Raw genomic sequence first — 144,179 nt, 5'->3', positions numbered from 1 at the left:
AACGGCGTGATCTGTTACGTGAAGTACCGGGTAATTGAATTCCTCTGCTCAATGGTATTAAGCGATTTGTTTCTATTAATCTAAAGCTTTTTTCCTTTTTGAAAGCAATGGGGATATTCTAAATGTCTTTTACATTTGTGTGGCCTCAGATTGGATAACTTTAATGTTACTGAGATATTGCTCTGTTTAGCCGTATTAAGCTGAGCGAGTTTGGGCCAATACATTTCTGGTTAATTTCGCTGGAGAAAGCTTTAGCGTCACATCACATTTTAAATTGCATCTTATTTTTCTTAAGTTGATTTTTAGCTAAGACCGACCTTCATTTTGTGATAGGACATAATTTAGATAGTACCAGGTTTAAATAAGTATTCCATAGCCGCGTCGATGACCCTCATTCGACCACCAGCACCCTCCAACGACAGTCTTGTTGGAAAGCATCACGGCATAACATCGATAACACTGGTCAACAGTGAAATCATTACTGACTTGAAAAGGCCCTAATCTGTAGTATTTTGGTGTGCCGAACACGAATATAACCGTGAAAAATTTGTATTGGCTCTCGTTTTGAAGATATTCATATACCTCATTTTCTATGTTTCACTGTGTAAATTTCTCCAGTAGGACTGCAGCAACATCCGGAATAATGATGTAACATTGCATAATACCATCATGCTCACATCATCCACAGTTGATTGCATCATTTTCTGATGCAATGCAATACTAATGCCATGCGGCTGCTGAAGTAAGTTGACGTCAGCAGTGTACTATACATGTGTAGGCCTATTATACTAATGCCAGGCGGCTGCTGAAGCTGACGTAAGCAGTGTACTATATAAAGCCCAATCAGATAGGTTCAGCATTTAAAATATTTTAGACGTTGTGCGAGACAGTTCAAGCTACTGTTACATAAAACTTATTATTTTATCCATTTACGTACAATAAAGAACAGTAATGACTCGAAAGTGTGTTAATACCGCGGACAATTTTTGCTATATTTTTGTGGGGAAGTGACATTTGCCAACCAGAAGAAAAGTATCAATTCTCAAGTGAAGAAGGCATATCATCTTTACTTCGGATGCAAGGTTGGTGACCAAGACAAGCCTTGGGCTCCGCATATATGCTGTGCTACATGTACAACACAGCTTTCACAGTGGTTGAATTGCAAAAGGTCATCAATGCCGTTTGCAGTCCCAATGGTGTGGAGAGAGCCAAGCAACCACCTAAATGACTGTTACTTCTGCTTGGTTCCTCCTCTTTCCGGCGGAATAACGAAGCGAAAGAAGTCGAGAATAGTCTACCCAAACATTCCGTCTGCATTGAGACCAGTTCCACATGGTGAGGGACTTCCTATTCCAGAACCTCCAGCAGAATATTCTCTTGATTCATCTGACGAAGACAAAGGTGAGTCGACCTGTTCTTCTCCTGGTCCATCAGCATGCAGTGATCCAGATTTTCACTGTGGTGCATCATCAACCCCACACAGAATAACACAGGAAGAACTAAATGACCTGATTCGTGATTTGGACTTATCAAAGAACAAGGCAGAATTGCTAGGATCAAGACTCCAACAATGGAATCTTCTAGAAGAAGATGTCACAATTACTGCATATCGAAAGCACCACCAGCAATTGGAGCCTTTCTTCAGAAAGGAAAGTAATCTGATATTCTGTTCCGATATTGAGGGCCTCATGAATGCTTTAAAAATCACTCATGACCCACAAGAATGGAGACTATTTGTGGACTCTTCGAAACTGAGTCTCAAGGCTGTGCTTTTGCACAATGGAAACATTCTTCCATCTATTCCAGTAGCGTATGCTGTCCACATGAAAGAGACATACGATAACTTAAGGCAGCTACTGAATTCCATTGAGTATAACAAGTACAGCTGGCACCTCTGTGGTGATTTGAAGGTAGTTGCCCTTTTAATGGGACTGCAGCAAGGATATACAAAATACATGTGTTTCTTATGCGAGTGGGATAGCCGAGCAAGGGAAATGCACTACATGAGGAAGGAATGGACTCACAGGCAGAATGTAGCCATTGGAGAGAAGAATATCCAACACCCAGCTCTGGTTGAGGCTCAGAAAATCTTGCTACCACCCCTTCACATCAAACTAGGTTTGATGAAGAACTTCGTGAAAGCCATTGACCGGACTTTGCCAGCATTCCGATACCTGCATGAAAAATTCCCTCGACTCAGCGAAGCAAAGATTAAAGAGGGAGTTTTTGTGGGTCCTCAGATTCGAGAGCTTTTCAAAGATGACCGGTTCAACAACTTGCTGGAAGGTGACGCGAAACAAGCATGGAATGCTTTTCGCCTAGTTTCTACAAACTTCCTCGGAAATGTTAGGGCAGAAAACTATAAGGAACTAGTAGAAGACATGTTGATGAAGTATAAGAAACTTGGTTGCAATATGTCTCTAAAGATTCACTTCCTTCATTCCCATTTGGATTTCTTTCCTAGCAACTGTGGTATTGTTAGTGATGAACACGGCGAACGTTTTCATCAAGATATCGCAACAATGGAACAAAGATACCAGGGAAAATGGTCCACTACAATGCTGGCTGACTACTGCTGGACACTCTTCAGAGATGCTCCCGAACAGCTGTACAAGAGACAGGCGAAGAAATCTAAGATGTAGTCAATGACTTGATTTTTTATAGGTAGGCTATTACAGTTGACCTTTTACTATTGGAATGCATTTCGTTATGTAAACATTAATTTCTTGCAGATTACAAAAAAACTAGAGCCAATTTTGCAATTTGACTGTCATATTCGTGTTCAGCACATAAAAATTGATAAGAATTGACTAATTTTATTTCAGTAACATGACTTTTGTAAAAATTTGTTGTCCAGTGTAACCAGCAGCACCTGCCCAGTACATGTCGACAACAAATTGGCTTAACATCCCCGAGTGTTCTAATGCAAAATGATAAATGGGGTGCAATGTACGAACATCTTTTTGGGACATTTGCATACCCGTATTAACATTTTGATACTGTTCAACTTACGACCACAAATTGTTATATGCACTTGCAATATGATGACTGGCTTTAGCATAGCTAATCCGAATTTCTAAGGAGGGTTCCTGATGACCGTGCGTCAAATAAACTTCAGTCACTTCTAAGTCATATCTTGACATGAATCTGTCTAATATCTGTAAATTGAAACTCCACCAACACATGATTGGTGTCCCTATTGTAGGACAGTTTAACTGGCAAATAAGTACCTGACTTAATAGTGAAAATCTATGTTTACCTTCGATACACTAACACAGACGAGCTCATGTCGAACGGACGATATGAAATAGCTTTGTATGGAGCCGATTGTTTTACATTATTGGTTTTGTTTAATACCTTTTCGTGACGCTTTTGGTGGCTTTACCAATTAAGTCATTAACCTTAATCCGCTTCGCACTGACAGATTTGAAACCAGTAAATAAAACAATCGTTGTTGAGTGGTTTCATTAACGATTTTACCAACCGCTGACGACATAGATTTTGTTGATGGTTGTGTAACCGCTTTTGGTGGTGCTAGGGTCATTTATCGTTGTAATCGATCTCGAACTGATTGAATCGCTTGAGATCCCAGATTATCGGATCAGCTACAATTTTTTTTAAATATAAGCGAATCGCATTGCAACTGGTGTAGCGATTGGAGCAGTGTGCGTCATCAGAGCCCCGAGCTTATTTGTAAACAATCCACGAACAACATCACCGAGGTCAGTTTCATAATATGTCACGTAAACAGGTTTTCTCGCGTTAACAAAGCGCACGGGTCTCACATGTCCACGTACGACTGTCATTATATTTAAATGTCAGGTCGATCAATAATGTACAGTCGTATCGTTAATGTTTCACCGCGAAGATCAGCAACGTGCCACAAGGATAGAACAAGTATGTGCCAACCGATTATTACGACACGGAAGATACACAGGTGCTGTGGCGTCATTACATATTGAATCACCCAGTTCCACGGCCGGTTAAAACCCAAACAGTATATAACCCTGAACTTCCATAACTGTCGTTTTAGACCTGCTTTCATAAATACCACAGACGGAGTCATAAGTTAAATTGATCTGCGTCGTTGAGTTAATCCTCACATTATCAGGCGCAAAATAATAGATCGTAAGTAAAAACCATTTTTCATCCGAAATGTCATCAGATCAACCTAAAACTGATCTTATTGTTGACCGTATAATGTCAGCCTCATACCTGTGAGATTATATTGCATTGATAGAACTGAGTGTGATCTCATTGGCACGTATAGGAAGTTTAGAGTCGATGCCGGTCACGAATGTGATTTCTTGTCGAATGTCTTCTTTGAATAATTCCATTTAGTACTCGCCGGCAGAATGTTCAATAATATTCCAGGTAGCCTCAAGTGATTGCTGAAAACATGCATGATTTGATCACGGGTAGACCAACAACTAGATGTGACTAGATACATGATCAGCTGTAATCAAGTCACAGCGACGATAGTGCGGTCTCACGTGTGCATGATTCGCCAGCCAGTGACAGGTGTAGAAAAAGTCCCACTGAATTCTGATTTTGTTGATGCGATTGTGATCATCAAAATAACGCTCTTGGCTGTACTTAAAACAATATGTTGAATCGCAGAATACATTTCACGTAAAACCGTATCTGAACTCATCATCGGTGTACGAACTTCGTTCGTTGTTTACATTATTTATATCTTCAAAATGTTCATTCATCAGCGCGCGAAATATATTTTTGTTCATGATATCATTAGTGATCAGTGCTTGACACTTCGATGTAGATTTTTTAATTACATATGTGCGTTGTTGCCTGCACGAACCGATTCCACAAGTGTATCCAATCGACCCTCGAGATCTCTAGGGTCACATAGTCTACCAAGGCCTTCTCCTTGGTTTGGTTGTTGCTCCGGTGTGGAAATAACATGTCTTTGGTTTTGCCTCGCTAAGACTTTTAATTCTTTCTCCTACCTTTTATATTATTTGTGGCTCTCCCCATCTGCTTGCTTGCTCCAGTCATCTGGATTGTTTTTCCTGTGTGGGACGTTTGGATGCAGGTTGTTGCTCTTTCCACTGTTTTGCATTTTCATGGTTTTTTTTTTAGTACTGCATATTCAGTTTTATCTGACTGTATTTCAGTTACTGGTCGATGTATTCGCGACCTAGGACATTGTTATTTTTATATTTGTATCACTGGTAGAGGTGTGTACAGTTTCAGCTATTGTCTCAATAAAGGTTTAGCTTCTTCAGCTCTTCCGCCCATATATGCATTAAACGTTTGCACAAAATGCTTCCACCGATCACGGTACATTATATCTTTCCAGTAAACTAAATACCATTTTAGGCCATTCAGAGTTCATTTATTTATCACATGTCTTTGATGCAACTTTAACAGGTACACTTCCCAGTCGCTGGGTCTGTTAAGAGCGACAACAATAGCACTTGTGAAGATCGCCTCGCGAGCTGTGTCATTAGAATATTGGGGTTATGTTTGAAACTACAACTTGAACTACTCGAATTTAAAATCAAATCGTAAGCATATCATTCGTCATGTCTTTAATCCGCTGACAGACGAGACGAAAGTACGTCGTTGCTGAAATTTGATGTGAATCAGGTTATTTGCATCCCAAGTCACATGACTATACATTTCTCGCAACCAGCATGTCAATGACATCAATAGTCACATAGTCGCGTGATATCGAAATCAATTTCCAAAGTTGCTGTACATAGAATTTGGACATATTTTATAGAAGTCACTTAATGTTTGTAAATAAATATAATGCACACTTAATTCTCAACATATTTATTTTGGAACAACGACCAGAAACCTGTAGGTATCGCAGCAGGGTGGAGAAAACCATTTAAAAAAATAGTACCGAGCACGTGTCAGCGATGTGTTTGTTGATGTCACGTGACTACCACATTGACATGTACTCTCTGCGTAGTGAATCTGATTTTCTTCAAATTGCTGCAACATTTACAGATTGTCGGTCATTGTTTTCATAATAAATATTTTGAGAAGTTTGTGATTTTCTCATTTTTCTACAAAAATTACGTGACTTTCATCTGTATGTTTGATCTGTTTTCCTACAGCAAAACTAGAAATGGCATATTGTTGATATCACGTGATTGTGTGATCTCTGAAGTCATTGACATATAGGTCGCGACAGTTGTTTAGAAACGTTGCAAGAAATGCAAATGGTCAGATTCAGGTCAAATTTCAGCAACGATATGCTTTCGTCTCGTCTGTCAGCGGATTAAAGACATAACGCATGCTATGATCGCTTTTTCTGAGAAAATAAATCATATTCCTATCGATTTCATGCAGCTATATTTTGATAAAATGTCGTTCAAGTTTGCTTAGCCGGCTATCAAACGGCTACCCCATGATGACACCAAATAGTGTCGGCGAATTCCAACTTTTGGATAGGGAATGGACTCTGACCCTACACCCCAACAACAATGTCCAAATATCAAAAATGGGGTGGCAAGGGTCAAAGGAAACTCGGACTATGATACTCCAAGACAACCAACATGCACCATTAAGGACCGTCCCCTGATGGACCAAAGGCAAAGGAACTATCACTTGTTTTAATGCGTTGACGTGTCAGCGCTAAGTTGATTCACAACAGCATAATAACCAAACGCGTAAGTGGTTATTGCGTCGGGGAGTATCTATTGCTTGGTATCATGCGTTAACAAACTAACTTTAGTATATCGGTAAACATCCATCCGATGTTTCTAGCACCGTATCATAACTTCCGCGTGTGCGAATTAGCGCAGGTCTATCACGTCGTTGTGAGTCAACTTAATGCTGACACGTACATTTCTTGTATGAGATCGTTCTGCACAACCAAGCACGGGTCACCTTTGGCCTTTTTAATGTTCTTAGAGCCACCAGCTGCAATCGAGCACTTTTTAGATCTCAGTCCTACATGCTCTATGACTTGTTTAATGGATCATTCGTCTCTGAACTTACCAGCAACCTTTTCTTTTAGTGTTACTAAACAACGGATGTTCTTTAGGATAAACACTGGTATCAAATGCATTGTCCAAACATGGTTTTGCCATGTCCACGTATACATCATTGGTTGTGCACCAGCATCGAGTCAGTGTCGGTATAAAGCATTGTATTTAGTCCTAAGTTTGGTGCATTCAATGTATTTGCGTCCAGATTCATCAACGATTGAGCACTGAAACGAGGTACCAGGCACCGGTAACACTTCTGGTACAAGTGGGTAATCGATTTATATATCATGCAAATTTTTGGGGTATTCTAGATCAATTTCAAAGAAGTATCCACTGTGATCACTGCTGGTATTGTAATCATGTGTGTGTTTTTGTATGCCAATGTATCTAGTATTAATCCACTGAAACCAACCATTCGGCAAGGGTTGCATCATTGGCTAACCATGCAGGTTATGGATGCATAGATGCATGATGTGACTGTTACGGTAACGGGGTCATACTCGTCCAAGTTTGGATCGTTTGCGCGAGAGTATCGATGAATCGCCACAGAAATTGCGCCACGAAGTAATTGCTTGATCAACAGATGATGGACAATGTCGTTGAGCATTTCCAACTCATTCTTGATTTTGGACAAAAACCCATCCATACCATTCCCGGTGATAGAAGTAATGTGCAGGATCGAGTTTGTACACGTGCATGGCAGTGTCACACTAATTATAACACATTAGATGGCAACAACAAATCAGTGCGTAGATACAGATCGTGATATGCACTCATGTTTTTGCAGTCGAATGCGGACCAAACGTTGACTGCATGTTCGTAATATTTTTCAGATATGCCTTCGCTTGACTGTAATCATTGGAACGCTATGATTAGTGGCAACTTAAGTTCGGCAAACTTGTCCCAGTGGCTCGTGTACATATATTGATGTACACATTTTCTCATCAGCACGATACTCCAATTCGACAGTTTTCCACCGCTAGAGTGCTCACTACCTTGTCTAAGGTTGAAAGCAGAACTGTAACGGGTCGATCAGCTGTAGTTGGCCCAGCCTAAACGTCATGTATATTTTATGTTGTTATGGATCACGTTTATTTCTGCGTTTGATGCCGTGACTATTGCTTGCATTATTAACTGGTCATCATGCCCACTCAAGTTATGCAACACTACAGGGATTTTTGGTTTGTTTGAGTAAATTATCATATGTAGATTATGTGCCCGTATGTGCCAGTGTTGTAGGAGTGATTCTGAACTTTGTCATCATTGAAGTTAAACGCTGCTTTATAGATCAAGCAGCGAGTAGCAGCGGAAATGCACTGATGCTATCACGAGTAATAGTTATTACTCCTGTTCAAGAGAGCTGTTATCGAATAAATTTTGCTGTAGCCTCGATCATTTAAAAAGCATCCTTCTCATGATACAACAGTGTGCCCGTCACACCTAACGACTTTATACTAAATCCACATGGTGGTTCAGTCTGCCCGTCACACCTAACGACTTCATAGCAATCCACATGGTGGTTTAGTGTGCCCGTCATACCTAACGACTTTGTAACCAATCCAGTCAGAGGCTTAGAGTAATTGGTCATTGTTAGGCGCGTAGCTTTCTACTGGAACGTTGAAACATTCAAAGTTTGCTCAGTTGATATACGTAACTTTATATTTCGTTTCACCGCCGTAAAATTTGAAAATGTTTATGCCCGGTTCTAGTATTATTCTACTATTGTGTGATTTTACTAATCCCACCTGAGTAAACGTCATGCTTGGTGAGCAGTTGTTGGGTGCATGCATGCAAGGTATGTATGTATATATTTTACTGTAATGCTTGCTGTGTCGGTAAAGCAACTGAACAAGAATCTTTATCCATACTTAGTGAGATAACGACTTTGATTTTGCTTTTAAATTTCTCTAAGCAGGATCATAAATCTGAGTTCGTCCATGTTGTCCATCCGGGAATAGTGCAAACGGATAAAACTCGCATGCCTAGTGAACACATCGACAGAGATATATGGGTTAAGTGTTTAAATTTGTTCAGTGTGACCTTAGTAACCTGCACGGGAAATTCGATATCACCAGCATTCAGTTCACCAGGCAACTGTTGGTGATCATTAGCCGGATTTAACGCGGATATAACGCAGACAAAATTATCCATTCAAATCATCGATTGCCAAAATTCTTTACATTTCTTAATGACCTTGGCGGAACCCACGCTGGTGATCGTATGTAACGGGGTCCGCGAAATGGTTGATACGATGAGATATGCACATCAGTTACGTACATCTTTGGAGTGTCCATCCATGTGAAGCATTGATGTATTTCTCCAGCGTCTTCTAAAACCTTTTCAATACATTTGTCAATTTTATCATTGATAGCGTTGGTGTCGTTGCGGTTGAGGATTGTACGATCTCCGCTGTGAATCCACGTTGAATAAGTTTTAAAGCCATTCCTTGTCGCGACTTAGCGGCATAATCTGATACGCATGAAGGATATTTTCTTTAACCCCAGAGTGACCAAAGTTTTATTAACGATGTGATTCTAGGAATCATACATGCAAACAGTTGTCGAGTGTCTTTGCCAGGTTTGAATATGGGTGGGATAATTGCCATGGGATGACATTTGAATACAGGTACTTTTAATTGCTGTGCTTTTGCACCAACATACTAATCAGCTTCGGTAGCAATAGCAGATGTAATACGTTTTTGTTTATTCTTAATACGACGGCGGTTTTGTTCATCCTCAAGACGACGACTGTTTAGCGTCTTCTAATGGAACTATGTCAACTTTCCTTGCACCTCCTTGTATTGGTTTAATATGCTCACGTGCAATTGTTTCAGTTGTAGCAATGCTGCTGATGCTGCAGGATCCGGTCGTGAAGCAGGTTGATTATATATAGGTCTCAATAATTCAAGCATGCCAGCTTTACGCACACGACTTGGTATTTATATTCCATGCTGTTGTTAGATCTGCATTAGCCGAAGCATCGTAGACATTCTTATATAAGGAGAAAAGCTTATATAATTAAGAAGCCCGTCAATAACTTGTTTTAATTTGTGTATTCTACTAACATTACAAACGGCCACTGCTCTAATTATAGCCAATATTTCGTTTATTTCTGTCTGTGCAGTCATGGTGCCTGTGCAATCACGTGACTTGACTCCGATGCCACATTTAATACATGGTCCATCATCTGGACCAGTACGTAATACTAGTATATGTCTTTTACAATATTCATTGTAGCTGATCCTGTCGCAGTGTTTATGCTTTCCAAGGCATAAACCTATGCAGTAGATACGTTACCATGTCAATGATCTTTACATATATGCAAAAGTTTTATTCCATTGGCAAATCCATATCACAATCTTCTATTTCTTTTCACTAGATTGAGAATGGATACCACCCGCCGCCGTGTAACTCATGAGACCCATCAAAGAGTATTACACCAATTCAAGTACGCCAAATCGTTGAATGCTATTCCTAGAGACCTCAATAAACTCATTCAAAATATCTTGAGAGTCAATTTGATTTTTGGCAGTAATTCTTTAATAAAAAGGAGACTTCTTCGTCCAAGCTGTGTTTATTTGAATTTGTTCTTTGAAATATTCTCAAGCGATCAATTGTAAGCCGTTGATGTGAGGTTTTACAGTCAACATACGCGTGGAGTTCATATCAGTTTCAGATACGATTCAAAGATTATGCGTGCCACGTATCCATTACTGAAATCGACTTTACAGCACCAGATTACCAGCTAGACTCGGTAATATCCCTACTTATTAACGACAAAATTTGTACGAAACTTGGAATTGAATGAGCAATGTTGTATCGGAATGTAGAGCACTTTAGCTCACATGCCCATTGTTATGAGTTGAGAGATAATGAAAACCACGTATTGGTGCTAAGAGCAACCTTCACATAATAAGTAATATATAAAAAATACACCATTTTATATTACTATTTCACAGCGTTAGTATACATGTCCACACATGGTCCCGTGGTAAGCTTACAGAGTCAAGAAAGATGCATGTTAGGTCAATCCGACATTTGCAGCTCGCTCAGTAAATATTTTTGCGGAGAAGACTTTGTTCTAACACGGTGCAAAATTGATAGCTTGTATTCATTTAGCTTTGACTTTTCTGGCACACCGATAAGAACACATTGCTAAATTAAATCCATATCTCTCTCTCTCTTTCTCTCTCTCTGCATTTTCTGGTACATAAGATAAACTGTTTTAATTATATGCACCTGTTCAATCTAGTTATTGTTATCACTGCGTGGATAATATAAGACCTAATTATCGGTCGAAACAAAATATGCTTAGTAATCGTTTCCGTTGCGAGTTCTGAAGCACGGGAGTATCGATTCATTGAACTGTAGCTTGGTAACAAGCCACTGTATGTAGCCTCGTGAGAAGTGGATTTATTAATGATTAAATATCCAGTGCTTGTACATAGTATAGAGCTTACTTGCCAAATCATGGAGAATGTGGCAACTAGTCAGAACATAAACAGGGAAAAGGTACACAAAACCAAAATGATACTACTTTTTTAACGTTTGGGTGCGCAATTAGGCAGTAAGAAAGACAGCTTATGCTTGACAAGGTTAACATTAGTTTAAGAGTTAAGCTTAAAATTGCGGAGCTGTAGGATGGAATAAATGTCTTGGTTTTTTGTTGGCTTTTACGGCATCTTTGACACATTGTTAGGTTTATCGTGACGAGAAAATGGGGCCCGTATGCCTCACTCAACGATGCACCGAGGCAGTCGAACCGGGCCGTCCCGGGAGGGTATCAATTAGATTAGGCGATAGCTAATCCGACGCTTTGCCTTCTGAGCTACCTAGGCCCGGAGGATGAGAAGGACGACGATGATAATAAGAAAGTGATAAATCAAGCTATTTGAAGATAAATTTTTGTAAGAATCATAACTTTACTTAAATTTAGTTTTGATCTTAATTTTTCGTATTCTACCAATAAAGTAAGATCTAAATATAATGTTTTTGTTGCTTTTGTATGGCATAACATCTTGAAGCTCATATAGTTGCAGGAGACGTCGAGGTAAATACCTTGCCCAAGGACATAATGTGATCCAATACAGGCTGGACTGATGGTGGGAATCGAACCCACGCCTTTGTAATCATGAATTAAACGCCTTAACCATTGAGTCATGGCAGTTTTAAAAATAACGTTGACTATAACATGTCTTTTCCGCTTTATTATGCACATATTCAAATAATGGACGAGGTCAAGGCGGAATTAAGTATATCTGCCAGACGAATAATGAATGGAAAGTCTGTGTATCAGGATCAGGTATTGCAGGATTCTTATTTTTATTACATTTACTTTTGGCACCGAATATAACAGTTGTAAATACTTCTGTGGTCACGTTTTCCACCTCACCAAACAAAATGAAAGAGTTAAGAAAGAAAGAAAATATCTGTGAATTTAAAAAGTAGTAGAGGCTGAAACACAAAGTAAGATACGTAGGTAAAATAAGTGCTACGCATCGTTAGCATTCTAGGACAGACTACACCAGGATTTTAGGAAGAGAGAACGAGTATTGTTAAGACTCCGTGTTCTTAACCAGAAAAGAGCCAAAACAAGTCGTGTAAAATTTAACAAATAAATTATTTCCCTAGAATACAAACAATTAGAAATTGAAAATAGCTTACCGTAAGATGCTGAAATTCTAAATAGCATTGAAAGTTATATATCATAAGTCCAAAAGTACTGAGTACTCCAAATGAGTTCCAATCAAAATGAAGTGCTGATGTGTCAATATGCTGGAATACGTTCATGTGCTAACAATCTTGATATATAATAATGATACGGTCAAAAATGACTTTAAATGAATTCACGGGAATAACAAAACAGTTACATAGTCGAAAGTTTACGAGCACCTTGTAATAATAATAAAAAACAAATAAATTAAATTCTCTTAATGAACTTAACTAAAAGACTCCACTAAGAATGACGTTTGAGATAGGAATAAATAATTCTCAGGTAAACACCTCTTAAGTGAAAAACTAAGACGCAGTTTCAGAAACAGTACCAGGGTGGAATAATCATTTCTACAACATACTAACTGTCAGCCATGTTAGGTCCTTTAGCAGCTAACCAATGATAAATTATATCACCTGGTTTTCTTATGGGAAAAACCAATGACCTGAACTTTAATCCCATCAAACGAAATAATATGATAGCAAGGTACAAACCCACAGTGCACGACATGGATAATACGTATCTATTGACTATGTTAATTACACAAACAATCTACAGTCATGGCTAAAAAATGAAACAGGTAGTATAGAGGTACATAACAGGATAAGAAATAGTATAGAATATATATCCAAATCTCTCTTTCTCTCTCTTTATATATATATATATATATATATATATATATATATATATATATATATATATATATATATATATATATATATATATATATATATATATATATATAACTATATATATATAAATATATATAACTCTGGTGAGATTGCCATTTGACATGTAAGCTGAGCATGAAAATTAAATCCGTTATTTGGACAATTTAGACAAGTATAGCCAACTAAATGCTCTATACGAACAAGTATAGCTGACTAAATACTGTATTTAAACAACTATAACAAACTGAGTTATGTATTGGAACAAGTATAACCAACTAAATATTGTATTTAAACAACGATAACAAACTAAATAAAATAGTGGAACAAGTATAAACAACTAAATACTGTATTTAAACAACTATAACAAACGCAGTAATGTATTGGAACAAGTATAACTAAATACTGTATTTAAACAACTATAACAAACGCAGTAATGTATTGGAACAAGAATAACCAACTAAATACTGCATTTAAGCAACTATAACAAACTAAATAATGTACTGGAACAAATAAAAACAACCAAATACTGTATTTAAAACTCTATATATAAAAAACTAACCGAACAAGTATAACAAACTAAATACTGTATTTAAACAATATAACCAACTAAATAATGTACTCGAACATATATTACGAACTAAATAATGCTTTATGAGAACTATAACAATCTAGATACTCAATTCAAACAATTATACCAAACTAAATAATGCATTTGAACATATAACGAACTAAATAGTGCTTTCTGGGAACTTTAACAGATTAAACGATGTATTCAAACAAGTATAAAATAATTAAGATTAGATGGATACACCATGCTTGTGAAAACAGTGTATACACGTTCCAATTTTAGGCGTAACCTCCGATGGCTGAGTGAATTCGAGTTAATATTGTATGCGTCTTAATGGAAAACAACAACAATCCTTGGTTCACATAAAAACCAACGAACTGGATAACCTAGTAATTCAATCGATCATTGTGTAAATAGTAAAACTGGAGATATGACTCTCATTTTTAGATATTATAAAATAGCTTTGAAACATTGATTTTTTTAAATCTATCGACTTATTGATGTACAGGAGCAGTGTTTAACGACCTATTCATTGCATCGACGTACGAAAATTATCAAAGCATGTGAAATTTCAGCATCGTCCTGATCAATATGTTTTTTATTTGCATACAATAAAAGTTACGCTAATTCCATTCTTGCGACCATGAACTGTCAGTAAATCGACGTAGATTAGTTTCGAAACCAACTTTTGTCAAAGTGAAATACCAGTCCCTTAATGTTAATGGAAAAGGTTTATCTGCAAAGTATCATCCTTCAATAAGTTGTTACACTTGATGCAGCTGACATTTACAGACATGTGAACATGTGCACATGTCTGAATGTCTGTAGTAGTGAAGGGGGGCGATTCAGGGTCTATGGGACTTACCATTAAAAACATGGTCCCGGCACTATAGGGTCTATGTAAATTTAACATGGGGAAAACTAGCCCGGCACTATAGGGTCTATGTAATTTAACATGGGGAATGCAGGACCGGCACTATAGGGTCTATGTAAATTTAACATTAACACCCCCCTTGGCCTGTACAGGGTATATGTAAATTTAACATGGACAAAATACCCTGGGACTGTATAGGGTCTATGTAAAATTGAAACAGGGAGGGTCTCTATTTTTTGTTTTAAAAAAAAATAAATAAAATAAATAAAATAAAATAAAAATAAAATTATAGGTAGAGGTAGGATTGAAACGGATTGAGTTTGTTGACCAATCCAAAAACGCGTTACAAAATTCAGTCAGCCCGCATCCAATCCGAAGAGAGCAGTCTGTGACGTCACGTGGACTACATAGATTCGCTAGCGCCTGTGTGCAGTCAATCTATGCGACAGTTATTCAACATGACAGAAACTCAGAAAACGATCCATTGGGGTGCACCAGCAGTGGAGACCGCCCAAGGGAACCTGGACTTACTTTCAGAAGAGGTAAATTGGGATTTTGTGGATTTTCTTACCTCGCAAGAATGTGTTCCGGAACCTTCGTCACCTTCATTACCGCACGTGGAGAATTTTAGACAGAGACAGAAAGAAGAATTGGAGAAATTTATACAGCGGCAAAAGGAAGCAGAACAAGCTTTTCTCCTACAGCAACAGCAACAAGAAGAAGAGGTAAGAAAACAACAAGAAGAAGAAGCAGCAAAGAAACAAGAGGGTGAAAGTCAAATTGTCACGGTACTGTTGGACATTTTAGCGGAGTTAAGAAGTCTGAAACAAATGTATCAGACTTCTTTATCACGACCGAAGAGAATACAACCTTCCCGAGCTAAACACGTCAACCCTGTGACTAAGCCTACCATACCACCCTTAGTGATTTCAACCAAATCATCATCATCAGAAGTAGGCCTCGGCCGTGGCAAAGGCTTAAGACAGTTAAAGTTGTTTGCTTAAACTCACCCATGCACCAAAAAAGGTCCTTTTCAGGGCCACCCACGTCTCTCGAAAAGAGATACACTTTCAATTGCCAATAACTCAAAAACACCAAACCATTTTATCCCTATATTACGTGTTTATGAGTGTTTGAGTGTACGTTCTTATTTTAAAATCAAAACCCCAAGACACTTACCTTTTATAATTAATGTATTCTTTTATCAATATTTACAATCCAATTCACAATTCACAACATAGCACTTTAAAAGTTCATAGACTTCTACTGTCTCATTGTTTACTCTCTCTGTTTTTTTAATTTCTTCACAGTCACAGTCTTTTCCTCTTCTTCCTCCTCACTTTCTTCCCTTCTTCTTTTCTTCTCCTGTTTCTTTTTCTTCACCTGTCTACTTTCTTCCTCCTCTTCTTCCTCTTCGTCTTCTTTCTCTAAAGAATCCCTCTCTTCTTCTGACTCCTCTTGTTTCTTTTTTGGGCAATCTGGAGACCAATGTCCTTTTTCTTGACAATAATAACAGGTATCTTGCCTTTTGTCTCTTTTAACCCCTGGTTTTCTTTTTTGACGGTTTGGACACTCTGAAGACCAATGCCCTTTCTTCTGACAGATATAGCAAGTATCTTGACTTTTATCTCGAAAGGAAGGAGAGTAGTCCGTAGGCTGGTCTGAAGAGAATTTTCTAATGACCCCTCGCAAAGCTCTGACGAAACGTTCCATCTGGTTAGTCTCTTCCATCGTTGTGCTCGGCTTGAGAGTGAAATGAATAGTGAAAGGACAAGACACACACCCTTTTATATATGCTGGTCTGCTATGACTATAAAGTAGCTCATGGTGTTTGAACTTGAGTCATTTGACTTTTTGCTTTCAAGATGAAACGATCTAATTCATTTGAGAAGAAAGAAGAAGAAAGTAAGAGGCAGAAACGTGATCTATCGCCTCTTAGCAGAGCTGAAGTCTTGGCACAAATTCATGCCAGTGATTTTGAAGAGGACATGAGTGAACCAGAATCCAAACCCTCTAAACAAAGTTCGCCACCCTTAGTCAACCCTGAAAAAAATATTACATTCGAGAGACAGAAAAGCGCTCCTCTAAAAAATTTAGAACCACGGCTTACAAATACACGGTGAAGTTTAAAGATGTCAAGTCCGAAGTACCGTTAGAGAAAGCAGAAGGGTTCATCACCGGAGTGTGGGATTCTCTGCTCACTGCACTCAAGCGACAATGTCAACCCAAAGAAGACGATCGCTTGAGACTTCCCATACAACACGACGGTTTGAAATCCCCTGTTTGAATCGAGTTTTGCACCCCTGCAGAATTGACCGCTTCCAAAGTCATGGACAAGATTCAACACGTGCAACAATCTAATGACCAGTTTGACATCACCGATGGAAAAGCCACACTGGACATGACCCACGTCTCTCCTCCTCAAGGGACCGGACAACGCAATAAGGTGTTATTGGTGAACGACCTTCGCAGCACCAAAAAGAGTCTCGTCCAAATTCACAGTTCTCAAGACCAGATGTGTTTAGCCCGAGCCATCGTGGTGGGACGAACCTATGCCAGCAAGAATGACACGACAGAATGGAAAAGAGCCTGGGAGAACATTCGACAATCGGACCGAGCCAAACAACGAAGTGAAGCAGAACTCCTGCTACAACAAGCTGGCCTGTCCAAAGACACACCCTGCGGCATTCCTGAAATGCAAAAATTGCAAGATGTCCTAGCTCCATTCTACACCTTGAAAGTGCACCCTCAAGAAGTGCGCGGACCTCTGTTGTTTCGAGGGAAAGACTTTAAGGACGGAAAATACATTCACCTTTATCATCACGATGACCATTTCGATACCATTACCAGTATCACTGCATTCCTGGGATACAGTTATTACTGTGAGAAATGTGACTGTGCCTATAAAAATCGAGAGCAACACAAACATTGCGGATCGAAATGCTCAGGATGTTTCGCCTCTCCATCCTGTCTGAGCGAAGCGCAAAAACCATTGCATTGTCCTGCTTGTCTGCGCACGTTTGTCAGCCCTGCCTGTTACCAACAACATCTGAAGACGCAAGGTTCACAGCAGAAATGTGCTTGTCAACTCCTGAGATTGTGCCCTACGTGTGGACAAGGCATACGTACCAATAATGCCAAGGCACACGTATGTTCAGGAAAGAAAAAATGTCACATTTGTCACCACATCGTGGACTTGGAACACGAATGCTACGTGCAAAAATACCAACCCCAACCAGAGAAAGAGGATGGACACAAGAAGAAAGGCAATTTCATCTTTTTCGATTTCGAATGCATGCAAGAGACCGGCATTCACATTCCTAATTTCTGCGTGGCTCATCGAGCGTGCTAGAAGTGCATTCAAGAACCTATCTTCAGTCATTGCCCTCACTGCAGCAAGATTCCTGGAGGACGTGAAAAAATCTTTCGGGGACCTAACACACTAGCCGATTTCGCCCGATGGGTCTTAGACCCCATCGACAAGACGTGGAGCCAAGAGGACATCGAAGGTTACGGAGATTGTCATCGTCATGCCACAGTGATGGCTCACAATTTCTCCGGATACGATGGACAGTTTCTTTTGAGATACTATACGGAACATGGCACCGAACTTCCTAAAGTCACTTTGAACGGAGCCAAAATCATTTTCATGCAAGTGGGACAAGTGCAGTTTAAAGATTCGATAAGTTACTTAGCCATTCCTTTGAGTCGAATGCCTAAAACATTTGGAATGACAGAAATGGCTAAAAGGTAATTTCCACACTTTTTCAGTACGGAAGGCAATCAACACGCCGTTCTACCCCATTTGCCCGAGGCTCACTATTACGACCCTGACAACATGCGTACCGAACAACGAGAAGCTTTCTACGCTTGGTACCAGGCTCACGCCTCGGACCCTTTCGACTTTCAGGAAGAAATGTTAAAGTATTGTCGTTCCGACGTGAACATTTTACGGCGTTGCTGTGGAAAATTTCGAGAACTGTTCATGGAACACGGAGGGGTCGATCCTTTGAAAGAAGCTTGCACCCATTGCCAAAGCGTGTTCCTTAGTGTATCGACAACGATTCATGCCTGAAAACACCGCAGTTGTCATCAGTCCTCAAACGACCAACTATGTCAAACGTCAATATTCGGTCAAAACCCTACGCTGGTTACATTACTTGTGCGACAAGGAAGACAAGTGGATTCAGCATGCTCGCAACGGAGGAGGCGAAAAGACCATCGGAACGCATTCGTTCGATGGTTGGGACTTAGAAAACCCCAAGATCGTGTACGAGTTTAACGGTTGCTTATTTCACGGATGTCCCGTCTGTTACCCTGATCGCGGCACTAAAAATCAGTTTTTACACCGAACCATGGAAGACTTGTACCAGGCCACTTGTCAGCGACGCCTAAAGTTAGAACAGGAAGGATACCAAGTGGTGGAAATGTGGGAACACGAATACGATCACCGTTTCAAAACCGATCCAGAATTTAAATGCCTCTTGGAAAGTTACCAGTTTATGGACCCGCTGAACCCAAGGAATAGTTTGTACGGAGGAAGGACCAATGCCACCTGTTTGCTGTACCAAGCCGACGAAGAGAAAGGAGAAGAAATCAAATACTTGGACGTGTGTTCACTGTATCCCTACGTGTGCAAATATTGTCGCTTTCCTGTAGGGCACCCACAATTGTTGACGGAACACATCGACCTGAAAAACATTCGACAATACGAAGGTCTGATCAAGTGTAAAGTTTTGCCTCCCACGGACTTGTACCATCCCGTGTTACCTCACCATTGTCAAGGCAAACTGATGTTTCCTTTGTGCCGTACTTGTTCCGAAATGTGCAACCAAGACCAACCTTGTCAGCACACCCAGGAAGAACGGGCCTTGACGGGGACGTGGGTTAGCGTAGAATTGTTCAAAGCTCTAGACATGGGATACCAACTGTTAGAAGTGTACGAAATTTGCCACTTTCCCAAGACACAACAATACCACAAGGGTGACCCCACGCAGAAAGGCATTTTCGCCGACTACGTGGATGCCTTTTTGAAACTGAAACAAGAAGCCAGCGGCTATCCTTCCTGGTGTCACACTCCCGAAGACCAAAAGACATTCAAAGAGAAATACTGGGCACAAGAAGGCATCACTTTGGATCGCATCGAGAAAAACGAAGGCAGGCGATCGTTTGCCAAAGTGATGTTAAATTGCTTGTGGGGTAAAATGGCACAACGTCCGTGTTTACCCAAGACGGAGTATTTGACAGAACCTTTCCGCTACTTTCAGATGATTCACGACAAAACCAAATTCATGAAACACGTGGACGTCGTTCGCGAGGATTTGATCTTGGTCAATTACGAAGAAGATCTGGACTTTGTACAAGACGACCCTTTTGGAAATGTTATCATTGCGACTTACGTGACAGCTCATGCTCGCATAAAATTGTACGAAGCTTTAGAACTGTTAGGGGAACGCGTCCTGTACTTTGACACGGACAGTTGCATTTACATCGATCACCCGAGTCAACAGCACCCTGACATCGAAGGAGACCGTTTAGGAGCTTGGACAGACGAGCATCCCGACGACAAGATTCTAAGTTTCGTCAGTGGTGGTCCAAACAATTACGGCTACGAATACCGGGACAAACAAGGAGAAGTGCACACGACGTGTAAAGTGAAAGGATTGACTCTGAATTATCGTATCAGTCGTGTGGTCAACTTTGGGGTATTGAAAGAAGCCTTGCAATCTGGAGAGGATGAACACTTTAAAGTGACCACCTATCAACCGAACAAGATTGTACGTTTACCCACTCACCACATCGTCAGTCGACCCTTGAAAAAAGTCTGTCAAATTGTGTACCAGAAGCGAGTGCGACTTCCCAATCATTTCACCTTACCGTATGGACACGTCGGCATTGGTCAGTATATAAAAAGGAACCCTAGGCAAGATCGATAGTTCATTGTGACTACCAAGACCAAGCGAACAAGATGAATACTTTCAGAGAAACACAAAACAAGTTTAGAAAGGCACAATTCAAGTGTGGGGCTTCTGAAGTGGAATGCAATTGTGAGCCTTGCGATGGGAACGATGCTGTACGCTGTGACCTTAGCGATGCCGTAAAGCATCATGGGAACTTTGTTCTCACTACCCCTATCATTTAAAGTGATGCTGTGCGTGTCAAACCTGAGGGATGCGAAGGCGATGCCGCTCGTCCTCTTGGACACTTTACTGGGTTTCGTTTTAAAGGTGGATGTTCACTTTCACGTCTACCCCCCTACGGATGTCATCCAGCCCTGAGCAAACTCCTGTCCATGTCACCCAACCCTCATCGAAACGAACCTGTGAAAGACGAATATTCGTTTCCTGTGCGTTTGTCGGAATACTGCGACTTTGAAATCGTCTTCAATCGTTCAAAGGAAAATGGCCTAAGTATCTGGGAGGACCGACCCCCGAAGAATTAGCAGAGCCGGATTTTACTACTTGGGCGAAGGGGATAAAGTCAAGTGCTTCAGTTGCGGTGTGTCACTTCACCACTGGGAACTACAAGATTCGGCCTACCTAGAACATGCTCGATGGTCACCGAATTGTCATTACTTACCCTTTGTGGGACCGAGACATGGAAGTAACTTACCATGTCGTTGAAGAAGAAGAAACCAGATTGGCTAGGAGTGAAATGTTGGACATCACCGAGACCGGTATTTAAACTTCATTTCAAAAACGATATTGAATCATTACCTAAAGAACTGCAAGAGAAGATTTACAAGGAAGTTTGGCAGGGACTTGCCAGAGTGAAATCTCAATGGGTGACTGTAGAACTTTTGTGCCGAGAAATTCACAAGAGGAAAGTGAAAAAAGTCAACCAGTGTGTTAGATTTCTTTGGGTCAAGTGTGCATTCGTCCTATTATATCACTCTAGACCGTTTACATCAAAAGAGTTCAGTGAGATTCTTGGACGTTACCCTGAATGGCAGTGGTCAGAAATTACTCACTATGTGGATTACTTTTGCTCTAGGAGAAGATTGTGAATTGTACGGACTGACCTATTCATGGATACTTTACAAGAGAACATTCGTGCTTTGCCTGTGGAGTTGAGAGAACGCATTTACCGAAAGCTGGTCAAAATACAAGTGAAACGTAAAGAACAGTTGCATCATTTACGTCACCAGATATTTAACCACTGGTACCTGAATGGTATAAGAGGACTGATTCGTCAGAAATTGTTTCGGTGGTCAGACCTTGTTGAACACTTTCAGTTAGTGAATGAACTAAACGTTCGTAATTTTGGTTACTTTGAGATTCACCTAGTGCAACGTATTGAGGAAGACGAGTTAAAGGATTACCAACATATTTTACGTGGAATATGCTTAGCGGAAGACGAAACCTCTAGACAAACTCTGACGTTTCGGTTACAGTATGCAAGATTTAGATTCCCTACTGGAGAACGAAGATGTCTAGTTAGAAAGTACCTTTATTGCTTCCGAAACAAAGAGACTATAAAATCAGGAATCTATGCCACGGCTTATGTCACATGTAATTGAACAGATTCCGTGGAGGAAACTCAATGACCATATTCAAACCGTGGATCATTACCATCCATTATTACAAGAACTGTATCCATTCAATTTGGGTCGACAAGTGGTGTGTGTCTTAGTGACTTGTTTTCTGGGATTTCGTTTACCAGCCGATTCCTTGTGGACTCGTTACGAACAGTACTTACCACCCCAATGGCCTTAAATGGTCACGAAAGACTCCTTTTGCTCAAAGCCTTGCGTTTTCATCTGAATACTTCTCGACCTCTACGGGAAAAAAAGATTCGTCAACTTTTAGCTACCGAAGACGTGTATGACAATGTGTGTGTAGCTTGTGACTTACACCCCCATTGGACAGATGTCCGTGACTGGAAAAAAGGGGGTTTTGAGGCTTGGACCCAAGAAGTGGCCCAGTATGCACGAGCGTTGTTCAAGGAAAAAAGTTACTTTTCAACCTGTGTTAGTGACAGTGCCAGAAGAACCCGTCACCCAGGACGCACTGTCGTGGACAGGCCTGAAAGACCCTTTCGGGAGGACACTTGTGTGACCTTACCCCCTATAGAACTGGTCTGAACATTACCCAAAACATGTTGTACAGACACTTGTGTTTATTCCAGGTTGATGGTTATCATGTGCCTTTTATCGTTGTACTTAAGCCTTTGGCTTTTATGTATTTTTGTCTTTCGTGTTCATGTTTAAAACATTCAAAAAACGTGTCCTGAAAAAAGTATATAAACTCTTGTCTTGTCTGTTTTCGTGTCACAAGTGACATTCCTAACACTATGGCTACCTCTGCTCCCTCTGCTTCCTCTTCCTCTACTGTCGAAGTCATCGACGAACACTTAGATCGTGCCAGTTGGGAGGCTTTGTATCTTCGCCATCCCTTTAACATGCTCATTGCTGGACCTAGCGGTTCAGGCAAAACCGAATTCGTCAAACGCTTGATCGAACATAAACATCATTTGATCGATCGACTACCTCAGCGCATAGTGTGATGTTACAAAGAGTGGCAATCGGCGTACAGCCTCTTGCGAGAAAGTCAAGGCGATTCCATCGTGTTTGTGGAAGGCATTCCTAAAGAAGACGACGGCATCGTCTCTGACTCCCGTCAAACCCATTTGGTCATTTTCGACGACATGTTAGGAGAAGACGAAGAAGAAATTAAACTGTGGTTCACGCGCAAAGGGCATCACCGTAATGTCAGTGTCGTTTACATCACCCAAAATTTGTTTCAACAAAGTAAAGCCCATCGCACCATCAGTCTCAATGCGCATTACGTGGTCTTGTTTAAAAGCCCTCGAGATAAATCGCAAGTGCAAGTCTTAGCCAAACAGTTAGGAACGCCTTGGCTGACTCAGGCGTACGACGATGCCACTCAAACTCCACACGTCTATTTACTCGTCGATTTGAAACCTACGATTCCCGAGGATTTGCGATTTCGTACCCACTTGTTTCACAAGTGATGCCAAGTCGGAGGGCCTGTCCTGTACACGTCTCCGTCCTCGACTTAATTTCACTCCACAAAAAAAAATCTATAAAAACCTCAGACCCTTTTCGTCTGTCTCACACAACGTCAACATGACGTCCCTTCAGTCGCATCTTCCCGTCAAATTGATTCGTGCCTTGTATGGCATCAGTCGAGAAAAAAATCCACAAATATGGGCTCGTGTCTTACAAGCTAGTCTCAAAGAAGTCTTACGATGGTTCACGGTGACGGCACGTCAATTACTCCAAGGAATCATTCAGATTCCTCATCAAACCAAACGCTTTTTTGATCGAAACAAAGTCGCTTTGACCCAACTGGCCGATCCCCGCATCGACACTCAAACCAAAAAACAAATCATTTTGAAACCTGGAGGGAGCGGTACTCTAGGAGGGGTCATCATTCGCTCTCTCTTAAGTTGGGATCCTAATGCTCCCAAACTTCTCCCCAAGAAAAAAGTCAAACGAAGCTCCAAGAAGAAGAAAAAGAGCCACGGTGTCAAGACCAAGTCCCCAAGGAGACCCGTGTCTGCAAGAACTTCTCCAGTGGCGGGACCCTCCTCTTACCAGACACCACCCCAGAAAAAGAAAAGAAGCCCCCAGAAAAAGAAACAGAGAAAAAGTCCCCAGAAAAAGAAAAGCCCACAGAAGAAAACTAGTCGCAAGAGAGGCACTTCGGCCAGGACTCAACCTTACACTCGCAAACCACGACCTGCAAAGGCGGTGACCGCGTCTTCGGTAGCCTCAGGTTCATTCACTTCCCCGTTGATGTCATCAAGAATTGAAGAGTACTTGGAGACGTTGATCACACCAAGAACATCTCCGTTGATGACCCCAAGAACTTCCCCAGTGGCAGGTCCCTCCAATTTAGCGGCAGTGGCCCTGCTCACAAAGTACCTTCTCCCAAAATCGAAGTTCAAGAGAGATCGGGCATGTTACAAAGTTTACTGGATTTGTCCAAGCATGAACTGGCTCGATTTAGTCCGTTGCGTACCCCTGCACGGCGTGTCATGCCTGTCCTGAAGTTGATACGCCGTAAAGACAACCAGTGGCGACGCGTTCAAGTATAAAAAAGGCCTGTGACTAAGTAGGGGTATCAGTGTTTTTGGTGCTGAAGACTCAAAGATGTCACCCTCCAGAAAACATCCCTCTTCTAAACAACCCCAAGGAAAGAAAAGGAAAGGACTGCCTCCTCGTTTAGTCAAACATGGGGACATGTTATCTGTTCTGTCCAAAGCTTCTCCACCCCTACGAAAAAAACTCATTCAATCAGCCTCCAAAGAGGTCATCGATACCGTGTGCGAATGTTGTTTGAACGTCTTGAAAGGCACGATCCCTTTGTCCAAACACCAGAAACAATGCTTAGGCAAACATCGTCACGTTCTTCGCCAAATGGTTCAAAAGAAAATTCCCATTCGTCAAAAGAAGAAGATGTTGGTCCAACGTGGAGGCATTTTACCCCTCTTGTTAGGTCCATTGCTGAAAGGAATCTTGGGAACCATGTTGGGAGGACTGGTGGGAGCAAGATAAAAAGGCCCTCTGAAGTCCCAAGATCTCAGAATCGACCCCTGACAACCCCATGGAAGGACGAAAACTAGCTTTAGTGCCTTACAAACGATGGATGGAATACCATCGTTGGCAAGAACAACGCACCCCGCATTTACCTCCCAATCCCAGTTTGAGCGAGATGTCCCAGTTACAACACGAATTGCAGTCCTTGATGGATCGCCAAGATTTGTCCGAAACAGAAAAATCGCAAAAGTACGGTCAACTCTTGCAACAACTGCAACTCTTTCACCAGAAAGCCTAAGACCAAACAGCTCTTCCCACTCTGAAAGATTTTAAGTCCTTGATGAAAAGTTCAGCACCATCACCTCTACCACCACCACCACTACCAGTGACCAAGACAGAAAAAGGAGACGAAGAAGAAGAAGGGTTTCAAACTCCTCCAGAAAAAGTACGCAAGTTAACAACACCACCTACGTCCAGAATTGGATTTACTAAAAAGATGATGACCACCCCTTCTTCATCACAAGATAAAAAGAAGGTGAAGACAGAAGTGAAACAAGAACCGATATCCCCTGTTCAGACATCCTCCTCCTCGACACCTATTACCGGTCGCACACGCAAAGCATTGCAATCCAAGAAAGTATCCCAAGAGAAAAAGAGTAGCATCCTCCAAGAGTGGGTGCCTTATTAACAAACAAACAAACAAAAAATGGAAAAAGTGTTAGCCAGCATTTACTACGATCCCTCCCATCCTGCAGGTTACGTAGGAGTTCAAAAATTGTATCGTGCTGCCAAAATGCGACTGAAAAGTCTCCGTTTACCTCAAGTGCAACGATGGTTACAAGAACAAGCTACCTACACTTTACACAAACCCATTCGACGCAAGTTTTCCAGAAGTCGCACCCGAGTGGAAGGCATCGATCATCAATGGCAAGCCGATTTAGCCGATGTCTCTCATTTGGCCAGCTACAATCGTGGCTACAAATATTTGTTTTGTGCCATCGACGTCTTTTCCAAATTTGCCTGGGTCGTGCCCTTGACTTCCAAATCGAGCAGCGAGTTAGTGCGAGCCCTGCAACGAGTGTTGAAACAAAGCGGTCGTCACCCTCTTCGATGGCAAACGGACAAAGGTACCGAATTTCTGAACCAAGCTTTCCAAAAAGAATTAAAGAAACGTGACATTCATTTTTTTACCACCGAGAATCCCGAAACCGAACCCAGCATCGTGGAACGTTTTCAACGCACTTTGAAAGAACGCATGTGGAAATATTTTACGCATCACCACACTCTGAAGTACATCGACATCTTACCGCACCTGGTGCAAGCGTACAACCAATCTTACCATCGAAGCATCGGACGTGCCCCGCAAGAAGTGACTCTCGAGAACGAAGTGTTGGTGTTTGAGCGCCTGTTTGGTACTTCCCCGACGAGGGCTGTCCCCAAGAAAAGTGGAGAGTTGCCGTAGGAGATTGGGTGCGCATTGGTAAGACCAAACGCACTTTCGACAAAGGTTACTTACCTAACTGGACGACCGAATTGTTTCGTGTCACTGGACGAGTGCATGTCATCCTGCCGTCTATAAATTAGAAGACATGAACGGAGAAGTGCTCAAAGGAACGTTTTATTTGCCCGAGTTACAACGTGTCACCAAAAAAGAAGACGACGTGTACGACATCGAAAGCATTCTCGAACGCAGAACCCGTAAAGTGGGCAAACGACGTGTCAAAGAAGTCAAAGTACGTTGGAAAGGATATCCACCCAGTTTTGATTCTTGGATCAACACTTCGCAAGTCATCGACTATAAAAAGAAGTGAACATCATGCCCTTTCACACAGACGCATCTACGTCGATCACTCCTTCACCCAGTTCTTCTCTGCAAGATTTACAAAAACAACCCTTGTGTGTGTGGTGTGAAGAACGTGTGCCTAAAACACAAATCGTCTTTTTCTGCCAAATCTTCGTGGTGTATTGTGTCATCGGGGCAGCCATTGCCAATTTGAGTTTGCAACAAGGAGACAAACAATTGTGGACCATTTTATTGAGCAGTTGCATTGGTTACCTGCTTCCCAATCCCTCCCTGAAATTCTCCTCGAACGGGAACAACGGGAACCTTGTGTCCAGTGCCAGTGTCAGTCACCACTCCAATAACAACAACAACAACAACCCCATTTTAGACGGAGACACGCCTCTGACGTCCAGTAACCCCTCGGACAGCCACAGAACTCTGGAATTATGAGTCACCAAAACCAATTTTCCTTAACCTTACCCAGTGACAGTTCCATGGAGGTCTTTCCCCACAACACGTTGTGCTGTTACACGGCCAAATTACCTCAGGCCATCCCATTTTTTACTTTAAAAATATCACGACACGTACGTATTTTTTTTTACGGTATATTTTCCTTATGAAAGTTTCAAAGAAACACTCATTCCACTTACATAAGATAAGATAAGAATTCTTTATTTCAGACTACATAGTCTATACATCTAAATTAAAATACAGATATAAAGTAAAATCACTGAAAACATAAAAGAACATATAGAACATAACAATCACATCCATAGAAAAAATACACCCTTTAAAAAATATCACAAGAGTGAACTGAAGACGCATGTGATTAAAGAGTGACCACAGAAAAGTACATCCAAACAAGTCGTGATATATTTCGTAACATGACTAACATAATGTCCATGAGTCGCCCATGGCGTGATCATTTGTGTGTTAGTTTTATTGTTTGTGAAGTGACTAATGGTCAGGTACAGAAAAACGCGTCTGATCATCTCGCGGTGCGAATAACAAGTGAAACCAATTTGAAGCTAAGGCGGTGGAAAATATCGACTGACCAATGAAGTCACTTACAATGTGCAACACATTGTTTGGTTGTAAATTCAGGGCAAGTAGAGTAGCGACCAGCCGCAGAATAAAAAAAAAAAGAACACGTCCGATCTTGTCACTGTGCGAAACGGTACTGAAGTCAATTCGAAGCGAAAGCGGTAAGAAAATAAGTATAGCCAATGAAATCGTTTATGATGAGTGATGCATTGTTTTTTTCTTAGGTAGTGTGGCAAAATAATGCCAACGCAAGAGCGTTGTTACCATTGCAGTGCAGACAGATTGGAGAGTGTAAACGTACAAACCCTTTGTTGCGTATTGTACCATTTCTTCTTGCCAGATCAAATACTAAACGGCCACAGTACTGGTTCGCGTTTTGAAACTGACAAACATTTTTAATCTTACTCAAACATTTTGACAAGCACACTCACATGAATAGAGACAGAAGTGTAAAATATCGGTTGGCCAATGAAGTCACTTACAATGCGTAACACAATGTTTGGTTGTAAATTCAGAGTAAGTAGTGTAGCGACCAGCCGCAGAACAAAAAAAAAAAAAAAGAAAAAAAAAAACACGTCCGATCTTGTCACTGTGCGAAAAGGTACTGAAGTCAATTCGAAGCGAAAGCGGTAAGAAAATATGTATAGCCAATGAAATCGTTTATGATGAGTGATGAATTGTTTTTTCTTAGGTAGTGCGGCAAAAAAATGTCAACGCAAGAGCGTTGTTACCATTGCAATGCAGACAGATTGGAGTGTAAATGTACAATCCCTTTGTTGCGTATTGTACCATTTCTTCTTGCCACATGAAAATATTAAACGGCCACAGTACTGGTTCGAGTTTTGAAACTGACAAACATTTTTAATCTTACTCAAACATTTTGTCAAGCACACTCACATCAACAGAGACAGATGTGTTACAGTACCAGGTGTCAGTTTTTTGTTATTTTTTTCCCTTCAAGATAGTGATTTTAGGGTTTGTACGAAGTAAAGAAACTAAAAGTACAGTGAACCTCAAGGATGATAACCCAAGCTGTCTATCCATTGATGTATGTATTTACGTCAGAAGAAATATGATCCTAAAACAAAAAGATATAAGGCAAGCATGATTAGAACGAACACAAAGACAGCAAATTGTAGTAACAAAGGTATGTTTTCCTTCACGTCCGCGTAACTTAAAGTTTAATCCCCTTGCAAGACAAACTTGGTACCTTTTGTAGAGCTTGAAATAAAAAACTGAACAAACTTAAAAACTTTGCTATAGATACATGCATTTTCTTTTTTGCAGCAACAGACTAAACAACATAAATAAATTAAATCTTCTAGCAAAAAAGAAATACATCATAAAAAAAGAATTAAAGATTAACGATGACTAACCAACAAAACCGAATTTAACAAAGGCAATGGACATGTGTAGAAATACCTCTCAGTTTGAGAAAGTATTTGGATGTCATATGCCATGTACCAACAACTTGAAAAAAAAAATGTATAAACAGAGAGAAACCTTAATTCAAAATTTAATTTTGTTCCAAATTGTTTGTGTTTTTAGGGAATATACCTAAGCACTAATAAAGGGTGGAACAGGGAAGATACACATAAAAGCTTTGATATTTCTGGAAAAAATGAGGTGATATTCCTACAGTTCTTAACCAGCTATATATGCTGGGACGGGTCTGTTGGATATCCACAAATAAAGAAGTACAGATTCTGGTCACGTTGCAAGTGTGTGGGTGTTTTGGAAAATGGTAAAACTTGGATACACTATTTTCTCGTGACACTTATAAAGTAAAGAGTCTGTACAACTGTCAGAAGCCAAAGTCATATAACTTTTGTACGGTTTGTAAAGATTTCCACTTTAGAAAATGTGAAGTATCACAAGTTATTATCACAAACAGAAATGGAACATAGGGGTTTGACAGTTGTTGTTTAGACACCTCCGCTCAAATTCACAACTTACTTGCTCTGTCTCATATTTTGATCTTAAGGAAAGATCATCTTTGTGCAGCAACAGTGGTAACAGCAGGAGGAGACGCCGTCACTGCTGTCGAAAAAGGGTAGTTCTTTTATAAATGCGTTTAGTATATTTTTTAAAAATATCAGATGAAGAAACGTGTGTTAAAACAGGGTTGGTAGAATGTATTCAGCGACAAAGTAGAAGTGACTGAGAGAAGGAGACAACGTTGTCGAGTGGCGTAGTTTTCTGGAGTACGTACGTGTCCCAGCGACACAGTGCCGGCGTCTCTAGCTCTCTTGAAGACACCAACTGTCTGGGTTTTTTTCTTGCAACTTTTTTCTTTCGTGGTAGGGTTTGAATCGAAGGGTCATCAAGATGCATGAGGTGTTTAAGACGCACCGCTGTCGTTGGGTTCCTATATGCTTGGCTTTCACTTGCCCTTGTGAAATATACCAAGTCATTGTGACAACAAGAGGTAGAGAGTTTATATGGAGAGAATGAACTTGGTTAAATCATTTCTGAATCAGCAATCGAGATGAAACGATCGCACGATTTCAGTGAGAGAGAAGAAGAACGTAAGAGGCAGCGAAGTGACGTATCGCCTCACACACGAAAAGAAGTGTTCGCTCAAAACGAAGACATTAGCAAACCTGAACCAACACCTTCCACTTCTGCGACCAGACATAGAGAGCCCACTCCAAACCAAAGTCCACCAGTTAACCCTGAAAAGTACTATCACATTCGAGAGACGGAAAAGCGACCCTCTAGAAAATTTAGAACCACGACTTACACCTACACGGTGAAGTTTAAAGATTTCAAGTCCGACGTACCATTGGAGAAAGCAGAAGGGTTTATCACCGAGATGTGGGATTCTTTGCTCACCACACTAACGCGACAATGTCAACCCAAAGAAGACGATTTGTTGACACTATCCATAGATCACGACAGCTTGAAATCCCCTGTTTGGATCGAGTTTAGCAGACCCGCAGAACTAACCCCTTCCAAAGTCATGGACAAGATTCAACACGTACAACAATCTAATGATCAGTTTGACATCACCGATGGTAAAGCCACACTGAAAATGGCCCACGTCTCTCCTCCTCAAGGGACTGGACGCATAAAGGTCTTATTGGTGGACGACCTTCGCAACACCAAAACAAGTCGCGTCCGAATTAACAACCCTCAAGACCAGATGTGTTTAGCCCGTGCCATCGTGGTGGGACGAACCTATGCGAACAAGAACGACACGGTAGAATGGAAAAGAACCTGGAAAACTATTCAACGATCCGATCGAGCCAAACAACGAAATGAAGCAGAACTCCTGTTACAACAAGCCGGACTGTCCAAAGACACGCCCTGTGGCATTCCTGAGATGCAAAAATTGCAAGATGCCCTAGCTCCACGATACACCTTGAAAGTGCACCCTCAAGAAGTGCGCGGACCTCTGTTGTTTCGAGGGAAAGACTTTAAGGACGGAAAATACATTCATGTCTATTATTACGATGAACATTTCGATACCATTACCGCCATCCCCGGATTCCTGGGATACAGATATTACTGTGAGAAATGTGACCGTGGTTATAATAATCGAGAGCAACACAAACATTGTGGATCGAAATGCCCAGGATGTTTGGCCTCTCCACCCTGTCTGAGCGAAGGGCAAAAACTATTGCATTGTCCTGCTTGTCTGCGCACGTTTGTCAGCCCTGCCTGTTACCAACAACATCTGAAGACGCAAGGTTCACAGCAGAAATGTGCTTGCCAACTCCTGAGATTGTGCCCTACGTGTAGACAAGGCATACGTACCAATAGTACCAAGGCACACGTATGTTCAGGGAAAAAAAATGTCACATTTGTCATCACATCGTGGACTTGAAACACCAATGCTACGTGGAAAAATACCAACCCCAACCAGAGAAAGAGGATGGTCACAAGAAGAAAGGCAATTTCATCTTTTTCGATTTCGAATGCATGCAAGAGACTGGCATTCACATTCCTAATTTCTGCGTGGCTCATCGAGCGTGCGAGAAGTGCATTCAAGAACCTATCTTCAGTCATTGCCCTCACTGCAGCAAGATTCCTGGAGGACGTGAAAAAATCTTTCGGGGACCGAACACGCTAGCCGATTTCGCTAGATGGGTCTTAGACCCCATCGACAAGACGTGGAGCCAAGAGGACATCGAACGTTACGGAGATTGTCATCGTCATGCCACGGTGATGGCTCACAATTTCTCCGGATACGATGGACAGTTTCTTCTCAGATACTATACGGAACATGGCACCGAACGTCCTAAAGTGACTTTGAACGGAGCCAAAATCATTTTCATGCAAGTGGGACAAGTACAGTTTAAAGATTCGATGAGCCATTTGGCCATGCCTTTGAGTCGAATGCCTAAAACGTTTGGAATGACAGAAATGGCTAAAGGGTACTTTCCACACTTTTTCAATACGGAAGCCAATCAACACGCCGTTTACCCCATTTACCTGAGGCTCACTATTACGACCCCGACAACATGCGTACCGAACAACAAGAAGCTTTCTACGCTTGGTACCAGGCTCACGCCTCGGACCCTTTCGACTTTCAGGAAGAAATGCTAAAGTATTGTCGTTCCGACGTGGACATTTTACGGCGTTGCTGTGGAAAATTTCGAGAACTGTTCATGGAACACGGAGGGCTCGATCCTTTGAAAGAAGCTTGCACCATTGCCAAAGCGTGTTCCTTAGTGTATCGACAACGATTCATGCCTGAAAACACCGTGGCTGTCATCAGCCCTCAAACGACCAACTTTGTCAAACGTCAATACTCGGTCAAAGCCCTACGTTGGTTACATTACTTGTGCGACAAGGAAAACAAATGGATTCAGCATGCCCGCAACGGAGGGGGTGAAAAGACCATCGGAACGTATTCGGTAGATGGCTGGGACTTAGAAAACCCCAAAATCGTGTACGAGTTTAACGGTTGCTTATTTCACGGATGTCCCGTCTGTTACCCTGATCGTAGCACTAAAAATCAGTTTTTACAACGAACCATGGAAGACTTGTACCAGGACACTTGTCAGCGGCGCCTAAAGTTGGAACAGGAAGGATACCAAGTGGTGGAAATGTGGGAACACGAGTACGATCACCGTATGAAAACCGATCCCGAGTTTAAACGTCTCGTGGAAAGTTACCATTTCATGGACCCGCTGAACCCGAGGGATAGTTTGTACGGAGGAAGAACCAATGCCACCTGTTTGCTGTACCAAGCCGACGAAGAGAAAGGAGAAGAAATCAAATACTTGGACGTGTGTTCGCTGTATCCCTACGTGTGCAAATATTGTCGCTTTCCTGTAGGGCACCCACAATTGTTAACGGAACACTGAAAAACATTCGACAATACGAAGGCTTGATCAAGTGTAAAGTTTTGCCTCCCACGAACCTATACCATCCCGTCTTACCTCACCATTGTCAAGGCAAACTGATGTTTCCATTGTGCCGTACTTGTGCCGAAACGTGCAACCAAGACCAACCTTGTCAGCACACCCAGGAAGAACGTGCCTTGACGGGAACCTGGGTCAGCGTAGAATTGTTCAAAGCTCTGGACATAGGATACCAACTGTTAGAAGTGTACGAAATTTGCCACTTTCCCAAGACACAACAATGCCACAAGGGTGACCCCACGCAGAAAGGCATTTTCGCTGACTACGTGGATGCCTTTTAGAAACTGAAACAAGAAGCCAGCGGCTATCCTTCCTGGTGTCACACTCCCGAAGACCAAATACAATTCAAAGAGAAATACTATGAACAAGAAGGCATCTCTTTAGACCACATCGAGAAAAACGAAGGCAGGCGATCGTTTGCCAAAGTGATGTTAAATTGCTTGTGGGGTAAAATGGCACAACGACCGTGTTTACCCAAGACGGAATATTTGACAGAACCTTCCCGCTACTTCCAGATGATTCACGACAAAACCAAATACATGAAACACGTGGACGTCGTTCGAGAGAATTTGATCTTGGTCAATTACGAAGAAGATCTGGACTTTGTACAAGACGACCCTTTTGGAAATGTCATCATTGCGGCTTACGTGACAGCTCATGCTCGCTTAAAATTGTACGAAGCTTTAGAACTGTTAGGGGAACGCGTCCTGTACTTTGACACGGACAGTTGCATCTACATCGATCGACCGGGTCAGCAACACCCTAACATCGAAGAAAACCGTTTAGGAGCCTGGACAGACGAACACCCCGACGACAAGATTCTAAGTTTCGCGAGTGGCGGTCCTAAAAATTACGGCTACGAATACCGGGACAAACAAGGAGAAGTGCACACGGAGTGCAAAGTGAAAGGACTGACTCTGAATTATCGTACCAGTCGAGTGGTCAACTTTGGGGTATTGAAAGAAGCCTTGCAATCGGGAGAGGATGGAAACTTTAAAGTGACCACTCACTAACCGAACAAGATTGTACGTTTACCCACTCACCACATCGTCAGTCGACCCCTGGAAAAAATCTATCAAATCGTGTACCAGAAGCGAGTGAGACTTCCCAATCACTTTACGTTGCCGTACGGTCACATCGATATTGGTCAGCATATAAAAAGGGACAACGTCCAAGACCAATAGTTTATTGTCACTACCAAGACCAATCGACAAAAATGAACCTTTTCAAACAGCAAGTATAGAGCGTAAGACTCAAGTCCAACGAGAAACTCGGGTGTGATTCTATGCCTCACGATCACATCACCAATGCAATACCACATCTTAGTTGTTATGTACTAATGCCATGACAAACTACGTGCAACCAGTGAAACTTCCAGACCACAAAACTTTACCTTATGGACATGCTGATATCACCCAGTATAAAAAGGGACGACTTCCAAGAACGACACTTCATTGCAAGGACAAGCGACGAGAAAGATGAATAACTCTACGCAGAAGAAAAAAGAGAAGGAACAAACATCATTGACCTCTTTCACCACCATACCGTCACAGCAAAGTGCGTTCAAGAAGGGAAAGGATTCAATAGACCTAAAGGAGTATTTTAGCGTCCAAATGACCCAGACAGCGACCTCGAGAAAATTTAGAACGACAACTTACACCTACACGGTGAAATTTAAAGACTTCGCGTCTGACGTTCCAGCCGAGGAAGTATCATGTTTCATTACGGATCTACTTGACTCACTGTTAGAGGAACTCAAATGTCATTGCCAAGTCAAAGATGAAGGTCGTTTGAGCCTATCTATGTATCACGACAGTTTGAACTCGCCTGTATGTCTCGGATTTAGCATACCTGCAGAAATAACTTCTTCCAAACTTTTGAGGGCTATTGAAGACGTGGGGTCGGTGAGAGAAAAATTTGACATCACCAATGGAAAAGTGACTATTCATATGGCATATGTTGTACCTCCATGGGAAGAAGACGATCACTGCTCTTGATCTGCTTACCGATAAGTGTACCTAGCACGATGGACGTAACAGCAGATTTACGACTGACAGGGAATACGAGATCGGAAACATCTATGCTGGGACACAAGTGGTAGCTGACCAGATTAGTAGTAAATGGGGGCACCTTAGCGTCAAGGGGAATTAGCATTACAAGACCCCTTGGGCAACTCTAGCGTCAAGGGAAAATTAACATGGAGAAAAATCGTGGGTCAGATTAGCGTCAAGGGAAATTAACATGGAGAAAAATTGTGGGTCACTCTAGCGACAAGGGGAATTTAACATGGAACTATAGTGTGGGTCTGTCTAGCGACAAGGGGAAATTAACATGGGAATAGAGTTTGGGTTTGTCTAGGGACAAGGGGAATTGAATATGGGATTTTTTTTTTAAATTTAAATTTAAATTTAAATTTTAAAAAAGGGGTAGGCAATGGAAAGGCTATCTCTTTTCGAGAAAAATGGCTGGCCCTGAAAAGGGCCTTTGGGTTTTCTTCTTCTTCTGCTTCTAATTTCTTCTTTTTCTCCACCAAGTTCTTATTTTATCTCCAACACTCTTTCTCTTCTTCTCTTTCTTTTTCTCCTGCTCTTCTTTCTTCTTCTCTTCCTCCTCTTCTTTCTTCCTCTTCTCATTTTCTTCTTCTTTTTCAATCTTTTCGTTCCATTTGCTTATTCTTATTCTTTCCTCTTCATCCTTCTTCTCCTCCTTTATCTCTTTCATGACACCACTAATCTTGTCCTTTACCTTTTTTAAGTTATTAATTTCCATCTTTACACGATGGGGACTATAGGAATAATGGTCTTCAACCAGTCTTATTAACATCTGCTCCATCATTCCTAAGTTGTCTAAAACGTCTTGTAATGTTTGTATTTTGTCCATTTGGTTAGAAGCCATCTTCTTTTTTTTATTCTTTGCAGAATGGTTTGAACGACGAATACTATGGGTTCTTATACTTAAAGCGCGTACGTGAAGGAAAACATCCCCCTAAAACGTAAAATTGATCTTACCTAGATCATGACCAAACAACGCGCGAACGTGAAGGAAAACATCCCCCTACTTTTTCATTTCATATAATAAAACCCAAACTATACTTTCTCATTTCATATAATAAAAACCCAAACTATACTCTCCACATACGCTAAGAAACAATAAACAAAATCCATAATCTACTATCCACACAATCTTACGTGAGCGCTTACAAAACCCAAACTATACTCTTCACATACGCTAAGAACAATAAACAAATCCATAATCTACTATTCACACAATCGTACGTGAGCGGGTACAAACACAAACACAAACACACAAACACATACGCTAAGAACAATAAACTAATCCATAATCTACTATCCACACAATCGTACGTGAGCGCTTACAGAACCCTAACTATACTCTTCACCTACGCTAAGAAACAATAAAGAAACCCATAATCTACTATTCCCACAAACATACCTGAGCTCTTACAAGCACCAACACACAAACACATACCCTCACACTATCTTAAGAAAGAGTTAGTGTTTATAATCACACTACTCTACCTACACACATTGGCAAATCGATCGTTATTTCTTTTCTAGAGTATTGGGTAGCCCTGAAAAGGGCTGTTTTTGTTTTTTTTTGGAACTTCATGGACACCTGGTTAATGGTGGCACCTTCCAGACCTAGCGCCACATACACATCTTGTCCCCCAGTTACTTTTTATCTTTTTGGGGGAGAGAGCAGAGGCAGGATATGTCGCTTCAGAATCCCAATTTTCGCTCTCTGGGATTCTGAAATTTCTTCTTCTCTCCTTTTCCTCCTCCTCCTCTTCTTTGTATCGTCTCTCCTCCTCTTTGTATCTTCTTTCCTCTTCTTCTTTATATCTTCTCTCCTCCTCTTCTTTGTTTCTTCTTTCCTCCTCCTCTCTTATCCTTCCCTCCTCCACAATGGCTTCCGCGGCCAGTTCATTTAATATGCGCCTGGCATATTCCAGATGCACATGAAGTTCCAACAGTTTAGACAGTCTCGTGTTCATTTTTGGTGTTGATCAATCAACAAGGGTAGCTGGACTGCCGAACGAGTTTCAATTTATAGTGAAAGCGTGGACGTGAAGGAAAACATCCCCTAAAAACATAAAATTGATCTTACCTACATCATGACCAAAAAACAACAACGCGCGGACCTAAAAGAAACACTCACTCACTTTTTATGCTACCCATCACTATTTTAAAATTTTTTATAAATCACTTCAATAGACTATCCACATACGCAAAGCAATCCAATCTAACCCCAAATTTACACCTCAAACACCAAAAAAAAAGACATCATTTTAATCTACTATCCATACCAACTTACTTAACCACTTACAAACACAAACACACAAACACATACCCTCACATTTTTTTTAAAAAAGAGTTAGTGTTTATTTTCACACTACTCTACCTACACACATTGGCAAATCGATTGTTATTTCTTTTCTAGAGTATTGGGTAGCCCTGAACAGGGCTGTTTTTTTGTTTGCTATGGCATTCTTTTTAGTTTCTAAGAATGCGATATCCTCTGAGGATAGACTTTCTGGCGATAGATCTGCTTCTTCGGAAAGAGACGAAGAACTCTTTGGTGTCGATACGACAATCGACAAAGCCTCTGTCAGCTTCAGGTTGCTGCTGCTGCTCTTGTTGTTGTTGTTGCTGCTGTCTCTGAAGTCTGTACTTCTCTGTCCATTCTTCTTTTTCCCTGTTCATTTCTTCTCTGAAGAGCTCTTCTATCAGGTCTTCAGTGATTTTTAACATTCTCACATTCTCTATTTCCTCTGGCTTCGGTATCAGACTGTGTCTGACCCTATGCAAATTCACGTAGGCTTCGTTGAGTTTAGCTAGTTTGGAGCACATCTTCTTAGGAGGATGAGTCGACAATGGATGGTTAGACTGGAAACAACCCGGTTCTTAAAGTCAAAGCGCGGACGTGAAGGAAAACATCCCCCACACGGTTTTTGAGTCGCAACGTTCAGTGAGTGTCATGAGAGGGATAGTAAGAAATGAAAGAGCATCAATCCAACATTCTTATAGCTAAACAAAAGACAAAGGCATTTTTTTCAAAACACATTTTTTATTCAAAAATCACTTAACACTAAACAACAACTCTAACATTTTTAACAATAATCCAACATCATAACATCAAACAATTTTTTTCAAAATACAACATTTTTTCCACAGTCTCATCACATTCCATCTTTAAAGTTTCTCCACTAGGTAAAGAGGGATAACAGTCTTCCATGGTTTCTAGTAATCTAGGATGACTTCTCTCAAACTGTTGATTTCTATGGTATTATCGAATTCTGCATACAGGATGACGTTCACCGTTTCATCAGGGTCTCGGTCTTAACTGAATTTCCACACGAATCTGACCTGATTTTATAGGGTGGAAATGTCCCTCGTCGCTGCCTTGGTCTGGAGTGAAATCGAAAGCCCACAAAGCGTAGCCTCCTGCATAATCCTCGTACGTAATACCGTGACTGGGATTGGTTCCTAACTGTCCGGTGGCTTTGTACAGGGACAAGTACGATCTCAAGTAATTCTTCTTGGTAAAGTCAGGTTCGAAAGGTCGGGTACACAAGGTCTTGCCATCGCGACTGACTTCGATTTTGGACACGCCAAAGTGTTGAAAGTAGAAAGGATTTTTTTCGGCAGCTCCGTTGAAGGCTGTATTCTCGACGATACCAACGATCAAACGTTTGGGTAACTGTCCTTGGAACAGATGATCTTCGATCATGGATCGCTGTCCCTTGGGAATGGTGAAGGTTTTCACTTCCACGCGTCGTATGGGATACTTGGCGGTCGTTCTGCTCAACGTCTGACTGATGTCGTTTCCCACTTTAGGTAACACTTCCACACGGCGTACGTAGAGTCTGGCTTCTAGGATTTTGGTTTTGTAACCGTCACTATCAGCCATCAAATGGAAAGCGGCACTGCTACGATTCAGTCTCAGGCGGACATCCACCCCGTTCAGCAAATACTTTTCTTGCAACCACATGTCCAAATGCAAACGATCCATCAGTTCTAAACTTGTGTCGGCTCCCGTGATTCTCTTTCTTCGTTCTACAAATCCATCATTGTTGTCTTTCTTTTCATCAGTTTCCAATATTTCAAACCTGGTAGGTTCGTCAGCTTCCCATACCACACAGGCATTGAGATGAGTGTTCTTGGCATCTATTCCGTACGTCAAGAGATTTTCCAGGTAGGCACGATAAGGATAAGTATCCATGCTGCTACTGACCAGTTTGTTATTCAAGTACAAGTCCACTCCACTGAACAAGGAATGCATGAAATTGTTGACGGGAGCTACTGCTTCATCATCTATAGCACCTCCAGTCTTATCTAGAATTTTGACTTTCAGGTACAAGTAACTGCTATTCAGATCGATGTAATCTTCGGGCTGTCCTTTGATTTCAAACTCGATGGGAGCGGAATCGGTCAGTGAGGAGACGGGGTGAAATTTCACCCACTGGGATTCTTGCATGGTCATTATGGTGGGGGGCATGGCAAACAGATCCAGTTCCGTCTTGGAACAAGCGCAAGATTCTCGGTGCATCATTTTTTTGTCTCTTTTCTCAATAATCGAAAACGTCTAAGTCTCGAACGGTTCTTCTTTTCTTGGCCTTTCTCGCTTAAAGTCTGGTGAAAGGGTGTTTTCTTCGTCGTCTCTTTCTGCCTTGTCCTTGCTGAATGCCTGACTAGGTAGCGTGCAGGGCATTTATAGGTGTTTCTCGTTGGCTTAAAATGTCTTTGCCCGTTTGCAGCAAGACATTTTTGCCTGCCCTCATGAAGGCTTCTTTAGGGTTTTGTTTGTCGATGATGACATTTTGGAGAAATTCTTTGCCTTGCGTCAGTGCCGCATCTTTCAAGGCGTGCAATCCGCGTGTCACCATCGGTTTCAACACCGGGGCCACCGAACGAAAGGCCGATTTTAACATGTCTCCTAAGCCGTGTCCTCGCTGTCGAGCAACCCCTCGGTACACTGGATACATGACTTAAGAGTCGTGAGAGAACCGTTTTCGAAAATGGAGTTTCACCGTGACTTTTCCTTTGGTGAATGGAATATTTTGTCCCAGATCTCCTTTCATAGCAATGTTGACCGTGTCCAAATACGACTTACTGACCGGCAAATAGTGAGGATGTACAAATTCGCGGTGGACGTGGTAAATGTTTCCACCTTCCTCGTCAGTGTTCGTGGCAGAATCCACTTTGAAAGGAATGACACGCAGTAACGGTACGGAGGTGTGTCCCACCACGTTGTACTCCACCACATCGGAATACACAAACATCAAATTCAGTCCTTGGTTCAGTTCTACCGGGGCACGAAATAACTTGCTAAAAGACTCGTTGTCGTAAACGATGGGTAATTCGTTTTTCTTGAGCATGGTCTTTCTCATGTCCATGTCTCCGCCCAACATGTCAAACAATTCAGGACAAAATAAAATGGACAGGATTTTACTCCGTTCAAATTTCATCAAGAAGCGACGAGCTGCTTTGTGGTACTCCATGGTGACACTTTTGTTGACATGCTCCAAAGCTTTCAGAAACACGACATTAAACCTGGAGGTTATGGTGCTGACCAAATGTTGACCACTAAAATAATAGCCTGGGGGAATGAACAAGTGATAGGTGGTGTACTTTTGTGTACGGGTTTTCTTGTCATATTTGACATTGCTATCCATCCACTGTTGCATTTGCTCGTCATGAACTTCCACATCAAAAAAATTTTGATTGGGAAGGACATTGAGGACTTGGGTCGGGTGAATCATTTCTACTAAAGCCACTTCCCAATGGGCTTCGTGATCTAACTGGATGGCCTGAGGTAATTTGGCCGTGTAACAGCACAACGTGTTCTTGGGAAACACCTCCATGGAACTGTCACTGGGTAAAGTTAAGTAAAATTGGTTTTGGTGACTCATAATTCCAGAGTTCTGTGGCTGTCCGAGGGGTTACTGGACGTCAGAGGCGTGTCTCCGTCTACAATGGGGTTCTGGTTGTGATTGAAGTGATGACTGGCACTGGCACTGGACACAAGGTTCCCGGGGTTCCCGTTCGAGGTGAATTTCAGGGAGGGATTAGGAAGCAGGTAACCGATGCAACTGCTCAATAAAATGGTCCACAATTGTTTGTCACCTTGTTGCAAACTCAAATTGGCGATGGCTGCCCCGAAGACACAATACACCACGAAGATTTGGCAGAAAAAGACGATTTGCGTTTTAGGCACACGTTCTCCACACCACACCCACAAGGGTTGTTTTTGTAAATCTTGCACAGAAGAACTAGGTGAAGGAGGAGTGGTCGACGTAGCTGCGTCTGCTGTGTGAAAAGGCATGATGGTCACTTCTTTTTATAGTCGATGTCTTGCGAAGCGTCGATCCAAGAATCAAAACTCGGCGGATATCCTTTCCAACGTACTTTGACTTCTTTGACACGTCGTTTGCCCACTTTACGGGTTCTGCGTTCGAGAATGCTTTCGATGTCGTACACGTCGTCTTCTTTTTTGGTGACACGTTGTAACTCGGGCAAATAAAACGTTCCTTTGAGCACTTCTCCGTTCATGTCTTCCAATTTATAGACGGCAGGATGACGGCCATGCACTCGTCCAGTGACGCGAAACAATTCGGTCGTCCAGTTAGGTAAGTAACCTTTGTCGAAAGTGCGTTTGGTTTTGCCAATGCGCACCCAATCTCCTACGGCCAACTCTCCACTTTTCTTGGGGACAGCCCTCGTCGGGGACGTACCAAACAGGCGCTCAAACACCAACACTTCGTTGTCGGGAGTCACGTCTTGCGGGGCACGTCCGATGCTTCGATGGTAAGATTGGTTGTACGCTTGCACCAGGTGCGGTAAGATGTCGATGTACTTCAGAGTGTGGTGATGCGTAAAATATTTCCACATGCGTTCTTTCAAAGTGCGTTGAAAACGTTCCACGATGCTGGCTTTGGTTTCGGGATTCTCGGTGGTAAAAAAAATGAATGTCACGTTTCTTTAATTCTTTTTGGAAGGCTTGGTTCAGAAATTCGGTACCTTTGTCCGTTTGCCATCGAAGAGGGTGACGACCGCTTTGTTTCAACACTCGTTGCAGGGCTCGCACTAACTCGCTGCTCGATTTGGAAGTCAAGGGCACGACCCAGGCAAATTTGGAAAAGACGTCGATGACACAAAACAAATATTTGTAACCACGATTGTAGCTGGCCAAATGAGAGACATCGGCTAAATCGGCTTGCCATTGATGATCGATGCCTTCCACTCGGGTGCGACTTCTGGCAAACTTGCGTCGAATGGGTTTGTGTAAAGTGTAGGTAGCTTGTTCTTGTAACCATCGTTGCACTTGAGGTAAACGGAGACTTTTTAGTCGAGTTTTGGCAGCACGATACAATTTTTGAACTCCTGCGTAACCTGCAGGATGCGAGGGATCGTAGTAAATGCTGGCTAAGACTTTTTCCATTTTTTTGTGTTGGTTGGTGTGTTAATAAGACACCCACTCTTGGAGGATGTTACTCTTTTTCTCTTGGGGTATTTTCTTGGATTGCAATGCTTTGCGTGTGCGGCCAGCAATAGGCGTCGAAGAGGAGAAGGATGTCTGAGCGGGGGATATCGGTTCTTGTTTCACTTCTGTCTTCATTTCTGTCTTCACTTTCTTTTTCTCTTGTGAGGAAGAAGGGGTGGCCATCATCTTTTTAATCCATCCAATTCTGGAGGTAGGTGGTGTTGTTAACTTGCGTACTTTTTCTGGTGGAGTTTGAAACCCTTCCTCTTCTTCTCCTTTTTCTGTCTTGGTCACGGGTACTGGTGGTACTGGTACTGGTACTGGTACTGGTGATGGTGCTGGACTTTTCATCAAGGTCTTAAAATCTTTCAGAGTGGGTAGAGCTGTTTCGTCTAAAGCTTTCTGGTGAAAGAGTTGCAGTCGTTGCAAGAGTTGACCGTACTTTTGCGATTTTTCCGTTTCGGACAAATGTTGGCGATCCATCAAGGACTGCAATTCGTGTTGTAACTGGGACATCTCGCTCAAATGGGGATTGGGAGGTAAATGCGGGGTGCGTTGTTCTTGCCACCGATGGTATTCCATCCATCGTTTGTAAGGCACTAAAGCTAGTTTTTGTCCTTCCATGGGGTTGTCAGGGGTCGATTCTGAGATCTTGGGACTTCCGAAGACCTTTTTATCTTGCTCCCACCAGTCCTCCCAACATGGTTCCGAAGACTCCTTTCAGTATGGGGCCTAACAAGAGAGGTAAAATACCTCCACGTTGCACTAACATCTTCTTTTTTTGACGAATGGGAATTTTCTTTCGAAACATTTGGCGAAGAACGTGACGATGTTTGCTTAAGCATTGTTTCTGGTGTTTGGACAAAGGGATCGTGCCTTTAAAAACGTTCAAACAACATTCGCACACGGTATCGATGACCTCTTTGGAGGCCGTTTGAATGAGTTTTTTTCGTAGGGGTGGAGAAACTTTGGACAGGACAGATAACATGTCCCCATGTTTGGCTAAACGTGGTGGCAGTCCTTTCCTTTTCTTTCCTTGGGGTTTTCTGGAGGGTGACATCTTTGAGTCTTCAGGAGCACCGAAAAAACACTGATACCCGACTTGGTCACAGGCCTTTTTATACTGGAACGCGTCGCCACTGATTGTCTTTACGTCGTATCAGTTTGAGGACAGGCATGACACGTCGTGCAGGGGTACGCAACGGACTAAATCGAGCCAGTTCTTGCTTGGACAAATCCAGCAAACTTTGTAACATGCCCGATCTTTCTTGAACTTTGATTTTGGGAGAAGGTACTTTGTGAGCAGCAGCCACTGCCACTAAATTGGAAGGTCCTGCCACTGGGGAAGTTCTTTTGGGGGTCATCAACGGAGAAGTTCTTGGTGTGATCAACGTCTCCAAGTACTCTTCAGTTCTGGGTGTCGTTAACGGAGAAGTGGACAAACGTGAAGCTGCCGGAGACGCAGTCACCGCTGTGGCAGGTCGTGGTTTGCGAGTATAAGGTTGCGTCCTGGCCGAAGTGCCTCTCTTGCGACTCATTTTGTGTGGACTTTTCTTTTTCTGGGGGCTTCTTTTCTTTTTCCGGGGTGGTATCTGGTCAGAGGAGGGTCCTGCCTCTGGAGAAGTTCTCCTTGGGGACCTGGTCTTTTTCTTCTTGGGGCTTCGTTGGACTTTTGTCTTGGGTATAACTTTGGGGGCATTAGGATCCCATCTTAAGAGTGAGCGAATGATGACCCCTCCTAGAGTACCGCTCCCTCCAGGTTTCAAAATGATTTGTTTTTTGGTTTGAGTGTCGATGCGGGGATCGGCCAGTTGGACCAAAGCGACTTTGTTTCGATCGAAAAAGCGTTTGGTTTGATGAGGAATCTGAATGATTCCTTGGAGTAATTGACGTGCCGTCACCGTGAACCATCGTAAGACTTCTTTGAGACTAGCTTCTAAGACACGAGCTCGTGTTTGTGGATCTTTTTCTCGACTGATGCCATACAAGGCACGAATCAATTTGACGGGAAGATGCGACTGAAGGGACGTCATGTTCGCACTGAGAGTGAGACAGACGAAAAAGGGTCTTAGGTTTTTATAGATTTTTTTATGGGGAGTGAAATGAAGTCGAGGACGGAGACGTGTACAGGACAGGCCCTCCGTCTTGGCACCAGTGGTGAAACAAGTGGGTACGAAATCGCAAATCCTCGGGAGTCGTAGGTTTCAAATCGACGAGTAAATAGGCGTGTGGAGTTTGAGTGGCATCGTCGTACGCCTGAGTCAGCCAAGGCGTTCCTAACTGTTTGGCTAAGACTTGCACTTGCGATTTATCTCGAGGGCTTTTAAACAAGACCACGTAATGCGCATTGAGACTGATGGTGAGATGGGCTTTACTTTGTTGAAACAAATTTTGGGTGATGTAAACGACACTGACATTACGGTGATGCCCTTTGCGCGTGAACCACAGTTTAATTTCTTCTTCGTCTTCTCCTAACATGTCGTCGAAAATGACCAAATGGGTTAGACGGGAGTCAGAGACGATGCCGTCGTTTTCTTTAGGAATGCCTTCCACAAACACGATGGAATCGCCTTGACTTTCTCGCAAGAGGCTGTACGCCGATTGCCACTCTTTGTAACACCACACGATTCGTTGAGGGGGTCGATCGATCAAATGATGTTTATGTTCGATCAAACGTTTGACGAATTCGGTTTTGCCTGAACCGCTAGGTCCAGCAATGAGCATGTTAAAGGGATGGCGAAGATACAAAGCCTCCCAACTGGCACGATCTAAGTGTTCGTCGATGACTTTGACAGTAGTGGAAGAGGGAGCAGAGACAGCAGAGGTAGCCATGGTGTGAGAAATGTCACTTGTGACACGAAAAAACAAACAAGACAAGAGTTTATATACTTTTTCAGAGCACGTTTATAAAATGTTTCAAACATGAATACGAAAGACAAAAATGCATAAAAACCAAAGGCTTAAGTACAAGAATAAAAGGCACATGATAACCATGAACGTGGAATAAACACAAGTGTCTGTACAACATGTTTTGGGTAAAGTTCTAACCAGTTCTATAGTAGGGGTAAGGTCACACAAGTGTCCTCCCGAAAGGGTCTTTCAGGCCTGTCCACGACAGTCCTGTCCTGGGTGACGGGTTCTTCTGGTACCGTCACTAACAGAGGTTGAAAAGTAACTTTTTTCCTTGAATAACTCTCGTGCATACTGGGCCACCTCTTGTGTACAAGCTTCAAAACCCTGGTCTCGGTGATGTCCAACATTTGACTCCTAACCAATCTGGTTTCTTCTTCGTCAACGACATGGTAAGTTACTTCAATGAACAATGAACTATCGATCTTGCCTAGGGTTCCTTTTCATATACAGACCAATACCGACGTGACCGTACGGTAAGGTGAAGTGACTGGGAAGTCGCACTCGCTTCTGGTATACAATTTGATAGACTTTTTCCAAGGGTCGACTGACGATGTGGTGAGTGGGTAAACGTACAATCTTGTTCGGTTGATAGGTGGTCACTTTAAAGTTTCCATCCTCTCCCGATTGCAAGGCTTCTTTCAATACCCCAAAGTTGACCACTCGACTGGTACGATGATTCAGAGTCAGTCCTTTCACTTTGCACGTCGTGTGCACTTCTCCTTGTTTGTCCCGGTATTCGTAGCCGTAATTTTTAGGACCACCACTGACGAAACTTAGAATCTTGTCGTCGGGATGCTCGTCTGTCCAGGCTCCTAAACGGTCTCCTTCGATGTCAGGGTGCTGTTGAATCGGGTGATGGATGTAAATGCAACTGTCCGTGTCAAAGTACAGGACGCGTTCTTCTAACAGTTCTAAAGCTTCGTACAATTTTAAGCGAGCATGAGCTGTCACGTAAGCCGCAATGATGACATTTCCAAAAGGGTCGTCTTGTACAAAGTCCAGATCTTCTTCGTAATTGACCAAGATCAAATCCTCTCGAACGACGTCCACGTGTTTCATGTATTTGGTTTTGTCGTGAATCATCTGGAAGTAGCGGGAAGGTTCTGTCAAATACTCCGTCTTGGGTAAACACGGTCGTTGTGCCATTTTACCCCACATCACTTTGGCAAACGATCGCCTGCCTTCGCTTTTTTCGATGTGGTCTAAAGAGATGCCTTCTTGTGCGTAGTATTTCTCTTTGAATTGTATTTGGTCTTCGGGAGTGTGACACCAGGAAGGATAGCCGCTGGCTTCTTGTTTCAGTTTCAAAAAGGCATCCACGTAGTCGGCGAAAATGCCTTTCTGAGTAGGGTCACCCTTGTGGTACTGTTGTGTCTTGGGAAAGTGGCAAATTTCGTACACTTCTAACAGTTGGTATCCTATGTCCAGAGCTTTGAACAATTCCACGCTGACCCAGGTTCCCGTCAAGGCACGTTCTTCCTGGCTGTGATGGCAAGGTTGGTCCTGGTTGCACGTTTCGGCACAAGTACGGCACAATGGAAACATCAGTTTGCCTTGACAATGGTGAGGTAAGACGGGATGGTATAGGTTCGTGGGAGGCAAAACTTTACACTTGATCAAGCCTTCGTATTGTCGAATGTTTTTCAGGTCGATGTGTTCCGTGAACAATTGTGGGTGCCCTACAGGAAAGCGACAATATTTGCACACGTAGGGATACAGCGAACACACGTCCAAGTATTTGATTTCTTCTCCTTTCTCTTCGTCGGCTTGGTACAGCAAACAGGTGGCATTGGTCCTTCCTCCGTACAAACTGTTACTCGGGTTCAGCGGGTCATGAATTGGTAACTTTCCACGAGGCGTTTAAACTCGGGATCGGTTTTCAAACGGTGATCGTACTCGTGTTCCCACATTTCCACCACTTGGTATCCTTCCTGTTCTAACTTTAGGCGTCGCTGACAAGTGTCCTGGTACAAGTCTTCCATGGTTCGTTGTAAAAACTGATTTTTAGTGTCACGGTCAGGGTAACAGACGGGACATCCGTGAAATAAGCAACCGTTAAACTCGTACACGATCTTGGGGTTTTCTAAGTCCCAGCCATCTACCGAATGCGTTCCGATGGTCTTTTCGCCTCCTCCGTTGCGGGCATGATGAATCCATTTGTCTTCCTTGTCGCACAAGTAATGTAACCAACGTAGGGCTTTGACCGAGTATTGACGTTTGACATAGTGGGTCGTTTGAGGACTGATGACAGCCACGGTGTTTTCAGGCATGAATCGTTGGCGGTACACTAAGGAAAACGCTTTGGCAATGGTGCAAGCTTCTTTCATAGGATCGACCCCTCCGTGTTCCATGAACAGTTCTCGAAATTTTCCACAGCAACGCCGTAAAATGTCCACGTCGGAACGACAATACTTTAACATTTCTTCCTGAAAGTCGAAAGGGTCCGAGGCGTGAGCATGGTGCCAAGCGTAGAAAGCTTCTCGTTGTTCGGTACGCATGTTGTCAGGGTCGTAATAGTGAGCCTCAGGCAAATGGGGTAGAACAGCATGTTGATTGGCTTCCGTATTGAAAAAGTGTGGAAAGTACCCTTTAGCCATTTCTGTCATTCCAAACGTTTTAGGCATTCGGCTCAAAGGCATGGCCAAGTAACTCATCGAATCTTTAAACTGTACTTGTCCCACTTGCATGAAAATGATTTTGGCTCCGTTCAAAATCACTTTAGAACGTTCGGTGCCATGTTCCGTATAGTACCTCAAAAGAAACTGTCCATCCTTATCCGGAGAAATTGTGAGCCATCACCGTGGCATGACGATGACAATCTCCGTAACGTTCGATGTCCTCTTGGCTCCACGTCTTGTCGATGGGGTCTAAGACCCATTGGGCAAAATCGGCTAACGTGTTTGGTCCCCGAAAGATTTTTTCACGTCCTCCAGGAATCTTGCTGAAGATAGGTTCTTGAATGCACTTCTCGCACGCTCGATGAGCCACGCAGAAATTAGGAATGTGAATGCCAGTCTCTTGCATGCATTCGAAATCGAAAAAGATGAAATTGCCTTTCTTCTTGTGACCGTCCTCTTTCTCTGCTGGGGGTTGGTATTTTTGCACGTAGCATTGGTGTTTCAAGTCCACGATGTGATGACAAATGTGACATTTTTTCTTTCCTCGACATACGTGTGCCTTGGCATTGTTGGTACGTATGCCTTGTCTACACGTAGGGCACAATCTCAGGAGTTGACAAGCACATTTCTTCTGTGAACCTTGTGTTTTCAAATGTTGTTGGTAACAGGTAGGGCTGACAAACGTGCGCAGACAAGTCGAACAAGGCACATTTTCTTCGCTCAGACAGGGTGGAGAGGCCAAACATCCTGGGCATTTCCATCCACAATGCTTGTGTTGCTCTCGATTATTATAACCATAGTCACATTTCTCACAGTAATATCTGTATCCCAGGAATCCGGAGATACTGGTAATGGTATGGCGTGTCCTCTTCAAAATCACTGGCATGAATTTGTGCCAAGATTTCAGCCCTGGTACGAGGCGATAGATCACGTTTCTGCCTCTTACTTTCTTCTTCTTCTTTCTTCTCGAATGAATGGGATCGTTTCATCTTGAGTGCAAAACGTCAAATGACTCAAGTTTAAACACCATAGACTAATTTATAGTCTTGGCAAACCAGCGTATATAAAAAGGGTGTGTGTCTTGTCCTTTCACTAGTCATTTCACTCTCAAGCCGAGCACAACGATGGAAGAGACTACCCAGATGGAACGTTTCGTCAGAGCTTTGCGAGGGGTCATTAGAAAATTCTCTTCAGACCAGCCGACAGACTACTCTTCTTCCTTTCGAGATAAAAGTCTAGATACTTGCTATATCTGTCAGAAGAAAGGGCATTGGTCTTCAGAGTGTCCAGACCGTCAAAAAAGAACAAAAATAGGGGCTAAAAAAGACAAAAGTCAAGATACCTGTTATTATTGTAAAGAAAAAGGACATTGGTCTCCAGATTGCCCAAAAAAGAAACAAGAGGAGTCAGAAGAACAGAAGGATTCTTCAAAAGAAGAGAGGGATTCTTCGGAAGAAGAGAGGGATTCTTCAGAGGAAGAAGAGGAAGAAAGAAGACAATTCTATTTAAAAGAATCAAAGAAACAGGAGAAGAAAAGAGGAAGGGAAGAAAATGAGAAAAAAACGGTGAAGAAATTCAAAAAACAGAGAGACTAAACAAGGAGAAAGATGAAGTGTACGAACTTTTTAAAGTGTTCTGTGGTGAATTGTGAATTGGATTGTAAAAAAATGGATAAAAGAATACATGAATGATATAAGGTAAGCGTCTTTGAGTTTTGATTTTAAAATAAGAAGCTACACTCACGCACTCATACACAGACACGTACTATAAGGGTATAATGGGTGGGTTTATTTTTGAGTTATTGGCAAATTGAAATTGTATTTCTTTTCGAGAAATATGGCTGGCCCTGAAAAGGGCCTTTTTCTTTATGGTGTAGGAGTGAGTTTAACCAATCAACTTTAACTGCCTTAAGCCTTTGTCACGGCCAAGGCCTACTTCTGATGATTGGGTTGAAATCACTAAGGGTGGTACGACAGGCTTAGTCACAGGGTTGGCGTGTTTAGCTCGGGAAGGTCGTATTCTCTTCGGTCGTGATAAAGAAGTCTGATACATTTGTTTCAGACTTCTTAACTCCGCTAAAATGTCCAACAGTACCGTGACCGTTTGATTTTCACCCTCTTGTTTCTTTGCTGCTACTTCTTCTTGCTGTTGTTGCTGTTGTTTTTTTCTTACCTCTTCTTGTTGCTGTTGCTGTTGCTGTAGGAGAAAAGCTTGTTCCGCTTCCTTTTGTCGTTGCATAAATTTCTCCAATTCTTCTTTCTGTCTCTGTCTAAAATTCTCCACTTGCGGTAATGAAGAAGGTAACGAAGGCTCCGGAACAAATTCTTGCGAGGTAAGAAAATCCACAAAATCCCAATGTACCTCTTCTGAAAGTAAGTCCGGGTTCCTTTGGGCAGTCTCCCCTGCTGGTGCACCCCAATGGATCGTTTTCTGAGTTTCCGTCATGTTGAATCACTGTCGCATAGATTGACTGCACACAAGCGCTAGCGAATCTATATAGACCAACTGACGTCACAGACTACTCTCTTCCGATTGGATGTGGGCTGACTGAATTTTGTAACGCGTGTTTGGATTGGTGAATGAACTCAATCCGTTTCAATCCTGCCTCTACCTATAAATAAGCGCAGTTCAGTGCATTGATTCGCCTGTTCTCGTCGCTTCAAGATGTGGACCGATGTGCAATCTTCTACGCTTGTGTCTTCCATGATGTTCCGGACGGACATGCCCATGTATGTCCGATCCAAGTGGGCCGTTGTCCACAGGACAAGCACCAGCCTGTGGATACGTAGGATCTACGTAGAAAGACAAGGATGCCTGAAAAGAGTGCTGATTTACGGACCAACAGTGAGACGTAGCCTAAGGACAAGAAGAAGACCAATGCGGTACCATTTATGTTAATGAATACATTAACACAAACCCAAAGGCCCTTTTCAGGGCCAGCCATATTTCTCGAAAAGAGATAGCCTTTCCATTGCCTACCCCTTTTTTAAATTTAAATTTAAATTTAAATTTAAAAAAACTTTTTTAAAAAAAAAAAAATCCCAAAAGCCCAAACTCTATTCCCCATGTTAATTTCCCTTGTCCCTAGACAGACCCAAACTCTATGTTAAATTCCCATTGTCCATAGAGTTGCCCACGATTTTTCTCCATGTTAAATTTCCCTTGACGCTAGAGTTGCCCAAGGGGTCTTGTAATGCTAATTCCCATTGACGGTAAAGTGGCCCACTTAACTACTCAGATTTTAAACAACGTGTGTAACGGATAGAGAGACAAACACGAACTTTCTCTTATTTGATTGTTTGTTACTTGTTTTGTTTTAACATTTTCTTATAAACGAACATTTAATGTAAATTCGTTGCATATGAAGTGATTTTAGAAAGGAGTGAACGTTAATTTTAAACATTAGTTTACTAGAGTCAATAACTAAACAACTCGTAAATATGTTTCTTTTATGTTCAAATGTTTATGTATTTAATGGATAGTGCTTAGACCAAAGCACAGGCCAGAGAGCCCATGTATATATATACTTGAATAAATGTTTTGAACCCATACAACAGACTTTTCTTTATCGAATCTTTATTCTATCTGTGAGTCTTTCTTTAGAATATTTCTGTCCTCTTTTCTGTGTGTTTGAATGTGTATTTGTTTGTTTCTGCATGTCTATGTTTGTCCCTATCAACCCTTTGTCCCTACAAATACATTTCACCCTATAAAAGGTTTTGACCCTATAAACCTATGACGTTACCAATGTTTAATTCCCACTGATCCCCAGGTGACATTCCCATGTTCAATTTCCATGTTCAATTCCCCTTGTCGCTAGAGTGACCCAGGGTTTTTCTCCATGTTAAATTTCCCCTGTCGCTAGAGTGGCCCAAGGGGTTCTGTAATGCTAATTCCCATTGTCGCTAGGGTGGTCCCATATACTACTAGCTTTATTTATTTTTAAAATGACGTTTCAGCAAAATGTTCACACTCTCTGCTGCAACACGGTACTATGGTTTGGTTGGCCAGGGTCGGTTAAAAATGTAAGTTATGTTTCAGGAAAAAAATCTTTTCAGAACTTTTCCTAGTGAAAGTGACAAAAATAGAGACATTGTTTTATTGATGTAATTTCAGTCATTTAACAGTCTTGAGTTTGGAACACTCATGACTAAAATTAGCACCTGACTCTTTGGTGCGGAATGAAAAGCACATGTTCCAAACACATGCCGGTCCTGCAAATGGAGCGGCTCATGTCCTTTTTTCTACACAGAATCTGACATACAGGCTTGATCTATGCTGATAAATATAGGTTTGATCACGAGCGCTCATAAATTTAAAGTTATTGAATGTTAATATCATGGTATTTGCACAGGTTTACAACGGGAACTGAATTAGTACCGTGAGTCATGTTACCTTTATCCTTGCTTACCTCCAAAGCTGAAGAGGTTGACCAGCAGTACTACGCATCTTCAAATGTTCAAAACAGCTTCAGGTGAAATAAAAGATCCTATTTTTAAACAAAACATTTAAGCCTAAAACTATATATAGTTATGAGACAGGAAACATTGTTCATTAAGACAAGACCAGATGAAAATGCAAGAGGAGGTTATTTACAGCAATAGTGTACTGAGTACAGTTACTTTCGTTGCTTCATGACATATTACTGTAGCCTTGTAGGACTGACACTAGACACTAGTTAGTCATACGTTTTATCAATAAAGTATGATGAAAATTTGACATCTTATATGTACTGTACATTAGTTTATAGCACAGACAGAAATGACGTCTGACTGCACAAAATTACTTAATCCGTACAATAAATTTAACTTAGTTCAGATAAATTGACTATGTAGCAGTTAGCTACGATGTCGTAGCCTGAACTTGATTTGTTGTGGTTGAGTCCACGAGGAACGAGTAAGGGTACTAATATTAGTACTATGTAGCAGTGCGTGGCCTGTAATTTTGTAAACACCACTGACAACTACCAAAATGCACCAAGAGGCTCTACGTTCTAGAAATTGGGCAGTAAGAACATAATAAAGCATTACGTTATCCCAAAACATGAATGGTACTAAACTAAATGGAAAAATATTGTTAACACGGATACAACAATATTGAGTATCAGAAAAGACACCTCTGTCTATGAGTAAATGTGAACATAAGATAATTTATCCATCATCATCATCATCAACATCATCATCATCATCACTCTATTATTTGACAACACATAAGTAGTTTTGCAATTTCTTTTGATTATATAAATATAAATTATTCAGTTGCTGTGGCAAGGGACACTAAGAAGTAATAAATAGTATAATTTGGTACTATGAACTTTTTTAAACACTTTATTTAATTTAAAAGCAATAATAGTGTTTGTAATTATTGATTAACTATTGTTGTCAGATTACACAATGTAAAAATTTCATGATATACCGTGATATTAATTTCAGCAATTGCAAAACCGCAAATATGCCTTGAAAACAGAGTTCTCATTTTATCATATACATGTATTTGTATATAGATAGTTTATTTCAATATAAATATTTTTACATTTGAAGACTAATTTATCATTTCATATCCACTTTACAATAATTGTTTTGAGCCTGAGGTGACAGTCATTTCTACCAAAAGGATGGTTGTTTAGATGTGTATATTACAAATATTGCATTACCTCTCAAGTAAAGAAAAATGGCCTATTTAGATAATGATTATTCATTGAAGGACTTTTACTAATCAATATTATCCATGTCTTGAAAAAAATTAAAAAGATGCAAGCTACTGCTACCAGTGAAAGAAAATAGCAAGGTTATTTTTAACATTGAAATAACTAAATAACTGCCTGCTGTTGTAATCACAGTAATTGACAAAAATTGTCATCTTCTTATGCCTTAAGTGGCTGCAACAATCAACAAGTTTACTCAAAACCGGTAACCTTGACATAGTATTAAATCATTTTTGATAGTTAAATTGAAATTGTCAAGCACTGGCTTTGTGCATATTCCCATCTTCTGCAGGGATGATGCTGGCATTAATAAAGTTGTCACCCAAAAAATCGCTAACCTTAATATTTTGTTGTCAAGTTTTAAAAAGAGTTGCCATTTTCTTAATACAGTACAACCCGTTTATCTTGATATCCCTGTTACCTATTGTTGACTTAAGTGAATATAGAGATAAATGGGGGAGGGCTACAAAAGAAAATTTTGCATGCAGGTGAATTTTGTAAGTGACCTGACATCAGTGAGTAGGACTGATGCTGAGAGAAAATAAACAATTGAAATTTTGATTCATTGAAGACCAAGCTAATCTGAAATACATGTGTGTATTGACAGCTTGCAACAGTGTAGAAGAATCAATAATTCATAAAGTACTGCATGTGTATATGAAAAATCCATAAATTTGAGTATGGATAAAATGTTATAAAATTTATTTGTCATTCAAATCACATTATAAAGCACAAATAACTAGTATGCACTGATATTTGTTTTCTTCCTCGTTTGATCTCTCCCACTCCAGAGGTCTCGCTAGGATTTTAAAACTGCGAGTTCAGGACTCCCATTTTGGTAAAAATAGGAGTCCCACCATCAAAAGTTGCAGTCCCTTCTTTCCTACAGAATCAACACAGATGTGATTGCATCTATTTTTAGATGGAGAGGTTTTCGTAATGTAATTACTCACTTTAATATAGCTTCATTACAACAGTCCATTGACAGGATTGCAAATTTATGGTGTATTTATTTGTCTAGTAATTTTAGACAATGGTTAACTGGTATCTGATTTGCTGTTTTTTCCCGTATTTTCGCAAATACGTGTCAAGTCGGAAAACAGCTTAGACCTTAACACGCATCTCGTGAATTCCACAACATTGCATTGTCCCATACATTTCTGATGTACATAATTTGCATTTTAAAGTTAAATCTTTAATAAAATAATACCTTGTCTTTGCTTTCAATGATTTGTATATTTTTCTGAGAATACTTGTCCGACGATTTACGAAAACAGACAATCTAATAAACTAGTACATCCCAAACTTAGTGAAGTCCACCATTATTTCACGTTAGGCCTACTGGTTCACTTAGAGTTTCAAACTAATTTTATGACGAAATAGTGTACAAGAGGCAATTAATATATATCCAGATCACCAATTCTGATCTGAAAACACATGTTTGTATGTCTTATCATCAAAGGATATCATGCAGGAAATTGATAGTTGCTACCTTGCTCGGAAAAGGGTTAATGGTCAATCAACTATGAAAACATATGCTTGTGAATGGACAAGAGTTTGTTTATTTGTTAACGTAATTCATATAAAAACTAGGCCTAGCTACTGATGTCTTAATGAGTACATTTTGCTACAACCGTTAACACTAGAACTAACCGGGCTAAGGCGACAGCCATTTAAAAAAAGTATGGTCAGTCATTGTACCTCTTAAATAGCTCGTTTGTCCATCAGAGTGATGCTGAATTTCGCCAATCCAAGTAAGAACTTATTCCATCACACACTTTCTTACACTTGGCTACTGTCCTATCCGAACTATCAATTCTGGCAGTTTTAGCACTCTTCTGGTACTAACAGCTGCCTCACTTGGCGCTCAGCATTAAGAGGTTAGTGTTAGGACTGGTCGGCCTGGTGTCAGGATAATGTGACTGTGTGGGACATCATGCTACATGTCTGCGGCATGATGCCCCAATGCTAGACATCACAATAAACTTCCACATTGCAGACATCATAGCGATATGACTGAATTTTTTTAAAAGCTACATTAAAAGTCAAAATAACATCACATCACATAATACTACTACTACTACTACTACTGCTGCTACTACTACTACTACTACTACTACTACTACTAATAATAATGATAATAACAATAATAATGAAAGCCTACACGTGTATAAAGAATTGTCCTTCTGCTGTTCGAGAGAAGTTGATATCAGTACACCATTTATGTTTTTAACTTAGTTAAAATACTTTGCAAAAGATTTTAATATTAATTTCTAAAATGTCTTGCTTTTTAGTGTGTTAACATTTCTTAGTAGTTCTTAATGCTGTCTAATAGTATATACCTGCTCTTTATTTGTAAAGACAGTAATGTAATGCAGAGATTGGAAGCAAGGAAATTGATTGTGTTAGAAAAGAAAGGAAACAGTCTTGCCAAATTAGAACTCTTTGCACACAGCTTAAAAAAGAAAATACTTTCAAGATAACTATTTTATTCCCCATTGTATGTTAAATATATTTTAAAGAAACGTCTTCTTTCTTTTATACAATGTGAGTATGTGAGAAAGCTTGCCAGTAGCTTCTCATGGGTCTGTGGTTCTTTCCAGTGTTTTCCCAGGTTCTTCCTCCACCATTAATACTGGTGGCCATGTATAGCCTATCGTGTGCTGAAAAATGGCGTTAAACCCAACAACAACAACAATCTGATTTTATACTTTTGTTTACCATTAAATTAGGGCATAGACAGAGTTGTCTTTCCTGATGCTCAAAATATGTTTATCTATTACGGGCTATGTTAACAATATTTTTCAATTTATTTTAGTACCATTTTTATGTTTTCTTGAGTAATTTAATGCTTTACAATGTTCGAAGTGCCCAGTTCTAGTACTTCGAGCCTCTTAGTGCTTCTTATGCCTTCCAGTGCATCTCAGTAGTTCTTAGTAGTTCTAAGTGGTTTTTTACCAAGACTAGTGACAGTCAGTGGCAACAATTAGTATGTGGTGAGAATAGGTCCTCTACCTCTCTTTTTTTGCAACCTGTTTTCTGATTCTCACCCAGATGTTAAGCACATGTTCCCACACGTTCTTGAGCGTGCTTATCTTAGTTTGACACTGAACATGAATAATGAAGTACCAGTTTTGGAAGCAAGCTGTTTTCCAAAGGTCATGCATCCAATCATTATATAAAAATTTTGTCTGAATTGTCATTACTTACTAATGAGTAGGGATATGCAGTTCAAGATATTGCTTTTTATAACTGTTGAGAAAACAGGATCCCATTTAATTTGATGAAAATGATATGATTATGGATTTATTTTTAATTCGAAAAAATTGAAGGCTGTAGTAAGTCACATTTATCATTTTAGTGAAATGAAATTAAATTTTGGGCTTTTAGATTGTTTCATTTGATGGGTTTATGTTTCTTGACATTAGCAATTGCAAAGTTGGTTTCTGGCCAAGAATTAATGATATGTGAAAGAAACCATCATTTCTGTTAATGTAATTTTCTGTCATGTAAATGTACTATTTCAAAAATGTACTTAATTCATTAGAGTATAATTTTACCATGACATCTTTTCAATACATAAAGTGAATGAATTAATTTCCATAGAAGACACATTAACATTAATTATCTGAATGAAAGACATTGTTATGGAAATTCATGATAACGTTCTAAGTAAGTAAAGTTTCATACAGTGATGTGTGACTGACAATATGGAAAACTTTTGAGGTAGAACTTAGGCCGTACAATGGTCATTTCAATAGCCCAGAAATAATCAAGTATAACTACTGAATTTAGGTTTGTACACAAAATAGACTTTACTTGGAAATAATCAAGTAGAACTACTGAATTTAGGTTTGTACACAAAATAGACTTTACTTGGAAATAATCAAGTAGAACTACTGAATTTAGGTTTGTACACAAAATAGACTTTACTTGGAAATAATCAAGTAGAACTACTGAATTTAGGTTTGTACACAAAATAGACTTTACTTGGAAATAATCAAGTAGAACTGCTGAATTTAGGTTTGTACACAAAATAGACTTTACTTGGTAATAACCAAGTAGAACTACTAAATTGAGGTTTGTACACAAAATAGACTTTACTTGGAAATAGCCAAGTAGAACTACTGAATTGAGGTTTGTACACAAAATAGACTTTACTTGAAAATAACCAAGGAGAACTGGGGGGAAATTATGGTATAGTTATCTTACAAATAAACAGCTTATCTTGTTTTCTTTTTGTCTGTTTTTGGCACATAAAAAACCTATGCCAATAATTAAAGTTCAAAAATAAGATATACAACACTCATTATAATGCTTTCCATGTGAACCATACAGTATAAATTATGACCTTATAGTGAGACTGTCTTATAATGAAGTGCACTATACAGAATATGTCTTTATAGTAAGACTATCTTATAATGAAGTACATTATACAGTACATGTCCTTATAGTGAGACTGTCTTATAATGAAGTACATTATACAGAATATGTCCTTATAGTGAGACTGTCTTATAATGAAGTGCACTATACAGTATATGTCTTTACAGTAAGACTGTCTTATAATGAAGTACATTATACAGTACATGTCTACTATCTTATAATGAAGTACATTATACAGTACATGTCCTTATAGTAAGACTATCTTATAATGAAGTACATTATACAGTATATGTCCTTATAGTAAGACTATCTTATAATGAAGTACATTATACAGTACATGTCCTTATAGTGAGATTGTCTTATAATGAAGTACATTATACAGTATATGTCCTTATAGTAAGACTGTCTTATAATGAAGTACATTATACATATTACTTCACTGCCAAATGAAATGTGATCTATGACAATTCCTGCTGTATTAAAGGAACCATGTTATAATGAAGGTCCTTACAGTGAGGAAGTGCTATGTGTAAAGTACATGTAGATATGTAAATGAGGGAATGCAGTGTGTAAAGTACATGTAAATATGTAAATAAGGGAGTGCAGTGTGTAAAGTACATGTAAATATGTAAATAAGGGAGTGCAGTGTGTAAAGTACATGTAAATATGTAAATAAGGGAGTGCAGTGTGTAAAGTACATGTAAATATGTAAATAAGGTAGTGCAGTGTGTAAAGTACATGTAAATATGTAAATAAGGGAGTGCAGTGTGTAAAGTACATGTAAATATGTAAATAAGGTAGTGCAGTGTGTAAAGTACATGTAAATATGTAAATAAGGTAGTGCAGTGTGTAAAGTACATGTAAATATGTAAATAAGGTAGTGCAGTGTGTTAGATACATGTATATATGTAAATAAGGTAGTGCAGTGTGTAAATTATATGTAAATGTGTAAATAAGGGAGTGCAGTGTGTAAAGTACATGTAAATATGTAAATAAGGGAGTGCAGTGTGTAAAGTACATGTAAATATGTAAATATGGTAGTGCAGTGTGTAAAGGACATGTAAATATGTAAATAAGGGAGTGCAGTGTGTAAAGTACATGTAAATATGTAAATAAGGTAGTGCAGTGTGTAAAGTACATGTATATATGTAAATAAGGTAGTGCAGTGTGTAAAGTACATGTAAATATGTAAATAAGGGAGTGCAGTGTGTAAAGTACATGTAAATATGTAAATAAGGGAGTGCGATGTGTAAAGTACATGTAAATATGTAAATAAGGGAGTGCAGTGTGTAAAGTACATGTAAATATGTAAATAAGGTAGTGCAGTGTGTAAAGTACATGTAAATATGTAAATAAGGTAGTGCAGTGTGTAAAGTACATGTAAATATGTAAATAAGGGAGTGCAGTGTGTAAAGTACATGTATATATGTAAATAAGGTAGTGCAGTGTGTAAAGTACATGTAAATATGTAAATAAGGTAGTGCAGTGTGTAAAGTACATGTAAATATGTAAATAAGGGAGTGTGATGTGTAAAGTACATGTAAATATGTAAATAAGGTAGTGCAGTGTGTAAAGTACATGTAAATATGTAAATAAGGGAGTGCAGTGTGTAAAGTACATGTAAATATGTAAATAAGGTAGTGCAGTGTGTAAAGTACATGTAAATATGTAAATAAGGGAGTGTGATGTGTAAAGTACATGTAAATATGTAAATAAGGGAGTGCAGTGTGTAAAGTACATGTAAATATGTAAATAAGGTAGTGCAGTGTGTAAAGTACATGTAAATATGTAAATAAGGGAGTGCAGTGTGTAAAGTACATGTAAATATGTAAATAAGGGAGTGTGATGTGTAAAGTACATGTAAATATGTAAATAAGGGAGTGTGATGTGTAAAGTACATGTATATATGTAAAGAAGGGAGTGTGATGTGTAAAGTACATGTATATATGTAAAGAAGGAGTTAGGTATGTAAAGTACATGTAGATATGTAAATAAGGTAGTGCAGTGTGTAAAGTACATGTAAATATGTAAATAAGGTAGTGCAGTGTGTAAAGTACATGTAAATATGTAAATAAGGGAGTGCAGTGTGTAAAGTACATGTATATATGTAAATAAGGTAGTGCAGTGTGTAAAGTACATGTAAATATGTAAATAAGGTAGTGCAGTGTGTAAAGTACATGTAAATATGTAAATAAGGGAGTGTGATGTGTAAAGTACATGTAAATATGTAAATAAGGTAGTGCAGTGTGTAAAGTACATGTAAATATGTAAATAAGGGAGTGCAGTGTGTAAAGTACATGTAAATATGTAAATAAGGTAGTGCAGTGTGTAAAGTACATGTAAATATGTAAATAAGGGAGTGTGATGTGTAAAGTACATGTAAATATGTAAATAAGGGAGTGCAGTGTGTAAAGTACATGTAAATATGTAAATAAGGTAGTGCAGTGTGTAAAGTACATGTAAATATGTAAATAAGGGAGTGCAGTGTGTAAAGTACATGTAAATATGTAAATAAGGGAGTGTGATGTGTAAAGTACATGTAAATATGTAAATAAGGGAGTGTGATGTGTAAAGTACATGTATATATGTAAAGAAGGGAGTGTGATGTGTAAAGTACATGTATATATGTAAAGAAGGAGTTAGGTATGTAAAGTACATGTAGATATGTAAATAAGGTAGTGCAGTGTGTAAAGTACATGTAAATATGTAAATAAGGTAGTGCAGTGTGTAAAGTACATGTAAATGTGTAAATAAGGGAGTGCAGTGTGTAAAGTACATGTATATATGTAAAGAAGGAGTTAGGTATGTAAAGTACATGTAGATATGTAAATAATAAAAGGGTTTGAATTGATAGCTGGAGAATGGAATGCATTGGTAGGTTACAAGAGCAGTGAGTGGGAGAGACTAATTCAGGGTTTTAGAGATACGTGTAGTTTAAAGATCTTTGATGATTGTTAATTTTGCAAGTGATGTAAATTATGTATGTAGAGTGTAATTTGTAGATACGTTATAATTTTATATGAAAGACCAAACGGGGGTGGGTGGGTGAGAATGGAGATTACTGCATAATAGACCTTGAACTGAGAAGTTAATCATTTAACCATTAAATAAATCCTTGTTGCTAATTATTCGAAACAGGTACCATTTATTTCCAAACACACAGAAATCTCATGAACTTTGTCATTAACAATTACCGTTTAGTTATCTTGAAGTCAGTGATATGCATGAGAACAATCATTGATAAGATGGCAAGCTCATCTCACTTAAGTGAACTAGAAAGTCAGTCCGACAGTTTCATTATGCTTACAGAGTAGCCTGCTCAATGATTGCTACAGTAGTACTTGAAAGTTTAATTGCTACAGTATTACTACAGTAGTACTTGAAAGTTGGCTTCTTCTGTATACTTACATATATTACAATCAAAATTTAACCGGTAACAAGTTGAAGAAAAAAAAATCCGCCCTTTTTGGCAGAAATCGCTTCAAATAGTAAACAATCCTAATGCTGCATATAGTGACGGCAAATTAGTAAAGAATCATGAATCATTAGCATGGAATCTAACTTAGCTGTATCATTGTCTTGAGTGTTAGCATGGAAATTAACTTAGCTGTATCATTGACTTGAGTGTTAGCATGGAATTTAACTTAGCTGTTTCATTGACTTGAGTGTTAGCATGGAATTTAACTTAGCTGTATCATTGACTTGAGTGTTAGCATGGAATTTAACTTAGCCGTATCATTGACTTGAGTGTTAGCATGGAATTTAACTTAGCTGTATCATTGACTTGAGTGTTAGCATGGAATTTAACTTAGCTGTATCATTGACTTGAGTGTTAGCATGGAATTTAACTTAGCTGTATCATTGACTTGAGCGTTAGCATGGAATTTAACTTAGCTGTTTCATTGACTTGAGTGTTAGCATGGAATTTAACTTAGCTGTGTCATTGACTTGAGTGTTAGCATGGAATTTAACTTAGCTGTATCACTGACTTGAGTGTTAGCATGGAATTTAACTTAGCTGTGTCATTGACTTGAGTGTTAGCATGGAATTTAACTTAGCTGTATCATTGACTTGAGTGTTAGCATGGAATTTAACTTAGCTGTATCATTGACTTAAGTGTTAGCATGGAATTTAACTTAGCTGTATCATTGACTTGAGTGTTAGTATGGAATTTAACTTAGCTGTATCATTGACTTGAGTGTTAGCATGGAATTTAACTTAGCTGTATCATTGACTAAACCTTGAGTGTTAATAGATTTCAGTGTTAGTTCATAACCTCAGAAGGAAAATAACTTTACAGTTTTGTTTATTTGTAGGAATAGGGGCCATGACTTAAGACTTGGCTTATGGATCTTTTCGTCTTTCTAAAACCTGAAGCTATAGAGGTTGCACATGGTAGCCTGGGTAGGAACCGAAATGTTAAGGGCTGCAGGAGTATATTACATTAATCTTCATGCATTTGCGATGAAATCACATGATAGTCTATCCAAAATGCCTCTGATGAAAAGATCTATTAAGAATCGCATCAACAGTTATAATGTTGTTTATGTTGCAAAAATTAGGAATAAAAAAACAGATTTCTTAACTTATCTGGGAGTCAAGGAGGAGTCAGTCTTCAGGGGTCATGATGAACCATGGAGTGATTTTAAAACGTTTATACATGGCAGTTGTGATGTATCTTTATTAATAACAGCTTGTTGACCTTGTATAATTTGTATTTAACTTCTGTTATATTGTATTATTTTATGTATTAGATGTTAATCTTTTAAATGTTTTGTTTTGTTACTAACAACATTTATAATTCTTGAAGTTGCATGGCTTTATCTAATGCTGAATAAGTTATTATTATTATTATTATTATTGTTGTTGTTGTTATTATTATTATTGTTAGCATTATTATTATCAGTATTGTTATTATTATCATTATAATTGTTATTATTGTTGTTATCAGTATTTTTATTGTTGCTGTTATCATTATTATTATTATTATTATTGGTATTGTTCTTCTGAAATTGTAGATGAAGAATGGTCAGCTTAGCACACAAGACAGGGAGGGCTGTGGTGGAGGTTGAGAAAAAGTTTGATGAGAGGTCAGAGGTTGGGACCTTTAGTAGGAGCAACATCACTAAACTTGAATACACCTATCCTGTAGGTATTTTTTTAATGGTACTAAATAACTTTGAGTAGGTAATATTACGGGTCATATGGAAGGGTCAGTTTTGTACATTAAGGTAGGTACTTATCATACCTGATGACAGATTGCACTAGTCTCTCAGTATAATCCTTGATAAAACACAGGACTGGTTCTAGAGCCCATTATGCTGGGTGAATTGAATTTTTTAAATTGCTGTGTGTACTGTTTGTGTGTCACGGTGTAGATTTTGGTATATTATATGACATGATAAATAAACGTAATTTCATTAAAAATATAATTTAATTTCATTAAAAATATAATATAATTTCACACAAAATATAATTTAATTTCACAAAATATAATGTAATTTAACACAAATATAATGTAATTTAACACAAAATATAATGTAATTTCACACAAAATATAATGTAATTTAACACAAAATATTATGTAATTTAACACAAAATATAATGTAATTTAACACAAAATATAATGTAATTTAACACAAAATATAATGTAATTTGTTCTTCAGATACATTACTCAGTCCATTAGTAATAGCACCTGTGCCTCCCAAATCCACCAACCTCAAGCTAGTTGTTAGCAAAAAAGTACTAAAGTTGTCAGTCACTAAGATGTTACTCTAAAGTTTCTTATTTTGCATTGAGTTAGACTTTTAAAGATGAAAAATTTCCCAATGTTCAAAAGGTTATCCTATCTATCTAAACAAGACATGGTATATCTTGGTTATTGCTAAAATAGTTTTAAATTTCCTTTGTTATGGTGTGTGATTTATGGGTGTAATTTGGGTTATATGGTATACAGCTTGGCCTTTCATCAGATGTGCAATATCAGAAAACTGCTATCTCAGCGTGGTCATTTTCACTTCCTTGACTTCAGTGTTAATTGTGGAAAAATGAGCTGATAAATGTTTTATTTTTTTAATACATTTTATAATTAACTCATTGCACTTTCAGAAGTTAGTATTGCTTACTCTTCGGTGATCTAGTGGTTAAAGCATCAACCCCAGATGCGGGAGGTCATGGGTTCGAACCCCGGCCAAGTCATACCAAAGACTTGCAAAAATGATACTAAGAGTTAAGACGTTAGAACTGGTCGGCCTGGTGTCAGGATTATGTGACTAGGTGGGACGTCATGCTACCTGTCTGCGGCATGATGCCCCAGTGCTAGACATCACTTTAAACTGCCACACTGCAGACATAATAGTGCTATGACTGGAAAATTGTTAGAGCTACATTAAAATTCTAAATCACACACACACACACATTGCTTACTCTTCCCTCTTTTAATAATTACTTAAGATAGTACTTCAGACTAATTTAGGCTGATGTTTCAAGCACATAGGAGCAGCCATTATGGTTAGCTATGAGCTTAGATCATGTATAATTTCACCAATTAAAGTGTGTAAATAAATTTCAGCCATCTATAAAATTACATGTACTCAAATGATATAAAGGTACAAGAGGACTCGGTTACTTGCACATATTGGCTCCAGAGACAAGTGCATTTGCCACATGCATAGCATTCAAGTGTAACTGCTTCCTAATTGACATTTGCCACTAGCATAGCATTCAGGTGTAACTGCTTCCTAATTGACATTTGCCACTAGCATAGCATTCAAGTGTAACTGCTTCCTAATTGACATTTGCCACTAGCACAGCATTCAAGTGTAACTGCTTCCTAATTGACATTTGCCACTAGCATAGCATTCAAGTGTAACTGCTTCCTAATTGACATTTGCCACTAGATTAGCATTCAGGTGTAACTGCTTCCTAATTGACATTTGCCACTAGCATAGCATTCAAGTGTAACTGCTTCCTAATTGACATTTGCCACTAGCATAGCATTCAAGTTTAACTGCTTCCTAATTGACATTTGCCATTCAAGTGTAACTGCTTCCTAATTGACATTTGTCACTAGCATAGCATTCAACTGTAACTGCTTCCTAATTGACATTTGCCACTAGCATAGCATGCATAGCATTCAAGTGTAACTGCTTCCTAATTGACATTTGCCACTAGCATAGCATTCAGGTGTAACTGCTTCCTAATTGACATTTGCCACTAGCATAGCATGCATAGCATTCAAGTGTAACTGCTTCCTAATTGACATTTGCCACTAGCATAGTATTCAAGTGTAACTGCTTCCTAATTGACATTTGCCACTAGCATAGCATTCAGGTGTAACTGCTTCCTAATTGACATTTGCCCCTAGCATAGCATTCAAGTGTAACTGCTTCCTAATTGACATTTGCCACTAGCATAGCATTCAAGTGTAACTACTTCCTAATTGACATTTGCCCCTAGCATAGCATTCAAGTGTAACTGCTTCCTAATTGACATTTGCCACTAGCATAGCATTCAAGTGTAACTGCTTCCTAATTGACATTTGCCACTAGCATAGCATTCAAGTGTAACTGCCTCCTAATTGACATTTGCCACTAGCATGCATAGCATTCAAGTGTAACTGCTTCCTAATTGACATTTGCCACTAGCATAGCATTCAAGTGTAACTGCTTCCTAATTGACATTTGCCACTAGCATAGCATTCAAGTGTAACTGCCACCTAATTGACATTTGCCACTAGCATAGCATTCAAGTTTAACTGCTTCCTAATTGACATTTGCCATTCAAGTGTAACTGCTTCCTAATTGACATTTGCCACTAGCATAGCATGCATAGCATTCAAGTGTAACTGCTTCCTAATTGACATTTGCCACTAGCATAGCATTCAAGAGTAACTGCCTCCTAATTGACATTTGCCACTATCATAGCATTCAAGTGTAACTGCTTCCTAATTGACATTTGCCACTAGCATAGCATTCAAGTATAACTGCTTCCTAATTGACATCTGCCTAGCCATGGGATGGAGCTGAGAGGTTACTTTCAGTAGCTTTAATCTCAGAGACTTTTCATCCCAAAGTGCTCAGTTTTGTGGGACCTATCGTTGCAGCAAAACATGCTACCTTCCAATGTCATTCAGTATCTTCACAACAGTGTTGGGGGGGGGGAATTTTCCCTGTAAGCCACATCTAGGCTAACTTTAGCACATATCTGTCACAAGATTTAAAGCTACTTTTCATTCATTAGAGGATTGGAGATTGGGCCATCTCTTTGGTAAGGGGTGTAACTCTTTCAACTTCTTATCTATGTTTTTATGTATTTTGATCAGGTATTTATCTTAAGAGGACAACAATTTTTGGAACAAAATGCCTTTCTTTGATAACACTTTGCCTGATCATATGCACCACAAGCTGCACCACAGTTATGTTAAAACCTGGTAGATTATGCAATACCGCACCAGTAGTAACTAACATAGGGACATGATTTAGTGCCAACCCCTCTACCAACTGGAGATCACTCGCACAGTGTGATTTCATGTAAAATATACCTTAATATAATGTAATTTCACACAAAATGTACTTTGTCATAGTTAGGGATTTGTAACATATAATGTATCTGTATTTACTTAAAAAAGTATTCTCCATCATAATGTAATTTTATATCAAATATATCTTATGTTATGACTATGTTCTTAACAGAAAAGAACAGAAGCAAAATAAAAATGGAAAAATTCAATGAATGTGTATTTTTCTTGAATACAATGTGAAAATTTGAAAAGAACTTAATTATGAATTAAGTCCCAAATAGTCCTAACAGTTCTATCACTATCACAAGTCCAGATGTATAGAGAGAGTTTCAAATGAATTCCAGGGGTGTTCCAGATAGATTCCAATATTGAATGTGTTGATGTGCCAGTAGTTGTGAATGTGCTAATGTGCCAATGGCCTGGAATATGGTGATGTGTTAACAGTGTTTTTATGTATCACAATAATATAATCTAAAATGCCATTGACTAAATTCACCATTATTCCAAATTAATGATTTAGTCCAAGAAGTACTCTTTGTAATTCCAGTGAATAACTTCAGTAAATAGCTCTACCCAAATTAAATACTGAAAAAAACATAAGACTGATTACACTTCAGATGTAAAGTACAGATTAGATTTTTTTGGAAGTAAGCAACATTGTTATAAAAAGCTAAGACACAATAATGGAGACAGAATATAGTTCAGTCTCCTCTCTTAAACATTCCAATGGGTCAACAAGTTTAGGAATTTCCAAGTGAAAAAGACTAATGTCCAAAATAAGCATGTTTACCACCATTAATAATGGTCTGAATATTTAATCTACAATCACAATGTTAGCTATGTATTACATTGTTTAGAAAATAAATATCACTAGTCAGGTAAATCATTGACTTGATTTTGGACCTAAGGTCAGTTACGGTATAAAAATATACATAACAAATAATCATAAAATTAAATACACATACCAATGTTATCTATACATGTAACCATGCTGGTAATGTATGCCAATGTTATCTGTACATGTATCCATGCTTGTAATGTATGCCAGTGTTATCTATACATGTAGCCATGCTGGTAATGTATGCCAATGTTATCTATACATATAGCCATGCTTGTAATGTATGCCAATGTTATCTATGCATGTAGCCATGCTTGTAATGTATGCCAATGTTATCTATACATATAGCCATGGTTGTAATGTATGCCAGTGTTATCTATACATGTAGCCATGCTGGTAATGCATGCCAATGTTATCTATACATTTAGCCATGCTTGTAATGTATGCCAATGTTATCTATACATTTAACCATGCTGGTAATGCATGCCAATGTTATCTATACATGTAGCCATGCTGGTAATGTATGTCGATGTCACCTATACATGTAGCCATGCTTGTAATGTATGCCAATGTTATCTATACATTTAACCATGCTGGTAATGCATGCCAATGTAATCTATACATTTAGCCATGCTTGTAATGTATGCCAATGTTATCTATACATGTAGCGATGCTGGTAATGTATGCCAATGTTATCTATACATGTAGCCATGCTGGTAATGTATGCTAATGTTATCTATACATGTAGCCATGCTGGTAATGTATGCCAATGTTATCTATACATGTAGCCATGCTGGTAATGTATGCTAATGTTATCTATATACATGTAGCCATGCTTGTAATGTGTGCCAATGTTATCTATACATGTAGCCATGCTGGTAATGTATGCTAATGTTATCTATATACATGTAGCCATGCTGGTAATGTATGCTAATGTTATCTATACATGTAGCCATGCTGGTAATGTATGCCAATGTTATCTATACATGTAGCCGTGCTGGTAATGTATGCCAATGTAATCTATACATGTAGCGATGCTGGTAATGTATGCCAATGTTATCTATACATGTATCCATGCTGGTAATGCCACTGTATGAAACTTGAAGAGCATCAAAATGAGAGACCTCTGTTTGTATTTGCATTGAAGAACGCTAGTACATAAAATGAGATGAATTAGTTAATTATATAATTATCAGTTAGTTATACTAATGATCATGAATTTAGTGTCAAATCCATGACAATATTTAACAGAATTCATTGGAAATTAATCGTTGGAAATTTTGATTTATGTAAAAAAAAAAAATGAATCAATAGACGTTATGATATTTATTTTTGGTATCATTAACAGAAATACTTGATTTCAGCATGGTTTTATACACAAATTTACTGTGACACCATCAGTGGAATTCATTTGATCAAAAATTGGTATTCAGATTTGCTTGTTCTTCAAAGATGTAACTTACACAGTTATGCCCCCTTATGACTGTTGATTTTAGTGGTGCATTCAATCTCTATCAAGTATCAATTTTATTTTATAGACTAAATATTAAAAATTCATTGTTAACATTTACCCAAGAAATTTCGCTAATTTATTGAAAATTATTAAAGTATTGCATTTCTTATTTTCAAAAAGGATGAACATTGCGGCTTAATAATTTTGCCTTTTGGAAGCCAGAGATCTAGCCTGTATGAACTTATACTAGCTGTAAGAGACTAATAACTGCAAACAGGTCAGGTATAGTGCTAATAAAATAAAGTATTCAAATATATTTCCATGTCAGTTTTTCTTTTCATTATTTAGCTGAAGATTTTGATACCTTCCTATGCCTCTATAACTACCTGCCAATGGATCTTCCCAATTACATTTGGAGGGGGCTTGGTTGGAGGGGACAACATGGAGATTTCTTTGAAAGTTGGTGAACATACATGTGCCATGCTGACGAGCCCAGAATCCACAAAGGTTTGCTTTGAATTTCTAAACATCATTTGTTATGGTATATATTAGCATTATGCACATTTTTGTTTGTGTGCTTGCTGCTTGTTAGAGCTGTTATCATGGCTTACAATGTAGAATTAATTATCTTGCCCTGAATCTGTTCTAATTAGCAACAAGTTCAACACTGTTCTTCTTCACAGCATTTCCATATCAGAAAATAGTTTTCCATAATGGACCAGGTTGTAGACTGTGTGAATGAGGTCTCTCATGGTTTTCATTTGTCTCAGTTTTAAAATGACCTTTCTTAGTGGAATGTCAACAGATCTAATTTCAGGGATTTTCTGTACGTGCTGGCTTGTGTCGTTCCTATACTGTGATGTACATGCTTTGAGAGGTCCAAAACCTTCACGAACATGTTTGATTCAGTCCTGAATTTGTCATTTCCAGTTATCGACCCAGTGGTTGAAATTCCAAACTGTTCTAGTTTGTCATTGTTTGGAATAACTATAAAACATTTTTCCTTCAGAGTCAGTGATCAATATCAACCCAATGTGGCTGAAATTTGTTTTGAAAATAACATTTCTTTGATTATATAATTTTGTATAAAATTCATATTAATAATTTATATCTTTTGGGTGGTCTGATGATCGTATGGCTTCATTCCTGTTAATAAGGAAAAAATATATCCCGCAGAATCAGGAGGTTAATTAATAATGATATTTAATTACTGCAGTATATTAACAGCTCTTTGAATGAAATGAATATGTCTTATATGGAAAAGTCTCTTCCACCCATCCATCTTCAATCAAGTCAGTGCCGTATACGGCTGACCAAATTTAGACCTATATTTGATGAGGTGGAACAGCAAACTACCCACCTTCATCTCTCCATTCCCAGACCCACAGGCATGTCCCATCAATGCCCATTCAATCGGGTAGGACATGGGCATATGCCTTGCCTCCATCAGTTCTGATACTGAAACTAAAAGAGAAAATAAGAGGCAGGGTAGATCTGATTCCCCCTTGCTGATGGAACAGGTCCTAGATCAACATTCTATTTAGTCTGGTTACAAACATACTCAGGAAAATCTTCCACTTTGAAGGCTTATGAGTAGAAGTGACACATTTTCATGAGCTGGTGTCACATTAACTGGCTAACTTCTTTCTTTTTCTCTTTGTGGACAAGAAACTAGCCCCTGTTACAATCATTGGATCTTTTCTATGATTTCAGACATAGAAGAGATGATATTGTCAGTGACAGGGATATTTATGACTTGTCCAACATATTCAGGACATGCTTTTGCTCCCATTAATGGATCCTCCCCTAGACATAGAAGAGATGATATTGTCAGCGACAAGGAAATTTCTGACTCGTCCAACACATCCAGGACATGCTTGCTTTCAAAATGGATCCTCCCCTGATTCTTGATATGGCTTACTTTGTCAAAAGTTGGAGCACTTGTCTTCCACCTCACTGAAGCAGTTTCATACAAGTCTTGCTTCAGGATCGCTTCAGCTGAATTCACTGTCCATGGATCCAGACTATATGTGGTTCCATTTCAATGGCTCATTCTTCCTAATGATGCAACCTGGTATCAGTTTTACATGCAGATCATAACCGTCCATAGTCAATCAACTATTTGTTCTCTTCTTGATCGACCTTTCAAGAGGCAAAGCTGCAGGTCCCAGCATCTGTCAGTTGCCAATTAGGGCAGATAAGAAAGTCAATCCCACAATCCCCTCTTGGCTAAATTTTTTTTTTTTTATATCAGCATACTCTGAGCTCTGACAGGATCAGGTATAACTTCACAATAGGACCAGTTTCAACAAGCCTGGCCTTTGAATGTAACATGTCGATGTGAGGCATAGTGGAGTCAGTTGGCTGGTACATTCAGTCTGCCCTTGCTTCTGTTTACTTGACAAGGCATTAAAAAGGACAGAGTTGAATCTTGCTGGGCCATTGGTAGATGCCCAGACCATCAACATTCATGACATGGTGATGCAGGCAAAGGTTGGGTGCTCAAACTCTTTGCACCCCTCTTATTATTTCTCCCAAATGATCTATATCTTTGTCATATGTATTTCAAGAAGAAAGGACATTTTTAGTAAAATCTTTTGTCCAAGAATACTTATGCAGTCACATTACTATCAAGTCCTTGCTCCGTAACTTACAAAAACAAGATTCCTGTTATAGAATTCTAGTGGCCATTTTGTGTGGCAGCAGGATAGGTTAACTTCTAAAACTTGTTTCTTTCCCATGTGTATATGGTATATATAGAACTCGCAGGAAGTAATGTCGTAATATTAATGTGATTGGGTTAAGTACTTTCAGAAAAACATGATTTACTCAAATGAAAGTTTCTTTTTTTTTTGTGTGCCTATTCTTCACACGATGTCAAGCTGTATTGTTTGCTCACATCTTTCATTGTTTGTGTGTGAGTATATGTATATGTATATATATATATATATATATATAAAATTATAAATATACACCCTACAACAACAACAACAACAACGTAAATATACACCAGACAGAATAGAAAGTGCTATCCATGGATTCTATAGAAGAAAGCTTGATAATAATGGGCAGAATTAATATTTGCTACAAATAATACTATCAGTCATACAGGTTAGAGAATTTTTAGTTCGTACTCTATGGAGATTCGAACCCAGGTCCGCGAGTAAACAACATTCATCACCTTGCCTGCACACACGAGTCCATATTCCCTCATGACTAAGCACTGTCTGTCGTGTACTGTTTACCTGGTAATAATTGTTGCAATCTATTTTTTCTCTTTATACACTGCCATAGTGAGGAGTGTATTATGTTATGATGTCTTTATACACTGCCATAGTGAGGAGTGTATCATGTTGTGATGTCTTTATACACTGCCATAGTGAGGAGTGTATCATGTTGTGATGTCTTTATACACTGCCATAGTGAGGAGTGTATCATGTTGTGATGTCTTTATACACTGCCATAGTGAGGAGTGTATCATGTTGTGATGTCTTTATACACTGCCATAGTGAGGAGTGTATCATGTTGTGATGTCTTTATACACTGCCATAGTGAGGAGTGTATCATGTTGTGATGTCTTTATACACTGCCATAGTGAGGAGTGTATCATGTTGTGATGTCTTTATACACTGCCATAGTGAGGAGTGTATCATGTTGTGATGTCTTTATACACTGCCATAGTGAGGAGTGTATCATGTTGTGATGTCTTTATACACTGCCATAGTGAGGAGTGTATCATGTTGTGATGTCTTTATACACTGCCATAGTGAGGAGTGTATCATGTTGTGATGTCTTTATACACTGCCATAGTGAGGAGTGTATCATGTTGTGATGTCTTTATACACTGCCATAGTGAGGAGTGTATTATGTTATGATGTCCTTCCATGTTCCCTTCTGTCACTTACCCATATCGTTTCCATAGTTACTAAACTGTGTGAGTAGCTTGTAATGAGGATTGGGAAGAACTGTATTGATCTTGGGATCAAAAGCTCAAAAGTTATGGTTAGTGCAGCTGAAAGAAAAAAATGTTTACTGCATGATAACCCAGGTTGTCCATCATGTGTAGCATTACACTTTGAGATTGGTTAAAGAAGAATCCTAGCAGTTTTGGGGTCAAAAGCTCAAAAGTTAAAGTCACAGTGAATGAAAGGAGAAAAATGGACTTCAAAGAGTAACTTGTGTCATTGATCATCTGCAGTTACCAAATCTAGTAAATTGCTTGCACTTGGGGAAAGAAAAAAAGCTATAAATTTTGGGACATGGTCAAAGGTCAGGGTCATTTTAACTAAAAGAAGAGAAATGTTTTTCACACAATAATAACAGCTCTACACAGGGTTGGAAACGACTGGTTGCCCACTAGCTAATTTCCTGTCTAACTTGGGTGAGAATTCAGGAGAACTAGTACATTTCTAAACCTACTAGTTCTTCTTTCTACAAAGAAAATTCTAGGCATGCTATATCACATAATTGGGACTAAACTTTAGAAGTGAATATCGATATTTAAAACATTTGGCTAATTTTAAGGTGTACGTTTTTAAATTATGACTTGTTATGACTTGTATTACTGGGAGTAAAACAAATTGAGGTCTGGAATGTGCTTGACTTTTCACTGTGGCAAACTTTATCATTTCATTTAGAAGATGTTTACATTTTAGCTTAACTAGAATTTACAGCATGTTTGTGGGGCACCGAGTGGCCGAGTGGTCTAAAGCGCTCACCGTTCCGGATCACTGCCATCTCACCTCTGTCTGCGTGGGTTCAAGTCCAAGGCTTGGCTAGCGTGGGTACGTGGGAAAGCCTGCCAGTAGCTTCTTGTGGGTTGGTGGTTCTTCCCTGAGTTTTCCAGGGTTCTTCCTCCACCAGTTATACTGGCCGCCATGTATAGCCTATCTTGTGTTGAAAAATGGCATTAAACCCTAGAACAACAACAACAACACAGCATGTTTGTTCCTTTTCTCTTTCTGATGAAAGTCTGATCAGTTTGATCTTTTATGACCATCCAAGATTCTGGAAGATGTTACCCTTGTTTGTCCATCTGTACATTTATCCAGTAGTTTTGTGTTCAGGTCACCATTGTGAGACATTCATGTTTAATGGTCACATTTCTTGTTAAAGGTGTAATATTTCACGATTAAATAATCTTTATTTTGTTAGGTTTACTACTGTGAAGATGGCACAATTAGCAGTCAGGCATTGAATGGAGTGGTGGAGGATGCAAGTCTCCTTCTAGTTCTTCCGGATCCTGTAGTCTGCTATAGAAACTCCAGATTCCATCAACAACAGGTATTTACAGCCCTCTGGAGGATTTCAAAAGTGAAAAGCCATGACTCATTTCTCTAAAAACTTACAGCTTAGTAGAAGACTGCCAAATATTCAAACTCTTTATCATGTACATGGTGTACAATAACTGAAATAATTCTCTTGATCAAACCAACTTAAAACTCGAGGTTGCCCTTTAGGTATACAGCTGAGAAATATTAATATGTAAAACATTGACAATACGCATGCGGTACCTCATTTAAGTTGCACTTCTCTTATTTGCTGCACATCCTTTATGTCTTATTTTGACATCATTCATTTTGTAAGACATATTTTTGTTCAGTGTATCCGACAGTATTCAGTTTGTAAGATGTCATTGTTCAGTGTGCCTGTCAGTATTCAGTTTGTAAGATGAGTCTTTGTTCAGTGTGCCTGACAGTATTCAGTTTGTAAGATGTCTTTGTTCAGAGTGCCTGACAGTATTCAGTTTGTAAGATGTCTTTGTTCAGTGTGCCTGACAGTATTCAGTTTGTAAGATGTCTTTGTTCAGTGTGCCTGACAGTATTCATTTTGTAAGACATATTTTTGTTCAGTGTACCCGACAGTATTCAGATTGTAAGATATGTCATTGTTCAGTGTGCCTGTCAGTATTCAGTTTGTAAGATATGTCTTTGTTCAATGTGCCTGTCAGTATTCAGTTTGTAAGATAAGTCTTTGTTCAGTGTGCCTGACAGTATTCAGTTTGTAAGATGTCTTTTTTCAGTGTGCCTGACAGTATTCAGTTTGTAAAACATGTCTTTATTGAATATATCTGGCAGCATTCTTTATTGAATATATCTGACAGTATTTAGTTTGTCAAATATGTCTTTCAAAATAAATATTTGGCAATGTTATCAGTAAATCAACCTGATGTGTAGTCTTGTGTGATGAAATTATTTCACTTAACTGGACTGCGTTGTTCCTGTATTTCTAACTGCCATGTGCATGTTTGTATGCATAGTTACCTGGCACCATTGTAAAAGTCCATGATAATTAATAATTTTCCGTTGGAGGTTTTAGTCGCAGTCTGGTACCCTATTGTTTTTATGCATTTCTTTACACTAAGTGAGAAAAGCCGAAACGGCTTCGATATGTACCATTAACATCACACAGATTTGACCTTGCGGATGTTAGGATTTGTTATCTTGACAATTATTGTCAGTAGTATTGTCAATTTCCTGCTGACTTGGGTATTTTACATCGATACTGCCACTTCTCAGCTGTTACTACTGTTCAATAATTGTAATTTTAACAATTGTCAGCGTGACTAAACTGGACATCTCATGATAAGACATGCAGTAAGGCAAATCAGATTACATGTTCTTGCCCTTTTCTATGTATTAAAATTTGAGTCTTTCTCTGCTTTAAATGTGGCTTCTCGTGAGGCATAAATGATATTATATTGATCTTAGTGGTACATGTACTTTAGTCAACTCTTCATTCAGTAACGAAAACCTAACATCGGGAAACAAATCTGATTACTTAACACATGTTATGAATAAAATACTGGTTCAGGATACATATTAAAATAAAATGCATCCGCTTGTGAGGGGTAAATTTATATTATTGCACTAATATGCTGACTGCTGGTTGTGTTAGCCAGGTGGCCTTTACGTGATGGGTATTTTTGAACACAAACTCATTGGTGCCAACGGATTCTGGCCATAATGAGCGGGTGGCCGCTTGTCAAGGGGGTGCGTTCAAGAGTGGGACTATTGTATCCAGATCTGCTGTTGTATATAGTATGAACCCAGATGTGCTGTTGTGAACAGCATGGACTGGCCAACACATTATGTGATGAAAGATATGGATTTATGCTTCGTACATTTAATTACATTTTTTCACAGATAAATAGTGTAGAAGGTGGTACCCCTACTCTGATGTCTACTTTCAGCATTTTACTATGACATCCAAAGGAAGTTTGGTATACCTGGATTGGCTGGTTGGTGGGAGGGTGGCATTGGATGAACTATGGCAGTTCAGCAGGTAGGACGACAGAGTAGGAATGGACTTGCTTCATTGTTACCTTAGGATAGTAATGAAACTGTTTTAGTACAAAAATCTTACACAAGCTGAAAGAATTTTGTGTTGTTTTAATTTACAATATATTCAGTTGTAAAATGTAGCTGACTTTCTTGTCTCCTTTGCTAAGTCATTTAATTTAGTTGACTCAATCATTTCCAAATATTTAACTTTGATTATCATACTTTTTGGTAAGGTGTTGACTTTTAGTTTGTTACAAGAATGGTACCTGAAACTGTTTGCATGATATAGGTTGTGACTTTGAAAACTTTTGTTTAGGTGCAACAGTTACTGTGGAATGTATCAGTAGAGTTTTAGGTATAAATCTGAGACTACATTTAATTTCTAATCATTTTGGTGGAACATTGGTATTTTAAAAAGTTTCAAGTATAAATCTGAATCATTTAGCATTCACATATTTTTTCGCTCACCAGCTATATGTATATATATATATATATATATATATATATATATATATATATATATATATATATATATATATATAACTTTTCCAGTGGCAATGGCATTGTTATTAACTTTTAAGTTCATACTTGTCATAGTGGGTTACCTCCCTTTGGTAGGATAATACCACTGCCACAACTGTAATTTTGGTGAAGAAACTCATATGCCTTAATAACTGCATCACACTCAATTTAGATTTCATTTGCAGCAGAAGTTATGTACTTCTTGCATAATAGGAGGAAAAATTATGAATATAGGGTTTATTATGTAAAAAGGTAGCATGTGACAGATATAACGGTAATCTGGTTCTTTTACCTTCTTATTTGATTAGATTTTAGTCTGTGATAATAGAAGTAAGGTAGAATCCAGTCTGTGTGCTCAGATTTAGATAAGAGGTGGGGTTAGGGCTTTGTGATAAAAAGTGGTACAAGATGAATACAGAGATGAAGAGAAACACATTATCACGTTGACACAAAGATGCCTTTCATTCTGTGTAATAAAAATTGATGGTTACTAGGATTAGGTAAGCAAATTTTATTTTCTGCATATTTCTTTCCTCAGCTATCAAAATGAGATGGATGTGAAGATTGGTGGACATCTGGTGTACAAAGACAACTACTGTCTCACAGATCTCCCATCAATTAGTCTATTTGAAGCCATGAAACCATACCAGGTAAGCAAAGAATGATATGTCAGTTTTAAAACTGGTTGATAAGTAATCAGTTACTTAAAATATACTATGCGGTAATTGGGGCCCCGAGTGGCCGAGTGGTCTAAAGCGCTGTCCGTTATGGCTCACTGCCATCTCACCTCTGTCTGCGTGGGTTCGAGTCTAGGATTCAGCCAATGTGGGTATGTGGGGTTTTCCCGGGTTCTTCCTCCACCATTAATACTGGCCGCCATGTATAGCCTATTGTGTGCTGAAAAATGGCGTTAAACCCTACAACAACAACTATGCAGTAATTATTTTTTGCAGATGTAAAATTTAGTAATTTTGGAACAAATGCAGATCAGGAGAGGTTTCAGTATATAAAATGGTGCAGTTTGACAAGATTTATTGTTGCTATCCAACTTTGGGACCACTAAATTGCTCCAGTTTTTTCCACTACTGAATTATATTTATGATGTATAGTATATATACACTGATGATGGATAAGTGAGAGACAAGATAGTTCTCTCTTCTATAGTTTTATGCCATTTTCTTGAGATGGACTTCCCTAGTTGAAATATGTGGAAATATTTTATGAGCTTTCCTCTACTGGTATGAAAGATAATGACATTTGTTTTAGTCATTCCTTGAAAGTCTGAAAACAAACTGCTTTTGTAGTAAACACCTGGACAAAAACACAGTAAACTCTTCTCAGAGGTTTTATCTTTGCCATGTCTGCATAGGGGGAATCTTGTTATAGTGATCACGTTGGTGTTTTTGTTAGTGTCTGTCTGTTTGTTTGTATATCCCTCCATCCACACCCTGTGGCAAGGTTAAGTCTTTTATTTACTTTCTGGTTAAATACAATGCAGGTTCATTAAAATGGAGGTGTCTTGTAGTTGGTCAAAATATAATATCTTTTATATGGCATATCAGTGATGCTACATAGTTGTCTATAATTCATAATCACTAAGGACCACATCAGCTTTCTTATATTGCTCTGTCCAGTTTCAGTCTGCTCTTTTCTATATATAATTGTGAGCAAACAGCAGAGATAATGGCTTGCCACTGCATCATTCAATGACAGTAATAACACTCAGAAGTTAATGAGAGCCAGCAAATCATAAATCTCTTGAGCTAGAGTTTTGAACTTGAGATATGTGCTTTACTTTGTAACATCATTTTGAATGTCCGATAATGAGAGTCAAGGTCAGAAGTAGTATCATTTCCAGTTACAATGGTTGGGCTTGAGAATTCTGATCAACCATGTTGCAAGAGACTTTAGCGTTGTATCACCTTTTTTGATTGCTGGATGGTTCTGCACAGTTAAATTCACCTTGTACATAATCATACATGGTATTTATTTTAAATAAAATCTATGGGCAAGAACAATTATCACATGTATCTATCGAGAAGATCAGATTTATGAAGCCAGCCTGATGGCCATTCTTTGAAACAGCATTGAATCACTCTTGGCCTGTAAGGTTCTATCATTAACTAGGTTTGGAATAGAATTTCTGTGGTGAAAGCCAAATTTGCCTGGATCATTTTGATTGTCTTAGTGGTATTGGTGATCATTTGGATTGTCTTGGTGGTTTTGGTGATCATTTTGATTGTCTTGGTGGTATTGGTGATCATTTGGATTGTCTTGGTGGTTTTGGTGATCATTTGGATTGTCTTGATGGTATTGGTGATCATTTGGATCATCTTAGCAGTTTTGGTCATCACTAGTACCACCATAGGCTAAGATCTTGCATGATTAGGAACAGGTTTTGAAAAAGCATTACAAGAAAGCCAAATTACATACCTGTCAGGTTAGTCAGATGAGGTCCATATTTACTTAAATGTCTTTTATGGAAAGCTGTATGCAGAATTTTTCTCACATTGATAATCAAGAAAATTGTCTTTTTTAATGAAAATATTGGGAATTTTGATTTTATATATATATATATATATATATATATAAAGCAAAGCCAATTAATGCCTTTCTTTGGAATTTCCTTCAGGTGATGGGGTCCTGCATTATACTTGGAAATTATATGAAAACAGTTTGCAACATACTGTTAGAAAAGTTTGGAAGGATCAAACAGATAGGTATGTTACAAACATAGGTAGGTATGCAGATAGGTATGTTACAAACATAGGTAGGTATGCAGATAGGTATGTTACAAACATAGGTCGGTATGCAGATAGGTATGTTACAAACATAGGTCAGTATGCAGATAGGTATGTTACAAACATAGGTAGGTATGCAGATATGTATGTTACAAAGTTTTGTTAGGATAAATTAGGTATCTGTTTTGCAGGTATGCATGGAATTTAGTGTAATTATCACCTCAATTGACTGGCAAGCGCTGAGAAATCTTGCATAATGAGTAACTTTGCTTTGTGAGTAACAACTTGTATAGGTTAATGATAGATTGACCCCCAACTTGTTCCTGCAATAAAACAGCCTCCATCCCAGTGTCTGAAGCACCAGTTCTCAGTACAATGGATTTTCATGCTTAGGTTGTTTCAAAGATTTGGGATTTGGAGTGTGTCCTCACACTTTGGATTTTGTCAGGGCAAGGTTTCGGCAGCTTATAATATGGTCTAAACACTCCAAGCATGAATGCTTGCTGTGGTTGGTCTTGCTTTGAGCTTTGCTGTTTGTAGTCAGTTGAACAGGTAATGCAACATAGCAAGGTTTTGTTCCCACATATGACTTAAAATGAGAATGTTGTCTACAAATTTGTTTGTATTGTTATCTCCTCTTACAATTAGTTTTGCATGAGATGGCTATCCCTGCATTAACCAGTCAAAGGGCATGAGCATGAACTTTGCTTTTAGTTGTGGTTTAGCTGTTGCAAAGTCTGTTGATCTCTTAGGCATTATTTGTAAGGCTCTTTTGAAAGTATTCGGGTCTATTTTTGATAGTCTGTGAACCCTTCTAGATTTGGGAATATGATTATAATATCAGTTCATTGCCAAACACCACGACTTTGTTTAACTTGTGGAAATCTATACAAAATTGGTACTGCAATCCATTTTTCCAGATGTGGGGGTGGTTGGGGTAAAAATGGAGAGTTTTTTGTTTCAAAGAGGATTATTCCAGGTTTTCTACTCACTGACAATAATATTCTATAATATGTCTGACTTGATTAATGAAGGTGGGATATTGCAAATACTGAAATATGATAATGAGACACGAAAAGAAAGCTATACGTGCAATATTGTTATAATTTCTGAAGCAACTGATAAGAGTTTGCAGCAGAAGCATTTTATTGTATATATATATATATATATATATATATATATATTCAAATCAACAAATGTTAAGGAAGAAAAAAGAAGAATGAAGATGTTGTCTTTAATGTAGTTAGGTGGTAGTAGGTAAAGGACTTTTTAATTGCAGCTCAGATGGTATGTATTTATAATAAAGAAATACATACATAGCAGTTTAAAGTGAAGTCATAAGTACTGACCAGGCAAATCCCTTAGTTGTAATTATGTACTTATGGACCATCTTGGGAATATCATCGACCTCCACTCATTGCAAGTAGTTACCAGATATGCCCTTTGACATCCAGGTAAATTAAGGACACGAGGGTAAAAAATTAATGATCCTATTGCAAAGTTAGAGGCACTTACCACAGCAAAGAAAAATTTAATGTGCATGCCAGATGAATGGTAAAATCATTTAGAAACATTACAAAACATGCCAAAGAACACAATTCATCGCGAAGAAAACACAGTCTATCAAATTGAAGTGTTCCGGATCATGGTGTTAAGCTGATTATAGAAATCACTTTAAAAGACTTGGAACTTACATGTTGAAAACTGTTAGTATCTTGAAAATTTCCCAAAAAGTCCTGAGGCTGAAAAAGGTCTCATATGGCTTTAAGTTCTACCAATTTTTATTGGGGTGGTGGTGGTAATTTTTATTGGGGTGGTGGTGGTAAATTTTTTTAAAAGACAAATCATGACTTTTTTATATAGTGTTGTGTTCATGCAACAATTCAGGACATTCCTGCCAGACATTTGGGATGATGAACATTTCTGACTTCCAGTTAATAAAGAATTTACATAACGTTGACTTATCTGTTGTTCTCAGGGCAATAAAGGGTATTAGATCACCTCTTGATCTTGATACAAGAGACAGAAGTGTACAGTTTGATATCTTGATACTAGTCTTAGAGGTGTTTAGTTTGATACCCAGACACTATGTTCAGAAGTATTCAGTTTGATATCCTAACACAAGGCTCAGAGGTGTTCAGTTTGATATCCTGACACCAGGCTCAGGGGTGTTCATTTTGATATCCTGACACCAGGCTCAGGGGTATTCATTTATGATACCCAGACACCAGGCTCAGAAGTATTCAGTTTGATATCCTGACACCAGGCTTAGGGGTGTTCATTTTGATATCCTGACACCAGGCTCAGGGGTATTCATTTACAATACCCAGACACTAGGCTCAGAAGTATTCAGTTTGATATCCTAACACCAGGCTCAGTGGTGTTCATTTTGATATCCTGACACCAGGCTCAGGGGTATTCATTTATGATACCCAGACACCAGGCTCAGAAGTATTCAGTTTGATATCCTGACACCAGGCTCAGGGGTGTTCATTTTGATATCCTTCTACATAGCATTCAAGTGATCTGGCCTCTCAGTCAAAACATCTGGAAAAGGATAGAGTTGATTAGAAATTTCTTGTTCCTGACTTTGGTCTGTTCTCTGGCATATATCTACATCCTTTGCTCCCTTTTTTCCCTTCACAATGGGACAGATAAAAGTGATCCATGTACTAGGATCTCATTGATACTCATCAAAAGACATGCCCTCCATGACTGTACCCTTTATCTTATAAGGTCTGTTATGGAGTATGCTGTTTTTTATACGTGTACCAGAATGCAATGTGCTGTCAGTAGAACACCTGTTACCTAAATGACACTATTCAAATAGGCCTGCAGTGAGCACAGTCAACATACTGTCTTGAAATCAAAGAATATCTTCATTTCTTTGACCCAGCCATCTAGAAAGTCAGTATTAGTATTGTGTATCAATGCGGTTGATACATTTTGCTGTAATTATTATTTTTTGTTCGATATTTGTGTGAGATCTTTCCACAGTTGTGGATGATGTTATTCTGATATTTGTCCCAATAGGGCATTGTTTGTTTTCATTGTTGGTTGCATACATTCTCTGTATGATTTGCTTGTTTAAGCAATGAAATTCTTGCTGTTGTTGTAAGTGTAGACATTTTGGTTATTTTCCAGTACTTTAGTAATTCTTGTCATATCAGCTGGACATTGACAGTGATATGAACCATATACTAGATATTTGTAGCGAGAGGGGAAATGCTGGTTACATATCCTTCTTGCACAAAGTGTTCATTGACTTCTGCATGCAGTGTATGTGCCAAGTGGTCAGGAGAGATTCGGTCTATGTGTGTGAAGAAGTTTGAGGCACAAGGATAGACAGAAACAGAAGAAGTCTCAGTTGACAGAATGCAACATCTTGATTCTTTACCTAAAGAATTAGCAATGGAGCCACCGATGTGAATACTTCTGTAAGTAGCAATGATGCAGTTGCTGGCCTTGGGGCAGTTTATGTTCATGCATCCGTCTCAAATAGTGGATTATACTTAATAGGAGAATATCCTTTTTATTTTGGCAGCCTACTGATGTGGGTCATCCCACATCCCTGAACATGACCGTTAGGCCTGCAAGTAGCAATGCACTGGACATTGCTTGGACATCGATGATCTGAAATTTCATCTACATATGTCATATGCTTCCGCTCTGGCTCTCATGCAGCCGGCTATACCCCCGACTGGTGACTGGAAGCCATCACATTATGAGGCCATGTTGCATACCAGCCTGCTAGTCTTTATAATACAGATTTTTTTTTATTTACGGTTTTACTTACATGCCAACCATTACACTTTTGGCATAATCATTACGCTTGTTGTCACCAAATTTTGTCTTACACTTGACTCAGTATGGATTGTGTTTATATGGCACATGAAAAAAAAAATATAAGGCAATAAAGAGTTGTCTTTTTATTTTTATTATCTTTTCTTTAAGCCCGCTCATCATATAAATTTGACAATATTCCCTAAAACAAAACTGCTTGTTAAGAATAATGTACAAGTACATGTGACCATCAATGACCTATGTGCACTTACCTATTCTTTTTATTTATAGTTACTCTGTATGACACAATTCCAAAAATACAGACTGGTATCTTCAATTTGAAAACTTGCCTCACAATGTCAGGAAAGCAATAATGCATTTAGTTAATGGACTGGTCTTTACTCTTAAACAAAACGGTGTTAAGTGAAACTAGCTTGATTGATGTGGTTGATGGATGTTGTATTAAACATCTTAAAGCAGATGGATCTTTTTAAACTTCAGAACATGTCAGATCTGATTTAATAAATTTGTCAAAAATGTGTTAATGCAGATTCATTTGGGAATCCATTGAGTTGTTTGTGTGCATTACACCATATATTCTGCCTAGGTAGTTTCTGGACAACCATTGAGCTGGTCACTGAACTGACCATCAAGCTACATGTTTTGGTAGCTGTACTGTCAAGACAAGCTGTTCCTTGCCAGACACAAATTTGACTGGTAGCATATTTATTGGGTAGATAGTACCATAAGCAGCAGAGGGGGCGAATCGGACATTTTGTCCAATCGTTATTTGGCTTAATTATTACTTTCTGCACTCAACGATCTAGTGTCGTCAGCGCCTGGTAAAAAAAAAACGACGACGTCGTTGGGGGATCGTCGCGTCGTCATTTGGTTTAATTAACACCTTCTGCGCGCTGATCCCCAGCGTCGTCAGCGTCCGGTAAGCACATCGACGACCGCGTCGATGTCATTGCCCCCTCTGCTGCTAAGTGGTTATTTACAATGATCTTACAAACAGAGTGATCACTAACTCCTCCTCTTGCAGATCAATTAGGTTATTTGACTGATCGGTAATTCTAAAATTAATTCTCGTTAAAAACCGATCATGGCATCGCATATAGACCGGATTAATCGGACTCTCAACGATTAAAAATCCCGGAGGGGCTGTTGGTGAAAATGAATAAAGGATATACCCCTGTTGAGCCTGATTTGATTGCTTGGTATCCACCTGGTAACTTCCTTCGATAACATCACATACTAGATTAATCGCTATCACCGATGCGATATTTACGTTGTACGGGGCAATATGCCTACCATCATCTCCGTTATCGTGTCTGAGGATATAAGTTGATGGGGGGGCATCCGCGGGTGGATTCTTAGGCCATCCTAGTATGGTTCTTATTGAACTGTTATAAATATCAACCATATACCCCGGTGTGCTTATTTCAATCGTCGACGATAACGTCGGTTCATGAACCGTAATAGCGATTTTTGATTCCTTTCCTGTGATCGATTTTATTCTGCGTTGAAATTCTTTATTGATTTGCTCTATTTGGTATGACCCAGTTGGTATTGTAACCTCCTCCCAGTCTGGGGTCCCATCGGGTTTATTTTTCCGTGCAAAAACCAGCGAGTTATTAGGTTGTTGTCCGTTAAATGCGTCCGCTCGGATATTAGGCCAACTGTGATATACTCGCAATTTTGCCAGCGCTATTTCCTTTACTGGAACCGGTGATGGAAAGTTTACACTGAATTCGGGTTTCGTTGATGTTATCGATATCATATTTGTTTGTACCGGAGTGGTATTCTCCGCGATCCGCTGAAGTAATTGAGACCCTTCGGGGTTCAGCGACATTATTATTATTCGTTGTTTTTAGTGTCTAATTTTAACAACCAGGTGGTTTCGGCTTCCAGTTGAAAATCCTCGATTTTTGACATCGCGGAGCTATATAACTGGACCATCGTGGAGAATTCAACATCGGATACGAACAAATTATCAATCGATAACGAGATCAACCCGGATAATTTCGAGTATGCGTCGGATACTATTTGATGTTTTACTGTATACTCGTTGAGTTTTTTCTGAAAACACGATGATATCTTCCTAGTGATTGCGTTGGCAACTCCAGCAACTGTTGTCATTGCGGAGACAGCGATTGGAACAGCGATCGGGGCTATCGTGGTCACCGTGGATAAAATAACACCGGCGCCAGCTACTATACCCGATACCGAGTACACGACCGCGTCGATGGCGGTTATTTTTCTGCGGTATTTTTTTATTTTTGCACGGTATTGTTCGGAAAGCGTTTTCAAGTTCGCGGAAAATTCTTTTGCGGTATCGAATCGATATTGATGTGACGTCGATGATACCTCTGATTCAATTTCCTTGGTGGTCATTTTTATTTTAAAAGAGCTAGTGTTTTTAATTACTTAGATTCGCTGAAAATTCCACATACCATGTAATGTTTGCCCGGGCTAGATTTCTATCAACGGCATAAATTGTAAACTGTTCAGTTGCGTTCCTGTCTATAATTGTTGATATTGTATTGTTAAACCCGGATGAACTCGACGATAATATATTAAACTGCATCATTGAAACCAGTGTCAATCGATAAATACCCTTAACAGTTGCGGTAATATTTACTGTATTCTGTGTAGGAGTCCAATCGAATGATCCATGCCGAATTGTGTATACTGTGTTGATGATGTTCTCATGAGGGATTTTTATTTTTTCGAATTGCTCTGCTACTCTCGGTAGTCCGTCTTTAATCGCTTCAACATCAGTTTTAATCGTTCCTATTTCCTGTATATGCGTGTCCACATCTTTTTTGTTCGCTGCAACCCTAGTAATGAGTGTATTTATTTCCTGTATATGCGTGTCTATACTTTTTTTGTTCGCTATAACATTAATTTTGAGTACTTCTATTTCCCCTTCATGCACGTCTATACTTTTTTTGCTCGCTATAGCATTAGTGTTAATTGTTTCTATTCTCTGTCCATGCGCGTCTACATTATTTATGATCGTTACAACATTAGTTTTGATTGTTTCTATTTCCCGTGTATTCTCGGTCATACTTTTTTTGTTTGCTGCAACATCAAGTTTGATTGTTCCTATTTCATATGTATGCACGTCTATACCTTTTTTGTTCGCTGCAACATCAGTTTTGATTAATCCTATTCCCCGCCAATACGCGTCTACATTTTTTTTGTTCGCTTCAACATCAGTTTTGATTGTTCCTATTTCCTGTGTATGCGCGTCCACACCCTTTTTGTTCGCTTCAATATCAGTTTTGATTATTCCTATTTCCTGTGTATGCGCGTCTATATTATTTATGATCGTTGTAACATCAGTTTTGATTGTTTCTATTTTCCGTCCATGCGAGTCTACATTATTTATGATCGCTGCAACATTAGCGCCGATTATTTTTATTTCCCGTTCATGCGCGTCTACACCCTTTTTGTTTGTTGCAACATCAGTTTTGATTGTTTCTATTTCCTGTCCATACGCAGTGATATCATTTATAGTTATTGTGATTTCATCCGGCTTGGTATTTTTTTTACCAAGGAATTTATCAAAGTTGTCATCGATCCTGTTAACATTTTTTCGTAACGTGTAAAATTGGCCCGACAGCGTCGTAAACTCCAAAATAGTATTTTTTATTGTTGCAAGATTTGGTTCGAATACTATCGGGTACCCAAAAAATCTATCGATAGTTGTTTTCACATGCCCTTCGAGTTCGATTATTGATCTATTCAACCTTATACCACCGTCTCGGATTAATTCTATCATTCTCTCTATCTCCACTATATTTCGACCCGGTCTGAGTCGTCCGTCGCTGGTATACAGCGCGATAGTGTTCTCGTCGGCATCACGCTGTCGTATTAAAACATCATTCAGTGACACATTACCGGATTTCAATTTACCCTGGCGGTCTTGAAATACAACTATTTCATCTGGGTCAATACTGGTTAAGTTCAACGTATCAGCGATTTCATCCTCAATTAGTTTTTTTATGTCATCGGTGGCGGCTGTTTCCGTGGATTCTTTCAGCGCCGAAACCGATCGTCCCCAAATATCAATCATTATTATTGTAAATGTTATTCTCTAAAATCCGTTGAGCTTCTACGACCCCACTAGTGTATTCGTTTACAACCACATGAGGTGGTTTCCGCGATGATGAAATCGCCGCAAGTACGTTCAATACCTCGCGGCCACATATCGGTGGGTCACTTAATTGCTGTGTTGGCAGCGTGGAATAAAAAACCCGGGCTGAACACGCCGGGGCTGAACACGCCCGGATATACCGCATGAACTCTTTCGGCGGGGCTAACCCGTATGAATCAAAATAGACGATCGCGCGCGAATCAATCGCGTACGCAACCCAATGAGTTCCCGCTCCGGAGGACCCATCGAGGTTAATTATGCCGGTTTCAATATTCCTTGGTACCGCCGGTAATTGATCCCTCATAAAAACACCTCTGAAGTTTTTTATCGCTAACGCGTTTGCGGCGTCTATTAAATCAAAATTAGACATTGGAGTCATTAACTCAGGAGTCATTGACTCCCGAGTTAATAAACGGTTCCCGGTAGTCTTAGACCCTTTCCCGAGTACCATGAATACGGGGTTCCCGGTAGTCTTAGACCCTTTCCGGCCACGGGTCGTTTTTTTTTGTAGCCTTTCCCGGTTGCCTTCTTCAATGCCATCCCCGCCGCGGTACCAACGGCTCCTAACACCGCCGCCTTAGCCACTGCTGGTGCGGCCGCGGCAATCAATGCCGGAATCGCAGCTAACAGCGGAAATATCCCACCGGTCTTTTCCATGTTTTTAATTGCTGCGGCTGAAAAATCTATTTGAACACCCTTTTTATTCTTCATCGCATCATTGAAATGTTTTATTTGACGCGCCGTCAACGATATCTTATGATTACCACCTGCCATCTGCGACGGCTTCAGCGTTATTGTGGTCCCGCATTGTTTAGCCGACTTTGATCGTAATTTCTTGACTTGACCATCAGTCAACTCTACACTGACGACACTATACGACATTTTATTGTAAACGCGTTTTGTGCTTTCAATTACATGTTTTCCACTGGCGCATCAACGATTCTCATTCGTCCACCAACACCTTCTAGCAGCATTGATTTATCGCTGAGAATGACAGCAACCGCTCTATAATTAACACCACCCGGGGGGGCTATACGAGCTCGGAAGTGTATATCAACGACGGATTGTCTCGTTAAATCGAGATGCTCCAACGAAAAATAATAAATCGGATACCGGTTTTTAAAATCAAGTTGTGATATTTGCAAACCAGTGTCGACGTTTTGATCACGACCCATATACGACAGCAATCGATGATACACACGTGCGATATGGTTGTCACCGTAATTAAGCTGTATATCCTCGGATGGTTCCTGTTGTCCGTTTATTCTCAGCGAAACATCCCTGACTCCTAATTGATCAAATATCATATGGCTGTGTTCTTGATTACCCAATCGATTCCTATTCTGTAGCGCTATGAATATATGACGCGGGGCTGAAACACCCTGTTTTGATGCTAGGTGCCATGTAAACGTATCGGCGACGTTATCTTCTTTAGCATCAGTTGTTACCGCTAGCCAACTCAACAACGATTTCCCTCCCTGTTCCATAAATGCTAACAATCGTGCTTCCGTGGTAACTGATGGAGTCAGCACCGGCATCCACAATGCCATTTTAGTTAAAATGACTTTACCGGCAGCGACGCCAGCAGCACGCCATATTGCATTGTTATCATCGCCCCTTCGCGTCAGCGCGATTGTATGCTTAGCCCCATAGATAACCTTCCTGACATTTCTGCAGAATCCAAATATGTGATGGAGTGGAATCGCACATGAAAACTTTCGGCGTGGTCCTTGCAACATTCCTACTCGTGTTGCGAATCCCATATTGTAATTATCGTTAAGACTTTTTGTAACAGTGAAATCAGCGTCCGGTTTTGCTCTGCGGTCTGGATTGGCTGCTTCAGCCTGATCACCTGCGATATCTTTTTTCGCCATCACGTTGATGTACTGAAGATGATCAGCGCTATTATCGGTGTCCTTCGCAAACATCATAGATGGGCCCGCCGATCTTGTATAATCATCCGAGTATCTCGCCAACCCAATTATCGTCGTTGCAACATCAACCTCGCGTTCTATTGATTCAATTTCTCGCCCGTCAATAAGATATCTAGCGCTCTCAAATAACGCCATGATACCGTTGTTGACGAAACCAACTCGAACACGAGGGTCATCTGCGTATGGTGCATTATCGGCAGCATTTGTTACAAGTTCTCCCTCAATTTCGATAAACGCTTCACACGGCAGAAAGTATTTACTGGTATCTTGGACTTGAAGTTCAATTCGCGATCGTAGGTCAGGTTGCGCTGCATAATAAGAATAATATTGATAATCACGGACAGAATCATCCCTGCGCACTGGGGCATCCATATCAAACGCGGGATCAGCGGTTCGCGCAAACATTCTATTATTTATCATGTTGATATTTTCAATTGCGATTTTTTCGTCGTAAATTCTTTGAATTTAAACCACTCCCCGCTATCGCGTTCATGAGCGCGTTGGTTGCCGCATCGGCGGATGGCGAAGTCGCCAACGACTCTAGTTTTTCTTCCACGGCGTTATTTATTACTTTACTGACATTTGCAGGCATCACTGTCGTTGATGGCATTACCGGTGGTTTCTGTTTTTTTCTCCTGGATTTCACCAACGACATTAGTTTGTCTCGCGCGGCAGAAAACGCCCTTCCGGCAACATCTCCAATAGCACTAATTCCCTTATCACGAATAACATCAATAGCCTTCATTCCTAATTGTTTGGCTAACGGCGCTACTTTTGGAGCCATTCTTGTAAATAACCCCGCAATGGTGCTACCGAGACCATCTCCATAGTACGCACGGTAAACAGGCAATCGCGAGTTTACCACGTAGACGTGTACTGGTTTATCGTGATTGTAGTGTATGATCATCCTTATTAAAAACACCAGTTTTCCAATTAATCATCCACGAGTTCGTCTATGAGCGTTCGATATGTATTAATGTCTATGATACCGCCTGCAAATAACCGCTTGCAAATATCAGCAGCCTCATTGATTATTTCCGTAGAGTTATTTCCGGCTCGTTTTCCTCCAGTTAATACCTCTAGCCGTGATATATCACTGAGAACACTATTAGGGCAGGTAACACTAGCGTTTTCAACTAGACCACTACCACTTGGATACCCCTCTCCGCTTGTTTTTTTAGAACCAGCTTTTTTTTGACGTTTTTCTCGGACTTCTTCTTTTTGCTGTTGTAGTATTTCTTGTTGTTGTCGTATATCATAATCATCAATTCCTTTTTTAAATTCTTTATATCCCAATTCTTTTGTATCCAAGCGATCAATCTCTTTATTCGTTTTATACAACCAATTAACCCAGTCATCTCGTTTTATATTACTGTTTTTATACTCGTCTTTTAAAAAGTTTTTTCTTGAATGATAGCTTTGAGCGGCAAAATTACCAAAAACCCTATACTCGTCGGATTTCAGTAATTGAGGTCGTTTTATTTGTGCTATAGCCTCTTCAGTGAGTTTATCTATAAAGGGGACTCCTTTTTGAGTGGAAATTTTTTGAAGTTCACCAACATCACCCTGTTCAGAATCATCAATATCAGCTAATCGTTCATACTCTCGTTGGGTTTTTATATCACTGGAAAGTTGTTTTATCCGTTGCTGTGTTTGTTCTGTCTCTGCTGCTATCTTTTCAAGTACAGGAAGAAGAGGCGCCTCTTTCCGTTCGCCCTCCTTAGGAATATCCCCGTATATTGCTCGTTCTGTTGCAGCTGTAACATCCTTAGTCGCTTTAGTTACCGGGGCAAATAACTGTTCGCTTCCAACAGTAAAATCGGTTTGCATTTGTTGTCGCGTTTGAAGTTTCTCTCTCACTCTGTCTCGTAACGGTATGAACTTTTTAAGCGCTGCTAGCCGCTCTCTGGCTAACCGAGTAGTAAGTGATTCACCTACCATTATTGTAAATTGATCCGCAATTTTCTAATTTTCCGCCGAGTGTACCATCGGGGGCTCCACGGAGTTTTCGTCTATAATCCTTCTAATGTTTTTGATCTTACTAGAAATCTCCCGGCGTCGTTCATAAACACGTCCGAGTTTTTTTCGTATTATTTCAACGGCAGTGAATAGTCCAATGAATGCATTTGCGTCATTGTGGTACAGGTTCTCATTAATCGTATGTTGTAATCGTTTTATAAAAAAGTACTCGCGGGCCAGGGTAAAACGCCCCCGTTTCGACTGTTCGTTAATAATCTCATAATCGGATAATATTTTTTCACTGTCGAGACCATCAGATAATTCAATTCCTTGATTTTTTAATTTTGAAATCTCGGCTAATATATTATTGATGTCTTCGATATTCATTATTCTTATTAAACATCTTATTTCTAATATCAAAAATTTTAATAAAATTATTGGGGGTCATTTTTGACCCCGTTTTTTGTATGGACAGTACAATGCCGTAGATCTCCACTCGAGTGTTGTGGCAGATTGCAGGCATACATGGACAGTACAATGCCGTAGATCTCCACTCGAGTGTTGTGGCAGATTACAGGCATATACATATACTTAATTAAGGACATTCACATCTTGGAACCCCAAAGCATACATCTCCGAGAGGGAGGCCTAGGGTGACAAACGTCATCGTAGACCGCCCAGAAGATATGCTTGGGGGACATCACTACATGTACTTAATTAAGGATGAATATATTTACAATGAAATGATTGATGGATGATGGGACGGCACAAGACAGCACAAACATAAAACGGCGGGGCGGAACTCTACGGCCAATTCAACCAATCAAAAGCAACCCAATTAAATTAACCCGGTTACATGATTGTGAACAAAAGACAACCACACGCCCGGGTCAAGAGCGTGGGTTAGTTTTGATTAGTTGAATTGGCTTTCGAAAGCCCCAGGCTTATAACGAGTCATCTTATATATAAAGTGACTAATACAGCGGCGTCAGTCACAAGGTGTGTGTTAATTTGAATTCCCTTGAATCGTTTGAATCCTTAAATACTTATTAATGGTGTTTCACGGCATTTAAATGAAACCAAATACTCAAATAAAACATTAAAAAAAAGAATACAGCTGTTAGATAATAGCGTGTATTTCATTAGTTTTCATCGTAAAATGATTAATTAATCGCAACATTAATTGGACTTCAAGGGACGCAACATTAATTAGACTTCAAGGGACGTAACTCTTGTCATGCGACGCTATCACAAAACGAGTTATCTCCCTTTGATGTTATATATGAAAATCGAATTCTATGACCCGTCTTTTTTGAGATCGCTGTTTGATATATTCGTTCTGCAACAAATTGTATTGAGGCGATACAAATGTCAAAATATTTTCCTGCCTCATTCATCGACTGAAATATTTTTTCCTCGTGAGTTGTTGTATCAAATGACTTTACGGGTTTTGCTTTCTTTGAGTATTTACCAGTTTGGCCTTTTTTACTATTTTCACTCTGAGAGATGGCTTGCAGATTACACAGTCTATTATTTTGATAATTAGAATCAATGTGATCAATAACGAGACTATCTTTGATCAATCCGTGGAAACATTCATAGATGATTCTGTGACAGAGATATTTTTTCCCTCCAGCAGTAAACATTAAATACCCGTGATTGTTTTTCCATCCAACCGGCTTCTTCAGTCTACGATTTCTAACAATACCGTCCCGAGATGCCTCGTAATTGACGAGCAGGGGATGCGGCTGAAATTCTTGGTCCATTTGTATAATAATACTACTTGTCTAATTTATTATTTGGTTTAATTATGAATCTTTCAACGTAGTCTTGGGGGGTTTTGATGACGAAGTCGGCGGTGGGGTTGATGACGGCGTTTTTAATTCGCTTGTCATAATAGCGTTTTAGTTCCCTGTATCGCTTTCCGCCACAATTGATACACAACTGTGATTTTCCTCTTACACCGACGTGGCAAACCAAGCACGGGAGGGGGCCAAGAGAACCATTACGAACGCTTTGTAAATGATACCCGCAGAATTCACCTCTACATGATTTATTGCACGGGGTTGTCGACCCAATCATCAACCATTTGCAGTGATTCATTATACTATATTCTTTCATTTAAATACTTGTTTTAATTATATGGATGAGTTCGAGAGATTGGCAGCAATTAAGCCCCGGAAAAATATTAGGTTTAATCTCGATAGAGTCCTCAAGGACACACCAAAAGCGTTAATAAACGATAAAACCCTGTTGAGTAAAATACGCGATTGTATCAATGAATTCAAGCGTGATGGCGCATCTCACAGTTGGTCAACATTTCGAATTGATGGCATTGTTGATGCTACCATGAACGACAACCGCGCAGCAATGATAATATCACAACTTGACGGTAAAAGGTATTTCTTCAGAGTAAAATTCATTGTCCGGGTGGAATCAGGCGATTGGATCATGCGTGATAAATTTGAACCAGTTCTCAGCGACAAGAAAACAGTCACTGTCAGCCGCGACTCCAAGCCGGGGTTGTTAACCGGAATTGACAAACCATACTATGAACGAGCGTATCCTGAAACAGCAGTTGTTTATGGAATATACCCGTTAAATAAGAAACCTGATATCGGAAAACTGAAACCGATGAAACAGTCAACTGGGATAAATTGTGTAGCAGAACGAATAATAGAGCATTTTACAAATGCATGTCGAGGAAACAAATTGACTGATTTACGACGTAGCAAAATCAACCAGTGGGAACTAACCGTAAAAGAGCGTGGAGCAACCATCAGCGACATAGCGAGATTAGAAACATCGCTGAGATTTCCAATAACCGTTACAACGATAACCGGTGAAGTATTATACGAATCGAAGTATAAATCGAAGGGAGCCCCAATCAAAATTATTGATCATAACGAACACGCATGGACGCCCGCGATCACAATATTTCCACGAGATAGAACAGTAAAGTATATACCCGAAGAATTCCTGGGAGAACAATTCTCCAAGGACGGTTTTCTCGCGGAGAGGAAACTATTTGATGCTATCGCTTATTTGAGTAAAAACGACCCTGTATCAATGTGGTTACTTCGCAGCGCTGAAAACGACATGGATACCTTTGATCAGTTTGTAAGACCAAACGGTGAATTATATCGCACTGAAGCATTTCACAACAAGATGAAAAAAACCGCCATGGAATTTGAAGAGCATGATGAACAACTGCTAACAAATTGTTTTACGATTCCATCGGTTGTAGCTCATGTTGCAGCAAGGAAAAATGCGTGGAGACCAACGCGCAGGGAATTTCTACCGGATGTACAATCCAGTTGTTTGGAATACTATCACGGTGGACTATGGAACACTGAATACAACCGCGACGCTATGATCTCGGTTGATATGGTTGCCTGTTATCCAGCGAGTTTTCTCGGGTATGGATCCGCCGCTGAGTATTTCAAACGATTTGGACACCCCAGTCATGAAATGACTCGTGTTGCTATTAATGGACCACTGCCTGATTTTGATTTAACCGGATTCGCTCGCATAGTATCATTTGAATTCGCGGCAGGACTCCATCGCTGTTGCTATATTTGGAGCGGTAGACACATGGCTGAAAAGAAGTGGCTGCCAATAGCGCTGCTACGGTATATGATTGATTGTAACATGCTAGTTTCGTTGATTGTCAGTGACGCGATTATATCATACCGGGCACAGACTGAAGTCTGGTTACCAGAACCGGAGCGTCTAGATAGCATAATTGACGAGTCCAGAAAAAACATTGATGCCGACGAGGAATATATCATCGAATGGTCCAGGAGGATATTTAACCAACGAAACCGCGAGGCAAAAGATCTCGGTAGAAGAATAATTGGTAAGTTCACACAAGGTGGAAAAAACCACGACTACAAACGATATTGCTCACGGCTGATTATAGATGACGCAGAATATGATTTCGTAATCAAGGACGCAGTGGCAAAAAATAGATACGTGAACTGCAAAACAGCTTTCTTGTCCAATGGAACGAGGTTGGGTACAGTTGTTACCTACAGCGATGGAGACAGCCCGGCGTATCCACATTTGAGGGCGTCTATGCTGGGTTATGCCGCTATCAATTTATTCTCGATGATAAATAGATTCCCCGATACCGCGGTTAGAGTAGCCGTTGATTCATTTTATATTGACGTAGCGTATAAGGGAAACGTAGCCGAGTTTACTAGTCCGGACGAGAGTTGGGGTACATGGAGAATTAAAAATGAAATACGACGCGATTATTCCCCGTCAGCAGATGTCACCGTTGAGAACAACTACTTACGCGGTGATAAATTGTCAGAATGGTCTAATGCACCATCGTGTTCTGATCCAATTTGTAGACACAAGACGGTTTATTTAAGCGGCTGTGGCGGGTCAGGAAAGACGACTCGGGCAATTGAATTATTTCGAACGCGGGCAAGTATAATCGTGCTTACACCGACTCATAGACTAGCGCGAGAGATAAAACAACGAAATGTTGACGCCGTTACTTATCACAGCTTCTTTCGATACAGCGGCGGTGAGTGGAATCCTGATCGAATGGGTGAAAAATTTATTCCCGACATTATCATCTGGGATGAGATATGTACTGTTTCGTTAGATACTTTACAAATGTTTCTTGAGTGGTTGCTGCGCGCGAATACAGCGGTAATCATGTGTGGGGATCATGGCCAACCACCACCATTTGTCGGCGAGGGTCCACATGATTGGTTGAGCGGGTTCGTAGACTATTATGAAGAAACCGATACTGATTACCGAGCACTTGATGAACAACTGCGCGAGGTTAAAAAACTAATCAGATTACAGCCGGATAGAGTTCAGTGTGAAATAATCCGCGAGGTGATTCCGGAAACGCCGTTGAATGAATTCTGGGAAACATGGAGACCAAACGATTTGATTGTAGCGAGTAGAAAGATAGTCAGAGACACACTTCAGCGGAAGTTGTTTACGTTGCATAAGGAAAAGTTTCCAACGCGTCCAGTGCCGTTATGTTATAGACCCGCGGACACACGGCGGCAGAACATTGAAGTTGAAATTCCAGGCCCGACAGCGTCGGGGACAAAAAAACAAATTCTCGTGCTGAATGATATTGTGCTCGTTGATATCAGCGTCGTCGAGGACGCGCTACGTGCTGATAAATCCCCGTGGACGCTAGGATACGCAACAACAATACATTCCTCGCAGGGACTAACCATCACGGACACAATTGTTTGGATAGTTGATAATCGCATCGAATGGTCGAATCTAGTCTATCTTGCAGTGTCCAGAGTACGAAGGATAAATCAGCTTCGAAGAATTGTTATTGACGGAGCCGGTGACGGAGTCACTGACGAAGCCGGCGACAAAGTCACCATCGATGCAAGCGTCATTGATAGAAAACTCTCGGGTTACCGCCAACAGGATAAAAAAAAACAGCGGCGTTTTGATATTGATGCCGAATTAATAATCTCGCTACGACAACAACAGAATAATCACTGCGCGAGTTGTAATTGTGTAATGCGCTGGCGTTATTCGGATAAAGACGCTCGCCAATTTACCGTGGACAGGATCGATAACAGTCTCGGTCATGTCAAAAACAATGTGAGGTTGACCTGTCTTGAGTGCAATAGACGCAACGGCGCTAGTTAAGACCACGTGGGGGTAATTGAGTATCGTTAGGTATCACTTGTAGTTGCTCGCGTGTAAATCCGCGCTGAGGAGCAGTTGAATCCAGTCTATAGATCGGTGGTCTACCAGTTGATCGTGTTATCGTTGATATGTTATGTGTGGTAACACTCCAAATAGGATCGGTAGCCCTTTTTTTACCGCCTTCAAGCTCTCCTGGTTCATACAGATATCTCACGGTGACATTGCCGAGAATCGGCTTGAAAACGCTATTTATTTTTGATTTTCCGGGTATATACTCGTATTTAATCGCGTCGCTGGGCTTCATGTTGATTGCTCGGGTAATCTCGTTATTTAACGCTGCAATTACACCTGGCAACCTTTTAACCCATTCACGAGATCGTTTTTCTTGGATGAATTCCTTCGCGTATTGATATCCAAATAACCGTTCAGCGAGAGTCCGATTGAATCGTTCAACAATTGCCTGATCACGATGTAGCGCAGTATGACCTCGTCGTATCGCGACGCTATGATGTTTCAGCGTTGATAAAACAGCGCCGCGAAATTCACTACCAGGATCAACTTGTAATAGATTTGGCCAGCGCAGAGGACCTCTTCGATAAATCCGCTCAAACGCATCGGCTACTTCAGTTGCTGACTTTGTTTTCAACGGTTCCGCTTGTTTGTATCGACTCGCAACATCAACTACGGTTAGCGCGTATTTGTAACCGTTGTCATGCGGCAGAAATAGTATATCAGCCTGATGAACTTCATTAGGTACGCTGACATCAAAGCGCGAGAAGTTGATTTGTTTAGGCGGTGGTAGATAGATTTGCCATATAGCCTGTTTGGATAACCAATTAGCCGTAGTGGTCTTTGTTACCTTTGCAGCGCTTGCAAGCTTACCAATTGCGGCCTTCCCCTTCCAGTATCCTCTCGGAGAATAATAGATGGATTCCATGTTGTTATTATAAACACTATCGTTTTCAATTACCAGCGCCAGAAGCTCCGCTTCCAATCATTAATTTACCTTTCATAGCCGATTTTACCAACCATGAGGCCAATTTTTCTTTGACGGATTTATCAGGAATAGCATTTAGCGCGTGAATTAATTTTACATCCGCGATATGACGCTGTTGCAGATCGCTACTTTTGTAAGCAACATCATGAGCATGACACGCCTTATCGATAGCGTTTATTGGATACTCACCGGGTTTGGGCTGATTTTGATCATCGAGTCTAATATCTAATCGTGTTCCGGGGCCACAGTAGCTATATCCTGGGAGGTGTTTTTCTCCTGGATACTTTGCCCACGGTGTTCCGGGGAGTTTTGCCAATTTGGCTGCGATGTCACCTCCTCGCTTTTTTTTAAAACATCTCCGGGTCTAATAGAAATAAATCTAAATTTCTTTGTACCGCATTGTACACACTTACCAGTAAGCGCCGATCTGTTATTTCTTGTTGTAGCGGTTGTCATATCATTTGTGCCAGTACGCACTCTACACTTCACACAATATAGATCCATAATTTATGTATAGAGATATGAATATAATTGATTTTTCGGCGACTAAAACAAGAGAACCAGTTAAGCATGTTGCAGCGTTACCAAACTCGATCCGGATGATTATCATCGGACCATCTGGATCCGGCAAGACGCAATTGTTACTCAATTTAATAATGAGATGGATGAAGTGGGATAAGTTGTATTTGGTTGCTCCTAGCGTAGATGATCAACGATGCTACAAGGTGTTGAAAGATTTCAACGAGAATGCATCAGCGATCGCTAAAAAAAATGTTATTGAGTTTATTACGGATATCAGTGATGCACCGGGTATTGATGATATTGATGGCGACGTTAACAATCTAGTCGTGTACGATGATGTTATGTTAGACAATCAAAAAAACCCAGCTAGGATATTTTCCAGAGGCAGGCATAAAAACACCGACGTGATATATGTCACTCAACGATACACTCAGATTCCAAAAGTAATTAGAGACAACTGTAATATTCTTGCTGTGTTCAACGGCGTTGATACACACACGCTACGAAATATTTGGCAGACATGGTGCGGCGGTGACATGGACTTTAATGTTTTTCGAAACTTTTTTAGTCATGCTCAGTCGACCCCACATGGATTCGTAACGATAAATTTACATGATCCTCGGACACGATATCGTATCGGACTTGACCAAATATTCGGTTAGTTGTAAATAATTTTCATTGTAAATAACCACTTAGCAGCAGAGGGGGCAATGACATCGACGCGGTCGTCGATGTGCTTACCGGACGCTGACGACGCTGGGGATCGGCGCGCAGAAGGTGTTAATTAAACCAAATGACGACGCGACGATCCCCCAACGACGTCGTCGTTTTTTTTTTACCAGGCGCTGACGACACTAGATCGTTGAGTGCAGAAAGTAATAATTAAGCCAAATAACGATTGGACAAAATGTCCGATTCGCCCCCTCTGCTGCTCCATACACAGGGACTATGATATTGCATTTTCTATGTTGTTAGGTATGTTGTTATGGCAACAATGCCTGAAAACACCTTCATCAAGGGTGTGAAGGGATAACCTCAGTCACTTAGCATTTTCCAACCTTACCATGGAATGTGCAGATTTCAGCTTTAAAGTGGCAATATAAATATTTTTTTCCAGTGATCCCAGTGGTAATGTCAGAGTGTCCATGGCTGCCTTCTGAAGAAAGACTATATGATTAAGGCTTCAGTAGACATGGAAGTCTGTATGATTAAGGCTTCAGTAGACATGGAAGTCTGTATGATTAAGGCTTCAGTAGACATGGTAGTCTGTATGATGAAGGCTTCAATAGACATGGAAGTCTATGATGAATGCTTCAGTAGACATGGAAGTCTGTATGATGAATGCTTCAGTAGACATATAATTCTGTATGATGAATGCCTCAGCAGACATGGAAGTCTGTATGATGAAGGCCTCAGTAGAGATGGAAGTCTATATGATGAAAGCTTCAGTAGACATGGAAGTCTGCATGATGAATGCTTCAGTAGACATGGAAGTCTATATGATGAATGCTTCAGTAGACATGGAAGTCTGTATGATGAAGGCCTCAGACATGGAAGTATGATGAAGGCTTCAGTAGACATGGAAGTCTATATGATGAAGGCTTCAGTAGACATGGAAGTCTGTATGATGAAGGCCTCAGTAGACCTGGAAGTCTGTATGATGAAGGGCTCAGTAAACATGGAAGTCTGTTTGATGAAGGCCTCGGTAGACATGGAAGTCTGTATGATGAAGGCTTCAGTAGACATGGAAGTCTGTATGATGAAGGCTTCATTAGACATGGAAGTCTGTATGATGAAGGCTTCAGTAGACATGGAAGTCTGTATGATGAAGGGCTCAGTACACATGGAAGTCTGTATGATGAGGGCCTCAGTAGACATGGAAGTCTGTTTGATGATGGGCTCAGTACACATAGGAGACTGTATGATGAAGGGCTCAGTAAACATGAAAGTCTGTATGATGAAGGCTTCAGTAGACATGGAAGTCTGTATGATGAAGGGCTCAGTAAACATGGAAGTCTGTTTGATGAAGGCCTCGGTAGACATGAAAGTCTGTATGATGAAGGCTTCAGTAGACATGGAAGTCTGTATGATGAAGGCTTCATTAGACATGGAAGTCTGTATGATGAAGGCTTCAGTAGACATGGAAGTCTGTATGATGAAGGGCTCAGTACACATGGAAGTCTGTATGATGAGGGCCTCAGTAGACATGGAAGTCTGTTTGATGAAGGCTTCAGTAGACTTGGAAGTCTGTATGATGAAGGCCTCAGTGGACATGGAAGTCTGTATGATGAATGCCTCAGTAGACATAGAAGAAGAGGATTAACATCCTTCCTTGAAACTAACTGTGGTGGTCAGCAAAGATCAAAGAGAACTGCAATCATCTGTCATGACCTGAAAGCCAGGGTACTTAAAGGCTTTCATTTTGGAAAACCAGCTACCATCATCCATTGCATCATGGCAATACTGCAAGCGCTCAGACATGTATTATTTGGAGTTATTGACCTAATATTGTGGCGTGTACTGTGGCAACTCCATTGCTTTATAAGATGGATGGAAATGTTTTCCATAACACCTCTAACTTTGTGCAAAAATTTGATACTTGATCAGGCGTCACTAGTGATGTTATGCCTTGCAAAAAACAGGCAGTGACCACATACTGTATTGCAAAGGTAATCAAATGGTCTGCACGTGACTTGATGGCTAACACCCTAACTGCTTGGGCTTTGTTTCTTCTTGAATTCACTAAAACCATAGTATTTCTTAAGTCTCCACTAATATTCAGTGATAGAATTTAAAGCAGATAACACAAGAACTGTCTCTTCATTGTGTCCTGACAGTTGCACCAGCATTCAGGCTGAATCAGACTTGGACAGTGGAGAGATGATCATTGACAAAAAGACAGGTGATGAAAGACTGTTCAGGCACAACAGTTTTCACCTGAATCCAATCTGAGGAAGCAACAGCCACCTGAATTCTGTAGGCAGCTCAATAAAGGGAATAAGAAATGCCTCCAAGTAATAACTACTGATGTAAACACCCTGGCTGCCTGCAGACAACCTGCTGGTAGATGTTAGATTCTTTCATTTTTGGCAGTCTTGGATTAACCTTTCTCTGCCAAACATGGATGATCCAAGTTGTTTTTGAGGAGCTTGTGTATCAGGTCCTCTCCCCCTCCATCTTCCTCATCTATGATGGACTGTTGTCATATCTGTAGAAGGTGGAAAGTTTGCAGAACATCAGTTCATTACTCAGTGGAGTGAGTTTGCATGTTTTCAAGCGTTTTATTCTGGGATTCTAGCACACAGAGCAATTGCAAACCTCAGCCAGTTGAATTAGTAGATGTCCATGCTGAGGTTCAAACTGGAAATGGCTTTCCATAAGAGGAACAAATCTTGATGGTCTAGACCAGTGCTGTCCAATATGCGGCCCGTAGGCCTCGGCTCCAAGAAAAACATTTTTCAATGGCCCATGGTGTCAGAAAGGTTTGACAGCACTGGTATAGACCTAACTGATGCACTATTCCACATCCATTGACACATCCATTAAAGTTCCTTCTGTTTGACTTCCCAATAGTAATATGCCAATTTTGTGCATTCACATTTGGTCCAGGGGCATTGACAAAGATGATCTACTGCATCATCGTCTTGTCAATAGTTGCTATGGTTTACCTGTACATCCTTCGGAAAATATGATACGTTCATCTTTGTTGAAGGGCAGTAACAATTTTCTTTCCAAATTGTGTCAGTTATAATTTTTTAGTGAACATGGATACATGATATGTCTTAAGATATTACATTTTTTCTGCATGAAATGTTACCAATCTCAACCCCCTTTCACCTCCCTCATGTACACATGGTTGACTATTGTGCTGACAGAACTGATTTTTAATTGGGCAGGGGTGCACAGCCCATGGCCCCCATGGCAAAATTAAAACAACACATAAATCTGGCCCGTGAACAGTACTTATATTAAAGAAATGTGGGCGGCCCCGAGTGGTCTAATGCACTCACTGTTCCGGATCACTGCCATCTCACCTCTGTCTGCATGGGTTCGAGTCCAAGGCTTGGCTAGCATGGTTACGTGGGAAAGCCTGCCAGTAGCTTCTTGTGGATCGGTGGTTCTTCCCTTGGTTTTCCAGGGTTCTTCCTCCATCAGTTATACTGGCCGCCATGTATAGCCTATCTTGTGCTGGAAAATGACGTTAAACCCTAGAACAACAACAGCAAAGAAATGTGTTTGCGACCCTTGAGTGGTCTTAGAAAATGTAATCTGGCCCTTGGCCCAAAAAGGTTGTGCACCTCTGTAATAGGAAGTGGATTTCTGTGAGAGAGATTTTTATCTACATTTACTCATGGGTCGGCAGAATGAATTCTGCATTGCTGCCTTTTCATGCACCCTTTTCAGATAACCTGGGACTGTTTCTCAGTCAGTTCCATCAGCAAGTTATGATCTTGATCAAAATAGTTTTCTTTTGGCATCATTGGTGCAACAAAAAATGGTTCATGGCAGGAATTGTTTGGGAAGAGCATCAAGCAGAAGGTATGATCTCAGTGGTTGGGGAGCCCTCCTGCACCACTATTGGTGGCAAGTGGTGACCAGAGGAGTTGTCTCTTAACACCACTTCTGGAGATGAATACTATCACAAATGTATTTCATTTCTGGGAATATACATTCTTCAGGATGGTTGTTCACATCATGACGTAAAAATCATTGTTGTTATCTACCTTCTCAAACAAGGGTGGGAAAAGAATCACATGAATAATGAGTTCTGTTTGGAACATTCTGTGCTGGACATATTGTGCTCAAGATTATGATCCAGATCAAATTCCTGGCAAGCTCAATGACCTGGCCAATTTACTGTCCCACCCAATGATCCCTTTTTTTTGTTGTTCCTAGTTCACTTTGGGGGAATCCAGTGACGTTCTTTTTCATGATGAGATGGAATAAAAACTGCCCACCTTTGTCACCTTTACAAAATGCAAAAGCCATGGTAGATGATGCAGTTTCAGTCAGTTGAGAGGAGTTTTGATGCTACATCACTCTACCCCCACTGTCCTGGTCCTCAGTATCATAAAAATTTGATGGATTGGAAGTGCAGAGTGATTCTGATAGCATCTTTTTGGGGGAAAAGTCTTCAGTGATTGATGTGTTTGAACCTTTGATGGATATCGCTTGACTAAGATAGATTCAGACATTGTCACATAACCTCACTGAAGCTGCCATCATATAAATAGTGTTTTCTTTGTCAGGCAGGGTGGGTAAATTGCACACCATCCTAACGGACTCAAATTTTCTCCACATCAGAGCAGCTGGTTCCTTGGTCCTGATAATCTGCTGGGCTTAAAGCTGTGTTAGCAGTCAGCAATCAGCAGTCCTCTGTTCCTCTTCTGTGTTTGTGACAATGCAAGACCAAGTTCTTACAAGCACTGCATAAAGTGCATATAGAAAGGCCATGGAGTCCAACATCTCTTGATTCTGGTGAAGGGCAGGAAAGAGGATATAACCCTTGTCATCATGGGTGATATGGTTATCATTGTTGAACCCCCTCACTGGCATGGGTTTTACTCTGTTGCATGGATTGTTTTCCCAGGAAAGATTTTGTCATCATAGTTTATAAATTGTGCTCCTCATGTTCAGATAAAAGCTTATTGTTCATACAGAGAATTTAACAAATCTTCACCATGTGTCCGTGGTAGATGTTGGATGCTTATGCATTTCCTCCTCCTGATCACCTGGAGTTAATGTGATTGCAAAATGTATTTGATAGATAAAGGTCAGTTAATTTTTTTTATGAATACTTACCTGATCACATTACTTTTAAATATAGCTCCTGTAAATGAAAGAATCCTTTCAATTCAAAGTGATATGCATACAGGTGATGGGTTGCCATATAGTGGTGGTAAGTGGATGTAAGAGTTTGTTCGTTTTGTTTATATGATATGTAGACAGGAAAGACAAAGTTTTCATCTTTTAATGGTTGCTGGATTCAAGAGTAGTGGAGTTTATTTACTGATTTTAATGTGGCCTGGTAAGTAGTCTGACAGAGTATTGTAATTTACTGATTTTAATGTGGCCTGGTAAGTAGTCTGACAGAGTATTGTAATTTACTGATTTTAATGTGGCCTGGTAAGTAGTCTGACAGAGTATTGTAATTTACTGACTTTAATGTGGTCTGGTAAGTAGTCTGACAGAGTATTGTAATTTACCGACTTTAATGTGGCCTGGTAAGTAGTCTGACAGAGTATTGTAATTTACTGATTTTAATGTGGTCTGGTAAGTAGTCTGACAGAGTATTGTAATTTACTGACTTTAATGTGGTCTGGTAAGTAGTCTGACAGAGTATTGTAATTTACTGACTTTAATGTGGCCTGGTAAGTAGTCTGACAGAGTATTGTAATTTACTGACTTTAATATGGCCTGGTAAGTAGTCTGACAGAGTATTGTAATTTACTGATTTTAATGTGGCCTGGTAAGTAGTCTGACAGAGTATTGTAATTTACTGACTTTAATGTGGCCTGGTAAGTAGTCTGACAGTATTGTAATTTACTGACTTTAATGTGGCCTGGTAAGTAGTCTGACAGAGTATTGTAATTTACTGACTTTAATGTGGTCTGGTAAGTAGTCTGACAGAGTATTGTAATTTACTGACTTTAATGTGGTCTGGTAAGTAGTCTGACAGAGTATTGTAATTTACTGACTTTAATGTGGCCTGGTAAGTAGTCTGACAGAGTATTGTAATTTACTGACTTTAATATGGCCTGGTAAGTAGTCTGACAGAGTATTGTAATTTACTGATTTTAATGTGGCCTGGTAAGTAGTCTGACAGAGTATTGTAATTTACTGACTTTAATGTGGCCTGGTAAGTAGTCTGACAGTATTGTAATTTACTGACTTTAATGTGGCCTGGTAAGTAGTCTGACAGAGTATTGTAATTTACTGACTTTAATGTGGTCTGGTAAGTAGTCTGACAGAGTATTGTAATTTACGGACTTTAATGTGGTCTGGTAAGTAGTCTGACAGAGTATTGTAATTTACTGACTTTAATGTGGCCTGGTAAGTAGTCTGACAGAGTATTGTAATTTACTGACTTTAATGTGGCCTGGTAAGTAGTCTGACAGAGTATTGTAATTTACTGACTTTAATGTGGCCTGGTAAGTAGTCTGACAGAGTATTGTAATTTACTGATTTTAATGTGGTCTGGTAAGTAGTCTGACAGAGTATTGTAATTTACTAAAACAAATAACTTTTTCTGTACATAATACTTTGAATGTATGTGTGATTGCAGTAGAGAAATGTTATTTTGCTTAATACACGGATTTCCAATACAGTCTTAAGACTATTCTGAGCTATCTATGGTATGCTGGTGTCATGCCTGTTAATGGCACCTTTGGACATTGGTATTCTGGCGTTTGGGAAAAGATACGACTATCTACTAAATCACACTTTTTAAAACAATTCATTCCAGAAGTTAATTTTTTTTTCTGACTCTGGTTTAAGGTGTTAAGTTTTGAATGCCAAAGATAATAATTGCATAGATTTCATGGATATTATGATACCAATCATCTTTCTGTCAATATGTGTGTCTGTTACTATATGAAAACCACCAGGTGGAAATTTACCTAATGGTCTGTTACTATATGAAAACCACCAGGTGGAAATTTACCTAATGGTCTGTTACTATATGAAAACCACTAGGTGGAAATTTACCTAATGGTCTGTTACTATATGAAAACCACCAGGTGGAAATTTACCTAATGGTCTGTTACTATATGAAAACCACCAGGTGGAAATTTACCTAATGGTCTGTTACTATATGAAAACCACTAGGTGGAAATTTACCTAATGGTCTGTTACTATATGAAAACCACCAGGTGGAAATTTACCTAATGGTCTGTTACTATATGAAAACCACTAGGTGGAAATTTACCTAATGGTCTGTTACTATATGAAAACCACTAGGTGGAAATTTACCTAATGGTCTGTTACTATATGAAAACCACTGGTGGAAATTTACCTAATGGTCCAGGATAATTGATTATCTTAACGAGGCAGGTATGAATCACCTGCTTTTAGTAGAAAAGGCAACATACTTAAAAAATCATGATCAAAATTTTGTATTTAAAAATATACCATTCTTTTTGTTGTCTTAAACAGGAAATTGTTTGTGGAGATTTGCAATTGCTATGATGAAGATTTTGAAGTTTGATACAACAGGCATGTATTTTGTAGTGTAACACATTTCCAGAATAAATAAGAATTGACAGCGGTATAGTGATCATTGAAAATGTTGGTAAATGCTTAATGGTGGCTACACTGTATGCAGTAAATAGCAATAAAAGAAGTATTGTTAAGTGATGTTCATGTTTTAATTTCGTCTTTGAAATGGGCTTCAACATAATCCTATTTAAACATGAATAAAGTGACTTAGGTGGTGATGACAAGAACATTTCTGTGAGATACAGATTATGTATTAAATAATTAGTGACTATGCTGGCTTTATTGTAACAACTCTTGAGAGCATAAAGGTCTTTCAGCATGATGCTACAATCCAGTCAGCAGATTATTTGTCTTTAGCCAATTACAGTACATGACAGGTGTCAACACTTACACCTGAGAGTTGATCAGCCTTATGTCTTGTTAAAATCACACCAATACCAAAGTGTTGGCTTGATCTTCAAACTTGCAGTAATACATTTTTAAATAACTTGCAAGTTCTAATAAAATGTACATATTTATGTTTTTTATGTTTCCTTTTCAATACGTAATCGTCTTTGTTACAGTATGGATGTACTGTTCCAGGACAGTGTGACTGCCATATACTTTCTGTGTTTATTAGTACAAATGACCATGTTTATTAGTACAAATGACCGTGTTTATTAGTACAAATGACATAGTCCTTGCTGTGCAGGATTGATGATGGTGTAGTGACATTTAAAATTGCTGTCTTGATGAATTAACTAGTACAACCCTATTGATAACTTTTGTCCAGAGATTTTTAAAATTTTGTGATGGCTTTTGTAGGAGAGACCTATGATCCAGATTTAATGGTCAGCATCAGTCCTCTGAAGTACACATTGGATGATGGTCAGACTGTCATGGGTGTCCTTATCCGCTTCATGGCCATTTCAACTACCAAGGTATCAAATATTCTACCATATAACACATTTAGAACAACACTTTTTTATCAGCTCTTTTATAATGTGACAGCGTATCAGGTCAACATAGCTGGTTCTGTTACCTCACTTGCCTTCTACTCATTGGTGAGGCAATACAAGTCCAGTATTTTGTTCAGTATTGGATTTATTGTGCATTATTGGGTTGATAGGTGGAGATTGAGACATTTCTCCTGCTTTGTTACATACACCCTACAAATACAATAAAAATACATTTACTACAATAATAAATAATATCGTCATCAGTGCATTATTGTTCTGTATGTTTACATTGATTCTCTTTACAGTACATTCAATACGAATAACTTACAATTTCATATATTTATTAATTATCCATCTAGAGAGATAGTGGATCAACTAAACCTAAACAACAGTCAGTGTTTAGAGCAAAAGTAGGGAACAGACAGACAGACAAACAAAGGTATGGACAGAATGATATGCTAATAATAAAATGCAGGTTGATAACCTATTAAAATGTACTAAAATACATCGACATGCATTCCTGAGAAATATGCAGAGTACATATAAAATAAACTATTACATTAATCATATTATAAATCTATTTACCTTATCATATGGGACAAAGGCCAGTTTACATCTTGCAAGCACAAGAATCATCAGGCACTATAATGCAGACAAAGACCAGTTTACATCTTGCAAGCACAAGAATCATCAGGCACTATAATGCAATGCCATGACCAGCACCCTCCAGAAACTCTAATGGACTGACCACTAATATGCTGTTCATACTATGTTGTTTATACAGACAAGCAGCAAACTAACCAATCAGAAAGTTGTTTACCACTTGCCATACAATAGAACAACCTAGCATGACCAGCAATCAGGGTAGTTGCATTGCTCAGTGAACAAAACTCTTAACAGGTAATCCTGGTTCAAGGTTACCTAAATGGCTAAATATGTGTAAAATGAGAATAACACAATAATTGCAACTGATTACTGTATTTCACTCAATAATAAACATCAACTACATAAAATAATAAAATACCTACTTCTGCCTAATTAAAACGTGAATATAAAATTATAAAACATATGCTCCTGCTACAGTTCTATAGATGAAATGGGTAATTTTGTTTGTTTAAAATGCTGGAATGCTTATGAAATTAATGAATATAAAATAAAGGAGGACCAAATACATATGGAATGCAGAAAGAACACAAACAAAATGATGAATGCAGAAAGCTTCTGCTCCAACAATTTGTGAATGTTGTCCTTTATAAATAGGTGTTCCCTATTAAGATGTCCACAATAGGCTGATATAACTAGTAATTTTTATTGAAAATTGAAACAAAAGATTGCAAGTTCTTCATTCATGACTGTAACAAACCTGCAGTATACAACTCAAGTTTTCTCTGTAGACCGGTCACCTTTACATTGAAATAAAAAATGTAATTCAAATTAAATGATTTGTTGTAGGGTTTTCAGAATTTAGCTTGTATTTTATAGCTAATGTAAAAATGTGCTTACAAAACTATCCCATACTTAATTGCATCAGAATCAGCCATAACTGTGAAAACAGGTTTGTTTTGTGTGATCACTCAGCATGCATAGACATTAGTTATCAGTTATTTTTTATTTATTGAAGAAGTGTTTGAAACTTAATAATGTTCAGATATTTTCATTCTAACACTTCAATAGTCCCCAATATCTTAATTCACTTCAAGTTAAAGATACCAGGTCTGTGCTCTGTTTGTGTAGACTTGACAAATATTTACAGAATCCCAAAAAATATTTTACCTTCAAATCTTTATGATTATATTTTTCTATGCAAGATACTTTGGTCATTGTATTGGTACATTTTAAATCTTATAACAAATTAATGTAATTTCTGTTAGTTGCTTTACATAAGATACCCCTTCATTTGCGTTCAGTGCAATTTGTTAAAGAATGGTCACACATACTTTTTTATACCAATGATCTAAAACCTTGCTTTCCTTCTGTCCATTTCTTACAGGCCTATAAAGAAGTTGTGTCAGAGATTGTGAAGCCTTTGCAGCCAATAATTGGAGGTGACCCCTTTCAAAACAAGTATTAAGATATGACTCTGATGATGGAAAAATATAAACAGTTTTTAAATTGAAAGAAGTTGGGTTTCATTGTCAAGGGAATTTCATGAATTGTGCATGGTTAATCAATTTCTTATTTAATTTCCAACTGTGGCCTGCTTGAGACCCTCATTGATGTCTTCCTAAGTAGTTCACAAATTAGATTAGAATTAATTGCATATCGTTGAATCACTATTAGTAAAATCAAGATCACATAGAATGTTCATCAGGCCTGTGAATGGAGAATAATAGGTATGAAGGGTGAGACATAGGTATGAAGAGAGAGTCACAAGTTTGAAGGATGAGACATAGGTGTGAAGGGTGAGACATATATGTGAAGATAGAGTCACAGGTGTGATGGGTGAGACATGTGAGCAGTCATATGTATGATGGGTGAGGCAGGTATGAACAGAGTCACAGGTATGACAGACAAAACAGATATGAGCAGAGTCATAGGTATGATGGGTGAGACATAGGTATGAATGGAGAGGCATTGGTATGAAGGGTGAGACATACATATAAATCTTCTAGTCGGACATTGTTATCATCATAACAAATGTTAAGGTACTGTGTCAGTGTTTGTGACAGATTTAATACATTGTGGCTGCATTTAACTTCATCTTTGACAGAATATTACTATATGATTTAAGTTTGTACCTGGATTTGCTTGTGAGTTTCTGTATTATTTGCAAAAGTATTATAATGACCTTGACAGGGCTAGACACTATATTTCATGAAAATTCTTTGTTTTATTATAAATGTACAGTGAGTTCTTAGAAGTAAACATAAATGTAGGGGGCCCTGAGTGGCCGAGTGGTCTAAAGCGCTCTCCGTTATGGATCACTGCCATCTCACCTCTGTCTGTGTGGGTGTGTGTTGAATCAGTGGACATTATTGTCCAGGATGTGAAAGAGAAGAGAATTATGCAATCTTGATTTTATTAAAAGTGACTTGTATTATTATTTTTTGTTGCCAGACTAGTCAGTTAATTGGAGAGTGTTAATTTGTTGATTTTACTGCTCTTATATGTGCTAAAGCAAGGCTAATAACCATCTATGGACTGCTCTGGTAGCCTAAGTTGTTAGAGCATCTGTTTTGGATGCGGGAGGTTGCATGTTCAAATCCTTGGCACTCAGCATTAAGAAGCTAGTGTTAGGACTGGTCGGTCTGGTATCAGGATAATGTGACTAGGCGGGACATGATGTTACATGTCTGTGGTATGATGCTCCAGTGTGAGCATCACTGCAAACTACCGCACTACAGCCATGATATGGATATTGCTAAAATTGTTAAAACACGCACACACACATTGACAAACATCTGTGTATGCATATAAAATTAATCATTATGTTTTTCTTTCTTGCATGGTTAAACAGGATGAAGATTTCAACTTCTTTATTGGCTAGGTTTTTTGTACTTAATGACATTTTAAAGTCAATGGACCTTTTAACTTTATGTCCTGATTTCTCTTGTCTCCAGCCAAGGGTGAATATGCCATCCATAAGGTTTATGCTGCATACTAAATCAGTTAAGTACACACATTAGGACAAACACATAATTATGGTATTGTTTATTAACCTTGTTTTACCTTGTGATGGAATCCTTACAGTGTGTTGTGTAATTCATTAGATCTGTTGTTATCATCTTTTTACAAGAGTATTCACTATTATTTCATTTACATCTTACAGTTGCAAACACATTCTGTTATTGAATTCTAATTTAAAAAGAACATCATTTATTAAATTTTATGCAGAATCATGATGTTCTCTGGTGTTATATATTTAGATCCTATACAGTATTATACACTGCAATTAATATAGAATTTGTATTTTGCTTTAAATATGTACTTTTGTTTCTGTTTAATTTAATCACTTTGATTTGTTATATATTTGGGAACATATAGCGGTTACACTTTTAATTTTTAATTTTGTTGTGTTGAAGGATGTGTCATGCTTTTATTGATTCATTCACAATGACTGTCACATAAGGTGGCAAATAGAAGTATCATTATTTGTCTGTCTGTCTGTCATTAATCTATTGGTTGAACCTTATTAGGGGGCAATTTGTCTGTTTTAATTAGTGGTTCATTATCAAGCATCAGAAGGAAGATAACTCCCTTGAGATTGAAGGCCACATTGAGGTCACAAGTCAGTGTTTTGTTCAGCAGTTATTTCAATTTTAGGTACATGGTCAATAGTTACCTTATTTGGCTGGCAGTAATATTTAGTAATTGCCATTAGTAATGTTACCTTATTTGGCTGGCAGTAATATTTAGTAATTGCCATTAGTAATGTTACCTTATTTGGCTGGCAGTAATATTTAGTAATTGCCATTAGTAATATTACCTTATTTGGCTGGCAGTAATATTTAGTATTGTCATCAAACAGAGCAAATACATCTGCCATGAAGATCAAAATGTAAAAGGTCAAGGTCACTGATTGGCTTATTGAAGATTTTTGGGAATAAATTTTCTATATGTATCCTTGTTTAACTGATAGCCACAATAATGGTACATAGTGTTTCCATGGGGATGATAAATCCCAGGTTAGGGTCACGTTGATTATTTTTTCTTCATTTTGTGATAAATATTTATGAAGACTATACAGTGGGACTTGATCAAATATTTTCACATCTGGATTTTGATTAGATTTAGCAAATACTAGTTCAACAGCCAAATTGGGTAGCTAAAAGGTCAAGGTCATGAAATTTGTACAATCATATGTTGATAAGGCTGCAGCAATACTACTGCAGCTGAACTGATACTTTTTTTCTCTTCATATACAGTGACATAAATTGTTTGGCTGTTACAGATGAAACTTTCATCTATGCATATGTACTCTAGCAATGAATAATAAGGGTAGGCAACAGAAATTCCTTTTATGATTGGGGCATTTTTATATATTGCCAGCATTAATGATGGGAAAGAGGTCCCACTTTTCTACTGTTGACAGCAGTAACAGTGTCAAAGCACTTTTTTAATTCAGGGTACGTAGTTGACACTCTTTTATATTAAACCCTTGTTATTGTTATATGACAATGGGGTATTCCTTAGCAACCAAAGGACATGCTCCAGATTGCTTTTTACTATTTTATCCATTTGTTTTTTTTTAAAACACATTCAGTGTACCATTCTAATGTAAACATAAACATGGAATATAATTGCTGGAAAAACAGCACATTTTCAGTGTGCTACTTTGGGCACTGTTTATATCAAATATTATTATATGCTCATTTTTGTCCCTGTTAACTTTACACTGTCAGAATCTAGCTTTATTTTATGATCCTGAACACCATCATATTGCTTGCACATGCCTAACCACCTTGGATGAAGGAGATTGTGGGTTCGATCCCTGGCTGAGTCATACCAAAGACTTACAAAATTGGTACTAACAGCTGCCTTGCTTGGCATCCATTATTAAGAGGTTTGTGTTAGGACTGTTCGGCCTGGTGTCAGGATAATGTGACTAGGCGGGACATCATGCTACATGTCTGCGGCATAATGCCCCAGTGCTAGACATCACTATAAATGGCCACATTGCAGACATTGTAGTGATATGACTGAAAATTTGTTAAAGCTACGTTACAAATCCAAATCACACACATATGCCTAAATATAGTATTATGTATTAGGAACTACTTTGTAAACAAACCATGTACACTCATGTAGTAGTCGCTTTTGGTTTTGGCTGATTAAATTGTTATGATTAAATTTATGGATGAACTAAAGCAGTTGTTTCGTTCTTTTGAAAGTATATATGATACAGTTAATGATGTAGATGAGACATTGAGTCAGAAACATGAAACTTTCGAAGAAGCACATGAACAAGTGTGACATTTGTCATATTGACAGCAAACGATGCAGTAATTGAAAATACCATACTGGTCATTGAAACAGTTATTTAGAAGTATCTTTCTCAAAAAGATGTACCATTGTACAAGTCTGTCAAAATACTAGATTGGAGAAAAAATGCAACTGAAGGTTTTGGTAGGAAACTAAAAGCCTCGGAACCAATAAACCAAGACGATGAAAAAGTATTATTTCTGCTGGGTAAATGGAGTGTCTCACAACAGCTGCTTTTCAGTTTTCCATATGCAGCTTTTCGGGCACAATATTAGGCTAGTGATAGAAGATACACTTTATGATACAGGTCATAACTGGGGTCTCTCCAACAGCAAGATGCAAGTGACAGGACATAAGCATGTTTTCTTTAGCTGGTAATAAGAATTGTAATAAATATACATACATTTATGCATCTTGAATTTCCTAAAATGTACTTTCTTAGTTATTCAAATCTGACGAACATGTCCTGCAAAAACTGACATACTGATACACACCTAAACTCTACTGGAAATTTTGGGCAGCCGGCATTTCAAGCTGAAACCCATTCTTCTTACTGCACAGAACTGACCCAATAATCCAGCCCCTCATAATCAGAAAAGCAGAATTTAATTGGATCAACATAGAAACAAAATCATTATGCATTCTTTCACAATATGACTCTAAATTTCAGATTTAAGAAAACCAAAATGACAATTGTTGAAACTGATCTAGAATGCACAACTAAGTTAAAAGGTCACTGGATGGAGCTTTGTGTGCATGAATACTATTATTGTGTATTGAAGAATCTACAGTAACCATTGCAAATTTATTTTGGAATAAAGCATAGATTCAGTTACATTGTTCTTGTAATGGATTTTATTATTAAACCTTAGGTAGTTAAACAAAATGAACATATAATAAAAAGGTTACTGCATTTGTATGGGAAAGTATGAACTCATTTTTTATCTGAAAAATACTGCACTCCACAAGGACGTGGAGTATTTTTCAGAAAACTCATTCATATTTTCATTCATGGTTCTAACATTTATTTCACTTTAGCATTTTTGTATTAAATTCAGCATTTAGCATTGCACTTATATTGTTACAGGTACAAAAATCTCATTCTTGCCATGTTGCAGTGGAATGAAATGTAATATCAAATTATTTCTGAGGTAAATCAAGCAACTGTTTAATTATCATATTCAGCATCACCTCAACATTGTCCCATTGTGTTGTTGTTATTAAGCTGACTGATAAAGCTGTACAAAATACATTTTGGAAATTTGATTTTCACCTGTCTTGAGTGACAAAGGCATATATTATTGTTGCATTTCATTTCATTATAAACAGAACAGTATTGCTTCCAGATTGGATAGTTAGGAAGATTAAGACAGATTAAGCTGTGAAGATTAAGACAAATTAAGCTAGGAAGATTAAGACAGATTAAGCTCACTAAGTTAGTATTGTTTAACAAAATGTACAAAACCGATAGCAAAAGTTTTACATTTCACTGAATTACTGGCTATGTATAATGACCAGAGACTTTTGTATAGTTATTTGTTATTATATGTCATGTTCATATTGAAAATCATTATTTGGATATTTTCAGATGCTATATGTTTGTACATTGTGAATTGATTTATCATTCTCAAAATAACGAATGACATGTATTGTCTATGTTGTCATGACAACTGAGTTATATTAAAATAAGCAGTGTATGTGTAATTTAATTTCTGTATCTACTCATGGTGGCCCTCTGGTGTCAGCTTGGATATAATGTCATTGTGGTAATATTTCAATCATCCATTTGTCGCCATACCTGATGGTCGTCTCTTGGTGTAAATAATTAAGCTTAATTTTTCTTTGGAGACTTTCTTTACCTAACGTAATTTTTTTTTGTGCAAGCGGAAGTTAGGAGATATCCAGAGTGAACATTTGTTTGCTTCCTAGACTTGGACTTAGATTTAATTTTTCTGCATGCCGTCATTAGGAGATTAATATTTCTTAAAGATAATAGCATGTCGGTAAATATCTTTCATGATCTAATTTTTTAACGATTTTGTTGTGGAGGTCTATTTACACCAGTGGTTTAATGCAAGCATATCTGGGTTTTTTACAGAAGCTGAAAAAAAAGAGAAGAAATGCTTCATCTGTCAGAACTCGATACAACAGAGCATTGTATTAGTGATATAATCAAGAGTTTTAAATTTTAAACCTGTTCTTGCACTGAATCATGTTGATACCCGATGTTTGTAAAGTGATGCCACAAGGTGGAATTAGAATATTTGCAATCAGGTGAAAATCTACATTGTGATACACAATTAATTGAACTGCCTTACACTAAAGGAGAGGTAATATGGATGTGAGAGTGATCTCATATTAACTGCAACAATTTAAAGGTGTGTATAATGATTATAACATGTTAATTGAATCATTAATTAAAAATTGTACACTGTAAACAAATTAACTAATTGTGATGGGGAAGCAATATAAAGGCGAGAGATGGCCTCAGATTAATAACTGTTATGATCTGTGAGTGACAACAAAAAATGTAACATGTTAATTGATTGATTATTTGCAAATTTTGTTTCTTTTCACAATTTCCCATGAAACAGATTTTTTTTATAAATGTGGGTATGGGCAGCTTTTTTATATATTACAATAAAATTTAAAGTGTATTAGAAAACCAACTAACAATACTTTCACACATTTTTTTAATGATTTTATTAAGTCACCTGAGCTATGTTGTTTAGAGTTGTCTTCAAAATAATTACTAGTATAATTGCTGCAGCCTAAAAATTCTCTTATAAATATGTATGGTAAAAGATGGTAACATAATATTATTGTTATTCAGTTTTTAAAAAGAGAGTTTCAGTGTAATTTAAATTTGGGATTACATGAGACAAATTTCAAGACTAATGTAGTCATTTTTTTCTCACTTATTCACAGTGTGTTCTGTTAAAAATAAAGAGTGTGGATGTGCCCAAGACGTTTTAAGAAACCGTGGTAATTTTAAAATAAAAATTGTATACATTATATTAATATCTTACCCCCAGACAAATTTTGCAACTTTTTATCAGATATTCTCTGGCAAATGTGCAAGTTGCTGATGATTATGATTTGGACTTGATTATATAGAGAATAATATTTTATTGTGAGTTTTTTTCAAAGATATAAAAGTATTGGCACCTGGCATATGTTTGTGAGAGAAATGAACAACACCTGAAACAAATGAAAGACACCAACGAAGATGACAGAAAGAGTTGAAATCCTTTTTGTGGTTCAAGATATTAAGTGAATACAATAGAAATAAATAATTGAAATGTAATAAGTTTCAGTATTTAAACAATGAAGGTCATAGTAGTCTGTTGTTCACAACTGACATGATAAATACTAGTCTGGTTCCCTGCTTCATATGCTCCCTGCATTGCACTCCGCTATATGAAGTCGGGTGAACCCCGACACCATATTGTCATGTGATCAAAACAAATGGCCTCAAATGGAGACAGCTACTTAATCTAACCATGGCACATTTATTCCTTTAATATTCTTTTTGTTAGTGAGAAAGTGTGAACTTTACGTATACTTTCAGTTTGAACCATAGCAGTCATTTAAGCTTAACCACCAATTCTGTAAGATAATTATATTTGCAAATAATTTTTGCTAGTAGACGAAGGGAAAGGGTACACACACAATATTTTGTTAATATTGCACATTTTACAAAGTTTCATCTAAAAAATTCCTTTTCTAATCGATTCCTTGTTAAATTTTATGTCGAAATTGATATGAGGTGATGTACAACAGCTTAAATAAAACTGAAGATTAGGACGAAAATATCACCCCTCTTTTACAAGAGGGTGAGAGTAACAATTGTTTTGCAAATATTGCACACTTCACACCACATCATCTAAAATATTCAAGTTGCAGTAAATTCCTATGAGACTGGAATACAAAATTTTAAAATTCTAACGAACTATATAAAACCAAAGAACTGACTTTGGGTTCTAAGATTATATCAAATGGTTGCATAACCTTAAACATCAATCAGTTTTGATAAAACTCAGTCTTTTCCCATAACTTGAGAATTGAAATTGGGAGATATGGAAGCAACAGAATTGTCAGAAGTGGCAGATATTGGATACTCTGTAGCCACAATGTTGTTGAGGATGAATATCATTTTTGTTTATTATGCCCTGTTATATTAGCTTGTGTGTAACCTAATTTTGAAAGTACTTCTGGAATAAACCATCCATGAACAAGTACTTTGAATTGTTAACTTACAGAAGTTAGAAAATGTGTTCACTTTCAGAATTTGTTTATGAGAGAGACTATTATTCTTGAGTGATTTATTACAGCTTTTGTCTATCCTTTCCTTTTCTGCTCTTGATGAATACTGTTTTTGTAAAATAGTGATAGAAGAGTCCCAAATACTAGGTAGTTATGTTTTAATAATAATGTGTTGCTCACGATAGGGATTCTCAGCTTTATGAAAGTAACAGTTGGTGCAAGAAAAATAGCTAAATTCTTTTTTTCTTTCTGAATGAAAGCTGAATTGCATTGTCATTCAAGGCCTTCATCTGCATGGTGTAAATGTAAACATAAATGTGTGTTTAAGTATCTACTATTTAAATTAATTTGTTGATGTGTATTTTTAATGCTTTTATGACAGTATTCAGTTTTCTAAAAAATAGTTATTTCATATTATTATGGAAAATGTAAGTGATTTTTGTTATTTGGGCATTATTATCAGTATTTTGTTTTGTATACCACAATACAATGCATGGACATAAGTGAGACATCACTTCTGACATTTCTTTTATAAACAATAATTTCATAAATAATATTCATCATTAAATGGATGTATATGTATATACATTGAAACCATGCCACTTTTTTCTTAACAGCTCATAATTGTTAATCTTATAATTATTGTACCATTAACAATAAAATCATAAAGTCTTCTGTGTGTTTGTCATCAGTGCTACTTGTGAGCAATTGTTTTTCACCTTATGTAAATTATAGCCAGGAAATAATTGCCAAGTCATCTGGCATTCAACAAACAATACTTAACAATTTCTCACTTGAATGATAAATAAGTTAATTTTAAGGGAAACAATGGACCCCAATGCCTGCTCAATAAACTATCATCACCCAAATTGTCAGGGTCAGGGTTAGTCTCTCTATCTTATTCCTTTTCAGTTTTAGACGTGAAGTTCCAATTCACTCCTATACACAGCTGTAGACTAATGGTTAGAAGAGAACAATTTAAGTTGTAAGGATTTACTATTATAATTAAACTTCCTGTCATTTTCTGTAGCATGCAAAGTCATTGATATCAAGCAGATTTAATTTGGATTTATTTTATTAACTTTGTCGTTTTGAGATTGACCAAGCTGTTTTTATGGACAAGGTTCGTTTCCCTTCGAAATGGAATCATTTACTCCCATTCTGCATCCAGGTGGGTATATATATATATATATATATATATATATATATATATATATATATATACCCAACTGGATGCAGAATGGGAGTAATATATATATATACAACTGTTTGCATCTTACTCTAAAGTACATTAGGAGGTTAATACCTTTGATCTGCAGAATTTTTGATTACAGTATTTTTTACAGCTAAATACAAGCTCTTTTTAGAAAATCCCAATGTTTGATGTATGCATGTTATTCTTGGATAGAAATCAGACCCTTTGAACACGTTCAGTAAATATGAATGTTTCAGAAAATTGGCTTCTTTGTGTGCATTTTAAATGAAATTCTTATTTTAGATACTAACCAGATTGCCTGGTGTTAAATATATGTACTCAAACTATTTACACAAAAGTTGCAGATTTTCATCAAAATTGACAAAGTATGCATGTACCAATGAATGGCTTATCTCACACACACCCCCATGAAAATTAAATCTGTAATAATTTTAAGTAATTGTTATTTAATGTGCAATAAATTGATAAATGGCTGCATCAATGAAATCTAAAGCTATGAGCCCGCCACCCAGTGTCACATAGGGAAGATGATTCATAGCAGTACCAATATTTTTCTTCCATTAACTAACCTTCATGCCAGTGGCATAGTATGATATATAGTATGATGGTATTCTGTGGACCATGATCATCCTGCTATAGCATGATGACATTCTGTAGACCATGATCATCCTGCTATAGCATGATGGCATTCTGTAGACCATGATCATCCTGCTATATAGCATGATGGCATTCTGTAGACCATGATCATCCTGCTATAGCATGATGGTTTTCTATAGACCATGATATCCTGCTATATCATGATGGCATTCTGTAGACCATGATCATCCTGCTATTGCATGATGGCATTCTGTAGACCATGATCATCCTGCTATAGCATGATGGTTTTCTATAGACCATGATATCCTGCTATATCATGATGGTATTCTGTAGAGCATGATCATCCTGCTACAGCATGATGGCATTCTGTAGACCATTATCATCCTGCTATAGCATGATGGCATTCTGTGGACCATGATGTCCTGCTATAGCATGATGGCATTCTGTAGACCATTATCATCCTGTTATAGCATGATGGCATTCTGTAGACCATTTTCATTCTGCTATAGCATGACGGCATTCTGTGGACCATGATGTCCTGCTATAGCATGATGGCATTCAGTGGACCATGATATCCTGCTTTAGCATGATGACATTCTGTATACCATGATCATCCAGCAATATCATGATGACATTCTGTGGACCATGATATCCTGCTATAGCATGATGGTGTTCTGTGGACTATGATATCCTGCTATAGCATGATTGTGTTCTGTTGACCATGATATCCTGCTATATTATGATGGCATTCTGTTGACCATGATAGCATGATGGAATTCTGTAGACCATGCTCATTCTGCTATAGCATGATGTTGTTCTGTTGACCATGATCATCCTGCTTTAGCATGATCGTATTTTGTGAATCATGATATCCTGCTACAGCATGATGGCATTCTGTAGACCATTATCATCCTGCTATAGCATGATGGTGTTTTCTGGACCATGATATCCTGCTATAGCATGATGGCATTCTGTAGACCATTATCATCCTGCTGTATCATGATGGCATCCTGTAGAACTCGATCATCCTGCTATACCAAGATGGCATTCTGTGGACCATGATCATCCTACTATATCATAATGGCATTATATAGGCCATGATCTACCTGCTATAGCATGATGGCATTCTGTTGCTAAAGCAGAGCTTCAAATTTACGTATAAAGAAATCCAGACATTTCAATGTCTTTTACCATGTTTTTCACAAAATTTATTCTGGAGGCAATTTATTTGTGTGTGGATTTTAACATGAAAACAATATATATATATGTACAACAAAATCTAACTTAATTTGGCTCTGGATTTTATGTTTCAATGGGTTCATTTTCAAACTAATAGTTTTATAAGATGTAAAATAGAGTATTTCTTTTAGAAAATTTGAATATGGAATTTCACCCAACAATTGTATTTTGTGCCACTCTGCTTTAAAAAACAAATTTTTAACTGAGTACAAGCTCCTAACTATTGAGATGGACAGTGAAGTTTAGTTTAATCAGATCCATAACTCAGTCTTAATGGATGATAATACTTTAGGTTAGTTATATTTGCCGTTATCTTATTTTCTTAATTCTGGCATAGGCTTCAAAAATATTTTGTTTAAAGTTATGTGCCAGCACACCAATGTGGTGTGAGGACTGATGTTTCTGTAGAACAGATCCCGGTCATCATTCACATATGTTCTTTTTATCAATCCAAGATATAATTCACACCATTTTTGTGCTGTGTTTCATGGCTACAAGTGTTTAAAAATTGGGGAACATAATAGAATAAACATTGAAAAAACAGGTTCATATAATGATATTTCAGAACTCTAGTGTCTGGTCAGAACTTTTAACCCACGAAACATGTCTGGCAAATTTTTAGTGGTCATAAATATATATATATATATATATATATATATATATATATATATATAGAGAGAGAGAGAGAGAGAGAGAGAGAGGTATAAAAACATACACCAAACAACGGAAACTGCTATCCATGGATTCTATAGGAGAATGCTTGATAATGGTAGGCAGAATTAATATTGAATAACCGACAGGTTAGTTGACAACAATGAGTGTTATATATATATATATATATATATATATATATATATATATATATATATATATATATATTGTTGTCGGCCTAGAAGTACTAGCATTTAATTTTTATATATGTTTTTTACAGCCATATTAGTGTTTGTGAAAGAATAAGCACAACAAATAAAATGAATTAATTTTATATATTGGAATGAGAGCCTCCAAATCTTTTAATTTCTACCTTTAAACTTATCTTCCTTCAAAACATGTCCAGTTTTTGGGGCATATCATCAATTTTCTATGTCCATATTGAAGTATCAGGGGAAAACGAGTAGATGAGACTCTGTGTAATTCATTTCAACATTATTGTTTCAGTTGTGGTAACGATTTAGGTTAGTTTTTATATGCCTGTCAAAAGGTGGGATATACTATTGGGAGATCCAATCATCTCGCTGTCAGACCTTTATTTTATGTTCATTCAACTTTAGTTTAACAAAATTGACTTTTACTTTTCATATGGTTTACACATGAGCAAGGAAGAAGTCTGTTAATTTTGTGAATAAAGGGTCGAAGGTCAAATGTCATTCTGACTTAATATTTTTTGTACAATAGTATTAGTTCATCATGACTGACCTAGACAAAGACTTGTGAATGGAAAAGACCTATGCATTTGTGTTTAATGGTCGGGTTAGTCCAGTTGAAAGAAAAAGCTAAACAAAAACAAGAAAAGAAATAAATAACATTATTTATACACAAGGACTTTAATTCCACATCACAGACCTCGCTAAGCTTTGTGGATGGATTACAATGGGATATATGAAATGTGGTTTTGTGTACAAAGATGTCAGTTCTTGTCGTTGTACACCTAAGTCATGGATAGTTCGCTCTTTAATTTAGAAAAAATCCAGTTGATTTAGGTCAAAGATCAATGCGTCTGTGAGTCGAAGAAGCAATATGGTTGTGCATAATAACTGCAGTTCTAGAGCACATACCTTGACACTTATTTGTGGAGGTTTTGCACTTGAGGCTAAAAAGAAGTATATTGAATTTGGGAACAAATTGACACAGATCAAGGTCAGGATGTTCCTACGAAATAGGTCAAGGCCAGGATATTTCTACTAAATAGGTCAAGGCCAGGATATTCGTACTAAATAGGTCAAGGCCAGAATATTCGTACGAAATTGTGTTAGAGTAAGTCTCTTGACTACATGTGGTTTGCACTTAAGTTATGAAAGAAACCTATGGATTTATTTACCTTGAGGTCATAGGTAAAGTTAAGATAAGAGGACTATTGTTTCTGCACACCTAGTAAATATAGATCAAGATCGTATACTTTGAAGAAAGGTCATGATCAAATGTGATCTATTTGCCAATAAAATCCAGAATTCAAAATCTGTCATCACTGTACACCATATTTACTACAACTGCTATGACTATAGTCATTCAAGCTGGAAAGGTTATTGTACGAAGCTGTTATCTGCCACATTTCATAAAGTATTGTACAGAAGACACTCTTTACCAGTCATCAGACACTAATTTATGCCAAAAAGGTTCGATTCTATTAGATTTACCAGTTTTAGATTAAGCATGCTCCAGAGCGATGGTGACATTGAAAAGTAGTGAAACCATTCTGGAAAAGCTTGACTTAAACTATAATCAAACAGTCGCATCCGGCTTGCCAATCTGAAACACTGAATATAGAAACCTAGATAGGATAGATTTGCTAAAGAGTCAATAATTTTCTTCCAGTTTAATGATTTGATGAAGAATCGGATGTAAGAATGGTGTAATAAAGGTAACATTATGAGGTATTGAAACAGTAAATCAAGGAAGCAATTAATTATTAAACAACTTTTTTCTCTTACGGTTGAAATAGGGTATGCAGTATAGAGGATCAAACTCGTGATGACGAAACTAGGAAGTCATCTGTCATCCATAGCTACATATTTACTCTGAGGGATGTATTTTCTTTCACTTATTACGTAATGGTTATCACATTATTTCCAATCGTTTGCATGAATATAACCAAATAATTCAATCTGTTTATTTTCTGGATCAAAACAGACTTTGAAAATTTCAAGTTGGCACCTTTTATACTTTCTAGAGGTTTATCAATTGTTGGCACATAATGATGTCCTTAACTAACGTCATCCAAGCCGTCGCATGTAGGTTAGAGGCGACCTTGTATTTCGTACACTTTGGAGATTTTTCTTTTCAAAGGGCTCAGTTTGAGCTGGTGGGACGCAAAGAAAATTTCAAACATGAAACTAGCGCTGGGTCCATAAAGTTGCATTATTTGTGTTAGTGGTTTTCTTGTGTTATTACACATTTCATGTCTTGGTAGATATACACCATTCTTACATCAAAAGCGCTTAGCAGCTGTGTTGACATTAAAATGTTTGAAAGCTATTGATGTTGTTGCTGTGTTTAACACCATATTTCAGCACACGATAGGCTATACATGGCGGCCAGTATTAATGGTGGAGGGAAAACCCCGGAAAGAACCACTGACCCACGAGAAGCTACTGGCAAGCTTTCTCACATACCTACATTGGCTGAATCCGAGACTCGAACCCACGCAGACAAAGGTGAGATTGCAATGATCCGTAACGGAGAGCGCTTTAGACCACTCGGCCACTCGGGGCGCCTTGAAAGCTATTGAAATAAGGAATATATTTTGTATCATATCAATCATTTTGTAGAATTAGTCAGGTTTTACAGTGGTATATTATATTCTTTCTGTGCACATTCTTTCACCCACAATTAAGGTAACCCTCAACCTTATCTTTTACAGTTTGCTTAACAAATACGCAAGCAAATCTTGTGTTAGTATATTAACACTTTTAGATATACACGTAAAGGAACATGTTTGGCCAATGCCAGCACACGAACCATTTCGTTCATGGTTAGCAATATTCGGCGATATCTGAGATTAGAGATGTTGCCTTAATATTTAAGATTTGTCACAGAGTTAAATAAACCGAGGTTCAGGAAGATACCGCAATGGTTTATCGACATATATAAGTATATTTTTTTATGACAGAACGAGTATTGTAAATATCAGCAGAGTTCGGCTATGGAAGTCGACCCATCGTGTATTGTACATATCGGCTATGGAATTCGTCCCATCGTGTAGTGTAAATATCGGCTATGGAAGTCGGCCCATCGTGTATTGTAAATATCGGCTATGGAATTCGTCCCATCGTGTAGTGTAAATATCGGTTATGGAAGTCGGCCTATCGTGTATTGTAAATATCGGCTATGGAATTCGGCCCATCGTGTATTGTAAATATCGGCCATGGAAGTCGGCCTATCGTGTATTGTAAATATCGGCTATGGAATTCGGCCCATTGTGTATTGTAAATATCGGCTATGGAATTCGGCCCATAGTGCATAATTTGGAAGATTGTGGGGCACCATCTTTCCTGAACAATTATAACGGCAAAACTCCTCACCAGAACACAATAGAATATGCATGATTGAATACATGTACATACTCTTTTGTTTTGTTGTTATAGAGCTTTTATCGCATTAAAACTCAGTCTGTTTTATGTCTTGATCAAAATTATTAGAATGCGAATGTGTTTATATTTACGTGCAATTTTAACAAGCTAGCTCTAAAGTGTCCTGAATAAATGCCATGTTCTATTCGAAACCCATTGAATGCAGTTAATGAAAAACATATACCAGTGTGTGACTGATGCATTCACATAAATTGTTTCTCGGAGATAAACGAATTAATTGGAACATACACTAATTAAAACACGAATAAATAGGTAATTTAGCATGCCGTACGATAAGTGCCGAAGGTTGTCTTTAATTTGTTTCTCACGGCAAATCTGCACGTTCTATGGTGATAGAGTGAAAGAAATGGCGAACACTCTAAACAGGTCGTAAGTATAAACTATTCAAAATGAACTCCGATTTTCGAATGTGCTGATGTACCAAGTCTTGATGTAGCTCAGCAATATAATCCAGAAGGTATTTAACTCAATTCACAATAATCCCAAATTAGTGTTTTAGTCAAAATGTCGATGAGCTTTTTGTAATTCCAATTAATAATTTATATGATTTCTTCAAAATTATCTGAATACAACAAAAAATTCTGATCAAAGATTCCCATAGATTGATATTATGATTTCAATGAACACCTTTGTTTACTTCATTCTTGTATAAATACCCACATGACTTATGTTGCAATATCATTTTCTGAGTAGAACTTGATCATCTAAATGGAAAATTAAACTAAACTGTCAACATAATTACAAAACTCAGGTTGTCAGTGAAGTTTCCAAAGAAAAGCCAAGGTCCCGAAGTCAAACCCAAGTAAACATATTTATAAAATGACAGACACAGAGGCTCAAATATCTACCCTGAATCTAGGTCTACTCTCAATTAAGGTCAAATGCAGAAAACACACACACAGACACACACACACAGACACAGAGTATTGTGCTGAAAGGAAGAATGAGCTCTCGTTTATGTTTTCCTAATTATCTCGTAGTTTTCCAATATAATAGCAAAGCGCAGAAATGGTCATTTTCATCATGAGCAGTGTGCCCCAACTATCGGCTCAGCCAGGGAAACAAATTTTGTCCTAATGGAAAATTTCCTAATATTTTTTTAATCTTAATAAAGCAACTATTTGTAAAATAATTTATTTATTGTCTCTATCCACTATTTGTAATGCCAAGTTTTAATATTTCTAATAAACACAGCTTATCTAAGACTGTGAACTGCACCTGTTGTCTGAGAAAAGAGACTCATTCGCGTAACTGTGGCAACCGTTTTATTACTGAAATTTCCTTTTGGTTTGAAACTACAAGTTGGCAGTGGTATTCACATTCAGGCGAGAGACGGGTTATAAATTATAAATTGATGACATGGGCCTACCAGTCCAACAAAGACTTTGCCGTGTCATTGTCGGCTCAAGCGCATGCGCCAACCCTCTTCATGCTAGTCCCAAAGACTTCATAGATTTTGTACCATTTCTCTGGCAGCCCAGTTGGTGTTTCTTCTAGGAAAGCTATTCAACAAAGTGGACAATATTTATGCTTTTTATTTTCTCGTCCCTGTGCAATTTTTATTTTTGTAAATATTAAAAATTGTTACCACATGACATCTAACCCACCCACTAAAACGAGATATGTGGTCACGTGATCTTTCCTTTGTGATCTCTTTGATTTCATTTAAGCAATCTTTGCCTTAAATGCATTGTTCTGGTTTATTCAATAATTAACTGATGGAGTCTTCATAACTACTATCGTTTTATGCATAATTTCAGCGTTGACATATTACATAAGCTAAATGACCTTTGCGGTGTAAACAGTTATAGACACTATGTACTATTAATACTAGACTGGCGGTCTTTAAGGCAAGTTATATGTGCCCAACGAATTGGAGACCTTATCTTTAACGAAAATACACGTGACCATCGCTGAGACTACTTCTCTTGCAGCTTGACAAAATCTGAAGGGTTCCAGCAAATGTAACCAACCCACCCCACCTCCTATGTAGTCCATACTTCCATATACCGAATATATAACTTTTATTGAAAAGTATGCTAACGCTTACAGGCCTGTTGTAATACCGCTCCGGTGGCCGAAGTGGTTGGAACATCCGCCTCGGATGTTGGAAGTAGCAGGTTCGAACCCTGGCCGAGTCATACCAAAAACTTACACAAATGGTAGTTGCAGCTGCCTCACTTGGCGCTCAACATTAAGAGTTAGGATTTGATGACCTGGTGTAAGGATAATGTGCCTTTGTGGGACATCGTGCTTGCCTTAGTGCTAGACATCACTGTAAACTGATACGCTGCTGACGTCGTAGCGATATGACTAGAAAATTGTTAAAGTTACATTACAAATCGAACACACACACTCATATGCCTGTTTTACTTCAGGGCACAACTAAAATTATGTTCTAGTGATAACAACTCAGTCTAGTAACCATCTCCGCATTTGCTAATTTTTTTTTTTTTTTGAATGGATGTAGCCCCATGAGTCTTTTCAAGCAAGAAACCTTTCTGTAAGTGTCAAGCAACTTTGCAACTATCTAAAATAAGTAAATGATGTAATACAAGCGTAAAAAAATCTCGATTACGCCTTAAAAATACCTTTCTCTCAAAACGTTTAGTTAAATTAATTGGTGGAACTACCTTTTGCAGCGTACTAAGATGGTTAATAGGCTACCAGGAGACACAGAACTCATGCAGATATCATTTCTTGTTACTATAAGATACATTTAACGTGTTTTTTCTTTCTTGGTGTCATTAATTTAAACTCGCCATCTTTTCGAAGGAATTTTCTAATACAAGTGCTTAACAGGGATGTCGCACTGAAGCATTTCATCGATTTCAATTTTCAGACGACACAAGCCATTTTGAGCTCAAAGATGTTTCCCAATTTCCATGTGAAAACTGCTGGTTATCTGAGTGTGCGAATAAACTTCGTATAAAAGACTCGTGGAGGTTTGCCACTCAATACAAGTTTAAAACTGTAATAAATATTTTGAAAACTTCAATAATGTCAATCCATTTACTAACGATTATTCATGTCGATACGTTAGGGTGGGGCAATTTATGTGACGTCAAGACGTAGTCCCGCAAGATTTTCCGACTGTGATGATGATGAATGGAGGAAAGCTATGCGATGGCACAGATGTCCATATCATATATATATAAAATTTATTAACAAATGGAGATATACAATTTTATGCAACCTAATTATAAGTATTGAAAATAAATAAATAAAAAAGAGTAGGAAAAAAAATTCATTAAAATAAAAATAAAATTAGATAAATAAATATATAATATATATATATACTAATATAATCTTCACAAACGTTAAAAAAGTTATCAGAACTCAATTTATATAATAAAAAATATGGTGTGCATAACGCTTACTATCAAGTATTTTATAAATTATTAATCATATTATATTGAAAATTAATTTACAAATTAAATTTCATTTTTAAAGAATTAGTAAACTTATTTTTTGATGTTATTAGATTATACTTTTACAATTAAGTTTTTCTGCAAAGTAAAATAATATGAAATATTCTTATCTAATTGTAAACAGGGGACATAATTCAGAAGAAAAAATTACTAAATGTCATATAGTGTTTTTGAATTTAGACCTCTTGGATATACCGTATAAAGACGGTGAATCCAATAGGTTTCCTTTAGTAGACGTTCCATTTCAGGATCAGTTTTAACAATAGGTTGGAAGGAGAAATCTTACAATGTATGGGAATTTTTGTTAAAATGTGCGGCAACATGAGATGAAAATGATTGATCGATACAATTTTTTATATCTGATCTATGTTGGTTCATACGTTTAGATATTTGTTGACTGGTTTATCCAACATATTGGATGCCACATTTTTTGCATGTTATCAAATAAATAACTGTTGATGTTGCACAATTAATATGACAACGCATATTAAAAGTTTCTTTCGTATTATTACTATTGAAAGAAGTATTTTCATTAATAAATGAACAGTGTGAACATTTAGGTCTATTACATTTAGTTGATGATCCTATTTTATATGATGGTTTTTCTAATTTGGAATTAGTTAGGAAATCTTTAAGTTTTTTATTCCTTTTATAAGCAAGTGTGGGTTTGCTTTCGTGTAGCGATTTAACACTTGCTTTACATGATAAGTTTAATAAATCCCAATATTTATTGATAATCTTACCTGTATTAGGCAAAGCAGCAGAGAGGGTGAACAGACCACTTAAGGGAGTGGTCACCCTTGTGTTTTACCCAAAAAAATAGTGACCACTCATAGAGGTCAATTACCACGTCTACGATTATTGTTTGTCCCAAACAGAATTGTAGACGAGCCCTCTCTGCTGCTCCTCTTCTGCTGATATTAATTAAATTATTATGTTATAATAAAATGATACATCCAGAATCTTATACTGCAAGAACAGCTCGAGAACGATGAGAAACAATTAAAAAATTTCTTCCTGTCAGAGACTCATTCAGAAAAAATCTGCAAGCGCAGCAAGAAGCACAAGTTGAGTATGAAGAAGAAACTAAAAAACTATTTAAGCCCGTCACTGCAGCTACTGAGAAAGTTACAACTGTCATCAAAGAAGATCTTCTTCCGGTATCAGAAAAAATAGCGAGAAGAACTAAACAGGCAAAGAAGATTTTACGAGACCTTCCAACTGACATAGCTGCAGCTCAACCTCCACCTGTTGGTGAGGAAATACTTGAAAATATTGGAGAACTTCGTACTGAAGTCGCCGATGTGAGAAAAAAACTTGCATCTAAATCCAAATCAGCAGGAGAAAGCTTAAAATTAATTGCAAGATTTAACGAAGGAGTTGTTGATATTATTAGAAATACTGAAAGAGAGGAATTACCTGAGATGATATTAGATAATATATCTGATAAATCTAATTTTTTAAAACCCTTTTATGGAAAAACAAGTGATGATTATTTCATTAAATGGATATATCGCGTATATTACAATAAAAAACAAGCTAGAGGTCCAGAGTTCAAAAGACTTAATGAAGAAGTAAAAAGACTTTACAGAGGGAGACCGGAACAACCAGAACAGGGAGGGCTCTCCCAGTATCAGCTTCCTCCACCTCTGCAACAAATAGAACAACAGCAATCTTCTTCGCCGCAGCAAAGGTTGAAGTCGGAAATTAAAAGGGCTAAAGAGTCACTTAAATCACCCTCCTCGAAGAAAATTTCTTCACCTTTACGTAAAATTTCCGCGCCGGATATAACATTTACACCGATAGATTCACCACATGGATTTCGAGGAAGTGACTCACCCCCGGCCACCACTGAAGTACTTACTCCGGTAATGCAACCACCAGTATTCAAAACACCCCAAGATGAACCTAAAACAGGATCTGGTTTATGTCCTGATAATATCAACAATGACGTGTCACGGTTAGAAGTTCTCATAGGAGGAAAACGTGCCGGAAATAATTCACCAGAAATAATTAATGAAGCAGCTGATATTTGTCGGCGACTATTTCAAGGTGGTATCATGGATATCGGCGTTTACCGAGAACTTATTGATGAGCTCGTTGATGATTAGTCACCGCGATTAGATAAATGGTAAATAAAATAAGATGATTGTGGATGATAATCATCGTAAACCCGCACAGGTCAGAGCGGTAAACTCACGATTACCAATCTATAGTGTTATTTACGGAGATGGACTTGGTGATGTTATTCAGGGATTATTTACAAGGATAGCTCCAAAAGTAGCACCTGTAGCAAAACAATTATCGATGAAGGCTATTGATATTGTTCGTGATAAAGCTCCTGGTGCAATTGTCAATGTTGCTGGTAAGGCGTTCTCGGCGATCAAAGAAAGACTAGCACGATTATTGCGACGAAAACAACAACCACCGGTGAAACTGGCAAGTACTGAGGTGATGCCTGCAGATGTCAGTAAAATAATAAATCAAGCTGCAAATCAAAAACTAGCAGCGTTAGCAGATCAAGGACTCGGTGAATCTGGAAATAATATCTCAAGTTTGATATCCGGAAGTGGAACTTCCCGAAGTGGAACTTCCCGAGGTGGAACTTTCCGAGGTGGAATTTCCCGAACGCGGTAATCAACGTGTTAGACGAAAAATAATTATAATAAAATGTTCAAGCGCGTATCCGACACAGCATTTGACATGGAAGCACCCGTCCTTAAGGATGAATCGGTACGTGATTATCAATTTTATTCCTATGACGCAAAACAACCAGATCAACGTGGAAGAATTGAACTACAAGTTCATGACACAAGTAGATACTTTTTACCCGCTGATGCCTTTCTTGAGGTAGAAGGTACAATTATAAAAACGGATGATACTAATTACGCAAATCTAGTAAAAATTGGTTTTGTCAACAACGGGATCATGGCATTATTTAGTGGCGCCACATATATGATTGATGGAAAAAATATTGAATCAATTCAGAATGATGTCGACGTTGCTACAACAATAATAGGATTAGCAAGATATTCTGATGATTATACAAGATCAGCAGGTCCCACAATGATGTTTGTGAAAGATAACTCCAATAACCCTGAAAGTGATCCGTATAATATAAGACGACCAAGAAATTTTGCCGATAACGCTGATGCTGATGTGTGGCCAGTGGTTCATGGTTCTGGCGAAAATTTCAACTTGGGATTTGCAGCACGTAGAAATATGTTGCTAGGAGGCAATAGAGGTTTTTCATGTACAATTCCACTATCGCATATTTTTGGATTTTGCAGGAGTGTTAAAAAGGTTATTTTTGGAGCTAGACACACGGTTGTTCTTGTAAGAAAGAACGATGATAATGATGCTCTGTGGAGACCCGCTGGTGATGCTGGTAAAGTAATATTATCGAAACTTTCACTGTGGATGCCGGTAATGACTCCAACGATCGCAGAAGAACAAAAACTGATTTCTTTCATGGATGCAGGTGGTAAATCCTTGTTGTCATGGTTAACAACAAGCACGGATAACATGCAAACTAACGTTAACGGTCAGTTTACATGGCATATAGCATCACAACAGGGTGTTTCTGCACCACGACATATTTTTATTGCTTTTCAGAGAACTAATCGTTTAAACTCACAAACTCACTCTCATATGATATTTGACCAACTAGGTCTCACAAATATTTCCTTACGGATAAACGGACAACAGGAACCAACGGAGAATATACAACTAAATTATGCACAAAATCATATAGGACGTGCATATCATCGTTTGATGTCATTTATGGGACGTGATCAAAATGTTGATACTGGGTTGCAAATATCACAACTAGATTTTAAAAACTTGTACCCGATTTATTATTTTTCATTAGAACATCTTGATCTATCAAAACAATCTGTAGTTGATATACATCTCAAAGCAACATTAAATACCGGTGGTGTTGATTACAGAGCGATCGCGGTCATACTTAGCGACAAAGCCATGTTACTTGAAGGTGGTAGTGGTCGAATGAGGGTCGTTGATGCACCAGTGGAAAATCTTTAATTATTCAGAAAAAATATTATTTATATAAAAAATGTCGTATAGTTAATGTTACTCTGACCCCCGGTCAGGTAAAAAAGCTTCAATCAAAAACCGCCAACAAATGCGGAACTAAAATATCACTAAAACGAGATCATATTAGTGGTGGTCCAAACAAATTATCGCTGACAAATAATCAGATTAAACATTTCAATAAAGCCCTAGAATCAAAAACTGGAGTTCAATTCCATCTCTCCCCGAGCGCCATCAAAGACATGGTTAAAACGGGTGGTATATTTCCACTTCTTGCGGTCATTCCGGCATTAATAGCTGCAGCTGCTCCAGCCGTAGCAAAAGCGGCCGCGTTAGGTGCTGCTGGAGCGGCGGGTAAAAAAATTTTTGATAAAATTACTGGTGGACGATATAGCAAAAAAAAGGGACGCGGTCTAAGATTGCCAGGATCTCGTTGGGGGAGAGGCCTAAGGCTTCCAGGATCACTTCGTTAGACGTTCCAGCATCAAATTTTGATTTACTTGATGCTGCTAAAAAATTAAAAATATCTGCCTTTAGAGGTGTTTTTATGCGAGATCAATTACCGAAACAACCAAACAAACTCGAAACAGGTATTATTAATCTCGACAAACGTTCCGGACCCGGTACTCATTGGGTATCATACGCGGTTGATCCACTTGGAATTGTTTATTTTGATTCGTACGGGTTAGCTCCACCTGTTGAATTTATCAAGTATGTCGCACCACTTCAAGCAACAACCAGAGGTTCCAAAGTTTGGTATTCAACGCTACCCACACAAACAATGACAGATCCGCCAATATGTGGCCGTGAAGTAATTAATGTACTCGACGCTATATCAAAATCATCCAGGCCGCCACATAAAGTCGTGCACGATTATACAAGCAACCGATTTGTTGCGCGTAAGGCGTTTTAAACAACGGGTCTTATTATAATGGTTGATATTTACGGAAGATCTTCTTCACGCGTTAAGAAAAAGCCCGGCGACGTTGATCTGTCAAAGTATGCGACCAAGGATGACCTTGCTGATATCATGAACCTGGCTGGAGTTGACCCAGATGAAGTTGTTATTTTTCAAGATCGATATGGTAAACTAAAAACCAGCAATATCAAATGGAATGATATAGTCCGGCGAGTACTCGGTGCAGTTACGGATAATATTCCCGTGTTTACTGACGGTGGTAGAATCAGAGATTCAAGTATGTCACTTAAAACCATCAGAGATGAAATTGCAAGAAGTGTTGCTAATCGCGTGAGAAACACCGGTGACACAATGACAGGTGAACTTAGCATGAACGGGAACAAAATAGTAGCTGTAACAGCTCCAAAATCTGACAACGACGTCGCAAACAAACTATACGTCGACGACGTGGATGGAAAACTATCCACGCTGCGGGCCGAATATGATGTTCACGTAACCGGTTTTACAAGACTTCGAAGAAATTTTCAGAAAACCGATGATGCCATAAATAAGTTCTTTTGAACTCCTCCCGTCATCGACATGAAACTCGTTGATATCAAAACTGACCTAGACACGATCAAACGAACACAGCTAGACATCATAGCGGGAATTCCTGAGATTATCAATAAAACAAATTTGATTAAAATTCCAGCTGGAATAACTCCCGGGCATATCACAAACATCGTATGCACGGTATCATCGGGATTTGCAACATGGTCAAAACAAAATAATACTATCAAATATACCGCAACAGTCACTGGCGTGTACAGGCTGTCTGTGTTTAGTGCTTCAAAATTTGAAATATTTACAACGTTTCCATGGCGTCATTCCACCGACAGGTTTTCCGGGGTTGTATTAAATAGCGCAAACGAAGAAATATTTATTCTGGAAGCAGCTGATAAGAAATTAACCGCAACATCCTTCTGGTGGTGTTTGGAATTTGTAGCTGAAACACCTCAATTGGTTACTGCATAAAAATATATATGGACGGTGCACAATACAGATACAATCAAGCGCGTGAATGGCAGGCGGCGCTAAAAGATCAAGTCGATCAATATACAGTAAAAGTAAAAAAATATCGACGACGATTGGTTATCGTTGATGTGATTGTTTATTCAGTATCCGCTGTTGTTGTTGGAACCGGTGTCATATTATCAGCGTTGACAACGATGGCACCAGTAGCTGTAACTATTTGTATTTCAGCAGCAACAACTATTGCAGGTGTGCTTAATATCATCACAAAAAAAATATGTACTTGCACGAACGAAAAATTATCCGATTACACAATAAAATTACATACAGCGACGGTAGCATACTCGAAATTATCCTCGTTGTTATCAGCAAGTCTCAGTGATGGAATTATATCTGATTTCGAATTTTCAATGATAACCAAAATATACGACGAAGGTATCGGTATTAAAGATACAAGTATCAATAATGACAGAATTACTCCAGCAGATCGTGACCAACACAACTCCGCCAAAGATAACGATGATCTCGGTAAGTTCAATTAATCCTGAATTTAGTGTTAATTTTCCTACTGCAATTCCAGTAAAAGAAATAGCACTAGCGCAATTACGAGTATATTACAGCTGGCCAAATATCAGATCAAAATCATTTAATGGTACACCAGCAAATAATTCGCTTGTATTTGCTAACAACAACAAACCCGATGGAACACCTGACTGGGTTGTTGTTGGAATACCAACTGGCAGTTATGAGATTGAAGAGATCAGTGAGGAATTTCAACGTAGAATAAAATCAATAACGGGAAAAGAATCAAAAATATCAATTAATGTTCATGAACCCACCCTGTCCTCGACGATTGAAATAAACTCGCCTGATTATGCCGTTGATATTTATCAATCCACGATAAGATCCGTACTAGGATGGCCTGAAATTCCCCCGGTGTATGAAGTATCACCAGAACCGAAGTTAGATGAATTTCTTACGAACGTGAGTAATTATGCAAGCGGATTAAATTATCTTGATGGAATCAGCGCTCATCATTGCGCTGGTTCAATTATTTTTGATTATTTACTTCATGGAAAAATAATTACCAAAGAAGTAATTGAATCAATAAGTATAAAATTTAAGGATGACTATCAGGCTCGATTTAAAATTTTACAGAATTTATTTTCTAGTATTACACAATTTTACAGCGATGATGTAAAACAACAAATCATTGAGTCAATACAACATTTAAATAAAGTTATATCAGATTTTCATGATGTTAATACAACAATTACTAATAAATCGGTCATAACAATTGTATTTAATGGTAAAAAAACAGGTTCAAGGTTAGATGATTCTTTTGATGATTTATTTACCAATCATTACAAAAAAACCTCCGAGGAAGCATTAAAATTTACATTACCAGAATTTGACACAACTGAGTTAAAAAAATCTCTCAATGATCTTATCAACGAAAACGTTCCTAAAATACTCCATGCATGGAGAAAACTGCCACCACCTTCAACTGCTCTTAGACATGATAATGATCCACATGGCGGCGGAAGACACGTATCTCCGGGAATCGTTAATATAACACCGACGGTCGCGGTCAATCTGGTTTGTGACGTAATCGATGGCAGCTATCAAATAGATCTCGGAAGATCAAATCAAGCTCAACAAGGATACATCCTGTACACGTTCACACCACAAGTTCCCCCTGGAAGTTTAATCGTGCAAGAACCAACTAATCCTGTGTATTTGCGGTGTCACAATAATATGTTAACACGAATCAATTTTAAACTCACAGACCACCTTAATCGCTTAATTGACATACGTGAAGAAGAACTTGTAATAAATCTGTATGTAAAGTCGTAAGACTTTTATCGTAGATCTTTATGTAATGGAATGTTTTTTACACACGAGGATTTCTTATTAACACAAGAACAGTTAGATGAACTCCGGCGCACTCCTGCATCAAAGTCGAATAAATATATCTGATGAGGTAATTCATCTTTTTAAAATGTTTTATTTTTTTCTGAAAATTTGATCATTTTCACATAAATCTGAGTACCAACTCACCCATCAAAATTGCAAATTGCATAAATCTGAGTACCAACTCACCCATCAGAGTTATAAATAAATAATAATTCAGAAATAAATAATTTGTAAAATTAAGAAATTTGTACAATTTTGTAAATTTGATGGGGTAAATGGTACTCAAATTAAGAAATTTGTACAATTTTGTAAATTTGATGGGGTAAATGGTAGTCAAAATTAAGAAATTTGTACAATTTTATGTTTTTGATGGGGTAAATGGTAGTCAAAATTAAGAAATTTGTACAATTTTGTTAAATTTCAGTAAAAAAAAAACAAATTAATTCAGTAAATAAATAAATTAATTCAGAAATAAATAAATTAATTCAGTGAATAAATAATTTGTAAAATTAAGAAATTTGTACAATTTTATGTTTTTGATGGGGTAAATGGTAGTCAAAATTAAGAAATTTGTACAATTTTATGTTTTTGATGGGGTAAATGGTAGTCAAAATTAAGAAATTTGTACAATTTTATGTTTTTGATGGGGTAAATGGTACTCAAATTAAGAAATTTGTACAATTTTGTAAATTTGATGGGGTAAATGGTAATCAAAATTAAGAAATTTGTACAATTTTGTTAAATTTCAGTAAAAAAACAAATTAATTCAGTAAATAATAAATCTGAGTACCAAGTAGCCCATCAAAATTATGAATAAATAAATCTGAGTACCAACTAGCCAATCAGAGTTATAAATTGCATAAATCTAAGTACCAACTAACCCATCAAATTCAGAAATAATATTTCTGATCAAAGATCTCAGTCATCTTCATCGGAATTACTACTCTGGATCGTTTCACCAGTAACGAAGTTACTCTCTGACATAATTTTTCTTAATTGTCTTATACGAGTACTAATCGTTTTCTTTTCCTCGTACTCGTGGGATAATAACGATTTAATTCTTTCTACGGCGGCAGAGAGAGGAACGAACTCCTTCACATGATCATCTTCTACGGTAGCTAGCGACTGAAACATTGCCGCCTGAATCCGTTTCATGAGCCTGTATTCAGATGATAGTGTGTGTGTCCCCTGGGTTTTACGTTCTTGTAAAATCTCAAAGTCAGAAACTATTTTTTCAGGATTAAGTTCATCAGATATATTAATTCCATCTTTTTCAATTTTTTAATAGCAACAATTACATCATTGATATTTTCATGGTTCATTATATAATATATAAATCTTTAAAATAAAAAAAAATATCCCTAGAACCCCTATCGAGTGTTTAGCGAGTTCGTCGGGATGTTTCAAGGACAGCACAATCCTCATTAAACTCGTAGCTTGCCACCGCAATCTACCAAGTTTAGAGGATATACACATAACATATAACTAACTAAGGACAGCACAATCCTCATTAAACTCGTAGCTTGCCACCGCAATCTACCAAGTTTAGAGGATATACACATAACATATAACTAACTAAGGACAGCACAATCCTCATTAAACTCGTAGCTTGCCACCGCAATCTACCAAGTTTAGAGGATATACACATAACATATATACAATGAAATGGATATATGCAATGAAATGGATATATACAATGAAATGGTTATATACAATGAATGAAGAGCCCCTATCGAGTGTATTAGCGAGCTCAGATTATGCATTGGACGGCACAAACATATAACTTAACTAAGGACAGTACAAACATACACACTCAGCAAAAATCCCACCCACAATAATTAATCCAGTGGGTGATACGAAAATATGTATCAACCACAAGTCAATATTGTGGTTAAATTTTGCTGAGCGGGGGGGGGGTTTGCGGTTCCCCCATTATTATAAAAATCGCAATTATGCGCACACCACCGACAAATTGTCAGCCATGGGGATTCGATCCTGGACCGCGAGCGTCACAGTCCAATACCATACTGATTGAGCTATCAAACCTTGTTACGAACATATATTTCGGAAGTTAATATATAGCTAAGGAACCAATATTTACACTAAAACAGCGGTTTCTGAATAATAACAGTTTCTGTATTTATAACAACAGTTTCTGAATATAAAACAGCGGTTTCTGAATAATAACAGTTTCTGAATATAAAACAGCGGTTTCTGAATAACAACAGTTTCTGAATATAAAACAGCGTTTTTCCTAAGCAGACTGCGAATCAATAATAACAGTGGCATGAACACACCTGCAGATCGATTACCATGACAACGGTTTCAGTTCTGTACCTACACAGCTTCCTTGCGGATCAATAACATTATCATGATTTCTCGTAATGTTGTATGATGGGAAATATTTAAAAACCATAAATAATACTTCTACGAGTAATTAATTACGATGTAATTAGTTAAACTGACTAATTACGATCATAAAAAATAAAAAATCTACGAAGAAAACTATATATTACAAAGTAATCTCCCTTTTATATAATCAAAAATTCAGTAGTGTATGGAGGACCTACTGTGACATAAATTAAAAAAATTAATTCAATGTGGTGATGATAATTATTGATACTGAAAGGTAATTTTCTGTTTATATTTTTTCGAGAAAGTAGATCTGGTTATATTTTCTGCGACGTATTTTACCACACGCGAGTCAATATCAAAATATTTAGCAGCAGCACACATAGACTGAAATATAATTTTTTCGCCAGTTTCTGTGTTTGTGGAAATTACCGCCCTTCTAGAAACTGTCTTACATCTTCCTGTATTACCACATGCAGAGTTCACGCTTCGTGTGACAACTCGAAGGTTGTGTAGGGAGTTATTTTGAGGATCCCCGTCAATATGATCAATAACAAGACCGTCTTTGATCACTCCGTTGAAACACTCGTATGTGAAACGATGACAATGATATCTTTTCTTTCCAACTGTAAATCTAAGATAGCCAGTATTAGAAACAACGCCAACTTGTCTCTTCAACTTGCAGTGTCTGATGATACCATTAATATTTGATTCATAGTTTGTTATGACAGGATGTGGGATAAATATATTTTGCTCCATTATAATAATATTATTTGTTTAAATCATTGTTTGTCTGAAATCTTGATATATAATCCCCCACGGATTTTATAGCGTTTTCACCGCTATTATTTTTTTTGTCATAATATCTTTTAAGTTCTCTGAACCGTTTTGCGCCGCACTTTCCACATAATTCTGTTTTTCCTCGCACTCCAATACCACACCGCAGACACGGTATTGGTCCTAGACTTCCTCGTCGTATGTTTTGTGAGTGCATCCAACAAAATTCCTTTCTGCAGGATTTGTTGCATCGATTTACTGAGCCGATCATCAACCATCTGCATTGAGACATTGTATATATAATATTTTTTATTTTAAATATTTGTTTTAATTATATGAACGAGTTTGAGAGATTATCCCAAACTAGGCCTGTTAAATATAAATTCAACCTTGACAGATTATCTTCTGACTTGCCAGTGCGAGATTTGGTTGATCCGAAAAATAAAAGTCTGATCTCGAAAATTCACGACGCCAAGAAGGAATTTTACACAGATGGTGCATCTCATACATGGTCAACGTTCAAGATCATACGCCTTGACGGAGTCAAGAAAGCTGACAAAGTCAGTGTCGACAAAGTCACGGACGCCACAATGAACGACAAGCGAGCGGCAACTATCATTAACTACATCGCTGAATACGAGGGCAATCAAAAATATTTCTTCAGAGTAAAATTTATTGTATTAACAGAAACAGGTAGTTGGATTATCCGTGACAAATATGATCCCGTCCTTGGCAATAATAAAACTGTCATATTAAGTAAAAATTCCAGACCGGGTCTACTGACGGGTATTGACAAACCGTATTATGAGCGAGCGTATCCTGTAACAGCGGTTATTTATGGAATCTATGAGATAAATAAAAAACCCAACGTTGATAAACTAGCGCCGATGAAATTTTCAAGGTTAAATTGTGTAGCCGAACGAGTAATAGAACACTTTACAAACGCGATGCGTGGAAATGGATTAACTGATTTAAGGCGTGAAAAAATAAACTCGTGGGCTGATTCAGTTAAGGATACCGGTGCTACAATAAAAGATGTTGCTGAGTTAGGAAAAATATTAAAATTTCCAATAACCGTAACGACAATAACGGGAGAAATTCTGTACCAATCGAAATATAAATCGAAAGGAGCTCCAATAAATATTATCGATCATAACGCGCACGCATGGACTAACGTAGTAACAATATTTCCACGTGATCGAACAGTTAGATTTTACCCCACAGATATGTTTGATTTTATCAACGAAATAAGTAAAACCGATCCTGTATCGGTATGGTTATTTAAAAGTAATGAAGAAGGTGAATTTGATCAGTTTGTCAAACCAAACGGTGAAATATATCGCACAGAATCCCTCCATGACGAGATGAAAAATCTCGCGAAGTTTTTACAGTGCAAGCACGCAGAAAATACTGACAAATTACTAACTAATTGTTTTACCGTTCCATCTGTTGCGGCTCATTTCGCTAGAGAAAGAAATTCATGGAAACCAACACGATTTGATTTACTCGAGGACGTACGCGCAAGTTGCGTCGAATACGGACATGGCGGATTATGGAATACCAAATATAATTACAATGATGTTATTTCGGTTGATATGGTTGCATGTTATCCAGGAAGTTTTCTGGGATACGGAGATTGTTCTGTGTACTTTGAAAGATTTGGTCACCCAACAAACGAGATGACGCGAGTGGCAATTAATGGACCATTACCTGATTTTGATCTGACTGGATTCGCCTGTATTGAATCATTCGAGTTTAACGAAAATCTTCACAAGATTTGTTATGTTTGGTTTGGTAGACATTTTTGTGAAAAACGTTGGGCACCTATAGTTTTATTACGATATATGCTAGATTGTATGATACTGACATCGTTGGTGGTCAGTGAGGCAATTATATCATATCATGCACAGACCAAAGTTTGGTTGCCCATGTCAGATTCTGAAGTTATTAGCGAGTTTAAGGAAAAATATCCTGATGTTTCCGAAGATGATATTCCTAATAAACTCAAAACCGCAAAAGATCTCGGTAGAAAAATTATAGGTAAATTTACTCAAGGTGGTGCATATGATTATAAAAGACATCACGCACGATTAATTCTAGATGATGCCGAGTACGATTTTATAATCGCTGACACAACGGCGAAAAATATATTTGTAAATCGAGAAAGTGTTTATTTAATCGACGGAACAAAATTAGGTACGATCGTTAGTTACATAAATGACGTCTCCCCGCAATATACTCATCTAAGATCTTCCATGTTGGCTTATGTTTCTATAAATTTATTATCGATGATTAATAGATTTCCTGAGACCGCAGTCAGAGTCGCAACAGATTCGTTTTATATTTCGAGTAAATATTTAGAACTTGTTATGAAATTTACAAGTAATGATGAACGATGGGGTTCGTGGAGAATAAAAAAGGAACTATTACACAATTATGCAGAATCAGCAGATGTTACAATGAGAGATTTTTATCGTAAGGGTAATAAAATATCAGAAATGTCGAAAGCACCATCGTTGAGTGATCCAATAACCAGATATAAGACAGCATATCTCAATGGACCTGGTGGATGCGGCAAAACAACTCGAACGATTAATGTTTTTAGAAATTCAGATATAATCGTGCTGACACCCACACATAGACTTGCACGTGAGATGAAACAGCGGCAAGTACAATCGTGTACGTATCATAGTTTCTTTCGGTGGCGCGGAGATACATGGACTCCTGAACGGATGGGAGAAAAATATATACCTAAAATAATTATTTGGGATGAGATATGCACGGTGTCATTGGATACATTAAAAAAGTTTCTTGATTGGTTGTTGACGAAAAATACCGCTATAATAATGTGTGGCGATCATGGTCAACCGCCGCCTTTTGTTGGACCATCTCCACATGATTGGTTAAAAAATTTCGTTGATTATTACGAAGAAATAGATGATGATCATAGAGCTCTTGATGCAAATTTGAGGGAGTTTAAAAAATTAATCAGATTACAATCAAACAAAATTCAGTGTGAAATAATACGTGGAGTGATCTCAGAGACATCAATGAGTGATTTTTTGAAATTATGGAGACCCACCGATTTGATCGTAGCAAGTAGAAAAATAATCAGAGACGCTTTACAACAACAGTTATTTCAACTACATAAAGAAAAATACTCAGAATTACCCGTACCGTTGTGTTATAGACCATCAGATACACGAAAACAGAATATTAATGTTGATATTCCAGGACCCTTGACAGAGTCAAGGAAACAGAATCTCGTATTAAATGATATTGTCGCCGTTGATATCAGTGTGGTCGAAGATGCATTACACGCTGACAAATCTCCATGGGTGTTGGGATACGCTATGACAATCCACTCGTCTCAGGGATTAACTATTTCTGATACACGAGTCTGGATTGTAGACGATCGCATCGAGTGGTCAAATTTAGTTTATTTAGCGGTATCGAGGGTCAGAAATATATCTCAATTACGTAGAATCATAATTCCTGAAATCGTTGATAAATTTAACATCATCGATGATGATATAATAAGAAAAAAATTAATCGGATACAAACAATCTGACAAAAAAAATAAACGTGACTTTGATCTTGATGTTGAATTTATTATTGAGTTAAAACAGCAGCAGAACAATCATTGCGCCAGTTGTAATTGTATAATGTTATGGCGATATTCGAGTAATGATTCAAGACAATTTACCGTAGATAGAAAAGATAATAGTCGCGGTCATACACGAGAAAATACCATGTTGACCTGTCTTGAGTGTAATCGACGTAGAGGCGCCAGTGCTAGTTAAGTGATCGAAATCACTAAAGTGATTTTGGTGGTAGTTGTGTATCCGCGGAAATTATTTGTAGTTGTTCACGTGTAAATCCACGTTGAGGAGCGGCCGGAATCTAATCTGTAGATTGCAGGTCTGGAAACGCCTACGTTTCTCCCAGTGGATCTTGTCACGGTAGATATTTTGTGTGTGGTAACACTCCAAATAGGATCAGTTGCTCTCGCTTTACCACCTTCAAGTTCACCAGGC

At 38.4% G+C, this 144,179-nt stretch overlaps 1 protein-coding gene across 2 annotated transcripts; it reads left to right on the top strand.

The window, feature by feature from the left end:
• Positions 1-52,930: 52,930 nt before the first annotated feature.
• LOC149781115 (uncharacterized) lies at positions 52,931-118,998 on the top strand. Of its 2 annotated transcripts, XM_089935213.1 has the most exons (10): positions 52,962-53,002; positions 62,932-63,019; positions 63,634-63,763; positions 69,777-69,935; positions 74,583-74,711; positions 76,621-76,712; positions 77,772-77,883; positions 79,866-79,953; positions 108,002-108,117; positions 110,126-118,998. In XM_089935213.1, the coding sequence occupies exons 3-10, from the start codon at positions 63,641-63,643 to the stop codon at positions 110,204-110,206; spliced, it is 900 nt and encodes a 299-aa protein (XP_089791339.1). In that variant the 5' UTR covers positions 52,962-53,002; positions 62,932-63,019; positions 63,634-63,640; the 3' UTR covers positions 110,207-118,998. The 2 variants fall into 2 exon arrangements, with proteins under 2 accessions (XP_089791338.1, XP_089791339.1); XM_089935212.1 differs by lacking the exon at positions 62,932-63,019 and having other exon boundaries at positions 52,931-53,002.
• Positions 118,999-144,179: the final 25,181 nt, after the last annotated feature.

Source organism: Sinohyriopsis cumingii, chromosome 15 (genome assembly GCF_028554795.1).
Source record: "Sinohyriopsis cumingii isolate HCF-2022 chromosome 15, ASM2855479v2, whole genome shotgun sequence".
NCBI classification, from domain to species: domain Eukaryota; kingdom Metazoa; phylum Mollusca; class Bivalvia; order Unionida; family Unionidae; genus Sinohyriopsis; species Sinohyriopsis cumingii.
The sequence above is the reverse complement of the archived record's forward strand: the minus strand, read 5'-3'. Positions and strand labels throughout refer to the sequence as shown.

Bases quoted from the DNA above. Each gene is read 5' to 3' on its own strand.
- LOC149781115 (XM_089935212.1), top strand. From the start codon at position 63,641: ATGGTCAGCTTAGCACACAAGACAGGGAGGGCTGTGGTGGAGGTTGAG. The intron at 79,954-108,001 runs GTATGTTACAAA...TGGCTTTTGTAG, and splicing joins TGGAAGGATCAAACAGATAG to GAGAGACCTATGATCCAGAT. The intron at 108,118-110,125 runs GTATCAAATATT...CATTTCTTACAG, and splicing joins TGGCCATTTCAACTACCAAG to GCCTATAAAGAAGTTGTGTC.